Source organism: Acipenser ruthenus, chromosome 5 (genome assembly GCF_902713425.1).
Source record: "Acipenser ruthenus chromosome 5, fAciRut3.2 maternal haplotype, whole genome shotgun sequence".
Taxonomy (NCBI): domain Eukaryota; kingdom Metazoa; phylum Chordata; class Actinopteri; order Acipenseriformes; family Acipenseridae; genus Acipenser; species Acipenser ruthenus.
In genome coordinates, this window is record NC_081193.1 from 59,223,612 (window position 1) to 59,367,790 (window position 144,179).

General features: G+C 38.5%; 2 protein-coding genes across 5 annotated transcripts; one reads left to right on the top strand and one right to left on the bottom strand.

Annotated features, from left to right (window-relative positions):
* Positions 1-9,182: 9,182 nt before the first annotated feature.
* On the bottom strand, positions 9,183-15,771 carry LOC117402539 (delta-like protein D). The gene is made up of 11 exons (XM_034003780.3): positions 15,188-15,771; positions 14,707-15,006; positions 14,101-14,161; positions 13,722-13,979; positions 12,974-13,034; positions 12,283-12,413; positions 12,009-12,178; positions 11,685-11,901; positions 10,793-11,579; positions 10,556-10,670; positions 9,183-10,444 (listed from the first exon to the last, which is right to left on the bottom strand). The coding sequence occupies exons 1-11, from the start codon at positions 15,239-15,241 to the stop codon at positions 10,439-10,441; spliced, it is 2,160 nt and encodes a 719-aa protein (XP_033859671.1). The 5' UTR covers positions 15,242-15,771; the 3' UTR covers positions 9,183-10,438.
* Positions 15,772-22,004: 6,233 nt separating this feature from the next.
* Positions 22,005-100,412, top strand: fam120b (family with sequence similarity 120 member B). 4 transcript variants are annotated; one of them, XM_034005144.3, is made up of 11 exons: positions 22,005-22,343; positions 31,949-32,970; positions 34,793-34,973; positions 37,334-37,435; positions 45,977-46,149; positions 46,394-46,486; positions 72,639-72,845; positions 89,161-89,263; positions 94,559-94,690; positions 99,767-99,827; positions 100,020-100,412. In XM_034005144.3, exons 2-11 carry the CDS (start codon positions 31,960-31,962, stop codon positions 100,057-100,059), a joined length of 2,103 nt encoding a protein of 700 aa, XP_033861035.2. In that variant the 5' UTR covers positions 22,005-22,343; positions 31,949-31,959; the 3' UTR covers positions 100,060-100,412. The 4 variants fall into 4 exon arrangements, 3 of the variants coding, with proteins under 3 accessions (XP_033861035.2, XP_034777275.1, XP_034777274.1); XM_034921384.2 differs by having other exon boundaries at positions 31,952-32,970; XM_034921383.2 differs by lacking the exon at positions 22,005-22,343 and adding an exon at positions 22,408-22,841.
* The last annotated feature ends 43,767 nt before the right edge of the window (positions 100,413-144,179 follow it).

Genomic DNA, 144,179 nt, shown 5'->3' on the forward strand with positions numbered 1-144,179 from the left:
CAGGAGTATTAGAGGTAGTTCTAGCAGGGAGACGGGCAGAAGCATGAAAGGTTAGAGAGCATGAGTTACAAGTAGAACATGCGAGAAGACGTAAATCGGTAAAGAAGCGAGAAAATTAATCTTGATCTATGGCTCCCCAGTAGATGCGCTGTTTACATTGCTGGAGGCGCGCTGTGGTTTTTGCTGAAAAAGCTTGGTGGTAGTCGTAGAAAGTAGAGCCTCCAAAACGGACAGAAAGATAGAGAATGATAGAAATGTAGTTGTCTAATTCACGGCAGCTATAACTTGCAAATTATATCTCTATGCTGACTGAAAGCTAGCATGAATTCTGAAAGTGTTAGAGTTTTGAAAAGACAGAGTTAGGAAGTTTTTAAAAAGACGGAAAGATTTTCGCAATCAACGATCCTGCTGCAACGGAATTTAGAGTGTTTGTAAGAAAAGAAACAAGGTTAATATCGGCACCTGAAATAATTTGTTGACACAGAGGGAGAGAGACAGGCTTTGGGTTTAGGAAAAAAGCATTATCTGGGGGAGGCAGGGGGACTGCACTGCTGAGAGAAAATCCAGAGGAAGCTGTGAAGGGAAGCTGAGCATGAGAAGAGAAAGACTGGAGAGCTGAGGAGGGCTTTATAAGAGGGGATGGAAAGGCAGAAATGGTAGCTGCCGGGGCTTGCTGTGAGCTCAGAGAGAACATAGGATTGGGAAAAGAGGCTGAGGGGGACATGAGATTAGGGAAAGGGGCTGAGGGGGCTAGATGAACACCCTCTGAGGATGTAGCGTTGGGAAGAGGGACTGTGGGGACTAACGGAACACCCACAGGGGGAAGTGAAGAAGGGAAATGTGACGTGGGGGCTTGTTTGACGCCCACAGAGGACAGGGAGTGAGGAAAAAATGAAGTGGGGGCTTGTTGAACGCCCACGGAGGACAGGGAGTGAGGGAAATGCAAAGTGCTGGCTTTTTGAAAGCCCACAGAGGATGTAAAGTGAGGGAAATGCGAAGTAGGGGCTTGCAGGGGAAGGGTGAGCTGCAGTCTGATGAAGTAGTGTGGGATGAGGCTAGGGAGCGATTTGCTGAGAAGGGGATCTAGAAGCCGGTGTGGGGCAGCCCTAAGGGGAGCATGAGGGATCCATGAATGGGCATGCGCGTGGCTTGGGGCGGAGAGTGAACAGGGAGCAGAGGCAGGGAAGCTGGGCCCCGGGGTGGTGTCATTGCGAGAGCGACTGGAACATTTTTGCAGGGAGTTTATGTAGAGCCGGAAGAGCTGATCTTTGCGAGCGGAACTGCTGAAAGGGATGTTTTTATTTCGAAGCTGCTGTTGGAGTTTTGGGATTGTCCAGGACTTAATATCGGATACTGGGGGACAGGCGATGATTCGGCTAAATATGGCTGAAAAAGCCGGAGTGGGGATAACGGCAGAACGAATCTGCTGGCGAGAGGTTCCCGGGGCAGGCCGTATCGGGTTCAGGGGAGTTTCCGAATCAGAGTAGGTAGGAAACAGATCTTCGTCAGAGACTGTGTAATTGAGGATAGCTTCCATTGTGAAAATGAAACAAAAGCAAAGTGCAGGGTGAGTACGTGGGGTATTTATAATAGTGATGATTAATCAGTTGGAAATGAATAGGTAATAATTGAATTACATGGTGAATGAGGGTTTGTCCATCCCCCCGAACCTAAGTTATAAACTCTGTATCCAGTACTTTTTTTTACACCTGTATGAAATAATATTAAATCCAACAGCACAAATAATGTATTTACAAAAATGGGCAATGTGCATGATAATAAGTCAAAGAAATCTATTGTTACTGGCATTTTAGGAAGATAATTAATGTAACGCTTCTGTGATCTCAAAATGAACAAGTGTGTAATTGGAAGGCATTGTTTATCTTAGGAATGTCCCACTTAATTGCTCCATGATGTTAATTATTATTTGTTTATTTAACAGATGCAGTGAGTCAGTTAGTGAGCCAGGATTTGAACTGGGGATCTCCTGGTTACAAGCCCTTTTCTTTAACCACCAGACCACACAGCCTCCTACATCGCCTATAACACAGTACCTGTAATCTGAATTTATATCTATAACTATAAAATTCTCAATGGTATGATATGTAGTAATACTAAAATAAATGTGACACATGTTTTGAATAGGAGTGTTTATTAACTTCAAGCAATGAATTTGAATTTCATAAATAGCAGTTTTGTGTGCATTCTTTAAATTGTAATTTGTTCGCAGATTTCTATAAAGCGCACTCCATACATCCAACCTCAAGAGAACATTTATTATGGGTAACTGTGGCACGGTAGCATCACAGCCCAGATGCTAATGGCAGGGAGAGAGACTCAGAAAGCTGCAAGGTTAAATGTGTTAATGCGCTCTGTAATTAAACAAATAAACACAAATAACACGGTATGAACACTTAACAAAACACTCTTGAAAAAATAAATGGCACAAGGGCCAAAACAAAAGGTTTTGCAAAAACTCACGAAATGTAAACAAAACAGACAGCACAGTACAGAACTCAGAATACAGAACACAGAACACAGAAGACAGACCTCCACCTCCATCACCAACATCAACCCTACTACTCTTTCTAACACCCATGGACACCTATTGTATACACCTGTGGCTGAACATTCCCACACGTTCTGACAGGGAGAAATTTAACTCCCTGCCTGCCAACCTAATATTCCCCCCCACACACACATACCCGTGCACCAGCAGGGCTTTCACACTGCCACAGTAACTAAAAACTTTTGGTTTAGAATGTATTTATATTTACCTTTAGTGTACAGGATTGATTAAAGTAATGTAAAGCCTTGAATGTTTTTAGAATATTTAGGATACCACCCAATGTTTTGTGAGTAACATTGCTAGAGAGCTCTAGACCAGTTTGGTTCTGGGGTGTTCAGTTAATAAATAGAACTTTAACTTGACTCCTCTCTAGCATCACATTGCTCTTTCTTTGTCAAATTTTAACTGTGTTGAAGTGTTGTGTTTTCCAAGACTTCCCAGGCAACAACCTATATATACATTTTACCCAATCAGATGAGATCTAAGGTTGAAGCAGCTGATAGGGGGTAGGTTCACCATTGTTCTTGGTGACAGGTGACCACTCTGTAGAAACAAAGAGAGGGTCATAGCTGGAATCACATCCCTTTTCTCAGGCTCATGTTCTCCACTCCTCACAATCTGTCCAAATTGAACTTGCCATTCAGAGGCTTGGTTGCAGAAAACAACTTTATATTGACTAATCCAGGCAGAAGTAAGAGTACACACAGCGGTTCACTACAATTCTGTTTTTCTGCGCCTAGAGAGAAAAGTAAAAATCTGTGACAAGATTAATCAGCCCATGGAGTTGAAACAGATGCTTGACTTAAACAGCCTCTTTGCTGTATTAACCACTGCTCAAGAACTTCCTTTGTTATGCTAATAAAGATTAGTATACAACTATTCTCACTTCGTGGAAAAGGCCACTGGATTAAAAACTATCTACATATGCCAGTCATTACATTTCTGGCAGTAAGGCCGAGGCAAGCTAAAAATCACACCAAAGCACATTTAGTCGTCACTTGCATAAAGTCTCCTGTGCCTTTTTTTACACTCTGGCCACCTTGTTTAACTAAACACTGCTTATTACTAAACATTAGGACTTTCAATGGAAATAAAGATAGTATAGAAAAGCAACAATGGACTTCCTCTAAGACACCTTTTGCAAGTAAAAATGCAACCTGGGATGCAGGATTGTAGTGATTACTAGAGGAACACAAGTGACAGTAACTGAAAGCATTCACCTTATTATTGAATGCAATTTTCAGTGCCTGGTCCTGTGTTCTGGTCCAGAACAATGAAGGTCCCTGGTTGCACAGGCCATGCACCTCTAGCAGTGGATTAAATCAAAACATACTGCTGTATGCTCAACATTTTCCCCTTTTTATGGTGCTATTCAATCAATCAGGACACTTCCCAAACACGTCACTGCATCAACAAACCAAAAACTATTGTAAACATTATATGTTAACTTTTCATTTTTAAACACATTTTAACACCCTATATGAAAAGTTATATTGGATGTACCATAGAAATATAAATAAAATGGATGCTGCTTTAGTTAATAGTGATTATGCTTAAAAATATATTGTAATGCTAAGTACACATTTTCTGTATATTTAATAAAAAATACCACAGATTTTTCCCTCTTTGCCTTGTTATTTTTATACAAAAGATCAGTAGCAATGTAAACACAAGAAAACAACCGCTAAAGGGGTTGATTGAAATGGCTGCCACAGTATAAATAATTAGAATAGGACCCTCCTATTCAAACAGGATAAAAACACTCACATGCACAGTAAGATGTTTGTGTTTTATATCTTTGGTACACAAAGATCCATACTGTACTGTGTCTAAACAGTACCATTATTTAGATCTGCCCATTCAGATCAATTGAATAGACCACTATATATTTTTTGTCTTATAACACATTTATCCTTGAGGAATTTCAAAAGGAATACAAAGTCTTATTTGAAAATAAGAAATGTATAAAGCAGTACAATAATACATTAGTACAATTATAACCTCATTGTTAAATAAAATCATACAACAACCGTTCCTAAATTTTAATTTTGCACACTAGACAGAGCATTTTAAAACTTCAATATGTTCATGGCAATTTAAATTCCATGTTTTCCCCATTTCCACAGTTGCAGCTTGCCCTTGTTCTAACTTATTTCTTCTGTTCTAACTGAGAAAGACGTTGTTTTTGTTTCAGGTGGAAAATAAGGAAAGGGAAGTTTGTATTGTAAGTATTTGTACAGTAGTTCAAAGTAACATTACAGGTCAAATGTAAGGCTGTAGTTTATTATTTCTTTCTTAGCAGATGCCCTTATCCAGGGTGACTTACAGTTGTTACAAAATATCACAGTACTAAGTGTCACATTACAAAATATCACATTATAGAATATCACATTACAGATACAAGCAGTTATAAAGTACAGTAAAATCAGTAGAAAATAAGATCAACTTCAAATAAGAGCAAAATAAGGAATACAGTAAATAATTACATTTAAGAGTGAGTTCCACTAAGAGCACTCAAACCTATAGTAAAAATATTTGCTTAGACGAGTAAAGTCCATTAAGAGCATGTAGTAAGTACAATAGATGGATAAGAACAATTTCAAATAAGAGCAATTACAAAAAACATGGATCAAGTAAAATCAAGTACAAGATACAGGAAGTAGTTATAATTAAGAGCAGTAGTAGAATACGGCAAGGTATGGAGCAGTTCAGTGCAAGTACAAGCTGATGCAAGTACTGGTACAATTGGTTGCCATATAGTCCAGTATAGTCGAGAGTTGTGAGGTTTACAGATGCTATCAGAACAGGTGTGTCTTGAAGAGGCGCCGGAAGGTGGTCAGGGACTGAGCAGTCCTTATATCCACGAGTAGGCCGTTCCACCACTGAGGGGCAAGGGGGAGAAGGAGCGGGCTCTGGAAGTGGGGGAGAGGTGGGGGTGTAGGGAAAAATTATAGAGAGATAGGAGGGAGCAGAGAGGTCGAGACAGTGATAGGCCTACAAGAGTTTTGAATTGGATGCAAGCAGCGATAGGGAGCCAGTGGAGGGAGTGGAGCAGCGGTGTAGCATGATAGAAATGAGGAAGGGAAAAGGCAAGGCGAGCAGCAGAGTTTTGGATGAGTTGGACCAGAAGGATAGGAGAAGCAGGGAGGATGGCCAGGAGAAAGTTGCAGTAATCAAGGTGGGACAGTACCAGGGCCTGTACTAGGAACTGTGTGAAGTAGTCAGTGATTTTTGATAGTACTGTACTCTTAAATGTTTTATTCCAGCAGAAAATATTTCAAAGGGCTCGGGTCTGGTTCGGATTTGATGAGTTTTTAATTTAGGCCCGAGCAGACCTCTAGGACAAAGCCTAAAGCCTAAAGCCTATTGAAAAATATTAGAAATGAACTAAAAGGGAAATATAGTGTTCCCTAGGTCATGTTGTATTTCCAACTGTAAAATGCAACTTTTTAATTTTCCTGACTTGTCCTTGTTCCAAATAACAAAAAAACAATAACATTTAAATAGAAACATTAACATTTTAGACATATGTTTATATTCAAACTTTATTTGTGTTCTAATTTGATTGAGTTTTTAGGATAAAGTGTCTCGCCTGGTCAAATTAAAGATATTTATCTTAACATGTCTTTGTGTAGACTGTTTTTAAGGGATATGTATGACAATGGGTGCCCTTTTAAGTGGGGGGAATTTATCCTTATACCTTTGGCAAATTACACTATCAAATAGAAATTAATTGTATACAAATAATATAACAGTAGTTAATGGCAAATATATATACAGACGTGCTCAAATTTGTTGGTACCCTTACAGCTCATTGAAATAATGCTTCATTCCTCCTGAAAAGTGACAAAATTAAAAGCTATTTTATCATGTATACTTGCATGCCTTTGGTATGTCATAGAATAAAGCAAAGAAGCTGTGAAAAGAGATGAATTATTGCTTATTCTACAAAGATATTCTAAAATGGCCTGGACACATTTGTTGGTACCCCTTAGAAAACATAATAAATAATTGGATTATAGTGATATTTCAAACTAATTAGTTTCTTTAATTAGTATCACACATGTCTCCAATCTTGTAATCAGTCATTCAGCCTATTTAAATGGAGAAAAGTAGTCACTGTGCTGTTTGGTATCATTGTGTGCACCACACTGAACATGGACCAGAGAAAGCAAAGGAGAGAGTTGTCTGAGGAGCTCAGAAAGAAAATAATAGACAAGCATGGTAAAGGTAAAGGCTACAAGACCATCTCCAAGCAGCTTGATGTTCCTGTGACAACAGTTGCAAATATTATTAAGAAGTTTAAGGTCCATGGAACTGTAGCCAAACCTCCCTGGGCGCGGCCGCAAGAGGAAAATCAACCCCAGATTGAACAGAAGGATAGTGCGAATGGTAGAAAAAGAACCAAGGATAACTGCCAAAGAGATACAAGCTGAACTCCAAGCCAAACTACCTGTTAACAGGTGCAGAAGTCTCATTGAGAGCTACAGAAAACGTTTGATTGCAGTGATTGCCTCTAAAGGTTGTGCAACAAAATATTAGGTTAGCGGTCCCATCATTTTTGTCCATGCCATTTTCATTTGTTTTATTATTTACAATATTATGTTGAATAAAAAATCAAAAGCAAAGTCTGATTTCTATTAAATATGGAATAAACAATGGTGGATTCCAATTACTTTTGTCAGTTTCAAGTTATTTCAGAGAAAATTGTGCATTCTTTGTTTTTTGTGGCGGGGTACCAACAGATTTGAGCACGTCTGTGTAGTCAAATATGTCGATCACTCTATTCTACTATCCTCTCTCACTGACCTGGGAATCTCTGGCACTGCTCTGGTCTGGTTCTCCTCCTACCTCTCCAACTGCACTTACCAGGTAACCTGCCGTGGAGCAACCTCCACACCTCGCCCTCTCTCAACAGGAGTCCCCCAAGGGTCAGTCTTGGGTCCTCTCCTGTTCTCTCTCTACACCCGCTCCCTGGGCCCCCTCATCGCATCCTATGGTTTCTCATACCATTTCTATGCTGATGATGCTCAGATTTTCCTCTCCTTCCCCACCTCTGACTCCACCATCCCCTCCCGTATCTCTACCTGTCTGTCTGCTATCTCCTCCTGGATGCACTTGCATCACCTCAAACTCAACCTCTCTAAATCTGACCTCCTTTCCTTTCCCTCCTCCTCCTCCCCCTCCTCTGATCTCTCTATCTCCGTTCCTCTGGAATCTACCACACTCTCTCCCTCCTCCTCAGCTAAGAACCTCAGTCACCCTGGACTCCTGCCTCTCTTATTCCCAGCACATCTCCACTCTGGCACGCACTTGCCGAGTCTTCCTGAGAAACATCCGAAGAATCCGACCCTTCCTCACCAACTACGCCACCCAGCTCCTGGTCCAGGCCTTGGTACTCTCCCGCCTAGACTACTGCAACACCCTCCTGGCTGGCCTCCCTGCGTCCGTCACCCGTCCGCTACACCTCATCCAGAACTCCGCTGCTCGCCTGGTGTTCTCTCTGCCTCGCTTCTCCCACGCAACTCCACTACTCCACTCCCTCCACTGGCTCCCGATCACCGCTCGCATCCAGTTCAAGACTCTTGTACTAGCCTACAGATGCCTTGACCAGACTGCACCCAGTTACCTCCAGACCCTCATCTCTCCCTACACCCCCAATCAACCTCTCCGCTCCGCCAGCAGTAGAAGACTAGCTCTACCTCCTTTACACTCCCCTGCCTCCAGAGACCGCTCCTTCTCCACCCTCGCCCCGCAGTGGTGGAATGACCTTCTTACAGATGTCAGGACTGCCCAGTCCCTGACCACATTCCGACGCCTCCTCAAGACTCACCTCTTCAGAAAGCACCTGTAGAACTCCTGTTTTTCCCCTGGGACACATATCACCCTTCCTTAAATGCGCTTTACTTGCTCTTATCTGCTCCCTATTTTACTGCATTTAATCCTGTACTTTAGAGTACCGTAATCTGCCAAGTGTTATTTAATCTGTAGTATTTTGTATTTAATTATATCCTGATGTAACTATCACTGACACTGTTATCTGCTGTATTATTGAATCGTATTTTGTCACACTTGTACTTGCTTGAACCAAAGTCATTGTATTTATCTTGCTCTTAATTGTATTATTACTTGTACTGTGATTCTTGAAATGTATTTGTTTACGACTGTAAGTCGCCCTGGATAAGGGCGTCTGCTAATAAATAAATAAATAAATAAATAAATAAATAAATAAATAAATAAACAGGTACTACTTAAATTGTTTTAAATGCAGGAATAAATCGAAAAAATACCAGATAATAGACACTCTCTAACAGTATAACCAGTAAATAGTAAAATTGAATTATGGAGAGAAGGGTGACCAAAGGATCAAAATGGGGCCCTCCAGATATTAGAATTCAGCTGATTGATTTTAGCAAATGTATTTTAATATATATATATATATATATATATATATATATATATATATATATATATATATATATATATATATAAATGTGTGTGTGTGTGTGTATGTGTGTTTGTTCCAGTTTGACTGTAAACTGTAGTGTAATCATATAAGATTGAGTAACGCCAACCTGTGTGTTTGAGTGAATTAAATTACACAGGAAACATATACGATAAGTACAGTATTCATAGCTTTACTATAGGAGAGTCATACAGAACATTTTTACAGTCAAATACAAAGTATACTATAGGGTACCAGCTCAGTATGGGCTTTACATGGTTGGTCTCCCGATTTTGAAACTATAGCTATACTCATTCATTTACAAAATGCTACTTAACAGTTTATTCTTTTTCTGGTGCTCTTTTCAGAAGCACTTGGATTGTGAGGATTCCTTAGAATATCCTTAGATCAGTCCAGTATCCACCATACAGCAGCTGTAAACACATGTGTAAAGGCCTGGCAATTAACAGCTCTGAAGCTAGCATTAGCAGCAAATATAGCATGAAATCAGCTGCTAATTATTCACGTTACATCTGTATTCTTTAAAGATTATACCAGTGTGTGCCATGTACAAGTATTATAAATTGCCCCATTTTTGTAGATTTAATATCTCATTACTGATGTAATGATCAGCATGCTCAGCATGCTATTCCAAAAACAGTGTAGATTAACAATATATTTAAAAATGTGTATAATATACATATATATATATATATATACACACATATATGTGTACATATGTATATATGTGTGTGTGTATATATACATATAATTCATATTATTTATTTTGGAAACATATTAACAAAACAGTAATAAAACAACTCAATCAACATTTTGCAAAATAATTCATAAATACATTTATGTACAAAAAATAGTCACATAGACCCGAAGTGCCTTTGTACATATTTACGAAAATTTAAATTATAAAAAAGTAAAACATCACAAAATAGATCACAAAAAAAAAAATACAGCTTCAAAACAATAACACACAATTTTGACAGTATTTAAAAAAAAACTTTTTGAAGGCAGTGTTTACTTGTGGCTCAGAACATTCTGAAATGTACACCGCAGGCAGTGCAGACTGCTTACACAGTAATCAAGTCCATTCATGTAAAATACAAAAAAGCAACTGTCCATAGTGCAATGAGGAAATGTCCTATCAGGCAGTGCAACAGACATCATCGAGCACAGTCACGGAGCACAGTCCTGGGAATCAGGCGTCCTTGAGAGAGCAAGCCATCGGGGCCAAACGTCTATTGCTTTTTGCAATCACTGTGCTGACTTTAGTACAGATCCAGCTCATTCTGTATATTTTTTAGTCTCACAGCAGCAGTCACTGAAGGAATCCTTCCCTCCATTTGAGCAGCATTCATCGGAGTAATGCCTCCTTCGATCAAATGAACAACAGCTTTCCTATGGCACTTTCACACCTGGAGAGAAAATAGAAAATACATTTAGTTTAAAGGGCTCTGGCACTCATATACTTTACTGCATAACACTTAGACAAATTGAAGGAATATGAGGATTCAAGTTATACTAACCTCAGTTGCAATTATACATTCATCTTTTTCTTCAGATATGACATACACAGACTGGTACTTTTTGTCTTTCGACAGGGAGTACACTGATTCTGGACGTTTTCTTTCTGAAGACTCGCTGTTAAGGAGAAAAAGAAGAAAATGTATATTAATTTTAAATTCCTAGAGCATACTGAACACCTATTTTTCTGCTAAAATAAACTGCACAATCTGTTATTTTAAAATGCTTTTGATATTTACCTCTTTAAAGGTACTGCACTTTTCTCCTCCAGTTCGGAATCAGAAGCATCACACTTTGAATCACTTTTGTCACTCTCTTCTTTGACAAAATCTTCATGCTTTAGCTCGTGCACAAGATTGTAATCCACAGATGGGTATCTAACTTTGTAGCCATTTTTCTCCCCATTGTTGTCCCAGTGAAAGTCTACTTTCTTGTTGGTGTTCTTAATCTGGGTAGCCCCAATAACACTGACTGAAATGTCCTTTTCCCGCTGAAAGTCGGTCAAGTTGTTCATGGTTTCCATTTCGCTCTTGCAGTTATCCGGCTGGTGTCGTCTCTTTTGCATCTTAGCCCTGACGCAGACCACAATGACAGCACATCCCAGTAACAGCATAAGAACCATAATAATCCCAGCACACACTGCAGACCAAGGAAACTGTCCATCATTGCCTTCCGTGTACCTCTGAGTTTGGTCCTCAACAACAGGCTGCTCAGGCAGCAGGAACTGGCAGTTAAGTCCACCATACCCTTGGGTGCAAGCACAGACATATCTGTTGTTTCTCTCATGGCAAGTAGCCCCATTGTGGCAAGGGTTGTGCTCACATTTGCTGACAGGTGAACTACAGTTCTTGCCAATATATCCTGGAGGACAGGTGCATGTATAGTCATTAACACCATCCTGGCAGGTTCCACCATTTAGACAAGGGAAGGCAGAACATTCATCAATGTTGTCATTGCAGTGCATTCCTGTGAAACCATCTGGGCATTGGCAAATATACTCGTTTCCAAGGTCCATACACTGAGCACCTATAAAAGATAAAAGTAAGGAGTATGAGTTTTTTGTTCTTGTTCTGTTTTATAATTTCAGCTCATTTCATCTCTTTTTTAAATTTGTGTTATTTCAACTCTTACCATTTGCACATGGATTGGAGCTGCAGTGGTCAATGTTCTTTTCACAGTTGAAGCCAGAGTAGCCCACTGGACAACGACAGGCATATCCACCTTCAGGGTTATCGGAACACCGTCCACCATTGAAGCAGGGCCCGTCAGCACAGGTCATTGCACTCAGTTCGCAGTTTTTGCCATAGAAACCAGGTGGGCAGGTGCAGGTGAAGCTGTTTTCCAGATCCTGTTTTTTAAAAAAAGTTATCTTGTTAAAATATGAAATTCTTAAACCACACAGAGCAAACAAAGAGAACATCACATTCACATTTATATATGTTTAAGAAAACTTACAGTGCAGCTTCCTCCATTCCTGCAGGGGCTATCATCACATTCATTGACCTCAATCTCACAGCTGGCACCAGTGTATCCAGGACGACAAGAGCAGGTGTAACTTCCCTGGCCTGTGTTGGTGCAAGTGGCTCCATTCATGCAGGGCTTGTGATGTGTGCAGTAGTTAAGATCTTCAAGAGAAGAAAAACATTTTTTTATTAGATTTAGTTTTAGTGATGATTCAAAGATAGCTCATTTATAATGTGATATTGAATTAGATGTATTAAGAGCATACCTTGGTTACAGAAGAGACCACCCCAGCCCTCTTGACAGTTGCACTGCCATGGTTGATGGCAGGTACCATGCAGACAGCCTGGGTAACGAATGCACTCATCACAGTAACGGCCTTGCCATCCTACTCGGCATCTAGCAGGAAAACAAAAATCAGTGGTCAGACTTCACATAGTTGGAAAGTTTACCTCAGCCATTCCAAACAAATCATGGCCAGATAAAAATAATCAGATTTCTTAAAAAGTCATACACAATCTTTGGTAAATTCAGCTCAAATGCAGTATCAGCTTTCAGTTGCTCTAGACACATATTTAGTGTTTACTGTAAAAAAAAGTGTACATTCTGTTTAGGGACGGTAAACTCACTAAATTGATATAAATGGTATTCGTGTTTGTCATATTACAGTAATCTGTTGAGTTACTAGCCGGAGGGTTGTGGGTTCAATCCCAGCTGGGGGACACTGCTGCTGTACCCTTGAGCAAGGTACTTTACCTAGATTGCTCCAGTAAAAACCCAATTGTATAAATGGGTAATTGTATGTAAAAATAATGTGTAAAAAAATAAATAATAATAATGTAATTGTATGTAAAAAATAATGTGATATATTGTAACAAAAGTCACCCTGGATAAGGGCATCTGCTAATAAATACTAATAATAAATAACCTCCAAAAACTACTTAACCATAAATACTTACTTGCATTCACCAGGCTTGTCACAAATTCCATGTTGTTCATCACACCCTGGGAGACAGATAGCTGCAAATAAAAAACACTCGCATAAGCATTTTGAAAACATAAATCACTAACATATGTTAGTTCTTGTTTACATTTTCTTTGAACTAGCCCTGTCAGTAAATCTAGGATAATTTATTCTGAAAGGGCCGGGCCTTATCACTAGGATGAACTTTCTGTTTAACACAGTTACACACAGACAAAAGCAGGACACACAAAGACGCCTTTTCTCTTTCCTGTGGGTCAGAAGTCCCCTTTTTCATTCTGTGCACACAGCTCCACCTCTTAATATCCCTGAGTCAGTGCAGATAAGAGTGGACAGCTGGTGTGCAGGGTGCCAATGCAGGACAGCTGCTCTATTGTCCACTCTCACTCAGCAGCTGCCCCCTGCAACAATACCCAACACTCCTCACCCAATCAGCACAAGGCATGCTTCCTAACAACCAATCAGCCATTATATCTAATCTATGGCACATGCACACACATTATTGTTCTGCAAACTTTTTTGTATTTAATAAATCACCAAAGATAACAGAAGTTGTCAAGATTAGTGTGCTTGTTTATAACAACAATAATAACAATAAGCCTACATACATGATTTAAATACAACTCGCTAGTAATAATAAAAAAAATTGTTATACTAAAACGTTTATCTAATATAGACCTGTGGATATTACGATGGTGTTAACTTGGAGGATCCTAATAACGTACCTTCAGTACAGTATTGTCCTTTCCAACCAGAGTTGCAGGCCTTCTCACCACGTTCTCCACAGGTGAAGTGACCAAAGGCATCGTCCCGGGGGCGACAAAAAACAGAACAACCTTCGCCATAGTAATGTTCATCACAGACAAAACGATAGGAGTATTTCAGTTCAGTGCTGCCGCTGATTTGAATGTCCTGTGACCACTCTTCTCCTACAGTGAGGTGTCTCTGAGTAGCCAAGCGACTGATCAGGCGATCGGGGTTTTCTACAAAAAAATTTAAATACAGACACATTATTATATACACACACAATAAAAATATATATTTTTATAATTTGGCTATGTGATCGTCATGTTATATATGTATCTATTTATAAATCGTAGGTACCTGTTGAAAGATCGTCCAGAGAATCTGTGTGCAGCGCTTCAATGATGAGAGAAAACGTTCCCTAGAAAAACAATAAGCAAACTAAATATAGAGAACTAACAAGTCAAACACTTTAGATTCCATTGCTGTAACATTTTATAAGAGGAATGCCAGCTAAAGCTGTTTTATTACCGTGTTTTTACAATCTAAAGGCAGGATATTGATTAATGGGGGGGCTGTTGTCATTAATCTTCACGCTTAATTCCCCTAGTTTCACACTTGTGGATCGCTGTAAAATGAAGCGTTTCGGAATTTCACGCAGGGCTGGCAATTATAATATACCAGCTCTGTTGATGTGCATTTCCCACACCAATAACATTTGTTAAAACATTTAAATTATAATCGGGATTGATACCAATGCTATTTATTGGATATAAAAATATATTCATCGAATAGATTTAACTACAGTACTTAAGATAACTATATATACACACACACACACAGTAATTCATAGCTAAGCTTTTTGTAGGTATAATGAAATATAAATAGTCATTATACCTACAAAAAGCTTAGTTATGAATCACTGTAGTTAAAATATTTTTTAAATGTTATAAAAGCTGTACTTACAGGCCATGTAAATCCAAAAGCGAATATGATGGGATTGGTGAAGGTTATGTCTGAAGCTGTCTCAGGCACTTGGAAGGAGTTGGAACCCAGCACAGGAGTCACGGCACTGCCGTATGTACAAGGGGGCTCTGGAGAAACAGTTGTCTGGTAATGCTTCAAGCAGATTCGGAAGAATGTTTTACATTCACACTGCAGCAGTCCAGTAACAGATCCGGGTTTACAGCAGTTCATGTTTCCCATCACACCTTTCTTGTTCAGAAACTCTTGCAACTTCAGCTCAAAAACTCCAGAGCAAAAACCCTGTTAAAATGAAAAGCAAAAACATTTGAGAAAACGTATTTATTTGGAGGCTCAACTGACCACAAAGCAACAAGTTATGGTGACACCACTTGAGACCATAATAATCACTTTAACATTTTTTCTCAATATAACAATGAAATATCTAATGTTGTAATATTCTTAAGTAAAATATTGTTCTTACCTGGCATATCAAGGCACAGAGGATGGAAAGTATAACAGGCGACTGACGTCCCATGTTTGTATTTCTTTTGCAAGCTGTAGTTAAAGTCACAGAGGGCTTGGGCAGTGCTGTTACTACCAGCTCAACTGATTAATATAGGTTGTGTTTTCCCTTTCAATAGTCCCTTATGCGTAAGATACGCCCTTTCTTTAATGACTGACAGCTCTTGTGAATGGCAAGAGGAGGAGGATGGCCGTTTTGTGATAGAACTTGATGTTCTGAACAGCTTTTACTTTAGTTTTTTTCTGCAAAACAAAACAAACAAACAAACAAAAAATAGATTTGAATTCCCAACCGAGAGAATATGCGACGTTCCCGAATGAGAAATTGGGGATGATCTCGAAATTCCTTGCCAAGGTGATAATTCCAATCTTGAAATTAAGTTGAAGTTCAAAACAGATTTTGACTCGTAGGTGTAAAACAGAGCAGAAGAAAGTTGAGGTGATCTTTGTTTTTTCTTTCTCTGGTTGTTGTAAGAAAAGACTTTACCGATCCACAATTAGCTTTCTCATCTGCTCTGCGTGCAGTTGTGTGCGTGTCTGATGTTGCCGGTAGCCAGTAGTCGTTTATATACAGGCTGTCGCCTGCATTGGTAATGAGATGCAGATGAGCTGCCCCCCAATCTGGTGAGAGCTGTCACAAAGGGGCCACTTTTCAAAACCCTCCTCTCAAAAGAACGCCAAATGGTCACTGAGCTGTAAAATGTGCAACCCTTCCCCAAACCAAAAAACACCCTCATTTACATTCCTGCAAATTCTTAACCATAAGAATCCTTTGCACCCTTTCATCGCGCGAAACCTTAAATTGCTACACACTCCAACTAAACAATAATCTTAAGCAAAACAACTTTATCCTTATGAAATAAATGTATTACGAATTTCATTTCAGTAAAGCGTTGTACTTTTTTGTTTTATCTGTTAATATTTTGTAACTGTATAATGTAAAAAAAAAAAAAAAAGTGAAATAATGAACGGGATTTTTTTTTAAAACATTTAATTGGTTTCCTATATTTCAATGTGATTTAGTTACGCAATCTCAAATTTACAGATTCACGTATTCTACAAATATTTGGATTGCCTTATTGGTGATTTTTTTTTTAATTATTTTATTTCACACAAGTATTTTTTTTTTACAATTTGTCAGATGAAAACAAAACGCAAACTTTGCAAATGCAGCCTAAAAATCTGCATATACGTTTTTATTTTCTTATATCAGGTTTAGAAAAAATGTTACATAAATAAAATAGGGCAAGCAAATAAGAACATTTGAATAGTTAATAGAAACTAGAAAATTTGAAAACGTAACAGTAAAATATTTTGTAACATTAAAATTCACCCAGTAACATATTAAACCATTAGTCTATGGCAGTGTAGGTTACCTTTCATTAAACAATCAATTTATTGCCAGACCTGTTTACTTCAAATTCAATCTTAATAATAGTCCTGGGGTATTTATGTCGTTCTAGGGGGATAAAATCAAGGTTAACACACTTGCTGTTCACTGATCAAAAGTTCCGGGAATTAATTTTTAGAAAGTGTGTACAACTTTATCAAGGTTTGAACACTTTGCCTTTGTGTCTGGGGGAGGGGACTTCTAAAAGTATGTAAAGGTTTTGTTAACTTTGTATAGCTATAGATTTTTCCCCCAACACTTTTAAGCTGGATAAAAACTGGGTTGGTGTGTGTGTCGTTCGCGTGGCTGTCATTAAGGCACTTTGTTACTGTGTGAAGGATGAATAAGTTGGTTTTTTGTGCTCTCAGCTGTATGGTAATTCAGGCAGCACCTGCTCGTTCTACAAGTACAATATAACTGAGAGAAAGAGGTCCCCTCGGCGCACGCTGCAGCCTCTACGACAATGTGAAAGCATCCTTCCAGCCAAAAAACTGCAGCAACCGTCACCTCATTATTTCTACCACAAGACACTGGAACATTTGTTTATGTTTATTTATTTATTTATTTTTTTAACGTTTATTAGAAACTGCCTCGCCACCCTGTCATTAAAAGATGCAATCGTATATGAAATGCAACTTTAATTACAAAAGATGAGTTCCAGCACAGTTTGACACAATTTCACTTTTAAAAATAAATGTAATTGGGGGGGGGGAGGGGGGGGGGATTTTTTGATGCAAGGTGCAATTGTCAGTACTGACGTCATTTAAATTCAAACATATGCTGTACCATGTTATTATGGATTGATCACGTGTTAGTGCCATGAATAGACACTGGCAAATCTAAATAACAATGACAATTAATGAAATACATGTGTTTGTTTATAGTTTGTTGTCATTTAGTGGGCCTACTTGTCTTACCAACACATTGTTTCGAATCAATAAGCTACCAGTCTACAATGTTGCTTTCCCTTTTATGTTTACATATTTACAAGTAACAAGTTTGTGGGTAACGATGTTTAAATTATTTCACTGTTTCAAGTATTTTATACCAATTTAGTTTTGTCCTTGCATAATAGTTAACACATCTAAAAGTAGGTGGTTCCACGCGCAAGGGCTTAGACAAAAAAGTGTCCCAACAACACCTCCCCTCCCCCAGTTGGGCATTTATTAAATTGACGTGGCACAGATTTCTCGATTACTGCAGCAAAGCGTAACTGAAAGGCATCCTAAAATCCATCAGACTCCTGCCCAGTGCACTTATTCTTTTCAAACTTAATTTATGCCACGCGATTCTGTATTGGTTAAATCAGGCAGAAAGCTCCTTTTTCTTCTTCTCTCCCTCTTTCAGAGGCTGGGCTATGGGAGACTGTTTAACTTAAGTGTTTCTATAGGAGGCTGTTGTAGTTTAACTCCTGCCCACCAGTAGCTGGGATGAACAATGGGGGGACTCGAGGTCTAACTATTCATCCTTTCTTTGCTCTTTAATTTTCATTGATTTTGAATACAGGGGGAGCCCTTGGGGATTCTATCTGAAGGGGATGACACGCCTTTAGACGCGATCAGCCCCCTAGCCAGCCATCTGCTCCTAACCAAATGGCGTTTTTTCACTTCCAACTGCATGTCTCTATACTACTTCACTTCCACATTACACACCCTTCATCCAAATTGCACTAAAAGCATGTTAAAGAACCTGCAACGGCATGGCCGTCGCCATATGGTAGGGAAGATAGGACTTTCGTTTTGATAATAAAAGGGCACTGTTAATGGAAAGGTAAACATAGAACAGTATAAAGTTCTGGAAAAATAAAACTGACCAATGTTTTTCTGAGACAAATATACAATACAACACATATTCTGGACGTTTCTGTTCAGTCTAAACAGATTGATATATAGTCCCAAGTAAATTTAAAATAACTAATAACGCAGATACCCGAACCAATTGACGCCCAAAAACTACTGTGAATGGGTGCACATGAGGGGGTTAAAAAGTATTTTGGAAAGAAAGAAATAAAAAAGGTTTTGCAGTGTTTGGTTTTGCTTTCAGATATAGGGGAACGCACACTTTAGAACATGGACAATAAGTGTTTTTTTTTTGGTTTTTTTAACTAGTTGGATATTTGTGTGAACGGATTAATACATTTTGCAGCAGTGGTGTGTAAAGTTGCTAAGGCATGTGCTGATTAGAATAAGAAAGGGTCCGTCGCGTGGCTCAGCTGGCACACAGAGAGGGCAGATGATGGATAAGCAGCCATGTATCTTTCCCTCTTTAAAAAAATAAACACAAAAAATAGCGCAAATCATCTGCTCCCATCCTGTCGCTAACCTAATTTTCATAACAAAGCTAGCATGTTTACCTGTGATCTTAGAACCGAGGGGGCATTCCTTTGTCTCCAGATCACGTTACTGCGGCCAGCTGCTCTTCAGGATATATGGACCAATCTAAAAGTGGCCCTATTCTTTTTGAGTTTGTTGCTGGGGGTCATCTGGGTAAAGTTTTGGAATGGGTGGTGTTCACTACTTTGTGCGTGCGTGCGTGTGTGTGTGTGTGTGTGTGTGAGTGTACGGAAGGTCTGGGGGAGAATGGGATCGATTTGAATTTTCTTAGAGGGCTGAGGCCAGTCGCGTGCCGATGTCTGCCAAGGAACATCTGCCGGTTCCCAAGGGCAATTTTAGCAAATGTCATTGTGCATAGGATTACACATACCCCCTGGCTATGAGAAAAGAGAAAGAAGACAATATATTGAACGTCTTCAAACCAACAGATTGCCTTCGACATCAGTAACAAGTCCACTTTAGATTGCAGAGCATAGCCAGATACACTCAGTCTCAGAAAGCAAAGATTAAACTGATAATGTTATAGCATGCACATTTTATTTACGTATATTACAGTGTGCAATTCAGGTGTTTCCATATGCGATCGTTTGTGAGATGTAAAGTTTTGTTAATATTTTTAACTTTATTTTATTTTTAAACACGTAGATATTTCTGATTTTATTAACATGTTTAATGAATTAAATAGAAACATCTTACATTGCACCGAATAAACTACGGTACGTGTAAAGAAAGATCAAAAGACAAATAGTTTAAATTTCAACAAGTTGGCGAACCCCAGACCAGGCTGGCTGTTCGTATTACATTACACCCATGATTACATTTAGAAGGCCAAGGAGGGTGTGCGCGTGATTTATTTTATTTAACCAGTAATGGGACCATTTCTTAAGTATAGATAATAAAGTAAAAAACAAAAAGTTGTACAGCAACACATAAATGTATAGATAGATAGATAGATAGATAGATAGATAGATAGATAGATGTGCCTTCAAATAGCAGAACCAGCTTTAGGTTTTGTTGCAATACCAAAATGCCGACAGATCGCCAATGTGTACCTTCTAATGAGCCCACCCCCATTTCAGAGCAATGCGATCTGGATTACTGCAGAAGGTAAGTATTGTGAATGGAGGGTTTAATCGGGGCGGTTCCTCTTTAGAAATGCTCTCCCACTTTCTATGAGCATCTGCCTGGGGAAGAACAGATGTAGGCACCTGCAGTGACAGGCTGCATATGTTCCATCCTATTCTCATTCACTGAGACATGGCCACAATGGACAGGCTTTGTGTGCACAGTCACTAAATATATTAATCTTTACTCCAGACACATGCTGTTATCTTATTTCTTCCTATAAGAAAAACATCAGACTAACACATAAATTGACTTCAAAAGAAAAAATTCCTGCAAAAGTCTAAAGATATCAATCTGTTGTTGCTGAAACAATTGTTGATTCTTTTAAAACAGCGGTGCCGTATTATATATATATATATATATATATATATATATATATATATATATATATATATATATATATATATATATATAGACACACACACACATACATACTGTATTCAGATTGGACTAACTTTAAAATAGCAATGAATTTCTCAGGTTAAATCAGAAGCTGGTTTGCACATTCTTACTTTGCAAATGTATATTTCTGTAAATCATGAGACTTGTTGATGCTGCTTATAGGCCTAAGTAACCTACTATAAAGTTGACTTTACAAATTTGAAGTACATTTTACATACTAGTTTGTTGCACAATGCAACAAACCCCCCCAAAAAGCACTGACAATCAGTTTATTGTTGAAATTGGTGAATACGACTCTTCAGAAATGTTCTGTGCTTTGCACTACTAGAAATGAGCTGCATATTCGATTTTTTTTGGTTTGTTTTGTTAATAGGTACCATATACATGCACAACTATGCATTTATTGTCGCATATTAAATGGACAATGAAATAATACAAAATTCAATGTATTATGTATTTCAGTGCACATTTGTATTCCTACAGGTAGAACACCAAATTACTGGGATCCTAAATCCTTCTTGACAAAGTTTTGGGATCAATCAGCTATGAATCAGACTAGCATTAATGGGCCACATGGCCTCCCTTTGTTCATAAATGTTGTTCGTATGTAACTGCAGTAGTCCAAATACGCTATACTGCAGCTCAAATATGCGTAAACTACTGTAGTTTTAGACATTATCAAAAAAGTACAGGAATTTTTTTTTATGTTTTATTTCTCGTACCCTTTTGTTAGTGTTACTTTGTAAGTTATTTAGTTCCATTGTGACCAACACAATACAAACAGACTGTGAACAAGGGCAGAGGCAGTTTAAACAAGCCTTGGTCTTTCTCCTCCATTTTTCTGCTATTGTGAATGGACCCGCAGCATTCTGCTACTAGGAAACGAGCCAAAACAGATGGTTGCAGCAAATGGACAGAAATTTTAATACATCTAAATAATACATCGTGAACTATAATTTAACAATATTATTACCGTTTTGAAGGACTCCCAATACTAGCTGATAATAACATTTCAAATCGCCACTGTAGTAGTTAATATATTGATACAGCATGGGAATCCAGTGACATTTTTAAAATGTGTTATTATTTAAATAGCACAAAGACATTTGAAACTGCAGAAGCGCTTGTTAAGTGAAAGCCGAAATCTTTTTGTCAAGTGACTATAAATATTAGCTTTTAAATTTTTAGGTTTTTTTTTTTTTTTTTTTTTTACTGTTTTTAATGTATTTCATTTTAATGTTATTATTTTAAACGGTTTTTCTGTATTAAGCGTATTCTGTTAAATTCTGACGATTCTAACATTAAACTGAATACCAGTTAATCTGGACAGTAACACGGTTTTTACGTGATGAATGCTTGTTGTCTATTTTTTTTAATTTTAATTTGTATTTATTTATTTATTCATTCATTCATATTCTACTTTGGCTATTTGATGTAAGTACTATGATACTTTCCAAATATAAGTAGTTCCCCTCTCCCCGTGTTCCTGTTGCATCCGGAAGAGGCGCAAAGGCAACTGAATAAACCGGAAATAGAATAAAAGTGAAAGTTCAAGTGGCGTACTTTACTTGTGTCAGTGTACCTACAGCGTCCTTTTTAATTTGAAGTATTTATTTTATTAAAATTAATTATATTGGAACTGTAGTGACATTATTAAAAATAAAAAAATAAAAATACAATAGTAAAAACACCATAGCTGTCTTTCTGCTAATATTAATAACTAGAGACCGTGCGAAATGCATGAGCCGCCCTCGGTCACAAAACTCAAGACATGAAAATATCCGACATCTGATTCAGTCAGTGTTAACACCCATACAGAGAAGTGTATCAATTTAACCTGGACACAACGTCTGCCAAACAAAAAAGTAAGTGCACAAGTAAACCGCTTTTTTACTTTGGTATCCCTGAGCTTCCATCTTTTTTTTTTTTTTTTAAGGATTTCTTAGGACAGTTTTTTGTCACGGACTCCTTCACTGCCGTGTGACATCACTTCATCTGAAATAGTCTTTTCATATGTTGATCTCATTAACAAGAACAATCGGGAACTGCTGGTTCATTACTTGTTTTAGGAATAAATAAGGTCATTTTTCACTGTCAAGGTATACACTAGTACTACTGAACTCTTCTGGAAACAGTCGCACAGTTTCCATCCGGGTATTTTGTGCAGGTTTCCTGTTGGCTGTGACCTGTGCAGTTTTGTTTGAAGTATGCTCACTGCACTTAGCTCCGTGGTTTCAATTATCTTGAAGTAGCACAAGAAGACCTTGTATTTGGAATCCGAGAAGCCTAAGGAATATGCATATTTTTCCTGGACGACATTTTGGGGTGAAATATTTGATTAAAACTGCAGTTTTTATTTTTAGGTGAGCCAAATAACAGATTTTTGAAGGAAAGCTGTCACCAACCCATTGGGATATATGGTGCTGTACCTTGTGCTCAGAGCTGCAGGGAAAAATAATAATGTTGCCCTTGTAGAGTGTAATATTTATCTAGAGGTAAACTGCTTCCCTCCCTGCATCATGCAACACCAAAAGCCTCTTCCCAGATAAATACTGCAACTGCACTAAATAGTAATAATAATTTAAAAAGATACATACTGTATAACAAACATGTCAGTGACATTCAAGAGAACCATGAACTATATCCACTGTATGCACATGTAAATGTAAGGTTGATATATATGCCTTCATATATGTGCAGGCCATGTTTAATATAATATGCAAAAAGAGACATGGGTAGTTGACAAAGTCATGTCCGGAAATTGAAAAAAAAAAATTCTCATATTGTTGATGAAAATCATATAGTTGCATTACATTGAGTCTGAAGTTCTCAAACAAATATGTCGTAACCTTGGATTTTACATTTCAGTCCAATTTTATGAACAATTTAATGCATCAGTGCCTTGAATTTGTCCTGTGGTGTGACACCATAAAATATGTATATGTAACATTTCAAATAATCTCGTTTTGATAACAAAATTGTTTATCTTCATCCTTGACTACTCCTGTTTATAGATCATTGACTATCTTTTGATTATCAAGTGAAATGAGACAGAATTTGCTGTTATAATGGTGAAACCCGGGTGTCTCCCACTAAATATTGAGTAAGATTTGCTGCAATTTTTCTGCACATTGTTAAAAATCCATGAATTTACTTGTGTGGTATAATGACATTATCTGCCACATACTCTACAGTTCTTATCATATTTTTCTTTGGACTCAACCTTTTTTTCCCTCTCATTTATAAATGTCACCCCAAAGGACACCATGTCACACCAAAGGAAGAAACAAGAAGCAGTGAGATTTTTCCCTTTCAAAAATATATTTTATGAAACTTTCAAAAGTGTGTGAACACCATACAATCTTTTAAATGTAACAATTCAACAAAAGATCTGGAAATGTGTTTAACACAAGCTTGAGAAATGTGCCAACTATGAAACTTGAGGTTTAACAGGCATAACAAGGAATGATTTGCTAATGTTTGTTTGAAAAATAATTAGTTTGCATAAAATGTACCCCACATCACTTAAAATGTTCAACATGATATTCAATTGGCGCAAATAACTCTGTAAAATACCATTTACACTGGATTATTATGAGAACATGTCCACTGGTGTGACAGCTGTGTCCACTGGAGTGACATGAAAATGGTGTCACACCAGTGGACATATCTGTCACACCAATGGACTTCTCATGATGTTTGGCCATTTTGGGGCCTTGTGGTGATTCTCAAGCATTCCATTTTAACTCACTGGACTCTTTTCTCACTGGTTTTCATAGTTTAATGATTAAAAGGTATACTTTTTTGCATTCTCATTTAAAAGGTGTCACACCAAAGGATGTAACAGATGGACACAAAGGGCAGTGCTAGAAAAGTGCAATATTTTGATACATTTATGATAAAAAAAAAAACTAACCCTCTGGCCACACCATGTGCTCCAGCGATGTCGTCTATACTTCCTGATTGAGGAAGGACCTTCTTCTCCGCAATGGTGTCCAAGTAAATGCACGTTTTAAAATCACATTATGGTGTCACACCGCGGGACGTCCTCTTTGCGGATAACACATAACCTATCATCACTATTTAAAAATGTCATGTATAGACTTGAGGAATATCATTCTTATAAATACACTTCTGTGTTGACATGCCAGGAATTTGAGAGTGGACTTTTACTAATTATTCTTAAAATGATCAATGTTTTTCAATTTTGCAGCTCTTCATAACAGTCACACCAGTGGACATTGATGTTTAGTTCAAAATTCCCCCCAAAATTGTTGTGCATTTTGCAACTTTACATATAGTTTAGATTAAATACAAAGCCTTTTACTATATGACACAGTTTTAATCAAAATAAAATTAAGTTATAATTGTTTTTTGCTCCATGGAAAGCAAAAACAACACGCCACGTCAACTACCCACATACAGATGGGCAGAGAGACAGACCTATTTATCTCGAGATTCTTATACTGAAATAGCTTGTGCTAAATGTATTTTTCAAGTTTCATCATAAAAATATGCAAGAGATGGTCGGACAGATAGGCAGTCTCCGTATACCCCCAAATTATGACACACTCAGTAACAAATGTTAAAGAAGGTTCGTCGCAGACGTAACTATTGGCACCCTATGCTTAAACCATAATTCAAGGCAACAGATTAAGGACAAGCATTTAGTAAACCTTAACCAGTTTTTAATAAAACAAAAAGCAAAATACACAATTTCTAATAATTTAACAAAAAATCTTTATACAAAAAAAATAAAGAATTTTAAAGTGTTTGTTCATGACAAAAGTATTAGCACCCCTGCTTTAGTATTTTGTGGTTCCTTCTTTTGCTTTTATTACAGCTTTCAGACGTGTTACATTTTGTTGGTAAAATCTGGTCCCATTCTCTCTTACTGTACATATTTCCTTCAGCTCAGAAAGATTGGATTTACAATGCTTGGCTACAGCTTTTTTCATATAAGTCCAAAGTATTTCTATTGGATTGAGATCTGGTGATTTTGAAGGCCATTCCAGAACATTCTTTGTTTTCTTTGAGAATAGAGTTGACTTTGCCGTATGCTTTTGGTCGTTGTTGTGTTGGAAGATAAACCGTCTGTCAATCAGCCTATGAGCAGATGGTATCGTACTTTGTAGAATATTTTGATACATGACTACATTAATTCTATCTTCAATCACATGAATGTCTCCAGTCCCTGAACTGCTAAAACACCCTTATATCATGATTGAACCACTTCCATGTTTAACTGTAGGTACAATGTTTTCTTAATTTTTCCTTTTTTTTCTCCAAACATACTATGGTCCATTTTTGGGGAAAAGTTATATTTTAGTCTCTTTGGACCAGAGCATTTAGTTGAAGAATGCTTCAGATTCCTGTTCATATTTGAGACTTTGTGTTTCTGTTATGAATGTGGTTTGCAGTGAGGTTTACGTGCATACACCTCTTCTGTGTTCAGGTGTCTTTGTACAGTTCTTTCGTGCACTATTTTTCCAGATGCTTCTACATCTTTCTTTAAGTCCTTGGTTGTTAATCTGCTGTATTTGTATTTGTCTTTGGATGTTTACTTCTTTCAAGCGTTTCAGTAGAATTTGTTCTGTGGTACTTCTTGATTATTGCTCTGTTTATTGTGGATTTTGGTAATATTTCTTTGATATTGTTCTGTAGCCATTTCCTTTGTTGTAGTTTGCTATTAGTGCTTTTCTCAAATGTGAATCCAACTCCATTGTCTTGACCATCATCTGCTGTGTTGCCAAAATGTTCTTCTTCAACAGATGTTGGAAGGAATTACTTATTTTTTTGGCTATTGACTTTATAATGCAGCATATACTTCAATGGAAGGATTCCACGCATTCTAAATAAGGTTGAGCTAGAGAGATATAATCCCCGACATATGCCCTTAGAATCTTTGTAACTGCATCACAGAAACAAATCAAACAAGATCACTCCAGCAGCTATTAACAAAATGTTGTTTAAAGTAAATGTCAACCTTTTTAATAAGATGTCAATTGAGGAAATGCTAAATCAAAACATCCTAGAAAATACGAGCACCTCTGAGATGTCTACAGTCACTGTAAGTAGTGCAGAGAGAAGTACTGTCTGACAAACTGAAAAACCTACCATCAGTACTACTAGTAGTGCTAGACATGGGAGTGTTACCCAACAGCAACTTGATTTAATTGAAATAGAAAGTGAAAAAAATACTAGAAAACAAACAGCTTGGACAATTAATGTTTTTCGAGACTGGTTCCTGGAAGCATTTCTAATAACTGCTCGATATCTGGAAATATTCAAATCAATTACCAAGGAAAAGACTAATTATTATTATTGTTATTGTTGTTATTATTATTACAATTGCACAATCTTTTTTTTTCCTATCTTTGTCCTCTGATTATTTTCACAGAAGCATTTAATAACTTCACACTAATAATAATAATAATAATAATAATAATAATAATAATAATAATAATAAGTATTTTTTTCACAATCATCTGTTCTCTTTTTTATTACTTACTTAATTACTATTGTAATGACCTATATTTTTTGAATTAGTTCTATTAAAAATGTAGGCCTACAGACTTAAGGTAAAGGTGCCAATACTTTTGTCATGAACAAATGTTTGAAATTGCTTTTGCTTTTTTTTTTTATATAAAGATTGTTTGTTAAACTACCAGAAATTGTATATTTGGATCTTTGTCATATTGTTCACTAAATGCTTGTGTTTAAGTGTTTTCTTGAATGATCTTCTATTAAGTGTAGGGTGCCAATACTTTTGTCTGCGACTGTATATCTCTACACAGTGAGTAATTTACAATTTAGACAATGAATAAAATGCAACGTTACCTCATGAGTTACTACCTCATACTTAATTTAATGCTAACTTATGGGGTAGGCATTAACTACATCCTGACATTTTAACTGGAATGTTACTTTTAACTACTGTACAAAAACTTGGTCATACAATAAAAACAACAATTATTCTTATTTGCTTTATCGACCGCATGCAGTATAGTCACAATTGACCATTGAGGCTTGAGAAAGTAAACTCAAGCTGTGCAGCAAAATTGCTATGTGTATTCTGTACGCATTACATTTAAATATCATACGTAATTCATGTGTTTTTCAATGCACAAAAAAACACCCAGTATGCAGCTAACCTGGAGTGCTGTCTCTGCATGTGTGTTAAAATGTAAGACAGGTGCCTTTTAATTATCCTTGTATTCTGACACTCTCAATAGCTTGCAATAAAGTACAGTATGTCTAGATCATGTATCATCACAATGTAATTGTGCTAAGCATATTTTGTCAGAATGTGTGTGTGTGTGTATATATACAGTGCCTTGCATAAGTATTCGCCCCCTTTGGACTTTTCCACATTTTGTAGTGTTACAACCTGGAATTAAAATGGATTTAATTGGGATTTTTTGTCACTGGTCTACACAAAATATTCCATAATGTCAAAGTGGGGAAACAAATCTACATATTTTTCAAAATTATTTACAAATAAAAAACTGAAAAGTCTTGATTGCATAAGTATTCCGCCCCTTTGCTGTGACACCCCTAAATAAGCTCTGGTGCAACCAATTGCCTTCAGAAGTCACATAATTAGTTGAATGGAGTCCACCTGTGTGCAATTAAAGTGTCACATGATCTCAGATTAAATACACCTGTTTCTGGAAGGCCCCAGAGTTTGTTAGAGAGCATATCTAAACAAACAGCATCATGAAGACCAAGGAGCTATCAAAACAAGTCTGGGATAACGTTCTGGAGAAGCACCAATCAGGGTTGGGTTATAAAAAAATATCCCAAACTTTAAACATCCCCCGGAGCACCGTTAAATCCATTATTAAAAAATGGAAAGAATATGGCACAACCACGACTCTGCCTAGAGAAGGCCGTCCACCAAAACTCAGTGACCAGGTAAGGAGGGCATTAGTCAGAGAAGCAACCAAGTGGCCAATGGTAACTCTGAAGGAGCTGGAGAGATCCACAGCTGAGATGGGAGAAACCGTCCATGGGACAACTATAACCCGGATGCTCAACAAAGCTGGGCTTTATGGAAGAGTGGTGAGAAGAAAGCCATTGCTGAAAAAAAACCATATCAAATCCTGTTTGGATTTTGCCAAAAGGCATGTGGTAGACACAGCAAACGTGGAAAAAGGTTCTCTGGTCTGATGCGACCAAAATTGAACTTTTTGGCCTCAGCGCAAAACGCTATGTGTGGCGCAAAGCCAACACTGCTCGTCACCCTGAGAACACCATCCCCCCGGTGAAGCATGGTGGTGGCAGCATCATGTTATGGGGATGCTTTTCATCAGCAGGGACTGGGAAACTGGTCAGGATTGAGGGCAAGATGGATGGAGCCAAATAGAGGGAAATTCTAGAGGAAAACCTGTTTCAGTCTGCAAGAGACCTGGGACTGGGGTGGAGGTTCACCTTCCAGCAGGACAATGACCCTAAACACACAGCCAAAGCTACACTGGAGTGGTTTAAAAACAAGAACCTGAATGTCTTAGAATGGCCCAGTCAAAGCCCAGACCTCAATTCGATTGAGAATCAATGGCAAGACTTGAAAATTGCTGTTCACCAACGGTCCCCATCCAACTTGACAGAGCTTGAGCAATTTTGCTAAGAAGAATGGGCAAAAATGCTGGATCCAGATGTGCAAAGCTGGTAGAGACTTACCCCAAAAGACTCACAGCTGTAATTGCTGCCAAAGGTGCTTCTACCAAGTATTGACTCGGGGGTGAATACTTATGCAACCAACAATGTCTTTTTTTTTTGTTTAATTAACTTTTGTGTAAATACAATAAAAAATATTTTGCACCTTCAAAGTATGTTGTGTAAATCAAATAGCAAAAATCCCAATTAAATCCATTTTAATTCCAGGTTGTAACACTACAAAATGTGGAAAAGTCCAAGGGGGGTGAATACTTATGCATATATATATATATATATATATATATATATATATATATATATATACAGACGTGCTCAAATTTGTTGGTACCCTTACAGCTCATTGAAATAATGCTTCATTCCTCCTGAAAAGTGATGAAATTAAAAGCTATTTTATCATGTATACTTGCATGCCTTTGGTATGTCATAGAATAAAGCAAAGAAGCTGTGAAAAGAGATGAATTATTGCTTATTCTACAAAGATATTCTAAAATGGCCTGGACACATTTGTTGGTACCCCTTAGAAAAGATCATAAATAATTGGATTATAGTGATATTTCAAACTAATTAGTTTCTTCAATTAGTATCACACATGTCTCCAATCTTGTAATCAGTCATTCAGCCTATTTAAATGGAGAAAAGTAGTCACTGTGTGGTATCATTGTGTGCACCACACTGAACATGGACCAGAGAAAGCAAAGGAGAGAGTTGTCTGAGGAGATCAGAAAGAAAATAATAGACAAGCATGGTAAAGGTAAAGGCTACAAGACCATCTCCAAGCAGCTTGATGTTCCTGTGACAACAGTTGCAAATATTATTAAGAAGTTTAAGGTCCATGGAACTGTAGCCAACCTCCCTGGGCGCGACCGCAAAAGGAAAATCGACCCCAGATTGAACAGAAGGATAGTGCGAATGGTAGAAAAAGAACCAAGGATAACTGCCAAAGAGATACAAGTTGAACTCCAAGATGAAGGTACGTCAGTTTCTGATCGCACCATCCGTCGCTTTTTGAGCAAAAGTGGGCTCCATGGAAGAAGACCCAGGAGGACTCTGAAAGAAAAACATAAAAAAGCCAGACTGGAATTTGCTAAAATGCATATTGACAAGCCACAATCCTTCTGGGAGAATGTCCTTTGGACAGATGAGTCAAAACTGGAGCTTTTTGGCAAGTCACATCAGCTCTATGTTCACAGACGAAAAAATGAAGCTTTCAAAGAAAAGAACACCATACCTACAGTGAAACATGGAGGAGGCTCGGTTATGTTTTGGGGCTGCTTTGCTGCACCTGGCACAGGGTGCCTTGAATCTGTGCAGGGCACAATGAAATCTCAAGACTATCAAGGCATTCTGGAGCGAAACGTACTGCCCAGTGTCAGAAAGCTCTGTCTCAGTCGCAGGTCATGGGTGTCCTCCAACAGGATAATGACCCAAAACACACAGTTAAAAGCACCCAAGAATGGATAAGAACAAAACATTGGACTGTTCTGAAGTGGCCTTCTATGAGTCCTGATCTGAATCCTATCGAACATCTATGGAAAGAGCTGAAACTTGCAGTCTGGAGAAGGCACCCATCAAACCTGAGACAGCTGGAGCAGTTTGCTCAGGAAGAGTGGGCCAAACTACCTGTTAACAGGTGCAGAAGTCTCATTGAGAGCTACAGAAAACGTTTGATTGCAGTGATTGCCTCTAAAGGTTGTGCAACAAAATATTAGGTTAGCGGTCCCATCATTTTTGTCCATGCCATTTTCATTTGTTTTATTATTTACAATATTATGTTGAATAAAAAATCAAAAGCAAAGTCTGATTTCTATTAAATATGGAATAAACAATGGTGGATGCCAATTACTTTTGTCAGTTTCAAGTTATTTCAGAGAAAATTGTGCATTCTTCGTTTTTTGTGGAGGGGTACCAACAAATTTGAGCACGTCTGTATATATATATATATGCATATCTATCTGTCTATCTCATGGCACCTCTACCATATCCCTTGATATGTATCCCCGGCATAGGATAACAATGAAAACTCAGACTTTTACATCAGCAATTGTATTTTGCATGTATCCTTTTTTTTGTTTAAAAACTCCAACAAACAATGCATGTCCTGAAGTCCTTATATCTTCAGGTACTACTGTAAAATAAACACTAACAGTTAACAGTTAATTAACACCCCTAATCCTTGAATACTTTCTGTGATATGGCCCATAGATGCATGGTACTCGTGATGTTAGAATCTGAACCCTTATCAACTTTGGCATCAGAAGCACTACAAATTTAACACAAATAGCCCATACCAGACTGAAAAATAATTTCTATGGCGAGACTCTGTCACCTGTAGATTAACAAAAAATGTTCATATGTGGCATGTTTTTTTACCTTGAAAAAATACATATCTCCAAAAAAATATAGGTGATAATAATGATTTATGGTTAATGTTGAAATATCCCTTTTAAACGTTTACCACAGTGAATTTGCACTGCAATTTAACAGTTTTACCAGGTTTACTGTGTGTTTCCATGTTTTTATATGCTTTACAATGCTTACCTGTATAGCCTTTGCTATGTTTATTACAGCTTGTGATGCCTTTACTGCAGTAGGGATGTTAGGGTCATTCTATATTTATTCCGTAGTTGTCTCTAACAGTTGTAGGATTACAGATTCCTCAGTCAGTAATGTTAAAAGTTGTAAACAGCCACCAATTAGGAAGACAAAGTATTTTTTCCTGAATAGTATTACACATAATTTGCATTTCTATGAGTTTGTCTTAACTTGTTAAAACTTATTTTCTTACAATTAGCAGGAAGAGTGATGGGGGTGAAAGGGTTGCAGTGGTTTGTGGAAAACGTAAGTTCAGAAGTCTGTGTGGAGGTGAATCTACAGGAGATGGCTAAGCAGTACCAGCGTGACCAGCCCGGGTGTACCCCTACTCTGGTGGTCGATGCAATGGCATGTTTGAGGCACTGGTACACATCTGAAGCCTGGGTGCATGGTGGGCAGTGGCGAGAGTATATGCACAACCTTGAAACCTTTGTGAGAGCATTCACAAATGCAGGCATCAAACTGGTATTCTTCTTTGATGGAGTGGTGGAGCAGACAAAGAGGGCAGAGTGGGTAAAACGCAGACTGAGAAACAACAAAGAAATCAGCCAAATCTTTCAGTATATCAAGACCACTGGACAGCAACCAGGAAGAGAGATGTTCTTTATTCCCTCCGGCCTGGCTACATTCTCACGATTCGCTTTGAAATCCCTTGGTGTAGAAACATGGTGCTCAGTGCGAGAGGCAGATTATGAAATTGCCAGTTATGGACTGTTTCATAACTGCATGGGCATTCTTGGACAAGACTCTGATTACCTCATCTATGATACTGTCCCATACCTATCCATTAGTAAGCTGCAACTTGGCAGACTGGTCACTGTTCTTTTCTCAAGGGAAAATCTTTGCCAGGCACTGAAACTCAGTAAGAGTGACCTCCCACTTTTGGCTTGCATTCTCGGCAATGACGTTGTGCCAGAGAACCAATTACAGAAGCTTCGGCGTAGCTGCATGGATTCGTATTGGCAAAAAAAAAAAAAATGTACACAACAAACAGTTTTAGCAGTAGCAAACTATATTTCAGGACATCTTTGTTTAAGTGAAGGGTTAAAGGAAATTACAAAACTGCCAGTGTCTGAAGCAGACAGGGCTTTGCTTGAGAAAGGAATTGATTCATATCTTCTACCTGAGCAGCAGACCCCTTGGCTTCCTTATCGAAAGAAACACTCTTCTTATGGGGCCCAGGTTGAACTAAGAAGTGGCTCGAACCAAGACATTATACAGGTACTTTTAAAATCTAATTACAAAATTTAACAAAACCCAATTCCCCCATGTTGTTTTTTGGAAGTGTATGGATGGCCAAGCTTTTTACTTAATTTAGTCAGATTTTTAGATTATGTCCAGAAGTTTTTATAGCTGTTTTTGCAAAGCAATTTGAACACCATTTCATCTTGAAAGTTTAGATATGTAAAATAGCACTGACTCCAGCCAAGTAAGTATAAAGGGTTGAGAAAAACTAATGTGGCTCTTTTATATGGAACCAAACATTAGGTCAGATTTAGGTACTTGGCCCCCTTTTGAAAACGTATGTGCACAGCTTCACTAACGTAAGTGAGATCAATAATGAAATGTTTATCTTGGTCATTTTAATATCACAAAATTATTGAGAAACTTTTTTTTGTAAAGTAAATATGTCACATCTTCACAAGGACAGAATAACTAGTTGATTCTGGATTGTCATATATGAAGTCCATGCTCCTTCATCTAAAAGAAAGAAAAATAATAAAGCCAACACTTTCTCATGATAAACAAACAATGTTGTATTATATCTATCCAACATAGCTACTTTCTGTGTTCTCTTCTTGAAAACTGAAATATAATATCCATCTCTCTTCTTCTAAGCTTGTTAGCAAGGGCTTTACTATATTAGCCCTTTTTTGAGATTGTCAGATTCATTTATAAATCTTGAATAAAAATAAACTATGAAGTGGTGTTTGACCCTTGATGGAATGTGGAACCTCCTGAAACTGGCATATTACTGGTAGTGGATTGTTTCAGTGGCTCCGTGCGAAACCAGCACATCCTTAGCTATCAGAAATACTTGACAAAGTAGCCTTCCTGGCAATTCTCACTGTTCACTATCACTATTCTTCACATTCCCTCTTAATTTAGTTATTGTAATGCCTGAAGTTCTAGGCCTTATTATTAAAATTATTATTCAGCTGCTGCCAGTTTACTTTTGACTGCCACTGATTGCTTAAAAAATGAAAATATTCCCTTGGCCTTAATAGCAGAAGGCAATATTTCTTATGTTGGAGCTGCTTGTATTGAAAGTTAAGCAGGAAGTTAAATAGAGAATACTGCATGGGGTAGTGTGTGGTATGAGAATGTAATGCCTACTCAAGTGGTGAGATGCCACGCAAATTGTGAGGGTCTAGAACCAACTCCCCAGTAATGTTGTTGCTGACACCCTGGGATCCTTCAAGAAGCTGCTTGATGAGATTCTGGGATCAATGAGCTACTAATAACCAAACGAGCAAGATGGGCTAAATGGCCTCCTCTCGTTTGTAAACTTTCTTATGTTCTTATGCAAAGACAGAGGGGTTTATCCAAGCATCCCACCCCGAGGGTGGGCATAAAATTATTTTATCACGCACTACTCCTTGCAGTATGTTTTGTAATCTCTGGTGAGCAATTTTGTTTCTAACTAAGAAGCATAAGAGAAGACAGCAACTACGGTTGGAATTCCCTTTTGGTTTGACAGCTTAGCTTGTGCTGGGGTCACACTCTCTTGCTGCTGACATGTGTTACTGGAAATATCAACTGGATGGGGCCATTGAAAAAATTGCTCACCAGTTATTATTAACTAAGAGAAGCTTGTATGTTTTATTTAAATGGATTGTCAGTAATGGTAAGAAGAGGGTTTTTTTCCAGAAAGGAAATATCTGCAATTTGAAGACCGCAAATCAGACATTTTTGGTTATTGTGTTCAGAATTCAATTTAGATATATGTTATACCTGTTGTGTAAGCGTATTTCCACTTTCAGGGCAACCTTTGGGAAAACAAGAAGATAACCTATTTAATACAATGTTGTTATTTTTGAAGTTTGCAAAAGAGCAGCACATCAGAGCAGATAATTTTATGGTTTTCAACATCCTGAGTGCTGGAGAAGTCAGTTGCAGCAATACTTTAGAAGATGACCAAGATCCTGATCTTCCTGGACATGCACTCGTTTACCGGCCTGCCCGTCAGCATATTTACGCAGTCCTGTTGGGTGCAAAACAAGGTAAGCAACATGAGCAGAATGTAACAGTACCCTTCACTTTGGCCTGGGACCTAACGTATGGTTGCCATGTTGTGTTTACAATAGAACCTCAGAGTTACGAAAACCTTGGGAATGGAGGTGGTTTGTAAGTCTCAAATGCCTGTAACTGAAAATTAGTTTTCAATGGTTTTAATAAATGTGACCACTGGCTATCTAGAGCTTTAATCTGGCAAATAATACAAGGATACAGCACAGTAATGCAATACTTGAATTGTTATGGTTTGAAAGGCTTTAAAATCAAACTATACGTTGGAAAATGTTAAATTTAAACTTACTATTCAGATTGTAACTGTAACAAAAACACAGATTTAAACGTCCAGGAAAAGCCTCTTTAATGTTCTGCTTGTTTTTATTTTATTTTAAACAAAATGCAGTCCGTCAGACTCCTTTGTGCATTTGTTTTATTTCAATTGAAAGTGTAACACTTTTGCGTTTCCAAGTACTTACCATTTCAGATTAACATTGTGCTTTTCATAAACGGGATTCTGGTTGTATTGTGGGCATGGTTGAGTGATTGCATACTTCCATCTAAAAGTGGGGTGTTCGGTTGACCGGTCAGTTCATAAGTTTGGTGTTCCTAACTCTGAGGTTCTACTGTATGTGGTTTCCAGATAATAAAGACCAAATGCTTTAACATCTTGGCTTCACCTCTGGTAAACAACTGTATTCTAAGACTCTCCAGGTCAAGTTTGATTGTGGCTCTTGTGCATGAAAGAACGCGTTTGTGGTTGTACTTCTATGAAAACGTCATACCTCCGTGACAATTAGAGTTGCTGACGCTATCTTTGCAGGGTTTGAATTCCTCTGACATAATAAATAAATCCTCTGAACCGACAAGGCTGTGAGTTGTGGTTATGTGACCTTTTTTTTTTTTTTTTTTTAAAGAAGCCTTAATCAGTAGTAATGCATATATAATAGTAACAATAGCAAAGCTTCATTATCATTAAATACATTAAAACTAATACAACATACCCTTTATACATTATTATCCATGGTTTGGTGTCATATTACAGTTTAGATGAATGGGGAAAAGAAATGATAAGCCTATATTTAAATCTTACAAGATACTTGTTTGTACTTGTTGATACACCACAAAAATGATTAGAAGAATAGAGGAAATAAGCCCATAAAATACTTTCTGAAGGTTGAAGTATCCCGCCAAGGTGTTCCAGTGTACAGGCACATGTATATCTGAACCACACCCTGTCTTCTCTGATTATGTGAAGCTTGTTAACTGTTTCACTGCTGACTAACTAATTGAACTGCTTGCTGTGAAAAGAAAGCAAGTCTACTCAAACCTCTCTCTATTTCTATATGTTTAAAATATCTATCTATATAACTAAAATAAACTGAACCAGTAAATGTACCAGCTGATGGGTCAAATTATAAAATGACCAAGGGAATGTTGGTTAATTTACAGAGTAGCCAGTTATTTTATATAGTTAGTGGTACACGTATAAACAGAAATGTTAGGTAGGTTATAATGTGTCAAATGATGCTTCTGCTTGTACTAAAGTTCTCTCAAATCTCAAATATATACACATTTCCCAAATATAAGTAGAAAACATTTTACTGTTTAGTATAGGCAGTGTTTTATTACTACCCATTTTGTCTTGAGTCATAATCAGTGTTATGTTGCTTTTTGTACTTTGACACAGAGTTGTTTTTTTAAATCGTTCATTTTCTGACATCATCACAATTAACATAAAATTAATATGGTAAGATATTTTAGACCAAAAGGTGAACCGAAGAGTACTTTGGGAAAGTTTTGAGTTCCACAGTCTGGCTGAACTTCTGCTAGAGATACTGGCAGGTTGTTAGGACTTGATTACAAGGACATAGAGGTTACAGTGTTAATGAGCCAACGGCCCCCGGAAATGCATCCTGTGCACAGAAAAACAGGAGTTTAGAAGCTGCAGCTGAATGAATGACATGGAATGAGTGAATACAACAGCTTAGTTAAAATGCTTAATGTACATTATTATATGGTTCTGAGTTGCAATATTTTTCCATTAAATTCTACTCCCTTAGGCAACATTTTTACTGTGTGACCTCATCAATGTATGTTGTGTCCCCTCTGTGTAGATTTCTGCAATACAATTCTGTTTCTACCCATACTATTACTTGATTCATTCTATGATAAAAGTATATAATAGAACAAATGCCTCTCTTAACTGCATCTCTCCACACACAGTACTGGTGGTTTTATTGGAGTGCTTATTTTCGGGATAGCTCATGTAAACAGTGATCAGATTAGCCAAATAAATAATCTCTGAATTGATTTTATTTTTTTAAATATATTATTTTCTACATTCATGTAGATGGCAGTGAATCACCCCCTTCAGTGAAAGAGTGGTTTGTCTACCCTGGAAATCCTCTTCAGCATGCAGAGCTGGTTACAGCTGTACCCGTCGATCTCCCAGGTAATGGAAACAATGACAACAACTTAAGCTGTGTATCCCTATAGCACATCAGGGAGGGGGTTAAAAATCCTCCCTGCCAAATGCGTACAAAATAGTATTTCTTAATTGTTTTGTTAATTGTGTAATTGTTTTCCAGCTGGCATTATTGTAAATTGAAGCCAGCTGATTAATATAAAAAGGCAGCAGTCAGTCTGCTCAGGGCTGCTGAGTAGAAGGAAGCAGGAGGCAGTGTGCTCAGGGCTGCTGAGTAGAAGGAAGCAGGAGGCGGTGTGCGCTGGTTCCAAGCAGTCACAAAAGTGAGTAAACCGTGACCCTTGCAAAGCTGTACTGCAGGGGTTATTTGTTTATGTTCGCTGGTAAACAGCTTAGCTGTCCTGTAGTTAGTTAGGGTGTTCCTGTGTCTAGGTAGTGCTCTGTAAGGAGTTAGACTTTTTGTGTTTGTGTTTATTATTGTGTTTTATTAAAAGTGCGAGTGAAAGCGCTAAAACTACAATTCTGTGTGTCGGGTCTCAGTTTAAAAGGGGCAAACGAACGTGAGTGAGTGCAGCTCTTTTACAATCCCTTCATCATGCAGACATATCTAACTAATACAAACAAAACACGTGTTTGGCTTGCAAAGTGTTTTTTAAGTAAAATGCAGTGTAAAGAAAAAAGTATTTTGTCTTAAACATAAAAGGGTATCAATATCCCTAATATCTAGGGCGAAGAAGCTGGTGTCTGAAGACCTGAGCTGTCACTTTGGTGCATTATGAGTCAGAATATCTGTAATGCAACTTAGAGCAAGGCTTTGAACCCTTTAAGGTACAAGGGACATATGTGTCCACCAGATAAAAATGATGCTAACTTTCTTATTTTTGCAATGAGATGCAATTGTCAGTTTCCTTATGATACTTAACTCACTATCAAATGTATTTTAAGAAGAAACCGTTTGAATAACCACTCAATTCCTTGTGTTAAGGGCTTTGTAGGTGAGCATTTCAATTTTAAGATTAAAACAAAACCTGACTGGTAGCCAGCGAAGCCCAGTAAGAATAGTGATGATATTTACAGTTGTATATCTATATACAGTTTAAAATATATGTATTTTAATCTAAAAGCTTTTACTATACAAACATTCTGCTGTTTAAAGTTAACTAATTGAACATGACTTAACTAAGTAAAGCCCTGAAACATCTGCAAAATAATATGAATCAATGTTCAGTCCTCTGATGACTTTGACTGCTCCTCAAAGCATCCTAAGAAGGAATCATCAGATGTCTTGATTGCTGTTGTACAGCCTTAATTCCCAGGGGGAGGCTCTTTTTGCAGCAATTTCATATGGTGACAGAGTTCATGTTTAGTTTGTTTTGGTTGTCCAGAATCCAGTGAGCTGTGCCCTGGAGTCTAGGAGTGGCTTGTCTACTGAAGGACTCCACACCAACAGCCTTTGATAATTAGACCTGTATGTCTCTACAATCTTGATAATGCATTTGCCACTGCTGTAATTGTTACATCTTACAAAACATCAACCTCTGACCAAAGATACGTAGTTTTGAAAGTTTTGACTGTATGCCTGAAAATCCCTACCAACAGATTAGTCGTCTTTTCACTAAAGTTATTAGGTTACTAATCAAGGCTAATAGAGACTTTAGAATGAATTTCAGTAATAGGAAACACAGTGGCTGATCTGCATTTTAAGAGCTGAAATTGAAAGGAGCCAGGAAGTTAGTAGAGAGATGGCCATCTCTCTTTATAGCAAAGATACCAACTCAAATGACAGTACTAAACTCATCCACAGCTTTACACTCCATAGAAAGAAAACATAGACATTAAAATATTGAGATTGGACATGTAAATAGAGCATTGTACTGAAACAAGAAAAATATATCTGAACAATTAAAAAAGTCCCCTGGAATATTATTCCTGAGTTTCTTTCTAGTTTTGTAACATAAATGGTTTTTTTTCTCAGTTCTGTTGTGAATCTCACTAAGAAAACCGTTTTGTACAGTATATTTCTCCAATATGCTGTATGTACTGTACAGCTGAGAGGGAAAAAATATAAAAATGAAAAATGTAGTTATAAATGGGCAATCTTAAAGTCCCTTATTGTCACCATTTATAGACTGTCCATTTTGAAGTAATATTTAGTGTGTTTGACTGTGTTAAGAAAACTGGAATTATGTTTTGAATTGTGTTTTTTTTGTTATTGTCTAATTCAGTGGTTCCCAACATGTGGTCCGCAAGGCCATCGGACGGTGTCTGCGGGAAAACAAAATAAAAATAGCCTCCTTGCATTGGACAGTCCCCAATTTCACAACGCAAATCATCTTCGGCAGAACATTGCGCCTGCCGCTCTATTTGCACACATCGTATAAAGACTGGTGACTAAATCACGTCACACGCTGCAACTCGCTGCACGTTAGAAGTAATCCCACGTGATTCAACCCACTAATGCGAAGTGTGTCAACAATGGATCACTGGATAAAAACAGGGTCTTAGAAGAGGAAAATGAAGTGACAGTGGAGTACAGAGGCAACTCGTCAGCCGAGGCAAGTGAGGCATGGCCTCACCAAGAATTCCCAAAGGCTAAAAAAAAACATTTTGCATATATATATATATTTATATAAAAAGTGTATGTATGTGTATATATATATATATATATATATATATATATATATATATATATATATATATATATATATATATATATAATATATATATATATAATATATATTTAAAATATGCTTTTTATATAACATTTAGAAATATAAACACATTCAAGCACAATTAAGCATGTACATATTCAATAAATGTAAGTCCACAGAAGTGCTGGTGACATTATTTAAAAGTCTGAACTCGCTTTCACCAGTAGCAAAAGCGCAGTGCCAGAATACTGGAACAATGTATTGCTGCTGTGAGGAACAAACCTTGAGCGCCTCAGAAAGCTGCTTCTTACAATGTAGTAGTGCTGCTGCTTATGGTAACCACAGCTTGTTGAGGCATCTGCTGGATTTTTCTTTTTTTTAAATTTTTTAAATAATGGCTTTAGTTGAATCTGATATTATATACTACCTGAGGAAAATACATATTACAGTAAGATCCCAAGAAGAGAGACATTCAATTGTTAAGGGCAGCAGAATAACACTAGCACTGCAGATTTTGAAGAAAGACGATAAACAAATGCAGCATGGAGTCCATAAAATGGCAGGCAGCGCTGTGAACAAACTATTGTTGGACATGTTTTCTTCTTTCAACTAAATAATGCAAGGTTACATCTCTTTTAATGGATGTAAAGCTGTCAGTTTCTGTCAACATAACAAGCTGCCTTGTTCTTTTTTAATTAAGGATTTTGTATTTGTGTGTTTATAGCAAATGTTCCACGCTGGTGTCACGTAGTAACTTGTAGAGCTAAATAATACATGTTTTTAAGGTTCTGATTTGCCAATTGATTATGATTATCCGCGATTCTTTTTGTTGTATGTTGTTTACAGTGCTAATTTAGCTTTTTTTAATTGATGGGTGTATGTTTTGCATAGCGACTGCAGTCTGTTATTTGAATGTGTTAAAATGCTCTCAGCGGAAGCATATGTGATATCAGCTGAACAAAGTAAATTTACTTTTAGTATGTCATCCATTGGGTGGGGGGTGGTAATAACTATTTTAAGACTTGTGCCTTACCTGTCAAAAAAAAATATATATATTAAGTCATGTGCCACCACTACTGGTATCAAGTAAAACCCTGCAACAGACACAAACTAAACATAAGTTGCAGAAGTACAGCGATAAATGGGATTTACTTGGACCGGTAATGAAGAGGAGTGACGACCAGTGTGTGTTGTTTCACGGGGCGTGAGCTAGGCCTCCGAGGTGATGTTTAGGTATGTGGAGTTAGTAACAAATGAAGCATGTAAAGAGAGAGGCTCCGCCTCTTCAACGGCCCAACACATTGAAGGCGGGTTCCATCATTGAGGAGACCTGACAAACAGGAGTGGGGGTCACCGTCTGTGAGATGACCCGACATACAAAGAGGGGGTCACCGTCTCTGAGATGTCCCGGCATACGAAGAGGCCTGCGAACCATAAAAAAACATTGATTAGTAATATTAACACATAAGAGAGGTTCCTGTCCTTCAATGACCCGACATATTCAGTAGGGGGGTTCCGTCTCTGAGGATACCCGACATACAAAGAGGCTAGCGAACTGGAAAGAAAAACATGGAGTTAGTAGATATTAGAGTAGTAGTTATTAGAACATATAGAGTGGGGTGTTCCGCCTCTTCAAAAGCCCAACATAATAGAAGGGGGGTTCCGTCGCTGAGGAGACCCGACAAACAAGATAAATATAAGCATAAGAACCTGAAAGAGAAGACAACAAGGGATCATGCATGTTAAGGAGAGGTTTGGCATGGAGAACCCTATTCTATGAGGTAACAGAAGCGACGCTTAACAAAGGGTTAGAGAAAGTGGAATTACTAACCCCCCAAAGAATGGACCCCTAGCTCCCCACTGAAATCATTTATGAGAAGAAAAAAGAACCGCCAATGCTTATAGAAAAGAAGAAAAAATAGAGAAGGCATTTAACACGAGAAGGAAAGAAAACACGTAACATGACAAAGGGGTTAGTAAACTTTACCCAACTGACCATGTGAAGACCCTCCGCACAGTGGAAAGGAAAACCCCCCTTTTTTCTTTTTTAGGGGGAAACCTTTGCTGGCCTAGGCGGATAGGTCGTCCCCACTCTGGATATACTAGCAATGGACTGATGGGCAGATGCTATTTCTGATGATGAAGAAGGAATGTAAGCTTCGACTGCTATTGAGGTCCAGCATCCCATATTTTTGATTAGATGCTGGTTGTTATTGCTGCTGAGGTGGCTGCCCTGATTCTGATGAGGAGTGTAGAAGTATGGAGGAAGTCTTGCTGTGGAAACCAAAGTGGAGAGCTGAGAAGAAAACCAATGCCTTGATATAACAGACCCACGTGCATTGATGAACAGGGGGTCGGAAGGAGATTTGGGTTTACTTTCAGTGATATATTTCAGCATGGAAGCATATGGGCATAGAGGAGAATCAATGTTGAAAGCGGAATGCATTGTCCTTGCCGAAGCTGATCTGTTTTCTGAAATGCGTAGGAAGAGAATAAAATGGGAAACTAGAATATGAATGAAATCACTGCAGCGAATACCTAGAGTAGGAAAGCTGGCAATAGAAGGAACTGATATTCTGAGCATCTCAAAACCCCCCAAAAATGCAGATAGACATATGGTTTCCATTGTTGTCATCAATTGGAGAGAAGCAGCCTTGATGGAGGACTGAAATCAAATTGCTAAGAATGACTATAAAGATAGGCAGGCGAGAAGGAGAAGCGGCCGGAGAGCTGTTCTCCAACTCTTGATAGTAGAGTTGGAGAAGCAACAGACATCAAACGAAATTGGTGTTGTATTACTGACAGGTAGCTGGTGCCGGATGTAGAAAATCCTTTGCGTGTACTATGAAAGCCATGATCCAGTCTTGGTTGAATGGAGTCGGATTAATCCTGCTTTGGGAACAGAAAAATCAATAGGTGGTACAGCCAGTGAAATAAGAGGGGTGATGGAAGTAGGAGTGCTGCAGCCATGATGCTTGCGCTGTATTGAGTAGTCTACCGATAGGTAGGTTCAGTTGAAAATTAGCTGGTTGAACTGGAGTGTCACTGCTGGAATTGGGAGAGCTGTAGGGACCAGACTGAAGTCTGGAAACTAGAAAATAAAACTGACGCTCTATAATAAATAGGGCTTCTGTTTTTCTGGTTTTATTAATTGTATTTTTCTGTGCTTATTTTTAGCTATTTTCGAGTTTTATGTTAATTGTTTTTTTTCGGGGCTTTCGTTTTTGATATACTGTATGAAATTAGTGTTTTCGGTTACTTTCCAAAATGCTTGAGCGTTTTTTTTTTTTCTGTCAAAATATGTATAGTAGTAACTGGACAGTACTTGCACACTTAAGTTGTACTGTCTTTCCTTTGCTGTCTTCCACAATGAAATCCCTATGGTCACGGGCACATTTTTCTGGGGTATTTGTGTGTATGTGTTTTTGTACATTTTGCCACAATTCTGTTTTAAATCCTCTGCATCTTAACTGTAATACAGCTTTAAATCCCATTAACAAGCCTCCATCCTGATTTGTAATCTCGTTTTAAATCTCGCAAGCAGTCTCCAATAGAAATGTAGGAATGTGCTGTCACTCAGTAGTTGGGGCAGGTTTAAAGTATTCAGAATGAATCAATGATAGTTGCACGTCAGGAAGGCAGGACCTTGCTCAGCAGCACTGGGAAACATATTTATTATTTTTGTAGGTTTTATTTTTTAATAGAAAAAGGGTAAAAAGTCAACGTGAATTGATTAACGATTTCCTGGTGTTTTTCTGGTGTTTTCTGGTGTTTATTGGCTATCCACCGATTTCATTTATTTTGTATCGGGTGTGTTTTATCAGTTAAAACCAAAAATCAGAAGCCCTAATTATAAATGCCTGGTAGATGTCGCGCTTGGGTTAGAAAGTTATTTGATAGTAAAATCCATATTAACCGCCGCAGCAATTGCATAATAACAGGTGAACCTTTATTGATAATATTAACTGTAGATTTATTTTTGCAAAAGAAAAGTATTGGCTTCTTTGACCAAAGATGATCCCATAGATATGCTGCTGCGACTATCGGGTACATTTCGAGAAGAGTTGTGGATTTTAGATGTGGTGATATGTTTTAGATTTCTAGTGGCCGTGCACCAGAAAACCATTGATTGTTTAAAAACCTCCAAATCCCTTAAATGAAGTGTAAATAAAGCCAGGTCGTGAGGTGCTGAATTGAAATCATCATAGAATATAGACAGGCCATGAGAGCGAACCACCTTTAATGCCTTTTCTAGCTTCTGATGAAATATTAATTTGGGAATCTAAGTTTTTGCTGTTGATGAAAGAGCAAGTATGTCCGACCTTGGGGAAAATGCAAATTGCAAAATTAAATGGTCCAGCAAAGAGATCGGTACTCTTTTCTTAATCATATTACTGACCTGAAAGTTCTGAATAAGGGAACGAATATGGTCAACTTTAGATACAGGGGCCTTACTTACTTTCAATGCCAGTATGATTCCTAGAAATTGCAGTGGCTAAACAGAAAGTTTCCAACACTAGATATTGAGATATTAAAGTATTTAAAAACAGTAAAATGGCAAACAAAAGGAGAGGTAGATGAACGGTTCTTAAAGATCCCATGCAGGCGAAGACAAACAGCTGGAATGGAGTGTAGTGTTGGAGAAGGGACAGATATCGCATAATACTGATGTTGGATTCCGAATAAGTAGGCTTTGATAGTGAAAGAGTGCTTGGTCTGAACAATAAAAAATGAGAATACAATCTTGATTGAAATGGGTTGAGGAAATCCTATTTTAGTTCAGAAATTGTTGAGAAAAGTACTCCAGCCAGTGGCGTAGGATGATCTAGTTGAAGGGTGAGAGTAGATGCCATGTATCCTGGGCTGAATCCAGGAGATTATGAAGGAGAGATTTAGTTGAATAGATGATTTGATTGCGGAGCTTCCAAAGAAGTTGGATGAGCTGTAGACTTTATGATGGAATCTGGATATCTGTATCCAAGCTAAAGCATCGGCCGTGTTATTGTGAGTACCGGGAAAGGGGTGATTAATGGTTTAAATAGAGTAGACTCAATTGATGAATGGAGATGATAGGATAGAGGGGGCCTTGCTATCGCCCCCCGAACCACACATAATAGGTTATCATATGTTACGAAATGTTGTCAAGCGAAAGTTTGAAGCCAGCTAATCTTTGGTGCCACTTAGAAACCAAACACAGTGACCCTGACTCCAAAAATAAGTTGATTAGAAATGCATTCTTGAACATGACAGTGAAATTCACACAAGCTTGACATCAAAGGAGGAAGACAGTCTAACAGAACTTTCATAAGACAGCTCTTTAAAGTTAGTCTTCATACAACGAAATCTGACTGACTTCTGGTTACACTTTCACCACATACTCTTGTGAAAGTGGATTTTCTGTGCTTGTTGGGTTGAAATCAAAGTACCGGAGTAGGCTGGGTGTGGGACCAGATTTAAGGCTTAAACTGTCATCAGTCAGACTGGACATTCAGGCTGTGACTTTGCTGAAACAGCACCAGCCATCTCATTAGCTAAGTTAATCAATTTCTCGTATGGCATCGTTATCAATTGCTGCACTATAGTGGAAAGCAACATTAATAGAACTTCCTTGTATAGTTTGTTGCTATGATAGTAGTACATGGCGGTTTGCAACATTTTTGGACGTTCTGAAGGGGTCCGCACACCCAAAAAGGTTGGGAGCCACTGGTCTAATTCATTCATTCATTCATTCATTCATTCATTTGTCTCTACAAATTACTATAAAATTACCATGCCCCCCCCCCCGAAAAAAAAGGGCTCAAATTTTGGATCTTATAATGTTGTTTCATTGTAAGATGTTCCTACATTATTCACAATCCGATTAATTGCATATATTTCAAAGCATTTTGAATCAAAGTGATTTGTTTTTCAATTACAGGCAGAAGGCCAGATCTGAAAATACTGTGGTTTTCTGAAGAACCAGAGATTAAAAATCTTCGTTATTCCACATTCCTTGCTTTATTCGACATACAAGATTTATCAGATGAACTCTGTGCTTTGGAGACACATCTAATAGGCACATGTTGTCTACTAATATACATTGCCTTACAGGTAGGAAAAAGTGATGCTATGTAGACAGTTGTTTTCATAATGTTTGATGCTAGTCAGGAAAGGTGCCCTAGACATTTGTTTTCATGTGTTTTGTATAGGAATGTAATTGTATTTTTACTTTTTATAATCCATACAGCCCCTCTGATGTTTCCGTAGGAGACAGTTATTTGTTTTAGCTTGTTGCATATGTTGGTGAATGAGATTTAATGACCTCAGACTATTCATTTTTGTACATTTGTTTCAGGTAAACAATCTTTGCTTGGAAGACATAGATGCATATCTGGCTCAGACTCTTTGTGTTCGCACCAAATCACCTGACCAACTTGCTTGTACTCAGGTATGAACTTTAATGAAGTACTGCTGTCCATTTACTGAGCTGCATATGCCTTTTCTATGGGATGGATTTACTATTGTTTCCAGTGCTGCTAAATGGAGGTTTGCATCTGTTTTTTGGAGGAGTTTGCTTCCCACTGCAACCAATACTTACTAAAGCTGTGTGAAACTTAGGTCATTCAACGTACATAATTACTAATGTTTGCTTCAAATAATATGTAAACATCTTTTACTTTCAATCTTCAATATCAACAAATAAATGTAAAAAAAATCACTCACCCTGACTTTGTCACTTAACACTAGAACCGCCTCAGTTATACTCCTACCTAAAACTGCTGTCAGCAGTCATTATGACGGTTACATTTTAAACAACATCAATTAAAATGAAAGACAAACTATCGGATACAACTTAAAAGTTTTATTCAAGCACATCATATCAAACATCTGCACAGCCAAAACGCTGTATTTAAATGAACAATTAAATATAAAAGGGTTTATTTTCTAAATTATCACATATAAAGCATTACTTCAAAAACTGAAAAACTATAATAAAGTAAACATTTCAAAAGAAACTAGTGTGTAAACAGGTATATATGTACATAAAAACTGTAAAAACTAAAAGTTTTTAATTTAAAATGAATGTAACATTTGAATGTTGCTTAATTAGACCTTTTTAATTGCTCTCAGCTCCTACAAAGTTGCAGAGTTCAAGTTATGTTATAACTAACTTGAAACCTGCAACTGTTTAAGAGCTGAAAACAAGTAAAAAGGTCTAATTAAGCAAATTATTAGTTCAATTAAGGGTCTAGTTAAGTAATTGAGAGCTCAGTTGGAATGAAAACCAGAAGACACACAGGGTCCCCAGGACCAAGGTTGGGAAGCCCTGGTGTACGGTTCACGGTACATATTCAGTCTTCACCCCTCCTCGAGTCAGTCGTCAGGCATCAGTCCCCCTCAAGGTTTTTTTTTTTTCGGGGAGAGTGAGGGGTTGGATGGAGTCGTCTCAATCACCCAGTCAAACAAGAGCAAAAAAACTTTCGGAGCTTCCATTGGATGAAACAGATGTCAGTGTAGCTGCTGATTGGTGCATGTGTTTTTACCTTTCTTCAGCATTTAACCCTTTGCGGTCCATTTATTAATCTCGCGTCAGGCACGTCAGGTCTAATTAATTTTCACACGCGCAGTTAATTTTAGACGCGCTGTTTAAAAGTATTTTTTTCCACAGTCAAACGGGTTTAAATGGCCCTGCATATCAACAAAGCACTCACTAGGCATCTCCAGCCCCGCCCCACCCTTTCGTTCGCTATAGCTTTCACCTATGTAAGAAATAAATAATAATAATAATAGTTGTACATACCGATCGATCATCTCCTGATCACTCGTTTTATCACCAAACTCCTCAATAATGCGATCCAAGTCATTATTTTATTACTATAACATCTCAAAAAAGCTCTGCAAATGTCCGTGTTCTCTGTGCACTGATTCAGTCAGCCAGCTTATTTACTTACGACCGCCCCGTTATCTGATACCAGATGTCATGTATGATTAATCATGAGATACGCCTTTTTATTTTATTTTTTATTTTTTCCGACTTGTCTTGGCTCCTGTCGCTCCCACTCGGCAATTGAATGGTTTTCTTGGCTTTTTCCGGAGAAAAAACGACTAGAAACCCGTTTTTTGCGTTGCTATAATGATGTCGGACCCAGTCCGACAAAGGACCTGTGAGGAATAATTGCAATGTCGGACCCAGTCCGACAATGGACCGCAAAGGGTTAATATGTATACTGTAAGCGTTTTAAAAAATACTTTAAAAGTTACAATGTGCAATTTTATTATTTGAGTTTGTTTGGATTTAAATTGTAAGGCAAATCTTCTCAGCATACGGCATCAGACATAACTTTTTTTGTTTGTTTTTTAAACAGTTTCTTTTGAAATTAAATGTTATTTGAAGCGCTTTCTTACGTGAAAACCACTATATAAAAATAAACAGATTGTTTGATAACCCCGTTATTAATAATTTTGATTTAATAAAGTGTGTGTTTGTGTAGGGACTGGGTAAGACCGAAACTACGGAACTTAAGTTTGCATTTTTTCTATAATAACAAAATCGTGTCTTCATATTGTCTTTTTATATTATGAATTCTTAAAAAAAAAACAAAAAAAAAAAACGGGTTTTACACATCAAAATGTAACAGAAAACAATCTAAATTACACATGTACTATGGGGTACATGAGAGAAGCTTGCTTTTTCTTCATAAAGACACAAATGTCTACTTTCTAATGCTTTTCTTCAGAAAATGATACTGTTTTCTGTTACACAAAAAACAAACAAACAAAAAACAGTTATGTCTGATGCTGTATGCTGAGAAGATTTGCCTTGTAATTTTAATCCAAACAAATTCAAATAATGAAATTGCACATCGTAACTTTTTTAAAGTATTTTTTTAAAACGCTTACAGTATACATATTAAATGCTGAAGAAAGGTAAAAACACATGCACCAATCACCAGCTACACTAAAATCTGTTTCATCCAATGGAAGCACCGATAGTTTTTTTTGCTCTTTTTTGATTGGGTGATTCAGACAACTCTGTCCACTCCTCACTATCCCTCAAAAAAAATAAAATAAAAACTCAAGGAGGGGTGACGACTGACTCTAGGAGGAGTGACGACTGACTCGAGGAGGGGTGAGTTGACTCGAGGAGGGGTGAGGATTGACTTGAGGGAACCACTGGTCTAGGGGAACAGTAGCAGGAGCACCAAAGATACAGAAAAACTTTAAAAAAAAGAAAACAGAATCAACAACGTGGTTAACAAGATCTTTAAGTACAACACTTTTTTTCTTGTTGATACCGTTACTTCCTGTGCTTATGGTCTGAACATTGGCCAACAATTATAAAACTGCACTGGAAATGATAAGAAACCAGGAAGCAACTGAATCTTTTAATTCTGTAGAGCTGCATTTAAATGTGTCTTCATACACTAAATTGAAGTATAATTACAAGCTGATATGCAACGCAAGAAAAATGGGAACATATGCACGATGAATGATGTTTTTGTATGCATGAATCTTTTTGTTTTAAAGAATTTAACAGCAGGCTTAAACAGTTCAATGAAAATATCAAATTTCATTTAAACCAGATTTAAAAAATTAGAAACAAAGGAGAAAAAAAAAACATGTAACTTAAAGATTTGTGAATGGCCCATTGTCTGTTGTATGAAATATCCTTCTAATCTATTGAAGATTAAATTGCATATGGCCTGTAGTTTGTGGTCATGTTTGTGGTCATGATTATATTTAGTTTGTATGCCATTAAATCCACAAGTAGTTCTAAAATATATATTTGGTTCGTTACAAAGAAATGTTACCCCATAGCAAAAAGTTTTTTTCCAAAATAGTTTTTAGTTTTAAGCAGCTTTTAGGTTGTTAAATATTGCCTTAGTCATTGAATATTTTAAATCAGTATCCTTTTGCTTTTTGTATTCAAGTCCAAAATGATGCCTTACAAGCGACTAAAAAAAGTATACAGCCCTTGAGCGTTTTTTAAGCAGACTGATGGCATGTTCAATATAAAGGTGGAATTTCGTGAGGTGAACAGACTCTTTGACACATTCAGCTTGTTTGATGTGGAACAGGAACAGGTTTTAGCCTATTCGTGAAATGAATGTGTTCTGTTTTTCTGTTCCAGCATCATGGCTGAGTTTTGGGGATGCGGCTGTGTTTGTGCTTTGTGATGATTTTTTTCAGTCAGAAAGTTCCCAGCAGAATTTATACTGGTCAAATCTATGGCCAATAAATTATTTGGTATTGATGTTTTCAGTGTTGTTGTTTCATTCCCTTAAGTCACCCTTTGAGTCCACAGCACTGTTAAATTGGGACCAGCAAATTTCACATGTCACTTTTCTGAATTTTACTCATTCAAATAAATGGAATTTAAATATAGGTAGCAAATAAAATAATAAAATACTATTAGAATAGCAATAACCAAGTTAGCCAATAGTAGATGTATGACAATCTATAGCCTGTATAGCCTATGTATAGATTAGACTGCAGCTTAATAGGGGAGCGTTTGGAACACACATAGTTATCAATAACATGCTCTAGATTCATTACTACAGTGGGCGCCCTGAAGGTAAGCCTTCATCATATATTATTATTATGGGTGAAAAAATCGCGCTTTACAATACAGACCATTGTAAATCAAGGTTACGTTTATTGTGATTTGCACGTACAGTGGTCATTTATCCAATGTTAGAATACAGAGAATTCGCTGTACTTGTGGGGCGCCGCCATGTTTCACTGTGTGGAACTGCTCGTTGAGCAGACCGGGCTGTTCATCCGAACAAGCAGAGCATGTTCCACAACAGGAAGGTGGAACGGTTTCGCCAAATTAGATTGTCCAGTTTTGTTCGGTATTACGAAATTAAGCCTTTAGTAGCCCCAGGCAGCAAACCCCATGATTTTAATTAGTCTTGACAAACCATACCATATAAAAGGCCCTTGGATTTAAAGATAAGAGATCAGTGCATTTTATTTAGTGTTTTGGGGTGTGGCAAAGTGGTGAATACGTGCAGGCCCGGAAGAAACAGACAGACAGAGACAGCGAGGTTGGTGAAGCTGAGCACTTGGTTGTGCTCAGCATTTAATAAACAAAACAAGAGAACACAAAAACAGGACACGGCACTACGCCAAAATAAAATAGACAAACAAAACGTACTAAACACTAAACAGACAAACGAACAAACACGGTGAGTGAAAACAACTATCAATTTAATTTACTTTATTTTACTTTCTCCTTCTCTCTCTCCCGTTCTCCACTCACCGAACACCCAACCCCGAGTGAGTCAAACGTGCATCTATATATACTGTTGTGCTGGGATTCAATTACTAATTAATTATTCACTTGAATCCCAGCACGTGAATTAATTACGTGCAACCTCATGCTCACATATTAATTACTTTAAATGCACGTGAAGTGATGTGCAATCCCGTGCCTAAATACAATTCTACATCTTAAATAACTCATGCTGCACACACCCATTTATATCCCGTGCAGCCATATCTATACACCAACATTTACACACAGCACGTAACATACAACACAGAAATGCACACAGGGGCGGAGCACATTGCCACATGGGGTCTTTGTGTTCACATAGGGAATCTACAGTGGAATAGGCAATCTAAGTTAAGTTGAAAGACATTTATTTATGTGTTTACGTTTCAGAAAACTGTTCACAGTTTAGAATAGATGAGACAATACCATAAAATATTTAGTATGGGCCAGATTCTTTATAAAAGTTTACCACAGTCAGCCTTCTCATTTCCAGTCGGCAGCCAGCTAAATTGCCGTCTACTTTGCCAGATGAGCTGCCTAAAAGTGTTATTTTAAAAAATAAAAATATATATTTTTTTTTACAGTGCTTGTATGTTCCAGTGAATACTATTCAAAATGTTTATTTTCTTCCAGTAAAACAGTTATAAATAATTTCCATTATTTATTACGTATGCAAGTCGAGTAAAACATGCCTTCTCTGAGGGCATTTTGTTTCCGGACTTATGTTTCCATGGACACCGTGAATCGCGATGGACCAATCAGTTTCGAGCTTACAAGCGATGTTGGTGATGAAGGCCAAACTGTACAATCATATACGAGTCAGTAACCGTACAGCATTGTGAGAATGTGTGTGTGTGTATATATATATATATATGTATATGTGTGTGTGTGTGTATATATATATATATATATATATATATATATATATATATATATATATATATACAGTATATACATATACAGTGCCTTGCAAAAGTATTCAGACCCCTGACCAATTCTCTCATATTACTGAATCACAAATAGTACATTGAAATTTCGTTCTGTTTGATATTTCATTTTAAAACACTAAAACTCAAAATCAATTATTGTAAGGTGACATTGGTTTTATGTTGGGAAATATTTTTAAGAAAAATAAAAAACTGAAATATCTTGCTTGCATAAGTATTCAACCCGCACACATTAATATTTGGTAGAGCCACCTTTCGCTGCAATAACAGCTTTAAGTCTTTTGGGGTAAGTATGTACCAGCTTTGCACACAGTGTCGGAGTGATTTTGGCCCATTCTTCTTGGCAGATTTCCTCCAGGCTGTTCAGGTTGGTTGGACGACGCTTGTGGACCGCAATTTTCAAATAGTGCCACAGATTCTCAATGGGATTGAGATCAGGACTTTGACTGGGCCACTGTAGGACATTCACCTTTTTGTTCTCGAGCCACTCCAATGTTGCTTTGGCCTTGTGCTTGGGATCATTGCCCTGCTGAAAGGTGAATTTCCTCCCAAGCTTCAGTTTTTTAGCGGACTGAAGCAGGTTCTCTTGCAGTATTTCCCTGTATTTTGCTCCATCCATTCTTCCTTCAATTTTAACAAGATGCCCAGTCTCTGCTGATGAGTGTGTCTTGAGGCATGGGCAGTGTTAGGTTTGTTAGCCACACATATCGCTTTGAGTTTTGGCCAAAAAGCTCTGTCTTGGTCTCATCTGACCACAAAACCTTTTCCCACATCGCAGCTGGGTCACTCTCATGTTTTCTGGCAAACTCCAGACGTTCTTTCAGATGGTACTTTCTGAGTAACAGCTTCTTTCTGGCCACCCTCCCATACAGGCCAGTGTTATGCAGAGCTCTTGATATGGTTGACTGGTGCACCATTACTCCACTCCCAGCCACTGAACTCTGTAGCTCCTTCAAAGTGATTGTTGGCCTCTCTGTGGCTTGTCTCACAAGTCTTCTTGTTTGAGCGCTGAGTTTTGAGGGACGGCCTTTTCTTGGCAGTGCCTGGGTGGTGTGATGCAGCTTCCACTTGCTGATTATTGATCCAACTGTGCTCACTGGGATATCCAAACACATGGATATTATTTTGTACCCTTTCCCTAATCTATGCATTTGTATTACTTTATCTCTAACTTCTGTAGAATGCTCTTTGGTCTTCATTTTCCTTCAGATTCACAGCCTGACCAATGATCCTTCAACAGTGGGGGTTTTTATCCAGAAAATGTGACAGCAACTTTAATGGTTCACAGGTGGAGGCCAATGGTAAGGTAATTGTGTCCTCGTTAGGGCAATTTCTTTCATCGGTGTAAACTGGGAGCTTCCACAGGACAGGGGTTGAATACTTATGCAAGCAAAATATTTCAGTTTTTTATTTTTCTTAAAAATATTTCCCAACATAAAACCAATGTCACCTTACAATAATTGATTTTGAGTTTCAGTGTTTTAAAATAAAATATCAAACAGAATGAAATTTCAGTGTACCATTTGTAATTCAGTAATATGAGAGAATTGGTCAGGGGTCTGAATACTTTTGCAAGGCACTGTATATATATATATATATATATATATATATATATATATATATATATATATATATATTTAAACAAACAGCCTATGTTTTCTATGTAAGATCGTCTTTTTTACTCAAAGTGTATGAAATACAGTGTATGTTATAGCATTATAAAATGTCTTATGCATTGACTTGAGATCGATCTGAAACCTAGCATATACAATTAATTCAGGAAATGATACAAAATTTATGCAGATAAAAAGTACACCCGCACACACAAAAAAAACACACACAAACATGTACAAATACGCATAAACACATACTGTGTTTATCTGTCTGTGTTTAAATGGGCATGGTACTAAAGATGATTAAAGACAAAGGTTATTTATTTTAGAAGACTATCTAAATCCCCTTTTTAAGTCAAATGGAAATGTATGTTCCAACCTTTGTACAGTAACTTAGGAATCTCTTCTTCCTCTGTCTCCACTGTCTACTGAGAGTCAAAAAAAAAAAGAAAAAAAAAGTGACGTGCTGGTGTGTCCAGAACTGTAGAGTGCTGAAAGGCATGGTGCAAACAGATACACAGTATAAAAATGTAGGCATTAATGAATGGATTAACTCTGCTTTTGCTTTCACTTTGATACTTTTTACTCCTACACACTCACCAGCTGTATAGTTGGCTCATTGATCTGAGTGCCTCTTGTGGCGACACGTTCTGGCAAAATTGAGCTACCAACAGTATTACATTGAAAGCCTTAAATAGAGTGTATAAAATCTACTTTAATAACTTTTACACTTGTCCAGGATACGACAATAAACATTAATGTGATTTCCACAATAAGTGATTGTACTTTCATTTAATACAAATTCAAGCTAGTAAGCCGTGTATTGCAGTGTTTTGTGGCAGACTGTAAGCACCAGCCAAAAAGGGAAGCTTCTCCAGATTTCTATAGTAGCTCATGCTAATCTCCTAAGGATGTGGTATATTGGTTTGTGCTAATCTGTATTAATAAAATGAATAAGAAATATCCAACACCATTTGTGTATATAAATGTAATTTGTAGACCAAAGTGATTTTCTGTTTCAACGTTACTCATTTCCATTTGATAGTAGTTTCCATGTTTTTCCATTTCATATACCTATAGCTTCATATTTATATACTGGACTTTTACTTTCAAGCTATGTTGTTCAAGTAAATGCTAATACATTATTTATTATTTGTATTTTTTTTAAATCAAGCAACAGTTAACAGAACTGAAATAATATTAAACGAAAGAAAAAAATACAACTTACTGTAGAAATTGCATTAATGTTTACTGAAAATGCAACAAAAGAAATTCTGAAAACTGTAAAATTAACAGTGTTCGAAATCTCAAGCACATTTTTTTTATTTATTTATTTATTTATTTTATTTATTTATTTATTAATGCACTTGTGCATTCTCGGACTCGGTAGTTAATGAGATGCAGTATGTATGCTCAGAATCTTGGAAGACTACAAGTAAATGTAAGACTGGTTGGTTCCATTAATATTTTTAGAAACTTAAAATTGGTCTTTTGTATAAAATGCAAAAAAAATGGAATACATCAAAAAATAGAAAACAAAACACAGCTCATGGCTTACCTTTTCTGTTTTGAGATTTACTACTGATTAATACTGCTTATCTTATGTCCTTAATTTAGAAATTGCTTCACATTTTTCTCTTCTGTCTCACTTGGTATTGTGGTATGTATATAATGTAACTGTTTTTTTTTGTGCCTGAAATATAATTTCTCTGTTTCATTGGTGTCTGGTTCTGTTTTTCTTTAACCACTTTTTCTGTGTAATAAATTATTTCAAAGCCAAGCAGTTTGCGTTAATATGTGGACTTTACTTACTTAGAAAATGTGTGTTAAGACAAGTTTCTCGTTTTAAAAGTCTAATATAAATAAATGATTTTGTAATTACTTTTCATAGACACATAAGTAACTTTTAATTGCTCTTTAAATCTGGATGCCAAAAACCATAGTTATATTTTTGAATTTTGGGTCCCTATTAAGGTACATATTTAAGCCCAGGATATGCAGGATTTAGACCCCTGCAAAACCCTGAAATTATTTTTTGGTGGGGGCTGTGCCCCCTGCACCCGCGCTGGGGGAGGACTCCGATACGCCCCTGCCTTCTACTTAGGATTTCTAGCCTCCTACTTTAAATGGAAATGAAAAGACTGCACAGTAAATTTGCATGGTAATTTTACAGTTTTCCCAAGGTTATACTTTGCATTTACCATGGTTTGCCATCTTGCGTTTACTATGGGAAACTTTTAGAAGGGATAATACATAGCACAGAAAACAGAACTAACCCTTACAATTCCAGATTTATCAATAACCCTGGTGCAAATATTTGCAAACTCTAATCAAACAGGTTGAAAGGTAAAGGTGCATGTATCTTCATTCTTTCTAGTTGAGTTCTCTGTAAAGCTGTGTAGACTGGGGAATGGCTTCATTCATCCAAGCGCAGTGTTATTTGCATATTATCACTGAGCTGTGTGCCTGGGGCTGAAAGGGAGACAGTGGCACACTTTCTAAACACTTGTGTTGCTAAGAAGGTAACTGAGTCAATAGTACGGTGTCTACCGGCTGTCATTGCTAATTATTATCCACAGTATTTGATCTGGAAAAAGAAGAAATTATATGTCTTCTGTTGGGTAGTGTGATTAGCACCTTCTATTGCAACTGGTCAGAAACTCCAGGGAGATGTCTCAGCACTGCAGATCAAGCTTCTAAAACACAGATTTTTATATTTTTTGTTTACTTGAGTATATTTCAAAATAAGACTGTGTGTATTTATAATTAATAACACACTAGCTATGCAGACACCTTGGGTTTCTCATACCAACAGGCGGCTAAGTGGCTGTCGCCACCCAGCTAAAAAACCCAGAGCCGCCCGTCTTGCAGATGCTTACTGTGCCTTTTTAATGATAAGGATTGATTGTGCTGCTAGCAGACTAGATCGCTTGCGCTCGCTGGGTGAAAAAAAAAAAATCTTGGAACCACATGACAGCTTTGTGACATCTTGACACTACATTTAACCAATCAGAGAGCTGAAGGGTTTTTATTATCCGTTTTAAGCACTTTGAGAGGCTAAAACATTAAAATGGCTGCTAAAAAAATAACCGATTTATTTTTTTGAAGCAAAAAGTGAAAACGAATGTGGAAATTACCAAACCAAAATGAAAAAAGAAAATGAAAAAGAGCAACCCTATATAGTCAATGAAGAGCAATTTGTAGAAAGCGAATTGGAAAAACCGCAAGAGGGGCAGTGCGTAAAAAAAAAAGAAACATTGTGATAGTGGGTATGATATGTGGGGAAAAAAATGGAAATGTTTTTTTAGAGCAAGGAATTGGGTGGTATGATGGGCAAGTTCTGCCAGAAACACAAACAATCAAGGGGTAAATGGAGCAGTGTAGCCTGTGTAAGGGTTAGGGTGGATTATTATTCATTATTCAAATCAAGGGGTAAATGGAGCAGTGTAGCCTGTGTAAGGTTTAGGGTGGATTATTATTCATTATTCAAATTCTTTGTCTTATTATATATTAAGGTAAGGCAATTTTATTCTGTTAAAAGTGCTCTTGGCTATAATAATCTGACACCCAGCTATACAGAATTCCTGGGGGGATCCCTGATGCATGTCAGTCTAGTCTTATGTAAGTTTGCACACCCTCCTATCTTTTCAGTACACAATTCTTTAATTCAGGCTGATATTATACCTTTATTTTTCACTTATGCTAAGAACTGTTGTGTACAATATTTGAATTTGAAATTATGAAGCGAAATATAAATGTTAAAAAATAAGAACAAACTTTTGAAAACAAATTGTTCTAAACTATTTTCCTTCGTATGTTCTTCCTCCCACGTTCCATTCAGTTGTATACCAAGAGCAGACATAGTGCATTTACACAATGTGTCTGGACATCAAAAGTGGCTCTGATGAATCTCTCTTAAAGTCTATATGATGCAAGTCACAGGTTTTAATTCTGCTTCAGTTTTAGCCTAGAAAGCACAGCATGGCGTGTAAATGCATGTGTATGTATTTATGTTTTAGGCAGTGGTGTCCTTCTGAAAAGAGGTATATCTAAGGCTCAGGTGCTTTATTGAAATTGGATAGCATTTGGTCTTTTGATGTGTAAAGACATGTTTGCTTTATTTGTTGTGCATTTTCTTCTTTTTTCCCCATTGTCATACAATTTGGGCCAAACAAAATGTACCATTTAAAGGCATCCTGGATATATGGTGCATACTGTAGCTGCGGTGCTCTACTGTACTTACCTGTGATAGAGATTGTATAGCTACATACTGGTTCTCTGCAAGTGTTTCACAGAATACTGATTTCTTAGCTGTGTATCTGTTATAAAACTTCTACACAAAAGCATATTTAGGCCTATCCCAGACACAAAGTGGTTCTGTGTTTTTTTTTTTTTGTTGTTTTTGGTTTTTTTTTAACAAAAAAGTTTGACTGTTTGCATAGGTTGGTGGTGTTCCAGCCCCTAGTCTCCTGAGACCGACCTGTGTGTGCAACAGCAGGTGTTGCCGTTGGGGGGGTGGGGGTGAGTGCAGCCTGTTGTACGACAGCAGCAAGAGCAGCACGTGCACCTGCCTGTGTCACCTGCTGTTTGGCTGCATGCACCTGTCAACACAGTCATTGTTACTCATGGACAGGAATGTTAGTGTTACTATACATTACTTGAGTTTTCAAGAGAAGGGGAGGGGTGATTTTGGCCAGGCAGACAGATGGCTGTAGGCTTTTAGAGCCATTGCTCTCCCTCTGCTGTATGCAGTGCAGTTATTTAGATGGAAAAACATTCACTGTAGATAGTGAGTGAGATATTAAAGAGTTTAGATATTTTTATTGTAATAAATAAATACATTTATAAAAATACCCGGGCCAGGTTGCAGTTCAGTACCCAGTAACTTTCATATAAGAGCACTACAAAAGGGTGTTGTGTTATTGCATTGATCAGTTGTTGGAGTATTGTATTTTTTCTTTTTCTCTGTTGTGTTTTTTACCTGCTGTCTGATACAGGGAGTGTCATTTGAGAATGATCTTGTTTCATTGAGATGGGTCTTTCTCTGAAACAGCGGCTGTTGGAGACATCATGGAGACAAAATCTTTGAGAGGCTAAATCTGGTTTAGAGAGACTAGGGGGTGACATTTAAAAATCACATCCTTTATTTATTTATATTTAATTTGAGTGTTATGCATTCAATATCATTATACTGAAGTAACACATCTTTAATTACATATAAACATTTCACTTTCCATGACAAATCAGGACATCTACAGGTCATTTTAACACAGCACTGACTTGAATTATAACAACACTCGTTACCTTGGGTGTTTTTTATTGAAAAATTCAAAATTTCAAATCACAATACAGCTTCCACAGCATTGGACCAGTAGTTCAAAAGTTATGGAACAATGCAGATTTTGAGCAGACCCATTCATTTGAGCTAGAGCAAAACAAAGTTCTTAGTAAGTTTTGTCTCAATTGGACAAGTAGTTATCTATGTACAGACAGATAGCCTCTGTATATTATTATTATTATTATTATTATTATTATTATTATTATTATTATTATTATTATTATTATTATTATTATTATTTCTTAGCAGACCCCCTTATCCAGGGCAACCTACAATTGTTACAAAATGTCATAGTACAGAGCCCTTGATTATAAAATACACTTTATAACTTGTTCCAAAACCATGTGATGGTATGTAGATATGTGTTAAAATGTTAGTGTGTTTTCAGAGTACACTTCCTTTCCATCTGGCTTGAGCTCCAAGTTTTATTTGCTTCCAGCTTGGTTTGGTAGACATATAGCCAATTAGATTCTAATTATGCTGTTTTGTTCTTGTTGATGTATGTTCTTTCTTTCTATTTTTTAGTTCTCTGGGCCCTTGCCATATATAAGCAGTCTCCCTGTTCACCTGTTTTCCATCCCGGTGCCATCTCTCTGCCACTTTATGTTTGTTTATCTTCTGTTCTGGCTTCTGCTGGGTCTGGTTGCTCTCTCTCTTCCTCTTTGTCACCAGCACCCTCTATACATATGGGAGAATGATCGTTTGCCTATCAACTCCTTGAGACGGGAAACTATTTCCCTCAAGGCTTAAAGATCGGGAATCTGATATCCCTTCTATCTGGGAATTACTTGGAACCGTTTGTAAGTACTTGTCCTTTAATCTGCAGTGACTGAAATGTGCAGATTTAAATCTTTGACCTTTGCTAAACTGCCATTTTAAGTTTGAACCACTAATTCTGTATTAGTTGTTTTCTAGGAACCCCTTATAAATGACGCCTTGGTCTCAATGTGTGATATATAGAGGATATGCCACGGCCCAACTGGAAATATTACATTTATTTTACTAGCCTTGGCCTCTTCACCTTGCTATGACAGGCTCAACTGAGGTTACTGTATATTGCGCTATGACAGGCCAAGTTAAAAATAACCAGTTATATTAAAGTTGATTGTGTCACAGGGCCAACAAACATTATTATTATTATTATTATTATTATTATTATTATTATTATTTATTTCTTAGCAGACGCCCTTATCCAGGGCGACTTACAATCGTAAGCAAATACATTTCAAGTATCACAGTACAAGTAATAATACAATTAAGAGCAAGATAAATACAATGACTTTGGTTCAAGCAAGTACAAGTGAGACAAAATACAATTCAATAATACAGCAGATAACAGTGTCAGTGATAGTTACATCAGGATATGATTAAATACAAAATACTACAGATTAAACACTTGGCAGATTACAGTATTCTGAAGTACAGGATTAAATGCAGTAAAATGGGGGGCAGATAAGAGCAAGTAAAGCGCATTTAAGGAAGGGTGATAAGTGTCCCAGGGGAAAAACAGAGGAGTTCTACAGGTGCTGTCTGAAGAGGTGAATTTTAAGGAGGCACCGGAATGTGGTCAGGGACTGGGCAGTCTTGACATCTGTGGGAAGGTCATTCCACCACTGCGGAGCGAGGGTGGAGAAGGAGTGGGCTCTGGAGGCAGGGGAGCGTAGAGGAGGTAGAGCCAGTCTTCTAGTGCAGGCAGAGCGGAGAGGTCGAGTGGGGGTGTAGGGAGAGATGAGGGTCTGGAGGTAGCTGGGTGCAGTCTGGTCAAGGCATCTGTAGGCTAGTACAAGAGTCTTGAACTGGATGCGAGCGGTGATCGGGAGCCAGTGGAGTGAGCGGAGTAGTGGAGTTGCATGGGAGAAGTGAGGCAGAGAGAACACCAGGCGAGCAGCGGAGTTCTGGATGAGGTGTAGCGGACGGGTGGCGGACGCAGGGAGGCCAGCCAGGAGGGAGTTGCAGTAGTCTAGGCGGGAGAGTACCAAGGCCTGGACCAGGAGCTGGGTGGCGTAGTTGGTGAGGAAGGGTCGGATTCTTCGTATGTTGCTCAGGAAGAATCGGCAAGTGCGTGCCAGAGTGGAGATGTGCTGGGAATAAGAGAGGCAGGGGTCCAGGGTGACTCCAAGGTTCTTAGTGGAGGAAGAGGGAGAGAGTGTGGTAGATTCCAGAGGAACAGAGATAGAGAGATCAGAGGAGGGGGAGGAGGAGGAGGGAAAGAAAAGGAGGTCAGATTTAGAGAGGTTGGGTTTGAGGTGATGCGAGTGCATCCAGGAGGAAATAGCAGACAGACAGGTAGAGATACGGGAGGGGATGGTGGAGTCAGAGGTGGGGAAGGAGAGGAAAATCTGAGCATCATCAGCATAGAAATGGTATGAGAAACCATAGGATGCGATGAGGGGGCCCAGGGAGCGGGTGTAGAGAGAGAACAGGAGAGGACCCAAGACTGACCCTTGGGGGACTTCTGTTGAGAGAGGGCGAGGTGTGGAGGTTGCTCCACGGCAGGTTACCTGGTAAGTGCGGTTGGAGAGGTAGGAGGAGAACCAGGCCAGAGCAGTGCCAGAGATCCCCAGGTCAGCAAGAGATGATAGTAGAATAGAGTGATCAACAGTGTCAAAGGCAGCAGAGAGGTCGAGGAGAATTAGGACAGAGGAGAGAGAGGCAGCTCAGGCAGACTTTAGTGAGTTGGTGACAGACAGGAGGGTGGTTTCAGTGGAGTGAGCAGAGCGGAAGCCAGATTGGAGAGGGTCGAGCAGAGAGTGGTTGGACAGGAAAGCAGAGAGCTGATGGTTTATCAATGAAAATGTATTCTCACATGTGCAGCAATACATTTTGTAAGTTATAATTTTGGATTCTATTTTTACAAAGTTTTTTTTCTCTTTCCAAACTTTATTTTTGCCATCTGAGGCCAAAGCTGTCAAAAGCTGACATTGAGACATTGATTTATGCTTTGGGTAGCTCACATGTTGATTATTGTAATTCGTGGTTTGCTGTTGTCTCACTGAATAATTTGCACTTGATACAGAACAGTACAGCTAGAATACTGCCTAAAACAAATCACCACATCACTCAGTTTGTAGGTACCTGCATTGGCTACCGGTTAAGTTTTGTATTGATTTTAAAGTTTTGCTTTTGGCTTACAAGGCAATTCAAGGCATAGACCTGCTTGTTTGAATAATCTTACTTCCTATGTCCCTGGCCAAAGTTTTAGATCAGCAAATGATGATATTCTTTGTTGTTACTGGATTTCGATTAAAGGTGCTTTTACTGCTGTGCTCTGCAGCTCTGGTATTCTCTCCCCAGTATAATTAGGAGTTCAGTGGATATTTGTAGGGTTACGCTGACTTTGCAGAAAAAAATAGGACAAGACAATCGCCAGTTTATATATAAAGCGTTTTCTCCGCTTGACACACTCTGTCAAGGATGACTGAAATCAGTACCCCTATTTTTGTAGGAAAAAAAGTAATACACACTGCAGTCTGTGACCATTTCCAGGCCATTATCCATTTTTTTTATTAGCTCAGCCAAAGATAGCAATTCCATATGATCCTTAATTGCAAATATATTAAACAATATTGAATTATGTTACGCATACAGAGCCTATACAAACTGATTATAAAATAATTTATCTTATTTTTTTAATGTGGACATTTTTCTCTTGTATTTCCCACATTTCTGATCTGCATCATACTTCTAAAGTGCAAAACTGCAAGGTATGTGCCAGTTGTTGAAGTGGGATGAACAGTCACCAGACAAATCTCATTGAATATTTGTATGAAATGTGAACAGTAGGATATTCTGACAACCACCATGACAACAACAGTTGTTGGGCTATTGTAGTTGCTATAGAAAGAACCCCTTTGCTCAACAAGGCTCTACTTCAGAAGTTGATGTAGCAACGAATGAAATTGTACCTCTTTTAAATATTTACAGCCAAGATACTAGTCTGTATATATTTAGTTTTATATGCATTATATACACTTTAAAACAAGCATAAAATATCTATATTCATAATACAAATATATTGTGTACGGTAACGTATTACAAACAATATAATGTGCATGATATTTAATATTACAAAATGTCTGAGGGTCTGTTTCCAAACACAACAATCACATAATAAATTGCTCACAAACAATTATGGATTTGCAGCATTTGACTGATCATTTATGTACAGAACCCTCCTTCCGTGTGAACTATGACGCACAATACATACAGTATCATTGTGAATACACACTCGGGGAGCTGCATTTGAACAAAAAAAAAAAGTAAAGGCAGCGCTTAAGTGTTTTTCTATTTATTTTTTTTTGTATGCGATTTACCCCAGGTTTTGTTTACATGTTGAAATCGCTAGTTAACGGAGTTACAAGTATCTGGGAGATCCGGTTCTTCATGATTATTTAGCTATTTATATCAAGTGATGAAATGGTTGAATCGATTGTATGGAAATGTGCCGTTCTCCTAACAATGCCATTTGAATCAACGTACATTTCTAAACAAGTTACAAATAAATATAGATGCATTTATGAATATATTCGTGTTTGTAATCAATCAGATAGCTAGTCTAATATAAATGTAACTAAAGTATTCATGTTTTTAAAAATGTAATAGCCTAATAATAATAGCATGTTTTATACATGAGAAGTCTATGTATATCTATCAATCAATATTTATTTTATATGGCACCTTTCATAGTGGACCACCATCACAAAGTGCTTTACAAGATAGTGAGGAACACTACATAATACATTGAATACAGTGAAATACAGGGCATAGTACATTAAATACAAACAGTAAAAAAAAAAAAAAAAAAATCCAAATACATAAATATAGGCATTATACATTAAATAAAAGGCTAGAATGTGAATTCTAAACATTGTGGATGCGTGTGTCATACAGAATCATACGAATAAGATGGAGAAAAAAACCTGAAATAGCAATTTAGACAACAGCTAATAACAGATATCAGGCTTAGAGCATTGAAAGCAAGTGAGAACAAGTGGGTCTTGAGTTGATTTGAAGCTAGCGATTGTGGGAGCTGCACGCACTAAGGCTGGTAGAGAGTTCCAGAGAGTCGGGGCCATGAAGCTAAAAGAGCGCTCTCCAAGTGTGGTGCACTTTTGCTTGGGTATAACAAGCAAGCCTGAGTCACAAGACCTCAGCTTGCGTGCAGGGACATAGTGGGTCAGCAGGCTGGAGAGATACTCTGGATCTGTGCGATGAAGGGCCTTGTAGGCAAGCAGGAGAATTTTGAAAGTAATCATGAACTTTACAGGTAGCGAGTGCAGCTGGGCAAGACTGGGTAATGTGATGTTTTTTACATCTGGTAAGTATCCTAGCAGCTGCATTTTGAACCAGCTGTAGTTATGGTGCGTGACAGAAGACTGCCATAGAGAGAGTTGCAGTAGTCGAGTTGAGAGGAGATGAATGCATGACAGAGTATCTCTGCATCCGGGAGGGAAAGGTAGGGACAGACCTTTGAAATGTTTTGGAGGTTGTAGGAGGAGGATTTGACTACAGAGGGCAGATTTGGGCATTAAAGGAGAGGTTACTATACAGAAGTACACCAAGGCTTTGTACAGTGGAGGAAGGCAGCAGCAGACAGTTTCCAAGGTTCAAGGCAGCAATATTGAGATTCTTGAGTTGAGTTTTCGATCCTACTAGAAGTAGTTCAGATTTGTTAGTGTTGGCAGACATCCAGGCCTCGATGTCTTGGATGCAAACTGAGAGCCAGACCGTGACAGAGGGTCATCCAGTTCTAGTTTTATGTAGAGCTGGGTGTCATCTTCATAGGAGTGAAACATGAGGCTATGTTGGTGGATGAGGTGACCCAAGGGAAGCTTGTAGATCATAAAGAGAAGAGGCCAAAGAACAGACCCTTGAGGGACACTGCAAGTGACCTGGTTTGCATCAGGACTGCTTCCATCACAGAAAACAGACTGCATGCGTCCAGATAGGTAAGGGGACAGCCAGGAGAGACAGGTTCCAGAGATCCCAGAATACTTCTGAAGGAGGTCAGTTAGGTCAAGGAGGACAAGGACAGAGGGAGCAGCAGCATCAGCATTAAACAGAAGATCATTTACAATCCAGAGCAGAGCAGTTTTGGTATTGTGATGGGATGTGGAGTTGTCGATGGCTGGATGCAGGATTTGATCAGTTGTTTTGAAGAGAATATTTGGTTTAACGTGTCCCATAGATATGTTTTCTGAGAAGTACTTCACCCTGGCACCAGCAAGCGCATGCCAGTAGGTACTGGTGATCAGTCCAAATCTCTCTGTGAACCGTTAGTCAAGACGACCATTTGAGCTCAGACTTGCGGGAGGCAGACTTAAGCAGTCCCTGGTTTCAGGCATTTTAGATAAGGTATCTAAAATGTGGTCCTACTTGGGAGTGTTTGTTATAATAGTAGATCATTTTTTCTTATACAAAAACTAAGAGTTGCACCACAAATAATAACAATAAATAGCAAACCAAAAACTTCCTTTAAGATATACAGAAATGACTACAGTCTAAATGGAGAGATCTACTTCCCATTGCATATAAATATCATGTTTTAAAATCAGCCTTCCAGCAAAAAAAGAATGGATATTAAACACAAAAAACTACGTTTTACTTGACAATTCTGAAAAAGATGATGCCACTGTGCCCCTTACCTGAACCATGCTCTGACAAGGCTTTCCAGCACACACTGCTTAACTGGTACAGTAGGTGGGTTTACGTCAGACAACATGTGCTGTCACCAGTGGGTTGCTGAGGATTCAAAAGTTCTCTGAAACAGCCTAATACATATCCTTCAGAAGTTTAGAAGAGTCAGTGTCATGAATGGATAAGAAAGGATTGATTAGATGGAAAATGCTTGTGTAACATGTTATTTTTCTCCTTTCAATGATCTCATTACTACAGAACCCCTAAAGGGACATGGTGTAAATTAAAAAGGGAGGCTGCTATCTCATGCACAAGACTTACTATCTATATAGTACTAACCCGAAGTCCTGCGCACAAGATATTCTGTTCTGCGCACAAAATAGTAAGTGTTGCACGTCACATAGTAGCCTCCCATTTTCATTTTTACAACATATACTTTTAGGGGTTTCATACATTACTATACCACACATTCATCAAATTTATTTTCCAGCATATCAAACACCTGTTTTTGTGTCTTTCATAAACAAAACCAAAATCCAAAAAAAAAGAAAAAAGCTGAAATGGTTATGACAGTTATAAATATTTGTATACTTGAAAAACTACTCAATAAATCATTTGTCTCCAGATTTGTTAATATTCCAACTATTCTAATTAGCTTTTCCAATTCACATATAATTCTATGACAACATGAAAACAACCATGGTTGTTCTGATTTTAGATCTGACCTCACCTGCCCAGTAATGACTACACATGTTGTCTGAAGTGAACCCACCTACTGTACCAGTTAAGCAGTGTGTGCTGAAAAGCCTTGCCAGTGGTGGCCTTACCTGACAATTTCCCGTCTTTTTCAGAATTGTCAGCTCTTACCGTCCAAGTAAAACGTAGTTATTTGTGTTTATTTTAAAAGTATACCTGTATTCGAATTTTAAGATGCCCTCGAGTTTAAGACACAGCCCAAATTTCCCACCCTCAATTTGAGGAAAAAATACAACATCAAATAAATATGCATTTACAAAGACACAACCTTAGTTGTGCATATGGAGGCAGTTTGCGGCCATCTGCTGTCACACAAAGCATTACCGTTATGTGCTGCTTCTCATTTTTAGTCATGATTACTCACACCTGTTGTCCTCCCACTTTATGAACTGTGATATTGCTTCGCATGTTAAAAAATACGATGGTCTGATCAGCATTTCCGATCTGTCGAAGCTGATACTGTTTGTTAGAAACACTGAAATTGTAAAAGCTTCTCTTTGAATTCCTCAGGAAGCTAATGACGCTTCTATGAAAATGGCTGCCTATGTCATGGATGATTTGAGATCGGGCAGTAACGTTTTGGTTCGTCATTTCTCTGCAGTAAGTTGCTGCTTGTGTACTTGGGTAGTCATGTCTTTTATTGACAATTTTAATACACGCATCACTACTGTAGTCAAATTTAAGACGCAGGCTATTTTTGAGAATTAAAAAATGGTTCAAAAATTGCATCTTAAATTCAAACAAATACAGGAATTCCCACGATCAGCTAGTTTATTTATTTGCTGTGTAATGGCAATTTAGACTCCCGTTTGTACTTCTCCCCTCCATTGCAAACTCCCCCCCCGATACTATTTAAAAAAAAAAAAAAATAAAAAATTGTATATAAAGTTAACTGTTGTTACCACTCAGAATAACAGTCAGTGATGTTTGGAAAGTATTGTCTATTTTCGTTGCCAATGGTTTTTACCCTGGTTTTCTCCCCAATTTGGAATCCCCAATTATTATTTTTTTCCCGGTTCACCACTGCAACCCCCCGGCGACTTGGGAAACAGAGGCTGAAACACGCGTCCTCCGAAACGTGTTCCTGCTGTCCGTCATTTTTCGCACTGCGGATCCACAACGAAGCCACCAGACCTATAGTGCCAGAGGACAACACAGATCTGAATGGCTCCACTGCAGACCCACAGGCGCTCTATCTGCCACAGGGTCGCTGGTGCGTGGTGAACCGTGGATTGCCCTGCCGACCTAATCCCTCCCTACCCGGGCAGCGCTTGGCCAATTGTGCGCCGCCCCCTAGGAACTCCCGGTCACGGTCGGCAATGACATAGCCTGGATTCAAACCTGCTATCTCCAGGCTATAGGGGCGCCTTAACTGGATGTGCCACTCGGGAACCCAAAAAGTATTGTCTATTGTATAATCCTATTATGTTTAAAAACTAGGACTTCTGATTTTCTATGTTTTACTCTGATTTTTATACTTTCCTTAAGAATTCAGTTGATACCTTTTAAGCCATTTGTGTATCTCAATCACAACTGAGAAACGTGTTAATAGTAAAATTTATTTAATTCAAGTTTTTTTCTGTGAAAAATGTTGCAGTTAAAAGAAGGTGGGATTGCAATCTATTCTCAGGTGTCATTTACACAGCACATTTAAGTTAACTCCCTCCCAGCACACTCTTGCGTGTGCTACAGTACTCAGTTCGAACATGTGTGTGTGTATTCTACACGTCATTTTTTTTGGTAAATTACATTACTGATGCTAACTAAGATTTTTAAAAAATAAATAAATAAGAATGCCCTTTTCCCTAAATTAGTACAAATATTTAATGAAACAAACCAAAAAAAATCACTCAAAACAAGTGGCATATTTTACATTTTTCCAATAAACAAATAAATAATTTTGTTTTTGTTTTAAAACAGTGCTGTGTCTAAGATTTCCTCTTTACAACCCACAATAATGCTCATGCAGGCTTGTGTTGGGTGGAGATGTAACTGACTTTCTTTATCCAGCATAGAAAGTATGGAGGACTCTCCAATGAAACACCCTTACCACTTATCAACAGAGGTGAACACAGGTCTATCATTTGAAGGAATAGCCCAATATAAAATGTATTGTTTTGGTTGAGCTCATTAAAAGCTTAACAGTGCACACAAAAAATTACTTTTGTAGCCAGATCCAAAATTAACAAATACCAGTAGTCGTGGTAATCAAACAGCTGGGTATTGATTTTCACAATCCTAATCATAGAGCTAAAAAACTGTTGTCTCAGAATATAAACAGGGAGATGTTTAACACTAAATATTTACTACTGGGCACTAAGAACTAGCTTTTCCAGTTCCTTCTTTATAGATACCTTTACAGCCTGGCTCCTGTTTAGTCATGCTGCATTTGCATGTCGTTACTAAAGGGGACTGAGGTAGAAATAACAACACCCGCAGGATTTCAGTGTTTTTGTTATTTTAAAGTGTGAATGGCTCCAAACAGATGGCAAGCAGATCTTTCAACAGTCTGGAAGCATCAACCAAGTATTACCTAACTCCAAAAACTGTCTCTCTTATCTCTTTATCACAGCGGCACCTAATGAAAAGGAAAGGTTGACTCTGAAGGCAGCTGCTTTGCAGTGACTCTCAGTCATTTTGATCTAAACCTAAGTACCTGTAGATAAAATCATGTAACCAAATAAGGCTGGAATATTTGAATGAGGGTTGCATTACTGTAATTATTACAGTTGCATCATGATTCTTATCTTTTTAAAAGTAGTTGTAATATGAATGCATCCAAGGTCTATGTCTTTTGTTTTTGGCCAGTATTATATCTTGTCATCTTCACGTCTGGAGGTATGTGAAGGCATTTTAAAATTTGTGTGAATGAATAAAGGGACATATTTTCCACTATTCGATTTCATAAGGCATTACTTTGTTAATTTAAGCAAGTTTACACTTTTGTTATTACACCTGTTTCATATTTTTCTTTTACTTATAAATTATTTGTTTTCATATTACATGTCCCATAAACTGCTATAATATACTTAAACAATGGGCGATTTTTAACATAACAATGGTTAACCCAGGTGAAAATATAAGTTTGGGTTAGGCTTGGCATTAACGGGCATATCTCAAAGGTGTGACAACAGTTCTGTTATAATGTTCTCACAAGTCATTTATTGTTCATCTCGGCTGTAGATTTTTTGTTTTCCAGCCAAAACATTATAACATCCTGAAAGTATTTTCTTCAACCCATTTACAGTTAATAATATATCACTTGAGCAATATAGTCACCTAGGAAACTGTGGGGTCAGATGGGTTCCTAGAACCTGTGACACAGGAAGTGAATGGGTAGACAAAACCAAGTACTTCCACCAAAGACATAATGCTGAGGTAGGTGAATCAAAATAAAAGTCTGGAAGTCAGAAAAATCAACAACAAAATAAAAAAAAAAACTTGGTATGCCAATCTTAGGTAAACAAATTTATCAAAATTTTAGCATTCATAGTAGTAATGCGTATACTGCTAGAAATTAATTTTTAAACGAGAACAAATTGACCTAGATGATTGTGTTTTTGTATTGGTCTACACCAGTGGTTCCCAACCTTTTTCAATGTAGGGACCACCTTGGCACACATTTTTTCACAACAGCATTCTTAAACTCATTTTCATGTGTATATGTATAAGTACATGTAGAAAAGTAAAGTATTTTTATAACTTATCTAACTTTATTTATCTATTTTTATTTATTTATTTATTTATTTATTTATTTATTAGCAGATACCCTTATCTAGGGCGACTTACAGTTGTTACAAAATATCACATTATAGAATATCACATTACAGATAAAGTACAGTATAAGCAATAGAAAATAAGATCAGTTTCAAATAAGAGCAAAATAAGCAATACAGTAAATAATTACATTTAAGAGCGAGTTCAACTAAGAGCAGTCAAACTAAAAATGTTTGTCATAGATGGATAAGAACAATTTCAAATAAGAGCAATTACAAAAAACATGAATATGGATACCTATAAGAGTAAAATCAAGTACAAGGTAAATGAAATAGTTATAATTAGGAGCAGTAGTAGAACACGGAAAGACATGGAGCAGTTCAGTGCAAGTACAAGCTGATGCAAGTACTGGTACAATTGGGTGCCTTAAAGTCCAGTATATTTGAGAGTTGTGAGGTTGGCAGATGCTGTTTGAACAGGTGTGTCTTGAGGAGGCGCCGGAAGGTGGTCAGGGACTGAGCAGTCCTGATATCTGTGGGTAGGTCATTCTACCACTGAGGGGCAAGGGTAGTGAAGGAGCGGGCTGTGGAAGCGGGGGAGCGGAGGGGGGTACAACTAATCTGCTGGAGGTGGATGTGTGGAGGGGGAGAGAGGGGGGTGTAGGGAGAAATGTTAGTCTGGAGATAGGAGGGAGCAGGAAGGTCGAGACAGCGATAGGAGAGTACCTGAGTTTTGAATTGGATGCGAGCGGCGATAGGGAGCCAGTGAAAGGAGTGTGGGAGAAATGAGGAAGGGAAAAGACAAGGTGGGTATCAGAGTTTTGGATGAGCTAGAGCCAGGCGCGGGGGACTCTGTGGCATCTAGAGCCAACAGCTCTGCAGCGTTGGGTCTGGCACCTGAACGAAGACATTTAAGCCACCTCGGGTTATCTGACAAAGTCACTGAGACTCAGAATGCCAGAGCAGCATCTACACGGTCCCAGTATGAGGTGTATTCTTGATGTGATGTCAGTCGCTTGGACTGGATGCCACAACTTCCCCATGGCAGATGTACTGCATTTTTTGCAGGACCTTTTTGATGAAGGGAAATCTCCCTCCATGCTTAAGATTTACCTGGCAGCTATTTCAGCCTGCCATACTAAAATTGAGAGTTTTTGAAGGGTGCTTATAGGTTAAGACCCCCTAGAAAGGACCTTGTCCCTTGCTGTCGGCTTAATGTAATGCTGGATGTGCTTACAAAACCGCCATTTGAGCCCCTACATTCAGTAGAGCTGAAATTCCTGTCCTTCACAACAGCTTTCCTGCTTGCTATTACCTCCGCTAAGTGGGTAGATGAAATGCAAGCATTCTCAACGGTGAAATCCTGTTTGTTTTTTGCCGAGGCCAGACCTAAGGTTACTCGCTGAACTAATCCTGCTTGTCTCCCTAAAAGCAATTCTACTTCCCATATTAACCAGTCAGTGGAATTGGAGGCCTTCCATCCACCTCCTTTCCAGTCTGACAGGGAGAGAAAGTTCCATATGCTCTGTCCAGTTAGGGCACTGGTGTATTATGTTGACCGCACCCAGAGTTGGCGGCAATCTGAGCAATTGTTTATTTGCTTCGGTTCCACGGACAAGCCCTTTCTAAAAAGCGGCTGTTGAGGTGGATTGCAGACACGGTCAGGATTGCTTACGATCTAGCTAACCCGCCCCCATCAGAAAAGGTCACTGGCCACTCCACAAGAGGCCTTGCAACCTCCTGGGTGTTATTCCAGGATGCATCTGTCGCAGACATTTGCAATGCTGCAGTATGGACCACGCCTCATACTTTTACCAGATTATGCTGACTGAATGTCGTAGATCAGCAGAACCCTGGTTTTGGGACCAGAGTGTTTAGAGCAGCCACGCATTCTGATTTTTAACACATTTTTATTGTGTTCCACTTTGTCTGGGGCAGTTAGCCATACACCTTTTTTGGTGTTAAGTGCTGAGGTTACTCAGTGTAACCTTGCAGCATATACACTGCATGAGGGCCCACCCCGGTGCTGCAAGTCCTTCACTTGCGATGGCTTGGGTACTGTCGCAGGTGAAGGACACTCGTCTTTATCTCCTGGGGGCGGAGATGACGTCTGATGCACACAGGGCTCTTAAAGGAGCAGCTTTGATATAAGTGCTCAGATAATTCAGGCTACAAGAGATATATCCCATTAGGTAATGGTTACATTTCTATTTCAGGGAACCAGGGTTGTGATAATAACCTAGCGTTTTATCACTGGATTATATTTGCAGGTTGGAAGTGCACCCTTTAATTCTGTATCTTGTTATCTTTCAGGTAGCCTGTGTGGACTCCAGAGCAGTACATCTTGGCTCCCTGTTTGTACGAGGATTGACGATTCTTATTGCAGCCAACAGCTCTTGTGGATTTCCATTTAGGATGGCTGATCTGATGCCATGGGAAATGTTTGATGGGAAGCTGTTCCATTCAAAGTACTTGCAGTCACATGCTGGATGTTCTGAAGGGGAACTCCTGGAAGGAAATGTAGGTATACTGGCATTACACTACAATGTAATGGAAATATGTTGGTTAAATTAATGGTGGTGTTATCTTGATTTGTTTGTTTTTTATTTTTTAAATTTTAATAATTAAGCATCCCTTGTAGGGGGCTTGTATGATTTTGCAAATCTGCAGATTCCACAACTGGCAACAGCTTGTAAACAATTTCAGCTTGCAACTTCACATTATCACATTGATTTATTTGTGCTAAATCGAACGCCACCCTTCTCTTTGACCTGTAACCTAATATGGCTGTCATATAGGGGTCATGTGAGTTTTTGCCTTCTGTATGATAAAGATCTAACACTGGGTTATTGACTTAATTCTCTGGGTCAGGTTTGATTGTGGGTATCAAAATTAACCCTTTGTGCCACTTATTTAACAAAACTGTCGCCGCTACAGTGTCACAGCCTTATATCACAGAAACCATCTGAGTAGTGACTTATACAAAACTTTATGGCCATGTGTTGGCAGCTACCTAATGTGGATAGCGTGAGTTTTTTTAAGTTTTTGTATATAGAGGCAGAACACTTTGAGTTATCTTAATGTATTAGAAAGTTCAATTTCTGTTTGGTATCCAATGATTTGTTCTGTGGTATTGTAGTCGTTTTTTTTTTTATTCATTTTTTTTTATTCATTTTACATCAAGTATTGGTCTTAACTCCCATGTAATTTGGTACATGTTGTTCCATTATTTGTGATTTTTCAACCAGAAAGATGTTAGAACTATGTATTAAAATACATTGTCTGTTACTTAAGGTGGTACTAGGATAGGGGTAAATAATTGTTTTCTATGATCTGTGAAATGTTACTGAGCAGAAGATATACTCTTTGTATCGAACTGTTTGTTAGTAGGGTGGTCAAATGTATTTTTCGATTTAAACAGTTTTAACCTAACTTAAAGATAACTGAAACAAGAACTACATTTTTTTTAAAACCATTAAAAAAGCCTTTTAACACTAGACAGGAGCTGTCATTTTGACCGTCATAGTAAAAACAGTGGGTTTGGCTTTGTGCACGTGAGCTCAATCACACGATCGAGCTGCAGAACTTAAAAGCTTTGGGTTTATTTTGAATAGCTACAACAGGAAACTTTTTCAGACATGATTTATTTATCAACAACTGTAGTAATACTTATACTTATTGTCTAGTGAAAATGAATAAACCAACACAACGTAGGACTGCACAGCAAGTCTTGCAGTACTTTCAGGAGTTATCGGAAGACAAATCTGGACATGAAAATACACCAGACCAAGACAGTGATGAAACTTACTCTAATCCCAATGAGGTTACTGATAGTGACAGTGAAAGTGATAACGAAGAAATTTTGAGACAAATACAACCACAGCTGTGGCAAGTGCACTGGACATGTACAGAAGCAGCATGTCTGTGCTGATTGCACAAGCTACACTCCACAAGATTTTTTTTTTTACATTCCACATTTTGAACAGCATATGTTCCATCTTTTGAACATTTCAATAATCCACATTTTTAACAGTTTACCTTTCCATCTTTTGAATAGTTGAACCATCCACATTCTGAACAGTTGGAAGTTCCATCCTTTGAGCTTTTGAACATGTTGTTAATAAGCACTTTTTTAAATGTAGTCCTGTTGTGCATGATTATACTGAAAAACAAAAATAAAGTTACAGAATATTAGTGTAACAAACCAGTTATTGTAAGACTTGAGACAAAAATTACTGTTGAATAGGCAACAGAGTCAAACTCAGGCACAAAAGAAAACACTAAGTCGAACAAACAAATCTCAGGCACTGTAATTCTCTACTGCTCCATGGTGTCGTAAGCTCCTGCTTCATCCCAAAAGTCGTCTCTTCCAATAGTGGTGCGGTTAAGCAAAAAACCTTGCACTTTTGGTTAGATTAGAAGCATGAAATTTGGTACAATTTTATATATCGACCCATACTGAACATTTCTGGATATGGAACTCAATTGGCAGTGTCCTCTGGTCACCTTAATTGAAACCAATTTTTTTATATATATATATATATATATATATATATATATTCTAAATCCCATATATATAAAATCAAATTGTTGTGTTTAAACTACAAATATTGCTTGATTAAAAATATGTTAAAGACCATAATTAATTATAAATATAGAATATTGTTTCAGCTTCTATCTGAAAATGATACACATGTCTTGTAATAGATTGCATGCCTGCTTTCTGTGTCAACTGATGCTTTTTTGTTCTACAATTTAATATGATAATTTTAATATTAATTTTATAAAGATTTTAATATATAATACTATTATTATTGTATATTCTTAAGGACAGTCTTTGCAGCCACTGTTTGCTATTGCTAAAACTATCCATGGGGAAGAAAAATTCCTCATCATGTTTGGTGGACTGCATATTGAAATGACAGCATTCAAGATCCTAGGAGACTGGCTTGAGGGCAGCGTTTGGACAAATGCTATCAGTAGTGCTGGTATTGCTAGAAGTGGAGTAGCTGATTCCTTCATCAAGGCCACACACCTCACTAGAACAAGACATGCCCACCAGACAACAGCAGCCGCCCTTTACATCCTGCAGTATCGGGCATATGACAGTTACTTAGAATCTGTGCCACATGGAGAAGAAAAACTTCAGCAGAACAACCTCAATTTAAGTACTGGTCACTAATCCTAGAGCTAGAGCTGTGCATACTAAACCTAGTGGCATCTCTACGAGGGGCAGATTTCAGGAAGTATCTGGAAGCATTAGCACAGCTAATTCCATGGGTCTTTGCTCTGGACCACATCAGTTATAGCAGATGGCTCTCAGTCCACATCAGAGATACAGTGTCGAGAAAAAGTTTGTGAACCCCAATAATAATTATGGAAATTCCATAGTTTTACCATGATAGCCTTCTTGAATCATGATAGTCTTCTTAAATATCCAATAGGGTTTATATTAACCAATTCCATGTCTTTTGAAACAAAATGATGTATGAATTAAACAAACAATGAGTAATTAAGATTCAGGGTATGTGAAAAAGTAAGTGAACCCCTGGTATTATCAGCTCAATTAAGGGGATAATTAGAATCAGGTGTTTAAATAATTAGGTAGATCTTCAGGGGTGAATTTGGGAGGCCCCACCCTATATAAAGATCAGAAACTTTGTGAACTTTTTAGTCTTCACCATACAGGTGTGTGGAAACACGTCATGCGATCAAAGTAAATTTCTGAGGACCTCAGAAAAACAATTATTGATGCTCATCAGTCTAGAAAGGGTTACAAAACCCAAGGATTTGGGGCTCCACCAATCCACTGTCAGACAGATAGTCTACAAATGGAGAAAGTTCAAGACCACAGTCACTCTACCCAGGAGTGGTTGTCCTACCAAAATCTCTACAAGAACAAACCGGAAAATCATCAAGGAAGTCACAAAGAACCCCAGAGTAACATCCAAGGGTCTGCAGGCCACTCTCGCCTTGGCTATTGTGAGTTTTCATGACTCAACTATCAGAAAAAGACTGAACAAGAATGGTGTTCATGGAAGGATAGCCAGGAGGAAACCACTGCTCTCTAAAAAGAACATTGCTGCCTGTCTGAAGTTTGCCAAAGAGCACATAGATGATCCACAAGACTTCTGGAACAATGTTCTCTGGACAGACGAGTCAAACATAGAACTTTTTGGACTCAATGAGAAACGTTATGTTTGACGAAAACCAAACACTGCGTTCGAACAGAAGAACCTCATCCCAACCGTCAAGCATGGTGGTGGGAGTGTGACGGTTTGGGGCTGCTTTGCTGCCTCAGGACCTGGATAGCTTGCCATCATTGACACAACCATGAATTCTGCATTGTATCAGAAGATTCTAGAGGAGAATGTCAGGCCATCCGTCTGTGAGCTGAAGCTGAACCAGAAGTGGGTCATGCAGCAAGACAATGATCCTAAACATACGAGCAGATCTACAAAAGAATGGCTGCAGAAGAAGAAATTCTGTGTTTTAGAATGGCCTAGTCAAAGTCTGGACCTAAACCCCATCGAAATGTTGTGGGAGGACCTGAAGCGAGCTGTCCATGCAAGGAAGCCCTCAGATGTCACTGAGTTGAAGCAGTTCTGTAAGGAGGAATGGGCCAAAAGTCCTCAAAACCGATGTGAATGACTGACCAACAGTTACAGGAAACGCTTAGTTGAAGTCATTGCTGCTCAAGGGGGTGCCACCAGTTACTGAATCTAAAGGTTCACTTACTTTTTCACACATGGATATTGAATGTTGAATCATTTGTGGATAAATAAATGTTGAAAAAGTATCATGTTTTTGTGTCATTTGTTTAATCAGGTTATCTTTATCTATTATTAGGACTTAGATTAAGATCTAATAACATTTTAGGTTTGAAATATGTGAAAATACTAAGGAGTTCACAAACTTTTTCTCAGCACTGTATGTGCTCTTTATCAGCCAGGCACTCGGCAATCTGTGAGCAGTTTTGCTTAGGGGGATTTGTGGCACACAAGACAAAGCGTCCATTCTCTGCAATTGCACTGGACCAGGCACATGAACAAGTCAACGCCTTAGTTAAAGCAGATGGAGGCGCAGTAGGGCTGACTGAGAATCCAATAGCACTTAGACGTTGGATGATTGCAGGACCAGAGGTATCCTGGCTTATCCAAGAATTTGAGGACACCAGTAGCAGCAAAGAATCCACAAAACGCCATGTACCAAGTATACAGGTATCCTGTGCAAAGGATGTTATAGCTCTGGTCACTGTCTTCGAAGAAATGGGGAACCCTTTCAATGAGGATAGTGGTAATCTTTTCACATTGGATACCAAAGACATCATGGACACTGATATAGTGCAAACAGTCAAAGATGTGCTCAAAGTGGGCCAGGCACAATATGACCTCTTTATCAAGAGATTTGTGGAGAAATCCAAACCAATTGCAGAACAAAAACAAGTTACCACCGTTTTCCCGAAAAATAACTCCTCTAAAACAGAAAACGCAGGTAGCAGCTCTGAAGGATGCCTGTGCTTTATTCTCACGGCTGTACATTATATGCCAGTCCCAGGATGTTAATCTGGAGTAGTTTTTCATACATGAAAATCAACCTTCACCCCCATCACTGTCTAAGCTGGGTGAAATGCGATCTGGCACAAAAGCAGATCTTCTTGTGTCACTAGATGCTCTTTCCCGTGCTCCAGAAAGCACCCCACAAGTGAATGCAGCTGTATTGGATGATGCTGTAGTAGTTCAAATGCTGTGACCAGGCACATCGAAGACATTCCAGGATTACATAGATACTGTATTCATGCCATACATCATAACACAGCTCCAGTTAGTGGACAGGTTGGACATTGTTTGGGATGTGTAAAAACAGGACAGTCTGAAGGCAGCTGTGTGAGAGAAAAGAGGTACAGGAATGAGAAGAAGGGTGGTTCCCGCTTCACATGTGCCAGGAAATTGGCAAAGCTTTCTGCGTATGAATGAAAACAAAACAGAACTGTTCCATCTTCTAGCAGAACAAGTTGCCTTGATTCATGTGGATGGCAAATTAGTGTACAGTGCTCTTGGTGAAGTAATACTGAGTTCACCCGTTAGGGAGGACAGAAGTACCATAGAACCATGTATGCACGAAGAAGCAGACACAGGCACAATGTTGCATGTGTCAGATGCAGCACACAATGGACATCAAGGGATCACAGTCAGGACAGCAGACACAGATGTGATTGCAATCATAGTGGCTCACATACAACACATTCCAGTTACTGAAGTATGGATATTCTTTTGGTGTAGGCAAACACTTCAGGTACATTGCTGCACATGACATTGCAGCAGTATTAGGTTCATGGAAAGCAAAGACATTTTTCATGCATTTACCGGGTGTTTCATGCATTTACCAGGTGTGACAGTCTCGTTCTTTGCTGTAAAAGGCAAGAAGACCACATGGGACACATGGAATGCCTTTCCCGATGTGACAGATGCTTTTCTGACATTAGCTGTAGCCCCACGACACATTCCAGACAATGTAATGGTTCTCATAGAGAAATGTGTTGTATTGATGTATGATAATGAGTGGGCTGTGTAAGGTCAATAAGACTAGGCAGCAGCTATTTTCAAGAAGGTCATGGGCCTTGGACAACATCCCACCAACACAGGCAGCTCTGAAACAGCACAGCGTGCATGCAGCCTACCAGGCAGGACATATGTGGGGACAGGCACTACAAAGGGATCCATAGATGCCCAGTCCTGCAGACTGGGGTTGGCAGAAGAGTGACGGTTCTGGATGGAAACCAATGTGGACAACCCTACGTCACACTCATGACGCATGCAATGAGCTGGTACACTGTAGCTGTAAGAAGGCATACAGAGGCCTGTGCAAATGCTACAAGGCCAGCCTCAAATGTACTGCTCTCTGTAACTGTTCAGGAAACTGCTTCCATGATGAGTTAAATGGAGATGCCATTGCTTGACAGTACAATTGTGCTCATTTTGTTCTGCCAGGTTACTGTTGAATATGATAATAGAAAATATGGTAATAGGTGAATATTTTGTTGTGTACTGTAAACATTTATGTCTTTTGTAACAAATATAGGTTTTACATTAATTGTATTTTTGTTATAACCTGTTTTAACAACAATGTATGATCAATTAGGTAAGTAGTTTTAGTGTGGTTTCAGTTTTCCGCTATGTACTACACAAAGATAAAAGTTTAAAATCTTTCCACTTAGGAAGATCTGAGAGGGTGGTTCCATGTCCGAAAATGTTCAGAGCATATTAATGATTATTTCATGCTTCTAACCCAAAGTGCAACGCTTTGGCAATATCTGGTTAACCGCACCACTACAACACCACCCCCAAGTCTCATGCTCTAACAGGTGTCCCTCACGTGTACCAAGAAAGATGAAAAAACTGAGTCACAAACATATACAGTGCCTTGCAGAAGTATTCACCCCCTTTGGACTTTTCCACATTTTGTAGTGTTACAACCTGGAATTAAAATGGATTTAATTAGGATATTTTGTCACTGATCTACACAAAATAGTCCATAATGTCGAAGTGGGGAAAAAAATCTACTTATTTTTCAAAATTATTTACAAATAAAAAACTGAAAAGTCTTGATTGCATAAGTATTCGCCCCCTTTGCTGTGACACCCCTAAATAAGCTCTGGTGCAACCAATTGCCTTCAGAAGTCACATAATTAGTTGAATGGAGTCCACCTGTGTGCAATTAAAGTGTCACATGATCTCAGATTAAATACACCTGTTTCTGGAAGGCCCCAGAGTTTGTTAGAGAGCATATCTAAACAAACAGCATCATGAAGACCAAGGAGCTATCAAAACAAGTCCAGGATAAAGTTCTGGAGAAGCACCAATCAAGGTTGGGTTATTAAAAAATATCCCAAACTTTAAACATCCCCCGGAGCACCGTTAAATCCATTATTAAAAAATGGAAAGAATATGGCACAACCGCGGCCTAGAGAAGGCCATCCACCAAAACTCAGTGACCAGGTAAGGAGGGCATTAGTCAGAGAAGCAACCAAGAGACCAATGGTAACTGAAGGAGCTGGAGAGATCCACAGCTGAGATGGGAGAAACCCGGACGCTCCACAAAGCTGGGCTTTATGGAAGAGTGGCGAGAAGAAAGCCATTGCTGAAAAAAACCCATATCAAATCCCGTTTGGATTTTGCCAAAAGGCATGTGGGAGACACAGCAAACATGTGGAAAAAGGTTCTATGGTCTGATGAGACCAAAATTGAACCTTTTGGCCTTAGCGCAAAATCAACACTGCTCATCACCCTGAGAACACCATCCCCACGGTGAAGCATGGTGGTGGCAACATCATGTTATGGGAATGCTTTTCATCGGCAGGGACTGGGAAACTGGTCAGGATTGAGGGCAAGTTCTAGAGGAAAACCTGTTTCAATCTGCAAGAGACCTGGGACTGGGGCGGAGGTTCACCTTCCAGCAGGACAATGACCCTAAACACACAGCCAAAGCTACACTGGAGTGGTTTAAAAACAAGAACCTGAATGTCTTAGAATGGCCCAGTCAAAGCCCAGACCTCAATCCGATTGTGAATCTGTGGCAAGACTTGAAAATTGCTGTTCACCAACGGTCCCCATCCAATTTGACAGAGCTTGAGCAATTTTGCCAAGAAGAATGGGCAAAAATTGCAGGATCCAGATGTGCAAAGCTGGTAGAGACTTGCCCAAAAAGACTCACAGCTGCAACTGCTGCCAAAGGTGCTTCTACCAAGTATTGACTCAGGGGGGTGAATACTTATGCAACCAACAAATGTCTTTTTTTTGTTTAATTAACTTTTGTGTCACAATAAAAAATATGTATATATATATATATAGACACACACACACACACACACACACACACACACACACACGCACTGAGTGTACAAAACATTAGGAACACCTTCCTAATATTGAGTTGCACCCCCTTTTGCCCTCAGAACAGCCTCAATTCGTCGGGGCATGGACTCTACAAGGTATTGAAAGCGTTCCACAGGGATGCTGGCCCATGTTGACTCCAATGCTTCCCACAGTTGTGTCAAGTTGACTGGTAGTGGATCTCTATTCAGAATAGCTTGTTCCATCGCATCCCACAGTTGTGTCAAGTTGACTGGTAGTGGATCTCTACTCCGAATAGCTTGTTCCATCTCATCCCACAGATGCTCAATTGGATTGAGATTGGGTGACTGGGCAGGCCACTGCAGTAAGCTGAATTCACTGTCATGTTCGTGGAACCATTCCTGGACAGTCCTAGCCTTGTGGCATGGGGCATTATCCTGCTGAAAAAATACATTAGCAGATGGATACACTGCTGCCATGAAGGGATGCACCTGATTGGCAGTGATGTTCAGATATCCTGTGGCATTCAAACGTTGCTCCCCATCAAGGGGCCCAATGTGTGCCATGAAAACACACCCCACACCATCACACCACCACCAGCAGCCTGCAATGTTGACACGCGGAATGATGGATGCATGTACTCATGTGGTTTTCTCCACACCCTAGTCCTCCCATCAGTGTGAAACAGCAGGAACCGGGATACATCAGACCAGGCAATGTTTTTCCAATCCTCCAGTGTCCAGAGTTTTCATTCCTTAGCTCACTACAACCACAGTTTCTTGTGTTTTTCTGAAAGAAGTGGAACTCTGTTAGGTCGTCAGCTGCCATACCCCATTCGTGTCAAGGTACGACGAGTTGTGCATTCTTTTATGGGTCTTCCGGCACCAATGTTGTACTGGACTGTCAGTTGACTAACTGTAGCCCGTCTGTTGCTCTGCACAATTCGTGTCAGCCTCCTTTGGCCCCTTTCATCAATGAGCTGTTTTCGACCACTGGCCTGCCGTTGGCTGGATGTCCTTTGGGTGGTGGACCATCCTTGATACACACGGGAAACTGTTGAGCGTGAAAAATCCAGCAGCGTTGCAGTTCTTGACACACTCAAACCGGCGCGCCTGGCACCTACTACCATACCCCGTTCAAAGGCACTTACTGTACAGTAAATCTTTTGTCTTTCCCATTTACCCTCTGAATGGCACACATACACAATCCATGTCTCAATTGTGTCAAGGCTTAAAAATGCCTCTTTAACCTGTCTCCCCTTCATCTACACTGATTGAAGTGGATTTAACAGGTTACATCAATAAGGGATCATAGCTTTCACCTGGATTCACCTCATCAGTCTATTTCATGGAAAGAGCAGGTTCCTAATGTTTTGTACACTCAGTGTGTGTGTGTGTGTGTGTGTGTGTGTGTGTGTGTATACACACACACGTCCGGTAGTTCTAGTGTTAATGCTCAAAAATCTGCTCATTATTTAGTTAAAAAAATAAAAGTGATTTATATTAAATTAGCATCACAATTCAAATAAAAAAATGTACGTGTGCTGCATTTTTTTTGTTAAAATAGCAAATCACTGACTTGATTGTAAAATAAGTTCCTCTAAAAACACAATCTCTCTCTGTAAACCACCTGTCAAAAGTGTGAGGCACCCACTGAGCAGCTGCAATCCATACTGCTGTAAAACACGTTGGAGTCATTTTAAAAGGGTAATATTTTGTTTACAACATATCAAAATGTGGCCATTAAATGTTTATTTTAACGTAAACCAAACGTGTCTCCTTAATAAGTGTAACATATAATTGATATATTTCACTAATATTGATTTGGGGGTCACCAAGGCACAGCAGCACAAATGAGTTGCCAGTCAAACTGAAGCGCATCATTTATTCCCACCCCTACAACAAAAATACCATACCTGATATGTTAATAATTCAAAGTGGTATGTCTTCCTAGTACATAGCACTAACCAATCATTTTTTGCGATTTTGGTAGGTGGTTATGCCTTCGAAATACCGCCCGAAAAATGAAAATTCTTCTTTTTTTTTTTTTTAATGTTCAAGTTAGCAGATTTACTGCCTATCAGGTCTGCAGTATAAAGGGTTGTTAGAAAGACACTCCAAGGGGTATTTATAGAGAACCACCTAAGTTTCTGAAAACTGAATTGCGGAAATGTTTACTTCCCAACCCTATCACTTCTGATTGGCTAGCTGTGGAAGAACCTGATCTTCTATTGGTTACAAAGAAACCCAGAAATGGCTGCCTGAGAGCTTCTGGCAACGCCTACTCTCTTAAATTTAATGTATTACCGGTATTTACGTTTTTTGTAAATTAGTAAATAAGTGATACTGCTTTCTTAATACATGAACCTGACATTTAAATGCAACAATCTAGTAAAGTTACAAAAAAAAAAAAAAAAAACACTATAGTTGCTAAGGTATTAGCGGATTCGTGGTAAAACGTGTATTTGTTGGGATGTTAAAAAAAAAAAAAAGAAGGGAAGTTTACTGTTTAGAAGCATTTCAAGACAAACTTTCCCTAGCAAAAATATATTTTTCCTTTTGATTTTAGTGTTGCTAACCTAGTTTGCTATTTACCACATTCACATATTTGTTTTAGATTTAAACTCTGTTAAAAAAATATACTTTTTTTTTTTTACTAGATTTGAACAGAAGCGATATTAGTTATTTATTGGACGTGCACAATCCATTGATTTGTGAAACTATTAAAACATGAGGCTTGACAAATCTGTTTTTAATGATAGAAATGAAATGCTTATATATGAGATTATCTGTATAATATTTTATTTTTATTTTAAATAAATTAGACTGTAAATCTTATGGCAATGTGTTTATGTATGCATTAATTAATTTATGTATTTTTTTCTCAGTGAGAGTAGTGCAGGGAAAGAATGTTGCCCTCCCAAAAAAAGATGTTAGATGAGAAAATATGTTTGTACACTGTTTAAAGAAAAAAGTATATAATAGAAACAAAAGAAAACACACATTCCCTTTCAAGTACGAAATGTAACCATGGGTATTGATCCTGTGATACCGTCTAACCTGAATCGATATTTCAAAGCTGCACGTGGTGCCCATGATGCAGTCATGCCTGCCCCCAAGGGCATAAAAGAGACCGCTGTCACTCAAAACCTCGTCATCTTTCCTTTCACCGACCTGAGAGAGAGAGATCTAAGAACAGATAAGTACACATAGTGTTATATCTGATTGTTTGCTTGTGTCGTATCACTTATTGCGATTTATTTTATGTATTAGTAATTAGTAGCCGTGGTTGTTTGTTAGTCCCTCAGCGATCTTGTGCTCCGTGTGAAGCCGGCAACTGGTGCTCTCTCATAATCGGTTGAAGTGTAAAATAAAAATATTAAAATAACAGTAACTGTTTGTTTACTATTTTGTGTGAGAATAAATTGTTTTCTCTGTTGTATTTTCTGCTTTTTTCACAAAAATACAACAGAGCTGGGCTCAGCTGTCCGGCGTTTGACAGAGACGCACACGCTGGGTCAAGCTGCTTGCAGCTTTTCCCACAGTGTCTCTGTACCACATTAAGATCTGTTTGCAGAGTTAGTGTGAAGACTGTTAGGGTTCTAGCAGTAGGCTTTCCTTGGGTTTCAGTCTGTGGTTAGCCAAAAAGCGTTATAGGTGGGCATCCCTGTCTCGCTCCCGTGGTGACTGTAGGTCCCAGACCTGCTTCCGTTCCCGCCACTCTGTTTTGTTGCCGCTCTGGTCTCTGCTTGCAGTACCATTGCGAAGGCTGTCACGGCTGACAGCAGGCTTCTTCAGTCTTAGTGCTGTGTTTTGTGTTAAGCCAGAAGCTATACAGCTATATACTGACTGTATATACCGTACTTTGGGTATTATATTATATCATTAGCACTATACCATATTGTTTATACCGTACTGTGTATACTGTGCATTGCCCATCATACTGTACTGCACTGTGCACTGTACCATACTGTCGCACTGTACTGTGTGTATACTGTATAATATATCATTAGCACTATACTGTACTGTTTATACCATGCCGTGTATACTGTGCATTGCCACCCATACTGCACTGCACTGTGCTTATTGTGCACAGTCTGTGCATTGTACCATACTGTTGCACTGTACTGTGTGTACTGTGCTTGTGCACTATAGACACGTTCTATGTGTACCGTACATTGTACTATAGTAAGCAGTGCAGGTGTTAAGCATTCGATACAAGACAGTACCATCTTTGATCTAATCAGCACTGGTTAGAGTCATTTACCACTGTTGTGGCACTGCCAGCTGCATAACAGCATTGCTGCATATGTGTTCAACAGTCTCCTTGAGTACTAGTAATATATGCTATACTGTTATAGCGATTACAGTTAAAGATTGTTTGCATTACGTGCTACTGTGGCTACATTATGCCGAGTTTTCATTGTTGTGACATATGCAAGATTGGAGAGCTCTGAGCAGCTGGATGAGCTCTGGGAGGCGGTCTCCCAACAGGGAAACATGTTAGCGGAGCTGTTGCACGACCACACTGCTACACCTGCTCCCTCTGCAAGATTACAGTCACAGGTGTACATGCAGAGTGGCAGCAAGAGGATCTGCTGTCTATCGCTGCTTCTGATGAGGCAGTTGATCAAGAGTTCCCCTCTGAGGAGGGTGACTCAGATGGCGCAACACCAGTAGCGCATGTGTCATTATCAGCTGAGCTTTTGCCACTGATAAAAAGGGCCACGGATGTTTTGAATGTTCCATGGCCTGTAGATGACAAACGGAAACACTCTTTGTTTTTGAGGATGATTCCATTCCCTCTCAGGTGTCTCCTCCAGTACACCCGGATTTCCTCTTTTGAGGTGCATTCACCCTGGGGTCACCCAGCTACAGCACCTGCTGCTTCACGTTCTTTGGGAACGCTGTACCTCAGGTTCACTTTCCAAGGGACAGCGTACGAGTTTCGGGTTCTACCGTTCGGCCTCTCTTTAGCCCCCTGTGCATTTTCAAAGTGCATGGAAGCTATTCTGGCCCCATTGAGACTTTGGGGCATTAGAGTGCTCAATTACCTGGACGATTGACTCATTTGTGCTCAATCTCCAGCGCAGTTAGGGGCTCACATGAAACTCCTCACAGATTATTTGTTCCAGTTAGGTCTGTCAGTGAACTATGGAAAAAGCCAGCTTTTGCAAAAGACACCTTCACAGACAGTAGGAGTGTGTCTGGATTCCAAAACCATGTTGTCCACTCTGTTGGAAGACAGAGTGCAGAGAATAGCTGCTTGTCTGAAGATTTTTCAGCTCACAGTAGTGACATTTCAGCGGCTATGTTACTGTTACTTTGGGCGCACCATCACCTCCTTTCACTACGGGCAGTACATCTTCCCGGTGTGACGAATTGTCCTTTCAAGGACAGTCCCCAATGGGACCTGTTTGCCTCCCAAGAATTGACCCATTGATCGTGGTTCTCAATAACTGGAGCCGGGGACCCTCTGGCAATAGATGCATTGGCACACCAGTGGCCGAGGCTGCATCTGTCCACCACTCGCCATGCTCCCGCTGTGTTTAGAAAAGATCAGGCAAGACCAGGGTGTTATTAATAGCCCCTTATTGGCCCAGAAGACTGTGGTTTTCAACCCTGTTACAGCTCCTGAGAGGCTAGCCGTGGAGTCTACTGAAACGCAGCGACCTGCTCAGTCAGGTGCGGGGGACATTGTGGCATCCCGACCCATCAAGCCTGGGTCTGCCTCCTGAACGGCACCATTTGAGCCATCTGGGGTTTTCTAATAGTCATTCACACTATACAGAATGCCAGAGTGCAGTTCACATGTTCCCAGTATGGGTACAAGTGGGATGTTTTTCAAATGTGGTGCCTGCCTAAGGGATTAGAGCCTACAACCTGTCACATAGCAGTTATACAGCAATTTTTACAGGGGAAATCCCCCTCTACATTTAAAGGTCTATTTGGCAGTCATTTCGGCTTCTCATCTTAAAATCAGTATAATATAATAAATAGTCACACTTTGCACTAATCCTGCTTTTTTCCAAAAACCATCTCAGCGTTCCACATGAACCAGACGGTGGAGCTTGAGGCTTTTCATCCGCCTTCTTTCCAGACTGATAGAGAGCGGCAGCGCCATACGCTTTGCCCGGTGCGGACACTAGCGTATTATGTGGACAAGAGGCAGTCTGAACAGTTTTTTTTTTATCTGTTATGGGGCTAAGTCCGATGGGAAAGCTCTGTCTAAAGGGTCTATCGAGATGGATCACAAATACGCTTCAGACTGCATATGAACGAGCCAACTTGCCCCCTCCAGAGAAGCTCACTGCCCATTCTACCAGGGGCATGGCAACTTCGTGGGCTTTATTCCAGGGCGCATCTGTCAGAGACATTTGCGATGCAGCGGTGTGGGCTACGCCCCACACTTTTATGCGGTTCTATCGGTTGAATGTCATGGATCCACAAAACCCTGGGTTTGGAACAAGAGTGTTAAGGGCTTCCTCGAGCTTGACCCTTGCAGCATAAAATTAGAGGTGAGTTCCCCTCAATTTTTTTGCCCTAGCTACTTGTACTGGGGTTCCTCATGGTAATGCGCAAGGTGGCCTTGGCCGAGCCTTGTAGCTTTTCACTTGGTCTGCAATATTACTTGCGACAGCTTTGGTATTTCTACCCATGAGGTTATGGTTACATTTCATACTTGAAAGGGAACGTTAGGTTATTATCGTAACCCTGATTCCCTGAAGTAGAAATGTAACCATTAACCTTCAAGGTCGCTGCGTCTTTTGCAGCAGTCTTGAGGGAAAAATGTTAATGTTTTGAGTGGCTGCAGTCTTTTATGCCCTCGGGGGCAGGAACAACTGCATTACAGTCATTACGTGTAGCTTTGGAATATCGATTCAGGTTAGACGGTATCAAAGGATTAATACCCATGAGGTAACAGCTACATTTCTATTTCTAGGAACCAGGGTTATGATAACATTTTGTCTGTAGAATTTGATGGCGCCTACTGTAAATAGTGTGTGCATTTTGGTAGAAAAATAGTAAAAAATGCAGAGAAACTATACAGGTTATACACATGTCCTTTAAAAATCTGGGGTTCAGCAGTTACAAAACTGAAAGAACGTCAAGAAAAATCTGAATTGCACAAAGCAACAGCAATAGTTGGCAATGATTTCCTATCTGTGATGCAACAAACTAAAAGACCTGGACATCAGGAGCTGGATTCAGCTTATAGAGAAAGATTGGAAAAAAAAAACAGGCAAAAGCTATTTTTGTATTTGGATAACTGTTGCTTATTATAGTTGTACTCTTAGTATATTATATAAATGTACTAGCAAATGTGTTCCAAACTGCAATAAAAGGAACATTTCATTAAAGTATGTTTTACATTTGTTGAGGTGAGGTCGGGTCACCGGGAACCTTTTGTGTATCTTGTAGAATTTAGTGAACCAGTCAAGCTACAAGGCTAGATCTGCCTCTGTTAATCACTGATTGATTGTGTTTACTGTAAATAAAACCAAAATCTTTCAAGTTATATTCTGCTTTTTTTGTGTGTGTTTTGTGCGACAGGGAAAATAATTAGATTTTTAAGAAGGGCTAGTAGATTTTTACAGCATTTTGTCCCATGGACAATACGTTTCTTTTATAAATTGCACACCCCTGCTTCAGTAGGAGTAATTACATCCCAGTATAGTGAGCTATGTTTTTGTGAAGCTGTTGCCATTAGTTCAACTGCTAATATCTCATAAATACAAGCTCAGACTGCTCATATATAATTCTTTACTACAGCCACAATATGTCAATTTAGGCAGTGTAATTAGTAGTATGGCTATGGAGAATGTGCAGACATACGTATACCCAACATGGTGCTAGTGGCTGAGTTGCTGTCCTTCCAGTGAGACAAAAGCCAAATCTACACATTTTTATTTGTAGATTTGGTTTCAAATAGTAAATTATGAGCATGATTGTAATAATAATTATCTCTTATGATTTCTACAGATGTCCTTGATTATCCAGTTTCATTACCTGAAAACTATCATCACCAATACATGTATCAGAAAGAGGAGAAACATTGAGAGCAAACCAAGAGGCCCTTTAGCAGGTTTGAAGAGTTTTTAAAGATTTTTTTGCAAATTTAAAAAACATTTACCCTTTTAATGCATTAGCGTTACATAGTAGCAACTAATGCATTGATGTAAAAAATGTAATTATTCTATCTAAAAAGGCTTCACTCTGTTCTAATAACTACATCTTTGAAAATACATGGAGGGTTGTTACATTATGGTCAGTATCAAATCTGCTTCACAAGCAAATGGCATGAAAATAGTTCCTTTCTAGGATTTTCACATCTGTGCCAAGAAACCACCTGCTCTATCCCTGATATCTGTTCACAAGATAACTCCCACATATTCACTGAATATTACAGGTTTTTTAATGAGTGGTGGACAGTGGACTGGTATCGATCTACCAAATGCTTTTGACAGACACAAAGGAAGGAGATATTGAAGGGTGCCATGTCACTTGTGGCTTTGTTGCTGCTACCAACTCCTGCAGCTCTCATCTGCCCTACTCTTTTTATTATTATTATTATTTATTTCTTAGCAGACGCCCTTATCCAGGGCGATTTAGTTGTAAACAAAAATACATTTTTTTCCTGTCTGTGCTGCTTTGAAACATAGCACTCTCAAAAGTGCTTGCAGTTTCTATACCTGCCAAAAAGTTAGTGTATTCATGTTTAATCTAATATCTAGATTAGATGGTTATTATAGCTGACTAATTAACATAATTCGGAACTGTAATCTACAGTTAATATTTTTTTCAATATTTACCACCAGTTGCAAAAACAATATATTATTTTTATATTAGAAGTAAACCATTAAACAAAGTCTTTAATAAAGCAGTTGTTCAAAATATTTGTGAAATCACATTATTATTATTTATTTATTAGCAGACGCCCTTATATAGATGAATTTAAAAAAATCTGCTTAGTAAATCTTACATTCATTTTGAATCCACATTCTTGGTTATTAAAGAACAACAAATCACAGTTGTTATTTATTTATTTTTGACTAATTGTTTATTAATTTTACCCCAGTTTTTCTGCCCAATTTTAAATGCCCTGTTCAAATGTTGGACTAAAAACAGAAAGACTAAAGATCACAGATCACAGCGCAAATGCATTGCTCCCTGTGGGCCCCCAGCCAGGTCTGGCAACCGAGTGCGTTCAGGATTTGAACCAGAGTGCTTTTGCTAGAAGAGCCACTGGGGACCATGTTTGTTTATAAATGTACACGAATTATTAAAAATCAGCTATGAGAAACTCTTCTTGTACATGGTTTTATGTAATCCTGAGACAGGATAATAGTGTGACTCCTAAAATAATTTAATGTTTAATACATGATCATTCCTAATATTGTTTTGTAAATCTTACTTACATTTTTGCAAACAATATACTGTGTGTGTAGATGTACAGTTGTAGTCAAAAGTTTACATACCCCAATGTAAATTTATAATTTATAGAAATTTCTCAAAAACAATTAATTTTAGGAAAAATCTTTTGTGGCAAAAATTCCTTTTGTGGATGAGGAAAAAAAAAGTTACAAGAAATAGATGTCTACAATTATTTATTTCAGCAATTTTTTTGCAAAACTCCAAAAATCCAGTGTGGTGCCGTCCTTGTAACCGTACCTGTACCGTACCGTTCCGTACTGTACTCGTTTTTGTTTTTAGCACCATACGAGACGTTTTTATATTATTTATTGTTTAATTACTCTTGTGTCTACGTGCAGGTCTGTAGGCAGCTGTAGGCCTCAGCAGCACTGAGCAGGACTGAGATACTCGCTTCGATTGTTGTTGCTTTAAGTCATTTCAACCTGCTCCCAAGCTGGTACCGAAGTGGGACCGAAGTTGCCGCACCAGTAGCATCCCGGTGCCGTTCTTGTACCACCCAGTGCTAAAAGTCACCACAACGGTACCGAACTGACCCGGTACCGTCCCAGTTCTGACCTGGTACTGTACCAACCCGGTGCTGAAGTCACCAAATCGGCTCCTCTTGGGTCGATAGCTATAGGCAGATTGAGGCAGCAACTTTTTAACTGTACACTGTACACTGCATTGCATCATGCCTTGGTTTTATCCCTGTGAGACTTGTGAGACTTGCAAGACCGGTCTGCCTGTTAAGGACAAGCACAGCAGGTGCTCTTACTGCCTGGGGCCAGAACACGTCAAAGAGGCACTGGCAAATCGCAGCTTCTGCATATTTTGTGATCCTTTTTCCAAGTGCACGCTTGAGAAACGGCTATCCCACAGCTCTAATGAGTGCTCTATGTCCCTTACTCCTGCTGAGCCCTATATGGGGTGCATGTTTCGGAGAAGCTGGGCCTGGCCGATTTTTCCGCCAGTTGAGGCTTTTATTGCCGCCTTGGTCCAGTCGCCTAATTACAACCCCTAACAAGCAGTGCCGGGTCAGTGAGGTGATCCTCAAGATACCCTATTCAGCCAGTGCGTTCGCCGCATGGCTAGGGAACTAGAGCAGCATCCTGGTAGCCTACCAGTCGCATTTGCTGCGGTCCCTCTCTGAGAACCACAACAGCTGGTTGAGCTGTGCTTGGTTAACAAAAACCTGCTACATGTGTCAAAGCTCAATGAGCAGGCTGTAGGTAGAAACCTGGCTGCGCTGGTAGATGCACATAGGCAGCTTTGGCTGTCCCAGGCATGCGTGCCAGATGGAGACACAGCACCACAGCCGGGTGGCCCAATTAGTAGTAAAGATGTTGCAGCACAGGAACCCACTAAGGAGCTGGCTCGCCCTATGCCCCAGCAGCCTCAGAGACCGGCCCAGCCGACTGCCAGAGGTGATGTTCTGAACCAGCCTGTGGCTGCTTGCCTCAGAGGCTTAATAGTTTCCGCCACCATATTTTTCACATACCTCTTCATAGTCGTGCATACCGATAAATCATCCCCTGATCACTTGTTTTATCACCAAACTCCTCAATAATGCGATCCAAGTCATTATTTTATTACTATAACATCTCAAAAAGCTCTGCAAATGTCAGTGATATTCTTTGAGCGCTGGATGCAGAAGCAGCTATCTTGTTTGTTTATGTCCGTGTTATCTCTGTGGTGCCGGGGCTATTTGTATTGCTCAGGTACGCCCTTTTTTTTTTCTTTTTGTCTTCTCTCAGCTCCTATCGATCTCACTCGGCCATTAAATGGCTTTCTCAGCTTTTTCTGAAGAACAAACGACTAGAGACCTGTTTTTTTACATCGTTTTGATGATATGGTAACGCACAAGGCAGCCTCTTGGCTTAGCCTTGTAGCATTCCAGTCGTTCTGCAATATTGCCCTTGCGACGGCTTTGGCACACTCACCCATTAGGTAATGGTTACATTTCGTACTTGATAGGGAACGTTAGGTTATTATCATAAACCAGGCTCTCGGAAATAAAATTGTAACCATTCACCTTCGAGGTCGCTGCGTCTATAATTTGCAGCAGGCTCAAAGGAAAAATGATGTTGAGGTCTGTGAGCGCAGTAATTTTATGTCCTTGGGGGCGGGCCATGGCTGTATCACAGACTCGTTGAGCAGCTTTGCTATATCTTTTTCAGGTTTCCGGGTCTTTAGGAGTTAAATATCCATACAGTAATGGTTACATTTCTATTTCAGAGAACCAGGGTTATGACAATGATAACGGTAGTATATCGCAATTAAACATACACAATTTAAAGTCACAGATGTTTCTTTTTAGCTATTAAACATGAGTTTTGTTTACATTTACACATAAGGAGTTGTCAGACTGATGTGTAAATGTAAAGATACAGGTGTTGTTTACATATCAGTGGAGTCTGACATGTAGACGGTACCAATACGCACGTTTTCAGTGCTTCGCTCCATTTCTGATGGCAAAATTAAATCTTAATTGGCACGGAATGACCACCTTGAAGTAGAAACACACAACTGACACAAATGACTTGTTGATTTAAACACTTCCGCCTCTGTGTTTTGGGGAGGGAAAATGTCTTCATGCGGTTGATATGACGTCATCATTATTAAATTGTCCAATAATAAAAAGCTATAAAAAAGCTATAAATAATATTTTTTATTCTTATAAATAGCAAGGCTATCCCACTATGTATCTACTGTGTATATTAAAGTGCTCTCAATTGTAGTGGTAACTAATCTTTGCTTCCGCTTTCAAGGCTTTGTGCAGTTGTTTTGAGGACAAACAGGGCTTTCCTCTTGAACCATCCACTGTCCTTTTCAAATACTACAATTGCAGTTAATTCTTGACATAGTTGATATTTTGCTATAACCATAGCTTTCCTAGGTTTCCTTTAATGGTGAAGTCTTCTATTCTAAGTAACATCACTACAAAAATAAAATAAGGGTGCTTTTAATGTATTTTTGTTCTTGCACTGCCATCCTTGGTCTTGTGGTTGTTTAAGTTTAGGAATTAAATCTTTTTAGTTTCTAATTCTATCCATCTGTTGGTTCCCTCTCTATTACGCAATTACACCACTGAAGTCCACTGGTCTGGTGGCTGTCCTGACCGCAGCACCATCTGGTTGTGATAATCTGGTGTCTAATTAGCTTTTTGAATTTAGTAAATAGCTTGATTTTAAAATATTATAAATCTTTTTTTCATTGTTTCTCATTCTCCTGCCTTGTTTTTTGTCCTTCATCCCCTTTTACAAAGTGTACAGTAAAACCTGTCATATCTGATCCTGTAAGATTAACCGATGGACCTCTGGCATGTGTCACTTACACATGCTGCTACCAACTGAACTGCAGTGATGAAAACTGGGCATTGCACATTTCTATTGGAGACTTCGCTTGCAAGATTTAAAACAAGATTTTCAATTAGAAATGGAGGCTTAATCGTGGTATATAAAGCTGTATTACAGTTAGGATACAGAGGATTTAAAACAGAATTACAAATTGTGGTGAAATGTAAAAAAATGCCTGCACACACAAACCCCAGAAGAATGTGCCCGTGACCATAAGGATTTCATTGTGGAAGACAGCAATAGCAAGAAGGTACAACTCAAGTGTGCTGTTGAGTTACTACTATATATATTTTGACAGAAAAAGCCACCCAAGCATTTTGGAAAGTAACCGAAAACAATAATTTCATACAGTATATAAAAAGCGAAAGCCCAGAAAAAAGCGATTTACATAAAACTCGAAAATAGCTAAAAACAAGCAACTACAATGTAGAATAATGACTCCCTCTGAGATATGGTATGTTTACATATCCGATGGACCCCTGGAGCCAATTAAACCAGATATGACAGGTTCTACTGTATTCTTTAAATAATACAAGTATGGTATGACTTGTCTTTTAAATAATGTGTCCTAGAAGTGAACATTGCTCTTGAAAATGTCTTGTCTTTCTCAGCGAAACAGGCATGTAGCAGTTATCATGCAAGAGGTGGAGGACCCAGTTCCCACAAAGGGCAAAGACAGTACTTTCCTCCTCAAAATGATCCCTGCACATCTGGATTTCAATTGAGTCCTTCACGGACTCAAGGTATGTGAACACTTTTGTCTTTTTTATGCCTGTTAATTTAATATAATCTCATATTTCTGAAAATGTACAACTCAATTTTCCTCTGAGTAGGGGTGATAAACAATGATGCATAGTATTGTGACAATGGCGTTGATTGTGATACATGACCTAATACAGTACCTAGCTTTTTCTAGTCCATAAAATGGTTGTTTTTTGATGAATCACATTTTTACTTGGTATGAATACATGTTCTGCCTAACTCGTGAAAGTTTTTACTTTTAATTAAATAGTTAATCATTAAACATAATGAATATTTGGTCATCAGGACCATCACATTGTATCCTAACCTACTGCACAGTACATATAATGTGTATTATACAATAAAACTTGTACTTTTGTGTATGTAATTTTACAGAGCTGCCACCGCCACAGTGTTTTTAATTTTCTCAATCGAGTTTCATTACCTGTTCCCTTTTGAAGTACGAAATGTAACCATTACCTAATGGGTGTTTACCTCCCAAAGACCTCAAAACCTGAATATTATATACCAAAGCTGCTTGTCCGAGCCCATTCCCACCCACGAGGGTACAGAAGGACTACACACACAGATCTCTGCACCTTTCAAGACTGACCTGACAGGGGAGCTTAGTATCAGATCAGTACAGTGCCTTGCATAAGTATTCACCCCCCTTGGACTTTTCCACATTTTGTAGTGTTACAACCTGGAATTAAAATGGATTTAATTGGGATTTTTGCCATTTGATTTACACAACATACTTAACACTTTGAAGGTGCAAAATATTTTTTATTGTGACACAAAAGTTAATTAAACAAAAAAAAAGATATTTGTTGGTTGCATAAGTATTCACCCCTCTGAGTCAATACTTGGTAGAAGCACCTTTGGCAGCAATTACAGCTGTGAATCTTTTTGGGTAAGTCTCTACCAGCTTTGCACATCTGGATCCTGCAATTTTTGCCCGTTCTTGGCAAAATTGCTCAAGCTCTGTCAAGTTGGATGGGGAGCGTTGGTGAACAGCAATTTTCAAGTCTTGCCACAGATTCTCAATTGGATTGAGGTCTGGGCTTTGACTGGGCCATTCTAAGACATTCAGGTTCTTGTTTTTAAACCACTCCAGCGTAGCTTTGGCTGTGTGTATAGGGTCATTGTCCTGCTGGAAGGTGAACCTCTGCCCCAGTCCCAGGTCTCTTGCAGACTGAAACAGGTTTTCCTCTAGAATATCCCTGTATTTGGCTCCATCCATCTTGCCCTCAATCCTGACCAGTTTCCCAGTCCCTGCCGATGAAAAGCATCCCCATAACATGATGCTGCCACCACCATGCTTCATCGTGGGGATGGTGTTCTCAGGGTGATGAGCAGTGTTGGCTTTGCGCCACACATAGCGTTTTGCGCTAAGGCCAAACAGTTCAATTTTGGTCTCATCAGACCAGAGAACCTTTTTCCACATGTTTGCTGTGTCTCCCACATGCCTTTTGGCAAAATCCAAACGGGATTTGATATGGGTTTTTTTCAGCAATGGCTTTCTTCTCGCCACACTTCCATAAAGCCCAGCTTTGTGGAGTGTCCAGGTTATAGTTGTCCCATGGACGGTTTCTCCCATCTCAGCTGTGGATCTCTCCAGCTCCTTCAGAGTTACCATTGGCCTCTTGGTTGCTTCTCTGACTAATGCCCTCCTTACCTGGTCACTGAGTTTTGGTGGACGGCCTTTTCTAGGAGTCGCGGTTGTGCCATATTCTTTCCATTTTTTAATAATGGATTTAACGGTGCTCTGGGGGATGTTCAAAGTTTGGGATATTTTTTTATAACCCAACCCTGATTGGTGCTTCTCCAGAACTTTATCCTGGACTTGTTTTGATAGCTTCTTGGTCTTCATGATGCAGTTTGTTTAGATATGCTCTCTAACAAACTCTGGGGCCTTCCAGAAACAGGTGTATTTAATCTGAGATCATGTGACACTTTAAGTGCACACAGGTGGACTCCATTCAACTAATTATGTGACTTCTGAAGGCAATTGGTTGCACCAGAGCTTATTTAGGGGTGTCACAGCAAAGGGGGCGAATACTTATGCAATCAAGACTTTTCAGTTTTTTATTTGTAAATAATTTTGAAAAATATGTAGATTTTTTTCCCCACTTCGACATTATGGACTATTTTGTGTAGATCAGTGACAAAAAATCCTAATTAAATCCATTTTAATTCCCGGTTGTAACACTTCAAAATGTGGAAAAGTCCAAGGGGGGTAAATACTTATGCAAGGCACTGTACTTGTTGCTTATGACTGTAATTTTTGCTAATTGTTGTTTTTTACATAATTTATGCAATATTTCATTTACGTTGTAATCATTTTTTTAAATTAATTATGTACTACAGTCTGTTGCTTTTTATGTCCTGCAGCGACCTTGTGCCCTTCGTGAAGCCAGTGGCTTGAGTCGCTCCTTCCCAGGTGTGCGCTCCTCACAGACTGCTTAGCTCCAGCTGGAGTTAAATTAAAATATACTTTTTAAGTTGAGACATTTATTTTCTGAACTGTAATTATTACTGTTTTCTATGTAAAAATATTTTTATCTGTTTTTTTTTTACAGAATACGTGCTTTGGTTGAGATTTCTGGCAATCTCATTGCACAGTATCTTGCTGTCGTTTTGGTGACTTGCTTTTGCATTACCATTACGAGGGCTGTTAGTACCTCTAACAAGCAGGCTTCCCTCAGTTTCCGACCGCGGTACCGTACCGACCCGGTGCTACAGTCACCGAACTGGTACTGTCCCAGTTTCAACCCACTACTGACCGGTGCTTGCATCCCTGGTCTGGTACCAAAACGGTCTTGTTCGGGTCTTGACCTGCCCTGTTGCTGTCTATAAGTAGATTGAGGCAGCACCTGTACATTGTTACTTGCATCATGCCTGAGTTTTTTTATCCCTGCAACACATGCAAGGCCAATTTGCCTGTTGAAGATGAGTAGCGTCCCTTACTGCCTGTTGAAGATGAGTAGCGTCCCTTACTGCCTGTTGAAGATGAGTAGCGTTCTATTTGCTGAGGTCCCTCTCTGACAGTCAGAACCTGCTCCGTCTATCAAAACTGAATGGGCAGGCTGTAGGCAGGAATCTGGCTGCGTTGATAGCTGCACGCAGGTGGCTTTGGCTTTCCCAGGTATGCGTGCCTGACGAGGACAAAGCACCGTTGTTGGATGCCCCTTTTACACCGGGGCAAACGTTTGCACTTGCGGTAGACAAGATGCTGCGGTGCTCTCATTGCGCGCAGGAATCCACGACGGAGCTGGTTCACCTGCTTCCCAAGCGACCACCTCCAGTGCACAAACCAGCAGCCTGCCAGAGGTAGTGTTCAGAACCAGCCCTTGGCTGCTTGCCACTAATAGGTTCCGCCTCCCAGCACAGAGACGAAAGCCTCAGGCCAAGCCTCAAGCCGAGCAGCAGCCCTAGGAGTTTGCTGCCACAGACCTGGGGCTTCTTCTCAGGGAGCCATCTGAAGTATTGGCGTCAGTGCACCACGGACATCTGGGTGCTGACTACCGTTCAAACCGGCTACTCTCTGCAATTCAAGCACAGTCCCCCTCCCTTTCGAGGCGTGACCAACATCAGTGGAGTTAAAAAAATAAACAGGCTATTCACATGATAGTTGGAGGAAGGGTTCTACTCCAGGTACTTCCTAGTGTCCAAACAGGATGGTGGGCATTAGACCAATCCTCGACCTCAGACAGGTCAAGCTGTACCTGAGGCGAAGGAGGTTCAAAATGTTGACGATGCAACAGCTGTTGCAGTCAATCAGGCTGGGCAACTGGTTCACCATGGTGGACCTCAAAGTAGCCTATATCCATATCCCCATAAAACCAGCGCACAGGAAGAACCTGCGGTTCATCTTTCAGGGAACAGCGTATGAGTTCTGTGTCTTGCCATTTGGACTCTCTAACTCCTTATACCTTCTCGAACTGCATGGAAGCTATCCGCCCCCGTTGAGGCCCACATGGAACTTGTTACCGGCAACCTTCAACGGTTGGGCCTTACAGTGAATCCAGCTCATGCCTTCTCAGACTGCCTCCTATCTAGGAGTGTGCTAGGACCATGCTGTCCACTCTGTTGGACGGCAGAGTGCAGAGAATAGCCGCCTGTTTAGAGCTCTGTTTCTGCTCAACAGAGCGCTAACGATAGTGATATTCCAGAAACTTCTGGACTTGATGGCAGCAGCCTCCCACACCAACCATTGTGTATCCTGCACATGTGCCCTCTGCAGGCCTGGTTCAACAGCAGGGTTTCTCAGCCCACATTTAACTGTGACCGCCTGTTGACAGTGTCTCATCACTGTCTAAATGCACTGTCTTGGTGGAAACAGCCAGCCCATCTAGGCCTTGGCATAGTGCTGGGCAGTGTCACCAGAAGGGAGGTCATCACCTCGGCTGCGTCTAGCCTGGGCTGGGGTGCTGTTTGGAATGGCAGGGGTGCGCAAGGTGTGTGTGGAACCCCCCATGGCAGGGTCTCCACATCAGTGTTTTAGAGCTGCAGACAGTTTACCTGGCCTTGCAGCATTTTTTGCAGGAGGTTCGACATATGTGCTTGTCCGTACAGACAACAGAACAGTGGTGGTTTACATTAACCACCAGGGCAGCCTAAGGTCATTCAGTCTCCATCGCGTGGCCCACAAACATTTGCTCTGGGCACAAGAGAAGCTCCTCTCACTGCAGGCAAGTGCGTCTATGTGGCAGCCATTTTGTCTTGCTGTGTCAAAATTGACTCGGTCTCCTCAGGAGCTCACTTCCTGGTGGGGCAGTTTTTGAAAGAAGCTCGGCGGCTTTAGGCACCAGTGACGGGAATGGTTACTCACTGCCCAAGCACTGCGACCTGTTCTGGCAGGTGCGGGGTACTTTTATAGCATCCTGACCATCAAGCCTACAGCTCTGTGTCTGGCCCCTGAACAGCTGCATTTGAGACGTCTGGGTCTGTCCAGATGGCCATTTATTTTGTTTTTGTTTATTTATTTATTTATTTTTTTGAGGAAAAAAATGTGTGAAGAGAAAGAAATATAGGTAGGTACTGTGAATTTTCATTTTTAACACGTCTCTCCCCAGAACAAAGACATAGACCGAGATACAGAGCCCAAAACAGACGGAGGATCCAGCTTGCTCCACGGTGAGTTAAACAGTTTGTTAGAGATCCTCTGCACTTCTTGCTTATTCAGAGAACTACAATTATGTAGCAATAGCCAAATCAGAAAATGTTTTTCCAAAGGGGCTGCTCTTACACTGTAGCAATGAAATTCCACCAACTAACAATGTATGTTTTTTTGTTTGTTTGTTTTTTGTTTTTTTTTTCTTAATGTAGCTGGCCACAATATCAAAACCCTCATCCTGGCTGGTCCTAATGGAGAATCTGCAATATGAAAACATTGAACTTGTAAAGAATTGCAGAAGACTTATACAAGTAATTACCAACGGTGGATCACCAGTAAACACCGAAAGTTTATGTTTTGCAAACTCTCAGCATTTGTGATCTACCGGTTCATTTTTTTTTTAATTAACAAAGTATTTTGACTTTAATCTTGAAGCACCTAAAATGCTGAAAAAATCCCTATAATTCCAATTTCTACAGTGCTTCAGATTATTTGGTTTTGTGGAATGGAAAACTGTTTTATTGGCACTTATATTGTTGAAATAATAACATGTTAAATGAATTAATCAATAAACACATTCAGATAAGACCCTTCTTTCAAGACTAGTTTTTGGTCTATCTGTGGTTTTGTGGCTGTCAGTCAAAAAGTAGTGGGGTACACAATATATATTTCTTTAATTTTTAAAGGAATAATTTGACATATTAGAACATTATTGTCTGGTTTCTCAGACCCCGATTAGTGCTAATCTTGGATTACATAACATTACTATAGGTAACGAAGTCCAAGATTAGTGCTGATCAGTGCCTGTGAAACCAGTTGTTCGTTATAAATAACTTAGAATTTGAAAATGTAGCTGTAAGACTTTAAAAAGAACAATGTCTGTGACCGAGGTTCGATTCACCCACAGGGGGAATTATTTTAGCTTAAATGGGCCGAGTGGCCTCCTCTCATTTGTACATTCTCTTAGTTTCTTAAAGTTGGAAATTAAATCAAGGTAGACTAAGGACAGAAGGAAGTTGATCCTTCTTCACACAGAGAGTGGTGAGGGTGTGGGATGGGTTATCAGTCATTTTGCTGAGGCAGAATCACTTGGTTCTTTTAAGACTCAACTTAGATGGGCCGAATGTTCTGCTCTCGTTAGTACATTTTCTTGTATAATTAAATTCTGTGCTGTCTTTTGGGCACAAGTGTGTAGTGTCTCTGGGAAGAAAATATAACAGAAATATTATTTATAAAGCTGTTTTTACATCCCAAAATATATTTTCTACAAAGAAAAATGTAAAAATGCAATTTGTATATTTAAAATAAATTAGTTTCAGATAAATTAGTTGTGGTCTCTACTATTCCATTAGTCTTATCTCTAGTGTGTTTTTAAATTAATTGGATAATTCCACGGCAGTTTAGTTTGTTGCATGCAGTTCATTGAACCTCCGACCCGTGACAGAAGAATGCCACATTGTACCCAAGGATTGCAGTTTAATACATTGGGTGACCAGTGTACAATTCTTTATACTGGCTTCCTGTGCAGTATACAATTGATTTTAGGATTGTGCTGTTAATTTACAAGGCCCTGAATGGATTAGCACCTAGTTATTTGCAGGAGTTACCGACCCCGTATCTTCCAAACTGCATTCTGAGATCACAGGATGTGGGGCTGCTGGTTATTCCTAGGGTCAACAAAAGCAGCACGGGAGGCAGAGCTCCTAAATTATGGAATGCTCTGCCTTTGTTTGTCAGGGAAGCTGGGACCGTTAATTTTCAAGTCAAGACTAAAAACTCACTTTTATAAAATGGCTTTCTTATCTTAGTGGGTTTTAATTTAACTTTAAAACTGCTGCTTTTGTAGTATGTGTATAGGTATTCTGTTTTGTTTTGCAGGTAATATGTTGCCCACAGAGGGCAGTAAAATGTGCACTGGGTGCAATACAGCATGTCACATGGGAATGCTCAGTTTGGGACAACAGAATACCTGCTAAACAAGAATACTACCATTAACCCTTAGCGGTCCATTTATTCAGCGCGTATCAGGCGCATCAGGTCCAATTTATTTTCACACGCGCAGTTTATTTTAGACACACTTTAAAAGTATTTTTTTATTTCACAGTAAAACAGGTTTAAAAGGCGCTGCATATCAACAGGACACTCAGTACTGCATCTCCAGCCCCGCCCCACCCCTTGTTCACTGTATTTTTCACATACCTCTACATAGTACTGCATACCGATAAATCATCTCATGATCACTCGTTTTATCACCAAACTCCTCAATAATGCGATCCAAGTCATTATTACTTATTACTATAACATCTAAAAAAACCTCTGCAAATGTCTGTGATATGCTTTGAGCTCTGGATGCGGAAGCAGCTATCTTGTTTGGTTATGTCCGTGTTATCTCTGTGGAGTCAGGGCTATCTGTATTCATGAGATACGCTCTTTTTTTTTCTTTTTGGCTTCTCTCGGCTCCTATCGATCTCACTCGGCCATCAAATGGCTTTCTCGGCTTTTTCTGAAGAAAAAACGACTAGAGACCTGTTTTTTTACATCGTTTTGATGATGTTGGACAGGGTCCGACTTAGGACCGCAAAGGGTTAATACTCCCATCTGCCAATAAAGTATTTGGTTTTGGCACATATACTAGAGGTGGTAACAGAGATCCTTACAAATACAAGGTACAGAGCTGGATCTGAACCCTATCCAATGGTACTTTTTTGAAGGACGGAATGAAATTTAATTATATCTTCCTTGACAGAGATTCAGGTTTCTTTGTAGGAAAACTAGATTGCTGTGCTAAAAATAGTTGAGACCATTCCAAAATTAATACAAGCTGTGATCAAGGCCCATGGAGGTCCCATAAAGTATTGAGATTTCTAAATGACTAAATACTTTTTGTGAGCATTGATGTGCAGACTGAGTTATTTTAATACAGTATATACAACAAAGGCAGTGCATTGTGGTGTTTTTATACAGATATGTTTTTCACTAACTGTACATGCTGGGAGAAAGAAATATATGATTTGTTTTGGTTTCTGGTATTCCCTGACCTCAAAGAATGCCTTTAATGTGAAAAGTAGAAGGGGCTTCTGTTTGTGTTTTTTTTTTATCTCATCTTTTGTGCACCACCTCTATTTGCTCAGTTAAATGTGTTTGAGAAAAGACACCATTTTCATTCTAAAATAAATAAATACTTACAGTACATGTGAATGATAAAACTAATGTGACCAACCCAAAAATAACTTTATTTAGTAAGTGCTGTTGTTTACTATATAGCAGGTAGGTTTGAAGTGTAAACCGTGAAGTGTGAGAATGTACAGGCAACTTAAATTCCAAATAGTCAAGAAACTCCACCAGTATGGCACAGCTGCCATCCACCTGGTGGAACAAATTGAAAAAATAAATAAATAAAAACAAACCCTTCTTCTAGATATGGTAGTTATTTTTTAACCCAACTTTTAAACTAACCTGAAATATTTTCTGGAAGTTGATCAAGGGTGTCGAGAGTCAGCAGTCACATCCACTTGACTAGGAGAACACCTGCTATCGGGCTACTCATAGTTCATTGAAAATCACTGCAGCCTGAAACTCCCCTATGGCCAGCCAGCTGTAAGGTATCCCATTTACCAGAACAGGCTATTAAGTTGAAAATGAAATAGTTTTTTAAAATCTGTATAACAAAGATGTTATATTCCTGTAAGAAAAACAGAAACATTTGTTGCTGCTGCACAGATTGTGGATGAAGTGGATGTTAAAATGAAGAGGGACAGATAGAGCATACATGCCAAAATGTTCTTTGTAGAATATGCAGTGAAATAAGTAATTAGTCCCAGATGATCCCTTATCTTTGAACCCTGTGGCTTGCTTTGTATCCAATTAGACAGCAGTCATATTGTTGTCTTTCAAAGGATTTCAATCGTATATATTTTGGGTAGCTTTGGATTGCAATTCACCACCAAAGTAATGCTTTAACACTTCAATCAGATAGTTGTGCTTTAAAGGTGGACAAATGTGATGAGCCTGCCTAAGAAACAGATAGTAACAATTAATAGGGAGTTTCTTATTCTTCTTTTCTAAGGACTGGCATGTTGTGTTGCCAGTCTGCATCAACAGCTGTTGAGTTTGCATTCAGACTGCCAGGAAGTGTGCAGATCAGGAAGTTATCTGGAGATACAATATGACATATTTTCAAAGCATTTACTCCAGTCCTTAATTAACTCTCATTATCCATTCAGCATTCTTAACTTGTTTGTTTCTAATTAAAGACTGGCATAAATGCTTTTAAAATGTGCCCTTATGAGTCTTTTGAATGGCTCGAAAAGGGTTGTGTCAATTCTGAAGGGGTCTCTTTTTTATAGTTTGTAAATATGAAGTTTAATGTATGGTACCAGTACAATTTGATATTTTCAAGATACAGATCTGTTTTAATTTGAAGGTTCAGTTTAGAAGTTATTGTTTCAACTTTTATTCAGTCTTCAAAATTATATTCTATGTCCTCTGATTGTGTTTGTATTGCTTGGCATATTAAAATTACACTGAACCAATATGAGTACAACAGCCCACAACTTAAAAATATGTGATTAAAATACAATGTAAATAAATTAAAAGGCGGGTTCATGCTGTCACAAGGAAGCATGAGTATGTATCCGACACATGCTTTTTAGCTGGGACGAACATGGAATTTTCATGTATCCGATATTCGTTCAATATTTAGAAATTGGTTCCAACATTTGTTCATTTTCAAAACGGTATCAAAGCCATTGTATGTAACGCTATATTAAAAGTTGAAAAATATTGCAGAAGTAGTAAAGGCCTAACTTTAGTTAATTAACTACAAAACAAAGAATACAATACAGTAGTTCCAGTTCAACTAAATCTTGTGTGTATTTCAGGTCAAAACAAAGCGGATAACACATTTTTTTAATAGTCCCTGTCGTTGTTTCTATGCAATAAACAAAGTGGCCATAGACACGTTTTCATGAAGTAATAACATTGTTTTAAAAAAAGAATAAACACTATACAATACCATAAAATATATATATATATATTACTCACCGTTTTATTTCTCTTACTATATTCCACTTAAAAAATCGGATTGCATCATGAAAGAATTAAAACATTAATCACTGTCAGTCATTTCTTTTGCAAGTTGGAGTGACAGAACTCGTATTGCAGACAGAAAGCGATCCTGATTGACTCGCTTCCTATATATATATATATATAATTATAATATCAGTGGTTGGAAATCCTGGCCTGTGATTGGTTAAAACCTCATAATTGGAGCAAAAATAGATTGAACTATTGCCCCGACATCCTTACACCACCGGGCAGTAATCTCTGTGTGTCATGTGATTGGTTCCCTTTTCAGAAGAACGCTCTTCTCCCCTGCACTCAAGAGAAAATGGCTGAACACCGATTATGTAAACAGAAAATTAATTACAAAACATAGTACAAAAGAAAGATGCTCCAAACACTAAAATGGTGATTAAAACATCACTGTCACTGTTTTCTGACTTGACGATGCAAACAAATATGACGGCCAGGATATAAACTGGATTATGCATAGAGCTTGATGTTTTCAATTTTAACCAATAATAACGTTAGGTTACCTACCGTAACCCTGGTTCCCTGAAAGAGAAGAACATTAAGTATGGGATATTCCCTGCCCTTGAGGTAGGTAATACTGAGCTCTCTATATCAGAGCTGCCGAAGGCCCCTTCCTGTGATGACGCACTCGGTCCCGCCTACCGAGGGTACAAAACCGTCACTCACCAGATGATCTCCCTCTTTTTCCGCCGAACCCGTGAGGGCGACCGGAGCGACCTCATGGTTGGTGGTCGTCTTCTCTTTCAGGGAACCAGGGTTACGGTAGGTAACCTAACGTTCCCTTTCAAGTCGAAGGCGACCACCAACATTAAGTATGGGATAATGTATACCAGAGCCGTCGCGAGGGAGAAGGAATGGCAGCATATGAGGGACGCACAAGTGCTGTCTAACCCAGAGGTTAGCGGTGTGAACTTACACCCTCAAGGACCCTTGTGCCCACAGACGGCACAGCAGGATCTACCATATTAATGCGGTAGAATCTGGTGAAAGTATGCGGCATAGCCCAGCTAGCCAACCCTCTAGTCGAATGCGCAGCTACTCTACCAGGTGGGGGTAACCCAGCACCATCATATGCAGTCGACACCGTGTCTGCAAAGTGGGGTTGATACGCAGCAACACTCCGCTTCCATCCTCCCACACGCGCATGCAGGAGCTGTGCACAGACAGCACCTGCAGCTCAATGATCCGCTTTACGAAGGTCATAACTAAGGGGAAGGCTGTCTTCATAGACAGATACTTCAGCTCAATGGAGTTTAAGGGCTCAAACGGGCCTTCGTGAGAGCCTCTAGCACAATATTAAGGCTCCATTCGGGGAGAACAGTCCTCCTAGGAGGGCGTAATGACTGTGCGCCTTTAAGGAAATGGGTAGCCAAAAATGCGCACCCGGAGACATAGAATCTACGGGGGCATGGCAAGCAGAGATAGCCGCTGAATACACCTGCAAGGTGGAAGGTGACCTTCCAGCCCCAAGCAGTTCTTGCAGGAACTGCAATATGACTGGCCTAGGGCAAGTGATGGGGTCATGGTTTCTAGCCAGACACCAAGCTTGAAAATACTTCCACTTATAGGTATACAAAAAACCTAGTGGAGTCCGCCCTAGCGCTCTGCATGGTACCCACAACTGCGTCCGATAGCCCTAGGGCTAGCCAGCAGTCCCTTACAGGGGCCAGACCCATAGCTGGAACCTGCGTGGCTTCGGGTGCCAAAGAGAGCCTTCCGTCTGACTGAGGAGATCCAACGAAGTGGAATCTCCCAGGGCTGGCTATGCAACAGCTGGCACAGGGTCGAAAACCACATTCTCTTGGCCGCCTGGAGAACTGACGCTTTCTCTAACCCGACTTTCCCTAGAAAAGCCGGGAGCAGCGGTATAGCAACGTGGAATCCGCGTTCTTTCAGTCCAGTGTGACAAACCATTCGCCCGGCCAGACAGCCTGCCGAGTACGGCAGATGCCAGCGCGTAACATCCGGGGCAACCACCGGTGCAGGCGGGGTCAGCTCCAGGGCCGGCGCTATTGGCTGAGCTAGGGCCACAGAAAGGGCTTGAGCCTGCTGCCTGGCCAGGCCCAGCGCACAGCTCAGCCATGTACTGAAGCACTCAGGCACCAAGGGTGCAGACACACCGAGGACACTCAGTGAGATAGAATACAGTACTGGTGCACCGAAGCTGAACAAGCCGGTGGATTCAACTCAACCATGGGACACAGCAGAGCTGGGTTCCCGTGGAAGAATCAGCTTATTATTTATTTCTAACTGCCGGGCAGTAAGAAACAAATGTGCACACACACCACAGAAGCTGTGTGGGTAAAAATATCAGTCACCACGGCAATGCGGTTAACTGATTTTGGTTTTTTTTTCCAGCCCACCGAGTATGCGGGCTGAAGCAAGCCTGCGTATGTAACTCAACAGCGGGGCGCAGCAGAGCTGCCGGTGGATATCATACTACATTTTATTTATTTATTTATTTATTTTTCTAAACTGCAAGGCAGTAAAGAAAAAACACATAACACACACACAACAGCAAGGTTGTGAGGGTAAAATAGCGGTCACCACGGCAGCGTGTGTGGCTGCTTTTAAACAGCGCACCAAGTAGGCGGGCTGAGACAAGCCAGCAGAAGCCGCTCAACAGCGGGGCCAGCAGTGCTGGGTCCCCGTGGAAATAACGCTGTATTATTTTTTATTTCTAAACTGCAAGGCAGTAAGAAACGAAAATACACAACCTCCACGCAAGCTGTGCGGGTAAAAATAATAGTTACCAGGGCAATGCGGGTAACTGATTTTGTTTTGTTTTTACCAGCCCACCGAGTAGGCAGGCTGAAACAAGCCGGCGTAAGCATCTCGACTGCGGGGCTCAGCATAGCTGGATCCCGATGGAGGAATCGCGCTTGTATCATTTTTTATTATTTAAAAAAATTTAAAAAAACACAAGGCAGTGAAATAAAACACACATACACGCACACAACGGCAAGCTGTGAGGGTAATAAGCAGACACCACGACAACTCGGGTGAACTGAATATTTTAAGCGCACCGAGAGGGTGGGCTGAGGCAGTCCAGCAGAGTCAATTCCACAGTGGGGCACGGCAGAGCCGGGGTCCGGTGGAGGAACACGTGTCTCTTTTTCTTTTAAACTGCGTACATTATTATTATTTTATTCCTTAGCAGACGCCCTTATCTAGGGCGACTTAATAGCAGAGGAAAGCAGAAAACAGCGATCGCTGTAAGGCTTTCAGCAGACTGCAATCGCAAAGCGATGTAGGCTGTTAAGCAGAAAAAAGAGTAAACACAGCGTAGTAACTGGACAGGGGTGTCTAGCCTGGGCTACGTGCAGTCACACGACCGGGGCAGCGCGTAGCTTACCGCAGAGTGAAGCACCTTCTACAGGCAGAAGGCAACGAGGCACCTCGTGCATCGAGCACCCGAGGCGCTATGCGCCCTAATGTACTAAGCACCTGCCTACCGAGCACCATACGTCCTGTGGGTATGATGCATCACAGGCCGTAAAGGGAAGGACCCCGATATGGTGCTGACTTTGTGCATTAGCACTGAGGCACTGCTCGCACTGCATTGAACACTGGTAAGTGTTAACGTAGTGTGTCCACTCACTAACGTTACAGCAAGGTATGCTGAGCCCCGTGCGCACCGAGTATCCTGTTTCCACAGATACTGTGCAGCACCGTGAGCTATGTGCCAGGTTGAGCAGTGCTTACGCAATAACCCGTGCGTCCCAAGCGCACTGTGTACTGCATTCGAGATGCTAGGCAGAGAGTCCTGAGACAGGACGTCTGGCTTGTGCATAGCACTAAGCACTGCTTTCACTGCGTTTGACCCACAGGTACTAACACAGTGTAAATTTCGCTAGCACTACAGCTAAGGCCATTAACACCGCTTACCCTGCACCGGGTACCATGGGCACAAGCGCACCGTGTACTACGCAGCGTATGGGCATTAATGTACAACCAACTACGCCTGCACCGTGTAATATGTACACTGCATGCAGCGCTTGAGCTGAGCTCCGTGCACTCTGGTATTACCGTGCAGCACCACGAGCTATGCGCTAGTAAAGCAGTACTTATGCAACGAGCGCAACGTGCACCGCACTGCTTGCCTCGAGCGTTCAAAACGCCTTGTGCAATGGGTACCGTACACTGCGTAAACTGCGTACCGTGTGCACTGTGCGTAACTGCACTTTAGAACAAGCACAACGTCGAACGTTCTAGACGCCTCGCGCAGCGGGAGCGTAAACTGCGTACCCTGCGCTCTGTGCGTAACTTTTTGGAAGGAGCAACAAGCACCTGCGCGTGATGTGCGCTGTGAATATCGTTCTGCGTACTGGGAACCAAGTACCGTGTGCATTATGCGCCTACACTGGCGTCGGATAATACGCAGCCTGTGCCAAGAGAAATCAGGCTATGCGTGCGCGCGGTACCGCAGCACCGGAGAGGACGCTACGCAAAGTGCTTACCCAGACCGCGTGGTCAACACACACGCCAGGTCAGCGCGAAGCGTTTACCAGGGGGGGATAGAGGCCGAAGCCGCGGTAGGTGAAGTTTTTGTCAAGCAAAAATGATAGTTTATAAGAAGGAAGGAAAGAGAGAGAGTACACCGAACGCACATGAACCGACTCACCGCAGCGGTCAGGTTCGGCCGGCGGCTCCGCTCGGACGGGAATACGGTAGTACCTAGCCCCGAGGAAGAGAGCGCGGCTAGGTCACTCGACAGCGGAGATACGGCCAGGCCTGGCCCCGAGGAGGATACTTGTGTAACTCTCTTTAGGAAAAGACAACTCACTCACGGGTGGCTGCACAGACAGCCGCTCACATACGACAGACAGTAAAAAGACAGCTGAAAGACAGAAAGATGAAAGACTCAGTCTTTTTCAAGTCGTTGATTCCAGGAAAGCGGCAAGCCAGCTTTCAGCACGAATGCTAGGAACTACAACCGACCTGAATCGACTCGAGGACTCTTCCTATCAACACGCTCAGTTCTAGACACAGAGGTCTTACCTTACCGTCTTGAGAAGGAAAAAGAGGGAGATCTTCCGGTGAGAGACGGTTTTGTACCCTCGGTAGGCGGGACCGAGTGCGTCATCACAGGAAGGGGCCTTCGGCAGCTCTGATATAGAGAGCTCAGTATTACCTACCTCAAGGGCAGGGAATATCCCTTAATGTTGGTGGTCGTCTTCGACTTGAAAGGGAACTGAAAAAACACCCCCGAAGACCTACTTAGAAAATTAGTTTTTGGATTGTTTTTTTAAACCGATGAAACACTGCATTAGTTATATTATATATATATAATATATTATCTTTTTAAATGTGCAAGTTATTGACCCTCTACATAAGGAGCAATTTTCTCAAAACTTGAATGATTACAGTTTAATCTTTAGCTTTTTCCCTGTGGAAGATCAAGAGGCACTCCAGAAATGGTTCATGGAATACAGTCAGTTCACCCCCTACAAACACTGAAGTTACAGCACTAGCGTATTGGAAAGGGCAGCGTGTACAGTGGCCAGAATTAGCCTACAATTTTTTGATTATGTTGACAGTGGATCATTCTTTCTCGCAAATTCATGTAAATCAACAGCAAAGAAAGAGCATCAATGTCTGCAGACAGTTTCAAAATGTATGCCATGATTTACTGCAACAGGTTTTCTGCAATCCATTTTTTTTTTGCTACTAATGTTCTGACTCTTGTGATTGATTGAAAAATATATATATATTTTTTTCTCTTATTCAGACAGACTAATATCCAAATTTATAAAGCCTAGTTTGTTTTTGTTTTCAGGGGTGGATGCTTTTACTTAAAGTTGTTTTTTTATTTATTTTTTTGCTACTAACGTGGACACTCATACAGTTTTTTTTTTTCCATATTCAAAAATACTTTTATACCTGTGTGTACATAGTTTTTTAGACCTGGGACCTTTTACTTCTCACAATTACCTGAATCCTAAATGTGGACATCTGCACTTCAACACTGTAAGTAAACAAATTGTATTATTATTATTTAGCAGCCTAAATAAGTATACTTAGTTAGAAAGTACTATAATTAAGGAAAATGTTATTGTAATTTAAATTATTATAGAAACCGAAAGTTGATGTGTTTGAGTGGTGTTTATTTTTAATAACCGAAAACAGATTTTGCAAAACAATAAAACCCAATAAAACACCCCCAAACTAAACAAAAAATAAAATCCCAAAAGCCCTAATTATTCAGCAGTCAGCAAGCCACACAGAGAGCTGGATGCCAATTTCTTTTTAATATATATATAACTACTGCTTATTAGCCACCAAAACCAGCCAATCAATACCTTGCACCGGTGAAAGCAACCAGTCCTGTACCCGCAACTGCCAAATCAGCCAATCCACAGCCTGTCGGCTCGACTGGAGCTCAGCAAACAAACCGAGACATGGACAGTTAAGCAATATTGCTCCATTGAGATATCTGGCGCTGTCCAAATAAACTATAAGCAAAAGTTAATTACATCTTTTTTTCTAATTATATATGTGATCCATTATGAACATTCTTGGGACTATTTTCCTAAAACTTCTCAGTGTTGGGTACCCGACGATTCATTACAAGTTCAAGGTAAATCTAGTGTAATAAAGCTTCACTCTCCACGGTTCGTTGCCCCTTTAAAATCAGACCCAACACACAGGAATGGAGGTTTCAAACACTTTTGCGCTATCTTTTAATGATAACAAAAACAAAATAAACAAAACAAACACCTAGCTCTTTTCTTGAGCATTAACTACAACACAGAACAGGAAACTAAACTATCTTGCAGGACGGCTAAGCTGTTTACCTGCCAATTAAACAAAACACTCATGTTTAACACTGATCAAAAAAGGTTTACACAACCTTTTCCTTTTCATACACTTGTACACACAGTCAAGCGGGCTCTCCACACAGCAGCCCCAAACAACCTGGCTGCTTTCTTTAAATACCCGACACCTGGCTCTAATTTACAATGACAGCCAGGTGCAGGGGATCATTACTAATCAAACAATTAACAAATGTATTTGAACAATTAAACAAATGAAGGCTTTTCAGCCTGTGACCTTCTGGGAGATGTAGTCCTTTGCTCCCCAGGACTACACTTTCTCACACTAGGTTTTAAAGTGTTTTTAACCCTTCCGCTCCAGTGAACATTCTATCTGTTTCAGGTGCGACTGACATAACGTGACTTTCTGCTTGTGTATCAGGACAAATATCCACCGGAAGTGTACTTACTGTATTGTACCTTTCTAAACAGCCGAGTTTGAAGATTAAGAGAATAACGTTTTGATTAAATATACTTTACGATTACCTAGTTTGGATGTAAAATATACGTTTTAAAATGTAGAAATGTCTCCATAAGTGTAATTTAGTGATCTCCTACCTAAAAACTGTAAAAGTATCAGTGGTAGCTGCAACTCTCAGGAACTAGGATCAGAAATAATTTTATAAATACTGTGTCTGGTTTTCATTTTACACCAAATTGTTTGACGGGTGTGTGAAAAAATTGCCATCAGATAGATCTGTCAACTCATTTTCTGTAAAAAAAAAAAAAAAATTCAGGTCGGTAAGCATTCTTGGTTATGTAAAGCAATTTAGTATTCTCTCAGGTAATGCTGCACTTTTAAAATCATGGTATAAACCAAGATACTGTAATGCTGCCCCTTGTAATGAAAATGTATTTCTATTGGCCTGGGGCTTTATTGAAATGCATTTTGATTGGAGAGTCATCCGTGATGTTTATCCTATGAATATTTCACTACAGCTAATATTTTGTTCATTTATTTTTGGGATTCTAAACATTTTGGACGATTTAGTATGATTTCTGGTAAGCTTGTACATGTGATCGCTGAATCTCCCAACAGAAAAAAAGAAAAAAACCTACTCATCTAGCTTTATCTATCTAACTTTTGTTTTGAAAGTGTATAAAACCATCCCTGATTGGTTGTTGGAGCCTTTGGAAATGTCAGTCATTTGGTAAGCAACCAATGGTTGTTTAAAACGGCTTAAAATGGGCGTCTATCACAATTAAATTATCGTTGATATATGAACGATTATTAGCGGCGCCGTCACAGAAGGTTTAAAAAGAAAATAAGGAGAATATTTTTTTTCTAATAGGCTGATAGATCTTTGAAATAACAGGCTTTATGACACCATTCTTGAAGCCTCAAATGTGAAGTAGTTTTTTGAGAATTTTCAAAAAGTGGCACATATTTATAATTAATTCCAGAAGGAATTATAACTGTTCCATTGAAATTCTTAAATAATTTGTATTTAATTTTTTTAAATGTTACCAATTTATAAAACATATCAGATAAAACTAAAGAAAGAACCTACCATTCACAATGAACAAGAAACTTAAAATCTTGTTTAAAACCCTCTAAGCTGTAGACTACGCCTGGGGCCGAAGCTATCCTAGTGGGCTAAGAATCCACATCCTCCAAACATTCACTTTTGAAACCATGAATTCTGTATTTAATGATGGTTAAGTTTTAGAGTACTAATAGTAAATATAGCACCAGCCTAAGGGCACAGTGGTTAGCTTTAGACCCATGGGTGGGGGGTGGTGTTGTTGTTTTGATCCCCACAGGGGATTGACTCAGCCGAGTTGTAAGTCTAAAATGAGTACTTGGGAGTGGCAGGCGGGGCTGGTTGTCTGTCCTCCAGAGTGTACTAGTCTCTGATTGTCTTAAAGACATTGCCACAGGAACTAGAGTCTGGCACTTTAACTCAAAGAATCTTCTGATGTGGGGATCGCCGTTGCCAGGAGTGTGCAGTGTCTCTCAGTGTATTGTAACTAAACATATTTTTCTTATCCAAAAACAAGGATAATATCTACTTTTTAAGTTGGGTTGTAGTCTCTAGCTCTTGTATGAGCTGGGAGCCAGAATATCAAACATTATAATTTTTAGGGAGTAGTAAGACTGCTACCTTGGAGATAGAGTTGATCATTAAAATTACCAGTAAAAGAGTCAAAACAACTGGAGAGTTTATTGTTTTTAATGCAAAGGGGTGGACAAAAACTTTAAACCCCTGAGATGTGTAGCACATGCTGAATTTTGTAATGTGCTGTGGCTCCATAACTGATTCATTTCGTATACAAAATACAAATTTGAATCCCCAGTTGCGGGTGAGTTTCAGTCACGGTGGACAAGACAGCATATGTGATGGGCTTTGATACAGGGCTGATAGTGAGTGCTTCTATCAAATACAGAACAAATTACTGATGTACTTTTTATTCAAGAACAATTAAACCCTTTGAGGACTGGTGAAGTTGAAAATCTCTATACACCCTATTGCATCCCTCTGGCAGGTTTTCAAATATTATCATATCTTTAAAAAAATAAATAAATACAGTCAGGGCAGCAGTAATTTGAAGATAGATTTTCACAATTAGACCTTTTTTATATAAATGGGATATCTTTACTTTTTGGTTTAATAAATTATATTTGTCTTCTCAAAGTTATAGTAATAGCCTGTCCTAATAAAAGCCTAATAAGTTTAGTGATGAATAATAGTAACTGGGTCCCAGGTAATACATGATAATAATAATAGTAATACATGATAATAATAATAATAATAATAATAATAATAATAATAATAATAATAATAATAATATAAGAACACTAATAAACAAAGAAATTCGGCGTTTTAAATAAACAATTTGACAAGAATGCTGAAATATATTGCAATATGTAAAATTGTACTGTTGAATGTTGTTATCTATTATAAAAAGGAAAATGCTGAACACTGTTTCAACTAATATGTAATTTAAAGTATACATATAAATCATTACTATAAATCTGACTTTTCCACCCTCTTTTACTGTTAAATAAATACCACCACTTGTTGCAGTTTAGTTACATTTAATCCTAAAAAAAACTGTTAGTAATCTGTTCTTAAACAGATTTTCTACTGCTATTCACTTTTCCCTGCTAATCTCTCTTTGTGAGATGTAACAATGCAACACCAAATGAGGAGGAAATGTCAGGTTATGTTTCAGCGCCAGCCTCCTGCCCACCCTCCATCTGTGCTGATGTTGGTGCTTATTGGAACATATGCTGCCTGTTGCACACTTACCATCTGTTAGCTGAGCTGATGAAGTGCTCCCGTTGCTGGGGCAATGGAGCTATTCAGTGTGATGGCACCACAAACATTTTATGCTCAAATTTCACGTTTAATCTGTGCACTGGAATGACAGTTACGGGTGTTGATTTTGAACAGTGGAGTGACAACTTCATGCCTCAGTCTGAAGGTTGCTGTTTTAAATGCTTCTTAAATGCAACATTTACAAATGGGTTGTTTATTTTCAAACTGTTATCTGGAGATGGACTGTATGAAAGGTTAATCTAAGTCTAAAATGGATGCAAAGTGTGCATATAGAAGAAGTTCTGTTATTGTTGAGTAATGTATGGGTTATTTTATAACATTAAAATAGTCTTGTTTAAGTTTGCTGTAATACATTTGTATGCTAAAATTAAAAACTATATCTTTCTGTCTGTCTATATTGGTAGATCATCTGCATTGGCTTGGTACATCTGTGCAATACACTACTCAAAACAATTATTCATTGTATATTTAGCTTGTATATGAAGACATTCATTTCTAGAGGATGGACAATAGGGAAGTTATGGAGTGGACAATTGGGACCCTCTTTTCAAGCATAGACTGTAAAGTCGGATCTTACATTAGCAGGTTTCACTAAAATTCAGAACTCTAGCTGGCTTTCACAGATTGTATAAATGCTTCCCTCAGTTTTCAATTGGCCCTCGGAATAAATAACAAATATGTTACATTTTAGCATCTCATCTGTGCCAACAGACTATTATATGAAACAGTCTTGCAGTCAAAAACAAGTATGTCAGTACCACATCCATGAGTCTAAATACAAAATTAGAGCTATCAGTATCATGAAAAATATAAGTGTGTGTTCGTATAAGCCAAATGAACTGACATGTCCTTATATTCCCATAATTGCATAATTTGTGATTGTGCTAGAGAATGTACTAATCAAGTTTTGTTATGTAAGCTGTTCTCTAGATTTTACAGAAAATCTAAACTGTGACATTCATAAGTCACCTCTGGGTTAGGTTAACATGTTAAGAGAGAGACAAAAAAAATGTACACTAGTCCATGTGTTTGCCACAGGGTTTATGTTGTAAAACAATTTGTAATGCAAGCCATGGCTAATTATCTGAAGAACCGCAGTGAGTGACAATGCACTTACTGATATTTCAGATTTGTTGTTACTGTTTCATTTGTCCAGCCAACACATGAAAAACATTCTGCGCTGCACCAAAGAATCAATTATTAATTATGATAAATCATAATACATGTATCCTTGGACGAGCAAGTAGTAATATTAACACGCTATATCTACCATTATGGAACGCTTAATTTCACTTTGATGTTTAAATTACAAGATGGTATACATTTACGTTTACATGATTAGCTAAACCAAACAATCACCTCACATAATTACAAATAATGGTGACTCATTAGTAAGAAGCTTCTGTATTATTTTTATCTCTCAAATTATAATCTCACTGCAACTAAGCGCATTACTTGGTTCTCCGATACTGGGACGCTGATCTGGGCATTCTCACCCAATGTGCCAAGCTGATAACTGTTCAAGAGCAATCAGATTCCTGGGGCAGGGCATTACAGTAAATTACATATCGCCACACAGCATGATAAATGGCACAAACAGATGGTGAAACAGCATTAAACCGCTAGTTTACACAACCATTTTTTTTAGTTAAGCCCCTTTATCCCATAAAATTTTAAGGAAAAGGGGTTTTGTTGTAGCTATTAAAAATAAATTATCTTGACACCAAGCTATGCAGAGACTGAATTTTATTTATATTTGATTTCCCAATTAAAGAGTAAGTAACGGGGTTCCGAAAAATATTGTGTTACACGTCCCCACGTGTTGTTACAACTGTTTAAATAACGTACCTGTATTTTTTTCTTTTCATTATTAACATCCTGACAACTTTTTACACTTAGAACTATGAAGTCTGTTTCAAAGCTCTTTTTAAAATGGTCGCTGTAGTGCACTGGGGTTTGAGATCTGTCCTCTAAATCACTGCAGGAAAAAAAAACATAACAAGAAGTGCTCTGGCTTTTCTGTTCATGGATCGTTACATTTTTTAAACTTTGCGTACATCTTATTGTCACCTTATTTTTCTTTCTAGAAACTTCAAACTTTTTGTGCCTTTACAGTCATGTACATACATATCCTGTTTTTCATTGGTAATTTCTCTTCTGAGACTTGTGGAAATCTGCAGGATCTGTGACAGGGGTTATATAACCAGAGGGCTATAGTATTGGAATTATAGGCTACTCCTTTAATGATGTATTAAGATCTATAATAGATCACATGCGATTTCAACCAGTTAAGATCTGAATTGTTCAAGATTTCCAATAAAATATAATTCCTGGACCACTCTTTACTTCTATTTTTTACCCATCTGTGCAATCTACCTAATTAGAAACCAACCCTATTGGCTTTCCAGTTTTTATTCCATAAAAGTGGTTCTTCTGCAGGCACACAAACTGTATCCCTGCGTAATTATGTAATTATGTTATATCCTGATGCTATCTGAAGCAACAAGATGCTATGACTCATCTACAAGCTCTTCTGTAGCTCAGGAAAAAAAAGGGCGTTTTTGTTATAAACAGAGATTCCTTCTAGAAGGTAACTACTACTTGGGTTATTGGATTTTCTCCTATTCACAGATATTACTGTTTTTACATATTTAAAAAAAAAAAAAAAAAAACATTTTTTATTTTTATTTTTTTTGTACTTGAAATATATTATCGCAGGAAAATCTTTGATAGTGGTATTCTGAATACATTTTATTCTTGTTCGCATAAATGCACCATCCTTGTTGGGGTTAAAACCGCATACATGCTGCTGGAGTAAACATATAACCTTGTGTTTACTGAAGCATTCCTATACTCACACATCAGAAAAAAAGCACTTTTACTCTATAAATCCGATTGTTACATCTTCCCCAAAAGTATCGTTATTTAAAAGGTAAAAGAATGTAGAGTATAAATGAGAAGTTTTCCTTTTAACAGATATCCGAATAATACACAATTAGTTTTAATAAGCTTTGTTATTTAAAAAAAAAAAGAGCAGCACACCCACATCTACCTAAATACTTTTTAAAAAAAATTCTGCAACGGCACACAATTTAGAAATGTATTTATTTGTTTATAATTATATACTAAGATGTTAAACAAATATCACTGTTGGGATTGTTTTTAAATGCAATTCCAAAGACTGATTAACAGCAGGAAAAGCACCTTAAGCCCCATGTATGTTGGAACTCTGCCTATGAAAAGATTCCTTTAACTAGCAATATTTAAGTATTCTATCCATAGAAAATGTGTCTGATTGTGAATCTATAGACACCATGGCTTTGGTAATTTCTAGATTAAAGACTTCAACCACACAAGACAAAAATTCCTTAGCTGGGGTAAAATATATATATATATATATATATATATATATATATATATATATATATATATATATATATATATATATATATATATTCTGAGTGGAACTCTATCTGAAGGTTGTATGCCGCAGCTTCTATATACTATGTGAAGATGGTAAAGCAAAAATACTCTTTGTTGTATTGTAACTGTTCTTGAAGAAAAATGAACCCAGCCTGCTTCACTGATCTAGCACTAATATGGTAAGGGATGAGACAGATGTAGTTATGAAGTAAGTATTTTGGTCACAAATGTCTCCCACAAGTCCCCCACACTGGTACCACGAGCAAAAGGATGGAAGGAAAAATAGATTTTTCTTTTGGCAACCACAGCTGTCTATTGCTATATTAAGGTATTCTTTTCTATTTTTATATTATGCCCATACTCCCACAAAAACATTGCACACACTTAAAACCAGTACACAACAGAATGTTTCTAAAGTAGTTTGAAAATGAACAACACTTACTGTATTAACTTGTAAGGGTTGAACATGGTTTGCCTGCGCTGCTGCATGATTAAGATCACATGGTTTAACCAGGAACAACTCATGGTCTATTCATTTTTTAAAAAGAACATCTCGGATAGCTTTAAAAAAGATGTAAATATGAAATGGTTGGCGACCTGACTCCATGCTGAACCCGATAACTGCCTTGGGTTTGCACCAATCATACACTCCTAGCTTCCTAGAGAGGTTTCAAATTGCAGTTGACTATAATGTGATTTTATATAAATATTATTAACCTTGCAGGTAGTGTGCGATTATGAGAATGTTCTGTATGTGGATGCACTGGTTTACATTTAGGATTGCAATCAAACAATCTGCACTGAACTCTGTTCCTCAGATACTGTATATTGCTGACATATCACTGAAAGTATAGTTTTGTTGAAAAATAAACCAGTATTTCCCTGACATTGACAGCAGAGGACTGGCCTATTGTCAGCATGTGAGGTGTTTTTTTTTGTTGTTTTTTTTAAGATGCAAGTGGGGTTATGAGGTTTTTCTTTTTAAATATAACTAGGTTTTGTAATAGTTTAGACAGGTGTTTAGTGGAAAAGTGGTTTTCAAAAGTAAAAGGCAGTTGCTCCATAGTCACTAACTATTGTTTTGGCAGATGTCAGTGGATTCTGGCATGAACTTCAGTACATTAGAAAAACAATTCGAAAAATAAACAATAATTTATATAGAACTGGTCTTTCAAACACTGCCATCAATCTACTATAGAATTTCATCTCTTTTTCTAGATAATGCCATTCTTTTAAGTTACCTTCCAACAGTCAACATTACTCAATCGGTAATGCATTCAGCAACAGTCAGATCAGAGGTGTCCCAACTCCCCTGAATATTACCTTTCATCCTCAGTAAACATATGTCAGACTTGGTACATGAGACGAGCCCCATTCATCTGAGTTGGGGGTGGGTTATGTGAAACACTTACTGAAGAGAGTTGCTTAAGCATGCTAAGTAGCCAGGAAGTTTTAACCTGCTGCTAAATGGCCTTGAAGGCATTTCAAGTGGGGGAATTAATTAACATAACAAAGTATTTACTAGTTTGGTAGTGTGGTTGGTAGGGTTTAGGGGAACTTTGCTAGGACACACACTTGTTAGGTGGAAAGGTGAAGATACTTTGGACTTGGGAATTCTGCTGCAATATAGTGGATATATGCATACATATTTCATGTATATTCATGAAAATACGACAAGTGGTTATCAATATAGAGGTAAAGAAGTATGTCACCATGCAAGATTTTCTATCATATGTGGTTGAGAGGTTCTTAAGAAATACAGCCCTGACAATCAGAGGCCAGAACTAGTGCAAGGTTTATTAATACCATTAAGAACTTTTGGTGATGAATAGCCATACTATGTTTAATCACGATTCTATACTGGCAAGGAGCCAACATATGATAGTGAGAAGAATTACTGTGAGTGTTTGGTAATATTAAATAGAGGGGAAAAAACGTATTCAGTAGTTTCATCCCTAAAGATTGCTAAAAATGTAGCCGAAAACAATAATTAGATTGCAGTAGCAGCAGTAGGGTATATGCTACTACTTTAATAATGCTACTATACTGTATGGAGTGTCTACTTTGAAATCAATTGTTGTTTTTGATTTTGCAACCCATTAGAACTTGGGAAATAATCGTGGAAAAATCCACACCACTGTAATTTAATCTGTGTAATTCCAAGATTTAGAGATCAAACAAAACATGCAAAACAATTATATAGGAAAGGCAAAAACCCTTATAATATACTATGGAGTTTTACCACTAATGTACCACACAACTGGTGCATCTGGTCACTGAATAATAATAAATAATATTGATTTAAAATGCATACAAAGGATCAGTCAGAGTGTAAAAGGGAGGCATTTTAGTGCATTAATCTTCTCATACAACCCTGTTAACATTTTCTCTGACTAGTGTGAGAACCTGACCAGTCATGTCTGACACCACGGCTGGTGCATGTATTCCCTCTATTACAAATTCGAATAGCTGTAAACTGCCAACTTAATGCAGCTCAGGGACTTCTGGGCCAGGAGGCTCCGACTGAAGCCTTTTTTTTTGGAAGAGGCATCTTTGTTTGGCATATGGCATCTATTTATTGTAGCTGCTGTTTTGAATGGACTACAATTCCCATGATAACAAGTACATCATATATCAAGATTCTTCTGTTGCTTTTTCCCACAAAGGTTTGCTGGTCTGGAATGCATGTGCCAATGCCACCACTGTAGAGGCAGACAGTTGTCTATGTGTAGTCATTAGTTAGGGTAAACAGACGTGATTGTTAGCCTAATATAATCTGGCCTGAATATTAAACAGCAAGGGGCTACTGAAGGCAGGCTGCTTAGGCAGTTTACAAACTAGTTCACACTTGATTAAAAAAATGTTTTTAGTCATTTTAAATACTTTTTTTTAAAAAAAGGTTAACCCAAAAAGAAAAAAAAAACTTGTGAAAGAATAAAAAAGCATTAAAAAAACTTTATCAGAAATATATATTGCTCTGTTTCAAAAATTATAATATTAATTCTAATATATTTCAGTGTCTCTAAATAATTACAGTTGATAAAAGTATTACAAATAATTTATTTTTCTTTATCTTTCATCACAATTGCTCTTTTAGAAGGACTCAGCATTATAGACCTGGATTGGTTTGTTAGTTAGAAGCCACTTGGCAAAGGCTCTCTTTCAGCAACACTAGACATGTCCTGTTATAACAATAGGGGTGTTTGTGTTTGGCACAATATACGTAAGGATATTTTGCTTTATTTTGTTTATTTTCTATGAAGTATTTATTTGGTTTAAAATGTGCACATTATAAATACAATTGGTTTGATTTTACACAAAACAGTTCTCATTCTATGGGGTGTAATAAAGTCAAAGGACACAGTCTGCTTTAATACTATGCGCCCTGTGTTGTGATAAGGGACAGATTATTAAAACCAGTAAAGTCAATAAAATCTGCAGTAGTCACACTTTATGTAATTACACCAGTTTCATATTTAAAAAGCAACTCGTGCAGGTCTGAAATATCAGTTATGTCAACTAATGCATTGTTTTTGTCACATACTGGTGACTTTTTAAAGCTCTTTAAACTAAGATATGTAACTTAAATTAAGGGGCACTGGAAATGTTGAGGCACTGAGTCAGTTGGCTTAATCAATCAAATGTATATATTGTCTTTCTCATAACACAATGCTCAAAACAATTCACCATCTCTGAATAGTCACCCTTGGAGGTGAAAGGGTGGCAGCAGTTGCACCTGAAAACTCATACAGTTTCTATTCCTGTGTAAAAGTTTTAAATTATAGAGGATCCCTGCTTTTGTTTGGCATAATATAAGTAAGGATTTATCCAGGACACCTGCTATTCCTGGAATAGTGCCATGGAGTCTTTTATTTTCATTGACAGGACCTCCAAGAGACGGCCCCTCCAACAACCCCCAGAGGCGAATGCCAGAGCATTAGTTTGATGTTTGTATACAAGAGAAGAAGGCTCCCTGCAGAGCCACCAACACCATTTCCTGGTGGCCTCACATCCAACTACAGGCCTGACCTGACTTGCTTAGCTTCTGAGTTTCAATCAACGAAGGTGAAGCAAGTAACATGCAAGTCTTGAGAAAATCTGTGTGCTTTTCCAGTAAAAAGATCTATTCCTAAAATAAAGTTTGGAGTTTGAAGTTACCCACAGAGCAGGGGTAGCATAAGCCTCCCCACATTTCCTTATGAGCGTGCCTCTGGAGGTACCATCTCTTGGGGGTCGAGTAAGCAGTCCTTTACTCAATACCATCCTCGGGCTCTCTATTTGAGACTGCTTGGAAAGGTGCCCTTGTACCAAACTCACTTCACTTGTGACCTATCACATACACCCAAGCCTAGTTGTTTTTTTTTTTTCCCCCAGACCAAGAACACAGACAAAGATAAGGAGCCCAGAGGGTAGTGTACACTGTACTATAGAATGCTCTCCTTCAGCTAGGGTGCTAGGTTTGAATCCTTTAAGATAAGGAATTTGTTATTAGCGGATTGTCAGGCATGTTGGCTAGCAAATCCCCACTACACCCATGACAGCTTTGTCAGGCACAAAAAAGTACCCCATTTCACTCCTTTTTAAAACGAAGCCCCCACCCTGCTCCACCCTTTAGTACTTGTAAGGATCAATCAGCATAGTTTCATGGTACTTCGACAAAAAAAAAAAAAAAAAAAAAATAATAATAATAATAATAATAATAATAATAATAATAATAGGATGTGTGAGGAATGATATCCTCATGCTGAAACCTCATTGAGACACCTCGCAGTATAAATAAAACTGTTGTGCGGTTTGCAGTGCTAATTTGCATACCCTCCAGCAGTCCTGGAAATAAGAATAATCAGATGCTCATTTTCAAAACATGATGTACAGGTTGGCATCAGATAGAGAGGAATTTAAGATGCTAGATTATGGTTAGGTTGTATGCTAGTTGCTGTGGTTCAAAGGTGTCCATGTGCAAAGGCAGTTTTTTGTGATGTTCATTCTGCAGAACGAAATTTCCATTTCTATGGTCTGAAACGCATCTATTTATTTCAATTCTCAATACTGTACATTAAATTGCCAGCCTTTCAGGTATTGACCACAAGCTTGTGAACTACAACACATATAGAGGATGGCTACTTTTGACCCTCTGCTGAACCCCATTCGCGCGCAGCAGATTGGAGTAGCCAAAACACTAATTAAGAACAAACATAGTGATGTGTGTTTGTTATCAGTTGTTGTATGGCTTTTCTTTATTTTATTATATGCTGATGAAAGGTGAGGTACTGCACAGGCTACACTCATGGTTGTTCCACAAGAGCTTCCCCTTATAGCTTTGTGAGTGCACCTGACCCTGAAAACCAATTACTTTTCAATCTTGGACCTTTCTTAGACAGGCAACCAATTGTCCCAAACAATCTTCTGGAGCCCAGCTTCTGACTACTTGTGAAGTGGGATGGATTCAAACCCAAGCCTTGGTTTTCATAACAGTGCCCATTTAGCACCTCACAGTGAAGCAGTGCAGCAGGTTGTTGACTCCATCTTAAGCACTCATTAGATGCTGGCTCCTAGTAGTCCTATCTGTGAATTGTTTCCTAATGGGCAGATTAGATAGGCAAATCATACACCCAATACTCTGAGAGCACTGTGCTGCTGAGTACCTTGTAGTCTATGTCCTAAACCCGTAATACCCCCTGGTCTTTGTGGTACCATGACGGTAACACTATCACCTTTGCTCCTCAAAAACCTGCTGGCAATAATCCTCCAACCAGTTTTTTTTACCCAATCTTGTTGAAAGAATGTGTTAAACTGGTTCCCAATTGGCAAGGATTTACATATGCTGTATACTGTCTTGCACATATGGTAATTTGAACCCGTTCCCATCAGATTCTACTAATGCTGCAATTAAGACAGTCTGCCCCTTTGGTTGTTTTATTCTAAGCGGTTCCAGGCTTGAAGTCCAATTCACAGTTTTTTGCATGTCATATTAGTTGGTGATTGACATTAATAGTCAGTTAACATTTATTTGTAATAGTAAATTTGCCTTCTGCTAATTCTGTTGTCAATTCAACGCTTGTCTTCTTTCTATTCCTTAAGGATATTATCTTCAAGTATTGCTCATCCATGTTAGACAGCTTTTTGGGTCTTCCAGTCTTGGGTTTGTCAATTACAGATGATGTTTCTCTGTACTTGTTGATTATGCTTTGGATACCACACCTTGAAAATCAAGTGATGTGAGCTATTTCACTCAGTGTTTTTCCTTCTTTATGCAAGTTAAGGTTCTTATAATAGTAGAAAACACTAGTGGAGGCTTAGTGCTTATAATGCATGCGACTTTTGCACAGTAGTGTATATATGTATGATGTATTAATATACTGCATTTGGTATGGTTCCAGACCCTTGCATATTATTTATGTCTTCCTTCAACTGCTGCACAGTGCTGTGCCGCTAGTTTAAATGTAGTTTCATTAAATGTTTCTAGCCACCAGGAGAGTACCATGCAACTTTGTTGTTGTCCGCAACAGTGCAGACATTGTGATCCTGTTCCTCTGAAGTTTCAGGGCAGACGAGAGGAGATTAGATTGAGTGTGATGTCCTGTGTGTTTCGGCCCGCTTTAGCAACTGTGCTCCTGCTGCTCAAGCAGGTAAGACATCTGGAATTAGTTTTAAATAATTTGAAGCCGATGAGGCCCATAATAATTTAACCCTTCTGGAGGAGTGCTACCAAGTAATGAGCTGCTAGACTGAATCAAAACAGAATTACCTTGTAGTCAGATTTGGAGTCACCACCTCCTGGGCCTGAATGCAACTTGCACAGCAGTCATGCTGTTAGTGTTTGTACAGGCAAATTAGCTCTAGATTTACTCCAAGGGCCCACGGACATAGCAAATAATAGCCAAGGAGGAATTGTAGAACGAGGCAGGTTCAAAGTTAAAGAGTTACATTTTCGAAAACAGATAAATGTGCACCTTTTTCCAACTGGACACTGCTGCAGCAAACAAAGTTTGTTATAAATCACAGCTTTTTACAAAAACAATGATTTAAACAAAAATGTATTTCTAACTTAATTATTAAACCCATGCTATGAACATTAATACTAATCTCTGTCAAATAAAAGAGCACAATCTCTCCAACTCTGTAGGTCCCCAGTATATATTTTGTAGTGTACTAATGTTAAATGCTATTATGAATGTATCTTTTGTGTAGTCTTATAGCATTTACTCCCCACATTTACTCAATTGGAACTGGTGCAATTGAGTCTCTAACCAAAATCTGAATTCCAGTTCCTTTTAGAATGAGATTTGATCATGTTAGAAAATATGGGTCAGTTGTACACCTTATGTTCCTTTTCACATGTTACTGAGAACAGGATGTATCTGACCCCTCAGTATGGCATCAAAAGTCCTTTATTTGGAGAAATATCTTTGGTACTTCAATGTATTGTATTTGAGATATTTTCCTTTGAATACTGTGTGACTTACTTGCACAGTGTGATTCCATTACATTTCAGTTAAAATGTAATTGGAAATTGTCAGTGCCAGAAGCATGCACATTGTAATGGGATTAACCTTCTGAAGGTTGGCTGGGGATGGGTAAAGTTATCATCGTTGGACACTGTTTCTCTCAACAAATGATGTTGTGTTTAACAGCACTTCCAGTAGCTGGAAACTTGAATTATGTGCTAGTGGCACTGTTGTTGGGAATTTAGTAGATTGAACACCCAAAATGCTAAGGATATTAATAGATAAGATGCCTGTAAAGTCAGAAGTTTATCATTTTCAAATATTCACAATGCCTATTAGTAGTATTTAATGACTACCCACACATTCTGTACACATGTATAATGTACAGACAGACATTTGTAGCTTAAATACAATTTTTTTTAGTCTCTGTCTTGATTTTTAAAAGTTTTTTTGGCCCACTGGCTTTATTTATCTTTTTTCATCCTTATACCCAGAAAGGGAAAAGGCATATGGCTCTGACATCCGGCTCTTAAGTTTTAAAGCAACAGGTAGCTTTTACATTCAAGCAGTTTCACAACTTTATAGGCAGCCTAATGTTTTATAACAACCAACCAGAGCAGTCATGCTATTACAAAACTGTGATCTTTATTCATTACATGAATTACATGTAATGTTCAATCCTAAAATCTAACATTAACACATATAATTAGGGTGTCTGATTTTCAGATTCAACCCGATTTCTCCCCCGAATGCTTTTTTCTGCATTCAGGTTAAACCCGAATACTCCCTGAATAGGCACATACTGTATATGAATAAATGCATGCGCAGTTGTCTGATTCAAATGCAACAGAGCAGAACTGGTGCAGATGACGGTAAGTTGATTTACCTATTAGAAAAATGTAGCTTAGTATATATATATACGTTAGATTTTTCAAAATTATAGCAATGTAGCTTTAAGGTTTTTGCTTTTTTTGCACACTTTTCTTCCCAGTTATTTGTTTTATGAGTGTATGTTTAAGCCAAGAGCATTTAGATGTAACAGTCGATCGTTTCTCTTTGTAAAACAGCGTGGAGTAAAGTTGTTTAGTTTTCATGTATGTTCTGTGTGCAATTGTACTTGCAACTCCACTACAAAATAAAACTTGATTGGAATGGAGAAATACCTCCATATAAAGTATGTTTGTGTGTGTGAGAGAGAGAGAGAGAGAGAGAGAGAGAGAGAGAGGGGGGGGGATAGATGTCGTCAAAAGTTTGCAGACCCCAATGTGTGGAAATATACATAGGTTGTTGTCAACACTTTGCGCTTAAGCATGTTTATTTCTTTCTAAATAAAACCCGATTCCTACCCAAATATTTATTTTTTCTTGATTATATATATAAAAAATCCACCCGATTTTCACCCAATTTTTTCATTAAATAATTCTAACTGATTTTTTAAAAAGCATTCACCAGAATATGGAAAAAATGTTCACCTGAAAATTAGATGCCCTACATATAATCTAAAACATATTTTGTTTTCACAGTATACTATAGTATACTTTCACAAATATATTTTTGTTTGTTTTTTTTAAAAAGCCATATATAAAATAAGAAACGTGTCCTTGTTAGCTCCAACTTGCAGCATGTATCCCAGCTACAGATAAACTGTTTTATCAGATCTATCAACTTTCAGTTATTTATTTGGTGATCCACTTTGTCAGCCTTTTTGCAAATGACTGTTGTAAAGTGGCGAGCGGTCAAGACTGGTCAAGGCTTAATGCTACTTTACACACTTTTATGCACAAAACAAACACAGGAACAAAATAAACGTTTAATCTTTCTCTACTCTCGTTCACTCACTCGCTCGCTCGCTCGCTCTCCACTCCACACTCCTACACACCCTCCCAAACAAATTATTTTGTCCTTTTATACCATGTGGCCAGATGTTGATTGACAATTAATCATTCAGTCACTGTCTGGCCATATTCCACACTTTTCCGATCACACAATCAATTAAACAATTAATCAATCACTTAAAACCATGTGGCTGTGCAAATGGTGGCCATCTTGACTCCAGGCAGTTTCTTCACTAAGATGGCCACCAGCTTCCAAACACATACACACATATGCAGAGCCTCTGCTCTGCCACAGTGACCTTACAGACTGTTTTCTGGTCGCCCTGTAGTGGTGGAAGACCTAATGTAGAATGTAATGAAGCTAGATGGTGTTAATAGACCCCCACAATAGGCAGTCAGCAGGGGGTGGAGAGGGCTGTTCTAAGCACATTGTAAACCCAAAGAGTGCTAAAGTGTTTTGAAGCCAAATGTTCCCTGCTGAGCGACTTCTCCAAGGAGTGTGAATAACCCTCATTCTCACCAAGTCCAGGATAAGAAAAGCCTAGGGGGATCTCAAAGAATACCATACTAGTAGTCCTAAAAAAGTGGTACATATTTTGATAGAATCATGGTAGTTACCGATAATCTTGGCTTCTGACAAAAGAGTGCATTGTTAACTTTTTATTTATTTAATTTAAATAGTACATATGCCCAAGACAAAATCCAGGGCATTTGTCCAGGATGTTGCGTTCAACATTTTATTTAGATACAAAAAAAATTCCTTGACTCACAAGGCCTGATTTTGAAACAAGGTACATTTTAATGAATCAACTTTAACTGATCTTTTCTGCAACATGGTTCATTGCTAGTTGACTAATATTATTACTGTTATTTTCCTTTCAGAAAAAAAGGGACAGTCTTTGCTTTACAATGCACAATTGTATTGACACCCTGTTTTCAATATCGTCTTCCTGTGTACCATACAATAAACATATAATTTAGCAATACATATAATACCAATTTGTTTAGAAGATATAAAAACTAAAAGAATCCACAGCAAATATATTTTGTAAATTATTGTTGTTAATAGTTTTTTTTAGCTTTAGCGTGGTAAAATGTGTCTAACATCAGTTATAAAAATCAGTTAAAAAAGGAAACATTAGGCCAGTTTCAATCACATTGGTGAGATTTACCACTTGTGTATGTGGCATGATGTTTTGTGTTTGAGTCTGTACCCTGAACTTGTGAGAAACGTCATGTATTTTCACATTTGAACCATTTCCAAAAATGTTTCAGCCTGCAATGTGCAATTCAGCCCTCAATGACAGATCTTGACTGTTTCATAAACCAGCCCACAAAGATAGCATTTATTGGCTTTTCACTATTAGGATGCTGTAAATGAACATTACTTCTTGGTTAGAGATTATTTAGATAAAGGGGAAATTAAAAACGTTCAAAATAGTTATATAAACACACACACACGCATATATATATATATATAGAGAGAGAGAGAGAGAGAGAGAGAGAGAGAGAGAGAGAGAGAGACTGTGTATATATATATATATATACACACACACACACACACACACTGCTGCTTTTTCTACTCTGATGCATTATGAGTATCAACAATTTACTCAAGGCCTCCACTAGTGTTTTCTACTATTATAACAACCTTGCCTTGCATAAAGAAGGAAAAACAGTGAGTGAAATAGCTCACATCACTCGATTTTCAAGGTGTGGTATCTGAAGCATAATCAACAAGTACAGAGAAACATCATCTGTAATTGACAAACCCAGGACTGGAAGACCCAAAAAGCTGTCTAACAAGCATCAGCAATACTTGAAGATAATATCCTTAAGGAATAGAAAGAAGACAAGCGTTGAATTGACAACAGAACTGGCAGAAGACACAGGTGTCGTTGTCCATCAAATCAACAGTACGAAGGTCACTTGAAATCAGGACTTAAAGGATGTGTTGCAGTACGAATACCTCTGTTAAGAAAGGGGAACAAGACTAAAAGGCTAAAATATGCACAAGAACACAGACATTGGACTATGGAACAATGGTCAAAGGTGCTTTGGACAACGACACCTGTGCCTTCTGCCAGTTCTGTTGTCAATTCAACGCTGTCAAGGTTGTTATAATAGTAGAAAACACTAGTGTTTGATGCTCATAATACGTCAGAGTAGAAAAATGCAACATGACTAAGACTTTTGCACAGCAGTGTGTATGTGTGTATATATACTGTATATATATATATATATATATATATATATATATATATATAGATAGATAGATAGATAGATAGATAGATAGATAGATAGATAGATAGATAGATAGATAGATAGATAGATAGAATTAATTTCATTTGGAATTAAGCTATGCAGCCTTATAAGACACATTTCAGCTATATTTCTTATGCATTTTGTACCACTTTATACAATAGTTTTACATATCCGATGGACCCCTGGAACCAATTAAATTGAAAAGGTTCTGCTGTAGAGATTACAGACATTCTGTTGACAGGACTACATACAGCTATGGTCAGAAGTTTTGCATCAAAATGATATTGCAAAAGTCTTCCGGAAGCCATAATAGTAGTACAATATTTCATGTTATATTTCGAAATGTTACATTTAACATTTTTTGTCAGTTTATGGAAAACTACAAAGCATTATATAGTTCAATATGTTAACGTAACATTATTCAGCAGGTTTCATTCAACTTTATAAAGTAAAATTACTTAATTCTATAGGGTGATGCAAAACTTTCATCCATAGCTGTATATTAGACAGTAATTGCAATTTCTGTATGCCTTTAATATATTTTTCTTCTCCTGAAAATTAAGCTTGGCTTAGTCACTGTTAAAACAATGCTTTGTTAGGGGTGTGTTTTTGTTACAAATTAATGTACTTTATTTCCCTAACCCTAGAACCATTTAATTAGACTGTTTATCCAGCTTGAATTAAATCAATACAAATTTAAAGCGTAGTTTACACATTCGCACGTGTGGCTTTGAAGACACACAGCTACAGATAAACAGTTTAACTGGAACTTTTATTTGTTGTTCTGTCTTTTAAGTGGCCCTATCACATTTTACGTGTAAATAAATCCAATATTAAAAGTATGACACTTTCATAAAGCATCATTTTGTCATTGAAAATCAAAAGATCACAGTTTTTATCACCTAACTACTGTCTTTCCACATGCTCTGGTTTTTGCACATAAAATGTAGAACAAATAGTTCTTAATAAGACTGGTTTGACCTATATTCCAAATTGACTATTCAGTCATGGAGTTTTAAAACATGCTGTATGACCAATTAAACACTGACAGTAACAGGAACTAAATATTAAAATGTTCTGGGAAGGGCTGCCTGTTTAAGGAGTGTTAACTGTATGCTATATACAGAAGTTAGTCCAAAGAATCCACTCAAGGTCATTTTTTATTTAGTTTTTGGAATGTCCAGTAGACTGGACAAAGCATGAATGAAAAAATCAAGCACTAAGTAAACCTAATTAGCAAATAATTGAATACTGAGAAATGACAAGATAAATTGTATAATATGTTTTTTTTTTCCTTTTGTATTACAACCTTATTTTACGTTAACTCCTTCCCAACCTTCATTTACTATTCATGAGACTTTTACTTGCACCAGTAAAGCAATAGTATACTGCACTGGTTGTGTCAAGTGTAACAAACTGTAGTTCAGAAAAACAAAACAGCGTTTAGCTGATCGCTTCGTGGAACATCTACAAAGTATAAGAATTAACACCTCTGCATCTCCTGTTGCCAGATATTTCAACACAAATGACCACACTACAGAAGACATCACAGCTTGTGGGATATATCACTGCTATGGGGAAAATGCAGCCAGGAAGCAAAAAGAATGCAAATTAATGTTCAGATTAGGCACTTTGGAACCTCTTGGAATTAACATACTATTCTGAAGTCATCATGTCTTTTGAAAGACAATTATTTTATAACAGCTTGTTTACAGCACTGCTTTTTCCACGCAGCTGAAGAAGGACTTACTGTTATAATTGATTTGAATTGTATGAATTTGCTCCGGGTACATAGCAGTTTTCCTTTTTCAAATTTTAAATATATATAAATATATGTAACTGTCCAATCTCAAAATTAAAAGCCAAGTACATCTCAGAGAAAGGGTTGTAAGCAATAGAGGTAACTAGCTGAGTTCACAGTTTAGTTAGGAATATAAGTTTAATATTACTGATAAGTATATATGGCACTTTTAATTGAAAAGTCTCTTAGAGTAGGCTTCACTTAAATGATCTCTGATAAATACTGTATGTGTAAAACAAAGAAAGAAAAAAGCTTTATGTATTTTTTTTCTGTCTCTAGTCTCAAGGATAGGTTTCTATAGATCCCCTGGTGTGTAGTTTTTTATGGTTCCCTGCTTGTGAAATTTCAGGTTTTTTGTTGGAAACAGATGCAAGATGCTTTTAAATGTAATTTTATTTCTATAGTCGCAAAGAAAGCAAGCCTTTTTGGTTAAAGAAGGCATTATTTTACTATGAAACATTGCACGTTTAAGGCACCAGCATGTTAGATCTGATTAGTGAATTAGCTTTCCCACAAGCTGTTTTATTCTCTATCCACCTCCTTTTCTTTGCATCTATCCTCTTCACTCACTACTGTGGGAAAAGTCATCAAGTTTCCAGTGTATAGCATCCATTGTAAATTGTAATTCAATTTTACACCATAGCAATCAGATGTGTGTGTGTGAGAGAGAGAGCGAGAGAGAGAGAGGGAGAGAAGAAGAAGAAGTAGAGCTGTAAACTGCTGATGTCTTTTGCATGTGTTTTGAAAACTCCCCCATGGCTTTTAGATCTGAATTCTTTAAAACAAAGTCTGTCTTTTTGTACCCTGTGCCACCTAGTGGCAAAAAGCCATTAACACAGCAGAGGGTGCAGGTTATGGGGATTGGGGGAACAATTTACTGATTCGTTAAAAATGCATCCCTACATCGCATATAAAATGCATCCCTACATCGCATATAAAATGCATCCCTACATCGCATATAAAATGCATCCCTACATCCCATATAAAATGCATCCCTACATCGCATATAAAATGCATCCCTACATCCCATATAAAATGCATCCCTACATCGCATATAAAATGCATCCCTACATCGCATATAAAATGCATCCCTACATCGCATATAAAATGCATCCCTACATTGCATATAAAATGCATCCCTACATCGCATATAAAATGCATCCCTACATCCCATATAAAATGCATCCCTACATCCCATATAAAATGCATCCCTACATCGCATATAAAATGCATCCCTACATCGCATATAAAATGCATCCCTACATCCCATATAAAATGCATCCCTACATCGCATATAAAATGCATCCCTACATCGCATATAAAATGCATCCCTACATCGCATATAAAATGCATCCCTACATCGCATATAAAATGCATCCCTACATCCCATATAAAATGCATCCCTACATCGCATATAAAATGCATCCCTACATCCCATATAAAATGCATCCCTACATCGCATATAAAATGCATCCCTACATCCCATATAAAATGCATCCCTACATCCCATATAAAATGCATCCCTACATCCCATATAAAATGCATCCCTACATCGCATATAAAATGCATCCCTGCATCGCATATAAAATGCATCCCTACATCGCATATAAAATACATCCCTACATCCCATATAAAATGCATCCCTACATCGCATATAAAATGCATCCCTACATCCCATATAAAATGCATCCCTACATCGCATATAAAATGCATCCCTGCATCGCATATAAAATGCATCCCTACATCGCATATAAAATGCATCCCTATATCGCATATAAAATGCATCCCTACATCCCATATAAAATGCATCCCTACATCGCATATAAAATGCATCCCTACATCGCATATAAAATGCATCCCTACATCCCATATAAAATGCATCCCTACATCGCATATAAAATGCATCCCTAAAATCCCATATAAAATGCATCCCTACATGCCATATAAAATGCTGCAGTTCTATGGCATTTGCATGCCTAGTTGCCATGGGACTCATTTTCTGCCAGCACTTGTCATCAAAGCAGAAGAAACATAGTAACTGAACAGCAAACTTTGAAATTGGATTAATTGGATTTTGTTTGAAAATTAACTTTAAACACAATTATTTGACTAACCAAAAAGCAAATATATTTGGCCTTTTTCAGTGTGCATTAAAGCTAAATTTAAGAAATTAAGTAAAATAACTGTGAAAGAGGTTAAGGTAATAAGAAATGAATATGATAACAAGGATGGACTTAGTGGGGTACCACAAGGGTCTGTACTTGGACCCTTACTGTTCCTTGTTTATATAAATGACTTGGACCATGATACACATTGCAAGATTGTCAAATGTGCAGATGATACCAAACCTGGGGGAGTAATCTAACGACCCAGCTAATTCAAAGGGATTTGGACCTTCTCTGTAACTGGGAAAACTTGTGGCAAATTCATTTTAATGTTAAGAAATGTAAAGTATTGCATTGTTTTATTCCTCTCTGAAAATAGGGACCTACATTTCAGAGATATCACATGAGACAGCAATCACTCATATGTTACAGTATAGTGCATTGTTAAACCTACAGCGACACTATCTCAATGTATCATGATAGTTACTTTCATCTAGAATCATTCTATATTAGTAACTATGTGCAGTTCATGTTAATGTATATTTGTTAACCACATTCATTTTACTGTCATCCCCTTTTGAAAAATGGTTTGCGCCTGTTGTAGGATTTTGTCAGTTGATTGTTTTCCGTTGACAAGATGTAAGATATAAGATTTACTGGAGAGTTTGCAAATCAGGAACTTCTTTTATTGCCTGAAAGGGATTCATAATATGTCTATAATTTGCCTTAGGGAACCAAAAATCTAAAATCTATTTGTCATCATGTATCTTGTAGTATAAACACTACACTATACACATCGCTGGAATTTGAGCAATTCATTACTAGCAGAAGTGCTTCATTCATTTGAGACAAATGACTGTGTGTATATTTAGACTGCAGACTAACTGCATTTTAACTAGAGAGTATAATAATATACATTATTAGTAATTTAGTTAAAATGTGACTACAGTGGTTTTAAATTACAGCTTCAATGTAATTATAGTTAAACTTAATTGGAGTACAGTGCAGTAAAATGCTTCACACTGCCCCGCAAAAGTGCCTCAGCCCTGGCCTGGAGCGAACACGTCAGGAACTGAGAGGGGAGTTCATTTTTTATGCACATCCAATATTTGGCCTCTGCCTTCTAAATATGCCAGATAATACCAGGTCATGTCAACAGAATCTCTGAGGGAGTCGTTATACTACATTGTAGTTGCTTTATTAACATCAGGGGATTATAAATTAACGATGTCAGGTACATCAGTGTCTCTAAAACACCAAAGTATAGTACTACACGCATACTCCACAAAGAAAACCAGTAAAAATGACTGCAAAACAAATGTATTCAGTATTTGGCAATTTACAAAATAGCATTCCAAAAACAGTTCTTATCATCCTTTCTCAGTCTGTGCTGACATAACATTTTATTTATTTTTGTTTTATCGGTACTGTATAAAACTTACAGTGTGTATTTTCCCCATTTTCTGTTCTATGGCGAAACCATTTTGATGGTATAAAGGGAGCTTCACAACTAGACAACTTCAGACAACTGGAACTAGAATTAGAATTGTTATTGCAATGTCTGAGGGAGGAAGGATTATAGACAAAAAACAAATCTTCCTCCATGGTGTAAAATATTCACACCAGCACCAGGAATGCCCACAGTAAGTACTATTAGCACTCGTGCAGCAGGTTATTCAGTGTTAGATCACATGAATGTTGGGGTTCAGCAGTGTCATGTTATTTTTCCTCCCAGTAAGCCCCTTGCTTCTTTAATGAGCTGAAATGTCAACACATGGATGATAAATAGGAAGCTTCACAGCCCAAATGCCATGTAAGAACCCAAGGGAGCTGAAGAGATCAAAGCATCCTCTTTTGGAGTTTTGATTAGAATTAGCACCAGGCTGGGATATTGACACTTACCCATAGGAGAGCAGCCAGCGGGTAGGAGGTGACAGATCACCTGCAGAGGGGAGGCCTGAAGTGTGAAAGTGCTCCACCCCAGATCCTCAGCTTTACTGAATTGACAGAAGTGAAGAAAAGGCAGGGGGTGGGCTTTTGTTGCTTATACTTTCCCCTCTTGCTCCCATAAGATACTGAATCACAACCGTGTGACTCCTTCCCCCTTAGCACTGGCTTGATGTCACCAGGTAGGAAACAATGATGTGTTCACTAGTGTCAAGCTGGGTACACCACTAATTCGACAAAGCAGACAAAAAAGACAAAAAAGACAAAAAAGACGGTGAGTCTGTGGTCATTCAGCAGTTGAAGACAGTTACTTGTAAGAGAACAGGTTTCTAAGCAGTCCCATAGACCTGTGTGTACCTTTCATGCACATGTATAATGTGACGCCTACCTGACTTTCTTGTGTCCTCTTTATTGGTTACAGAACCTTATATGTCTGTAAAGGTCAATTTTGGATGGTGCCAAATAAGTTCCAAATCTGGGTTTAAATAAAAGTTTGTGGGGGTTATTGAATCAATCTAAATTGAGGCAGAATTAAATCTTGGTGATGATAAACCATTAAATTAGGACCCTCCCTAACATACACAATTGGAGATATTGCATTTTCTCAAAGGGCCTATTTTAAACATCCAAATACAGTCAGTAATGGGACCTGCAGTTGTTTAAATTATTTGAAAACAGGTCAATTTCTAATACTTAATGTAAATGTCCACACAATCTTCCAATCAAGACATAACTGCTGTAGTAAAACAAACTCTGTCTCATCAGTTTAAGAGCACCCAAATCTGACACATTGTCCAGCTAGTATTTTTACTTGTTTTTTTCTTTTAAATTAACTGTTTTAAAGCCCAAAGACAGTGCTGGTCGACTTTAAATTGGTGACCAGAGGGTGAAACTAACACCAGTTGCTTGTGTAGTTCTCAGTTTGTTTGCTTAATCAATTGACTCTGTGTGAACAACAGAGTTGATAAAATTGTGGATAAATTTGTTTTCAGTAAAAAAAAAAAATAAATAAAATAAAACACCAATTATATTTTTTGTGCCAAATGGAACTAAGATTTAGCAAATTCTAGATCACTTTTGTACATTAGCCAAGCTTGAAGTAGAAGTCTAGAATGACAAAATATTCTAGGTGTTTTCTACCTGAATTAACTGAACATTTTTCAAAATGTTATATATTTTCAATAATATGGGTTTGGACAAAGGTACAGAGTTCTGTGTGAAAGGACTGTTCCTCGCATGCAATTACATCCCTGACATGCATTCTGTAATGTGTTCTAGGTGTTGCAAGTCTGTTTCAGTCACATTGAGCAAAATACAGATCAGACATTGATAGAGGGATGATAGCAGGGTATTGTTTGGGAGGTGCTTCCATATGTAAGACTGCCTGATGTTTCTTAAAAATTAAACTGTTGTGCACATTTAATAAAACAACACCACTTACGCTTATGAAAATGATAAAAGTGAGTAAATTAACTCAAAATCCCTTAACCATGTTTTGAAACAAACCACCTTTGTGATTTATATTACAGCTATTAGATAATGTTCCCCAATTCTTCTATTTGAACAGTTTCCTTAGCAGTAAAGTTTCTGTGTAAAATAAGACTAACAAAAACTATGCTTTATTACAAGTCAATTAAGACACGTTTTGCATACTTATACAGCAACACTTCTTAGACCCTTTCATGTAGTCAATGTGTGTGTTTTTCATACCATACACAATTTAAATATGTCACCTTCACAAGTTTGAAAGCTAAAAGAGCAGTTAGAAACCAGGAAATAACTCAGAGAAAGACATAGCAACTTACTGATAAGTCTCAAATTCTGAAGTCTAATAGGTAAGGAGGAACAGAGGATCAAAGAGATGTCAGAAAACTAGAGGAAGTGACACATAAAGCAGGAATGGGAGGATCATAGAACATTGGCTCAGAAACTACAAAAACTTATTTTGGATTAACATCATATTTATAACAATTAAATAGTCTATAACAAAGATATTAGACTTGGAAGGTGCACTTCTGTTCATTCTGCTATTACCTCAGATGCTTACCATCCACTGCGCTTGTCACTGTTTTACTCTAGGTAGCACGATAAAGTTTTGAAGTATGCCACATGACACTTCAGTTGTTCAAGATTCAGTTTTAGACAACTGTTTTGTTGGTGGTTGCATAACAGTTTGAGTGTAGCAAAAATGCAGGCCCTTTACTGTAGAAGAACTGGCATGAGCCTGGGCAAAAATGTACATACACTTACTGTATGTAGCACGTATTTTTGTGTAAATGATCCTTTCACCACATGTGTGATCATTTGTTGTGCAAACAGAATCCTGAACCTGTTTAATTGTTTGGATGATTTATTGATTAATAGAAAAGTGTGGAATGTGGCCAGGTCGGAATTGAATTATTGATTGTTAATTACCCCAGGCCACACTCTATATAAGGAGGGTTAAAATGTTTGGAGTCGGTCTTCCTCTGTGTGAGGCCTGGAGGAAGCCTGTGGGGACAGACCTGGGAAAAGGTTTTGTTTGGTTACTGGTAAATGATTTAACCATCCAGTTGATAGTTAAGAACTTGTTTAGGTAAGTTTAGGTAAGACTCCAAAGACGGAGTTAGGTCTTTTGTTTTGTTTGTTTGTTTGTTTGTTTGTTTATAAATGAATAAATATAAAAGCACTGTCCTGTTTTAAACCATCTGTTGTTTAAGTACTTCTTTTTATACTAGAAGACGGTGAAAAAGGTCCCGAACATGGCAAAGCAACCCCCCACTTTGCCACAATATATACCTTTCCATCTTAAAATGAGCACCCCAAAAATAGTCGTATCATCTGAAATACCCATAGTACTTCCACACCCATGGTATAAATATCAGCCGTCTGCATTGTGGAGCTCAGAGGATGTATACAATATGCCTCAGAGAGTAGGTGTGCGTGATATTTGACCTTTTACATGAGGTCGCATAATTGGGCATTCTGACTGTTGGCAAAGAGCAAGGCAGATTGCCAGAGCTCGTCATGGGTGTGTGCATAACATTATTGTGACGTATCGTCAGGGAATCTGACTGGTGCACAACGTTGGCCTGGATGTCCATCGATAGTCACAAACCATGCACAACAAGCACTTGTTCGACAGGTCTATTTCAACCCACAACAAAGCCTTGCACACAGCACAACGGGTTCTGCATAGATAATGCTACAACGGGGCGAGCAGCCCCGACAGAAACCCCTGCTTACCCATGCAAATGTACAGCGCAGAAAGCACTAGCCCCTGACAGTTGTTAGACTGACCCCCACAGTTTCAGTATTCAGAACAGAAAATAGAGGCACTTTTTTACACAGAGAATTGTGAGGGTCTGGAACCAACTCCCCAGTAATGTAGTTGAAGCTGACACCCTGGGATCCTTCAAGAAGCTGCTTGATAAGATTCTGGGATCAATAAGCTTTCTTATGTTCTTATGTTTTGGAGGGCCATTCTGATCTCAGATCTGCAGTGTCTGGTCTGGGGTATGATTTGGTTCAGTAGAAAGACAGAGTTGGTGTTTATCAAGGGACGTCTCAGTTCTCATGTTACATTGCTATCCTTCAGAACAATCCATGCCATTGTTATGCCAAAGGGTTTTGCAGCTTACAACGTACCATCTGCAGGAAGACAACGCCACATGTCATACACCCAGACTCACCACTACCTAAAAGAGACAAGAGGTGCTTCAGCTTGGACTCCTCATGAAAACAATCAAACATGCCTTGATAAACTCAACCACTACCTGCCAATGTGAATGAATTGAGGTCAGAATTCATCGAACTATGGTACAATCTGGACGAAAGTGTAATATAGAATCTCAGTGATTCCATGCCTGCATGGGTTCAGGTCCTACATGTTTGCAAAAGGTCAAGCTACCAGATACTGATGTGTTTGTTTCTGCTCAGTTTTGTGCTTATGTTGTGTCGCATCACCTCTGTTTCAAGACTGCTCACTTTAATAGTGCAGGACACTGTACAGTATAAAACAAAATGCATTTACCTGTTTCAAGACATGTTCTGTGAGCAAGACAGCAGATCTGACAGACTTTGAGGGCTGATCATAGGCATTACTGATTGTGGTTATTAGTAACAGTTATGCATTCCTCCAGAACAATAAACACCTTGCTAACTTGTTAAGGTAAATAAGTGAAGTCCTGGCCTCCCATGGTAGCTCTACACTTTATTGACAGTGATAAAGTGTTATTTTATTTGTCCATCCGCTGTAGTACTTAGCTAGGCTCCTGGCATCAGTCCCCAGCATAGACACAGAAGCAGGTGCTGTGCTCGGAATGTATGTATCAGGGATCCGGATAGCCTAGAAAAAAAGCCTGGCCTCAACTGCTTTTCCTGTAGAAATGTTGTAATATAATTATTAGAGGTCGGCACTGGTAGAAAAACCCGGATACCGGGATCTTTTTCGGGTAATGATTTAAAAAAAACTAGCACATATTAATGTTATTTTTTGTTTCTTTTGTTTTTTTAAATTTAGTAGTCGACAATTATTTTTTGTATTTTCTTCCAATTTAGAATGTCCAATTATTTTTAGGCTCAGCTCACCTCTACCACCCCCGCGCTGACTTGGGAACGGTGAAGAAGAACACATGCCGTCCTCTAAAGAGTGTGCCGTCAACCGACCGCTGCTTTTCACGCTGCAGACTCCCCATGCAGCCACCTCAGAGCTACAGCATCGGAGAACAACGCAGCTCTGGCCAGTTTACAACAAGCCCGCAGGCACCCGGCCAGACTGCAGGGGTCGCTGGTGCGCGGTTAGCTGAGGACACCGTGGCCGACCTAAGTTGTTGTTGTTGTTAACATGGCTGTTATGTTCAGTTTTAAAACTAACGGTAGTACAGCACCGCTGGTATTACACTATGGACTGTCGCAAAAGCTACCGTAAATTGAAGCCAGCTGGGTTTTGACGGCAGTCGCAAAAGAGGCATGTGCGTCTGTTTGGTTAACAATGAAGTGGCATCACTAAATTCTGTCTTGTGAATACATAGCAATGGCATCCAAACAAAGCATTGGGTGGAATTGCTTTACCAAGCAGGAGAAAATGGAATTTATAAACTCTGCCAAGGAAATATTTCATTCAAAGGAGAAAGCACACTTACTTAATGTGCTCCACATTATTTTATTTTTTAGTTTATTTGCTTTTTTGTTTTTTAAATAAAAGCTACTTAAGAAACTATATCTGCGCAATAACTAGATAAAGCATTCCATATTGGAAGCCACACGGTTATTATTAATGGATCAGAGTTATCACTGACATAAACCAACAGGATGTTGATATGTTGTTTTGTTTCTGATTTAGTTCCTGAGAAGAATAGTCGCCGCAGTTATTATTATTGAGGTGTACTTGCCGCTCACTGTGTGTTATTGTTTTCTCTAAAACATTGATATTCTGTCAGTTATGAAAAGGCTTAATGCAAAAGCTTGTTTTAACATTGTCTTTATAACGCCATCCAGAGACCCGCGTTTACAACTGTATTGTCATATTTTCTTAAAATTCTCAAATTAATAAATCGAAACCCAGGTAGTAAAAAGAGACCCAGGTAGAGTTGGGTAATTTAAAACCCGATGGGTACCCGGGTTTTCGTCTACCTCTGCAGACCGCTAATAATTATAATTAATGTATTGAATGAATTCCACACTTCATGATTATAGTGGAGCTATACTTACTCCAAAAATGTAAAAATAAAACAAATCTGCCACTTTCACTATCGAAAGGCATCCCAGCCCTGTGTTGTGTGTTGTGCTAATAAAGTGGATAAATTAAGAATTAAAAAACAATATTTAATATAAAATATATTTCATTTTCAGTTTATGTTTTAAACACTGATTGCCCTGCTTTAATAATAATAATAATAATAATAATAATAATAATAATAATAATAATAATAATAATAATAATAATAATAATAATAATAAGGCATTGCAATGGGTGGAGGTTGCACAAGGGCAGCTACAATGGTACAGTGCCTTGCGTAAGTATTCACCCCCCTTGGACTTTTCCACATTTTGTAGTGTTACAACCTGGAATTAAAATGGGTTTAATTGGGATTTTTACCATTTGATTTACACAACATACTTAACACTTTGAAGGTGCAAAATATTTTTTTATTGTGACGTTAAAAAAAAATATATACATTTTTTGGTTGCATAAGTATTCACCCCCCTGAGTCAAGACTTGGTAGGAGGCTGTGTGGTCCAGTGGTTAAAGAAAAGGGCTTGTAACCAGGAGGTCCCCGGTTCAAATCCCACCTCAGCCACTGACTCATTGTGTGACCCTGAGCAAGTCACTTAACCTCCTTGTGCTCCGTCTTTTGGGTGAGACGTAATTGTAAGTGACTCTGCAGCTGATGCATAGTTCACACACCCGAGTCTCTGTAAGTCGCCTTGGATAAAGGCGTCTGCTAAATAAACAAATAATAATAATAAAGAGGTCCTTATTTTTTTAACAGTGTCTGAGACCAAATATTCCTTAGCACAGAGTTGGTTGCCCCTGTTTAACATACTCTCTAGATATTGCTAGAATTTGTTTTTTTGCAACTTGGATAATGTGCAATACTCCATACTTGCAAAGACTCTCTTTAATAATGTCCCAACATTCCTAATGAGAATATTTAAAATGTAAAACGCATTTATGCTGCTAATTAGAGGATTAACTGTTTAATTGGTTTATAACTGAGAATCACATTAGTTTATAGTTTATAAGTGAGACCCACATTATTTGCATCCCCATCTCAGCTTGTCATTTTTTGTAGTTCCTGTTACCCTGGACTAAATATAATGGTCTTCTGGCTGTGAGAGGCTACAAGGAGGTAATGTCAGACATTAGCGTCACCCTCTACTGAGGGTGATTAAGTTAAAAGTCACAATTTGCTTTTGACTCAGTGTCATCAGGCCTACTGACTATTCACAGTTCCCAGCCACAGTCTTTCAGTACCACACTACCATGAAACACATTTACAGATTCACTTCCAGTCCAACAGGCCTTGCTTCCCTGCCCAAAAGTCTTTAGTTTAATAAATCATATTACTACTTTAAAAGAGAGCGGGAGTTGTGAATGGTCCTTTCTGTGGTGGGAGGGGAGGAGTTGTTATATTTCTTTTAGTGAAACAATTACAAGGTGCCTGCATGCTGTCTCCAAATTGATTTAGATTGATTTGTCGACTGGTTCTCACAGTCTGAGGCTATTTGTTTTCTCCACCGCCTCTTCTCTTGTACAATGACCTCCTCCACAAACCAAACAGCAGAAGAAAAAGCTTCCACACCAGCTCATAAATTTAGTCTTTTCAGAATAATTATATTATTTTCCCCTTATGTTCATAAACTCCTCAGCAAAACATATATATTCTAAATACAACTTAGTGGTGAAATCAGTAAACGACAAGTAAAAACAGACAATTCTTTACAGCATCTGTTCTCAAAACTTTAGTTTAAAAATAAATAATATAAAACTATCAAGCTTCATTCATATACTTTTCCCATGCTTACATTGAACACAGATAGAAATTATAGTTAAAAAATTAAAACTCATAAGTTTGTCTGTTAGAAATATAGCAGTTTACATTTACTGCAGGTATTCTGATGAAAGGGACAGCTCTATTAGAACATAAGAACATAAGAACATAAGAAAGTTTACAAACGAGAGGAGGCCATTCAGCCCATCTTGCTCGTTTGGTTGTTAGTAGCTTATTGAACCCAGAATCTCATCAAGCAGCTTCTTGAAGGATCCCAGGGTGTCAGCTTCAACAGCATTGCTGGGGAATTGGTTCCAGACCCTCAAAATACTCTGTGTAAAAAAGTGCCTCCTATTTTCTGTTCTGAATGCCCCTTTATCTAATCTCCATTTGTGACCCCTGGTCCTTGTTTCTTTTTTCAGGTAAAAAAAGTCATGTACATTACAGTACACTTGGCCCTCAGGAATATACAAACCCAGTGATGTTCATGTACAAAAATGATCAACACAGAAATGATGCTTGTTGATTTTTTTTTTTTTTTTTTTACAGGGATGGAGGGTATGACTTTGGTAAGAAGCAAGTGTTCTGGTTTGTTGATTATTCTCTAAGACTGTGTTTGTAAGTGTTCACTATTGGTTGTCAAGTCTTTACAGGCAGCAACTGAAAAGGTTTTAAGTTGAGTGATGCCCTTCAGCTGTTTACTTTCAGTTAGTACAGCCAGGCAGTCTCAAACATTACAGCAGATTTCAGGAAGCACAGAACTTTTTAAAAGGTTTTTGTCCTGAACAACCGCCCTCATCCTCTCACCCTGGTTCAGACACCTTTACCCTAGTTACAGAAATATCCTAAAAATGTTTTAGCCTAAGGAAAAAGTCAAAAT

Coding starts and splice junctions, on each gene's coding strand:
- LOC117402539 (XM_034003780.3), bottom strand. CDS start 15,241: ATGGGACGTCAGTCGCCTGTTATACTTTCCATCCTCTGTGCCTTGATA. Junction 11,902..12,008: donor GGAATGGAGGAAGCTGCACT/GTAAGTTTTCTT, acceptor TTTAAAAAACAG/GATCTGGAAAACAGCTTCAC. Junction 11,580..11,684: donor CTCCAATCCATGTGCAAATG/GTAAGAGTTGAA, acceptor TATCTTTTATAG/GTGCTCAGTGTATGGACCTT.
- fam120b (XM_034005144.3), top strand. CDS start 31,960: ATGGGGGTGAAAGGGTTGCAGTGGTTTGTGGAAAACGTAAGTTCAGAA. Junction 34,974..37,333: donor CCTGTTGGGTGCAAAACAAG/GTAAGCAACATG, acceptor ACATTCATGTAG/ATGGCAGTGAATCACCCCCT. Junction 37,436..45,976: donor TGTACCCGTCGATCTCCCAG/GTAATGGAAACA, acceptor TTTCAATTACAG/GCAGAAGGCCAGATCTGAAA.